Here is a 140053-nt window from a genome sequence, read left to right on the forward strand (position 1 = left end):
TCGTGTTGAAAGTATCAGCAAAGTTTCTTCTTCTGCTGAAAAGTCCCACAACAAGGACGAACTTTCAAAAGCCAAGCCTGTTGACTCTGGACAAAAAGTAGTCAATCCGATGGCAATACGCAATTTTCAAACACTGCATCCAAACTCATCGCCCATGATGGCGGATAAAGCCCCATCCCACATAGACACCAAAGTCAATCACCTAAAGAGGAACCTTTCGGAGCCCGGTGTGGACGTGAGAGATCACAAGCAGTTCTTCAACTACAGAAGCATCAGTGCTCCAAATACGTTTCTCTCTTCGCCTCAAAGAGAACCCATCAACTTGCATTACAGCGGTTCCCAAACCAGCCAAGCTTACAGTTGCGATTTCACCGAAGCCATCCTGGAAGAGCCCATTGACTTAAGTTGTGGTCCGACAAGAACTCCAAAACAGTTACCCACAGTTCAGTGTGCTGCCGAGAAAGCTACTGAAAGACCTGAAAAAGAGGACAACAGTTTTGAACCCTTTGTGGGGAATGTTATCATTACAGATATCACCACAAATTGTTTAACCGTGACCTTTAAGGAATATGTCCCCGGGGAGTAAGAGCAAGTGGATTCTTATTGGTTCATGGAATGAACCTACTGGATTCATTTGGAGATGCACTAATGCATCATGGTCATTCCATAAGATATATTTACATGTTTATTTAACAAATAAAACATATAATGTACATATTAACAAACTAATTCTATGAATGTAGGGTTTGTTTGTTTGGTTGTTAATTATGTGTTTTGTAATGCATACAATTTAGATTATTGGCAATGTGCTGATGTTTCTTAATTCGGCAAAGAAATAAACCCCTGTAGTGTACGAAAGTGTGCAAAATGCTTCAAGTTGTTATGAATTTGTTTCTATCTAAAACATCTGGCTAATGCATAGAGCACACTAGTGAAATTGAGGAACTGAATCTTAATGTTAAATGCACTTACCCACTCTTTTCTATGTCCACGAATACGATTGTTGGGTAGAATGAGTTAAATGCACATTATGAATTTGAAACAATTCCGTCGTCACCTGTAACCACAAAATGGTTAGCGATTTAAGAGACCTAAATCTTAAACTGCCCTGTGATCATTAATGTAAATGAATGTACCTAAAAAGTATTTTTGGAAATTTGTCTAACAGATCTTGCATTGCTTTTGGATTATGAAATATTTTACTTGACTGGATTTTCTGATGTTGTCGACCTGTGAGGTCTTGTGCAATGCGAGATAAACAACTGGATTGTTTCATGTGCTCTACCCTTAAGATGTTTGAGTTGCACTTTATAATCTCCTGGATATCTTTTGTAGATCAATAAAGGCGACATCTAACCTTCATGCGGAACATTTTATGACTGCAGTCTGACTACAGTCATAGATAATCATAACGTTTCATGTATATTCTATAAATGAGCGTGTAGGATTGATGCTTATAGGTTATGTATTGTAGTCTAAAGTCAATTTTACTGTCAATGCAATGAAGCTGCCCCCTGAGATGCCTATACAGATTACACCATAATGCTGTCAATATCAGGGGTATTTTATATGCATGTCATTTTATACACAGGAAACATTGAATTGAAAGTGCTTCTTAAATCCATTTGAAATCTCCTCAACAATAAAAAATAAAATATGTTTTGCAATGATTCTGTAAAACGGTCATTTTCGTTTTCATTCTTTTCAAGCCCTGCATACAGAGACTAAAAAACTGCAGTGATCTTAAACATTTGACCAATTTCAATGTTTTTCCTCATAGGTAACAACCTCTTGATGCATATGTTGGTATGTGTTGTGGTCCCACAGGACTGGAAATGACTACTAAGACTTATTAAGGGATTGTGAAATTTAGCCATGCTGCCTCCTAGGTGTAGTTGCTTATGTCTTTATCTATATCACAGTCAAGAATCAAGAACAACCTCACACCATTATTTAACATACTGATCCAGACGAAAGATACAAATGTAATAAAAAAATACACAAAACAATTTATATGATATACATACACAAGTTTTATATATCTATAGGCCTACTTCCATAGTTTCTATATTTCTATAGCTCATTTCACAGTTTTGTATTGTTGTATAGCAACTTAACAGAAAATACATTTAAGCAATAAAGAATAAAGAAGAAACAGTATAGATATAAATAAAATAAATAGAAATTATAAAAATCTATGCATGGTATTAAGAATTATGGTAGCCTATAATGGCAAATTCTTCACAAGATGCACTAAAATAGGCTAATTGTCTATAGGCTTGTAACAATTATCCAACCTTTACATTCTTCATATTAATTAGAATATATATATATATATATATATATATATTCATAAGGTATACAGGCTATTAACGGCATCAACGAGACTTTCAGGCTTGCATACTTGGAACGATTCGCGTCGAATATAAAATATGTTAAATATTTAATAAATACGATCAAAATGAATGAAAAGGAAAAACATGATTAACGGAACCCAATCACAATGGATCCAATGGATATGAAAATGAGTCGTACCGTTTTGAGATGTGGATAAAATTACCCAAGTGGACAATAAGAGCAATGTGTTTATTGTCTTGCTTATTAATGTGGGTTGTTTTCAATAAATGTAGGATTGCTGACACGTCAAACGTGGCTGAAATCCTGCCCCGCAGTGGTGCTTGGACAACGTAAAGATATACATGAAAAAAGCAATGCCGCAATATTTTGCCACATTTTAAAACATGCAATGTAATCTGTGAACATGAACATCATTTAGACAGAAAATGCACGGTATTCCGCCTTACAAAAGCGCAAAAGAGCCGTCCTCCGCAATACAGGACGTCTCTCTATAATGTGACACGCTTCGCCATTGTTCGTGGTCTTTGTTAATGGACTCAGGTTTATAGACTGGATTACCATGGGGGCTGTGCAATACACATACAAAAGAACTCATGTTTTGTCTCAAATTGCCTCTGTGTGTGGATTTTGCCATTTGGTTATTGAAATAGACTTATTTGATTGTGGCGTTCATTGCTCTAGTCTGCTGCCACAAGGAAATTAACCATGTTTATCAATACGCCAAAACGGGGTTAATACAAAGGGGTTACATTTATTACGGGCCCAAACTGACCATTTAACGTACGAACCGAATTAATAAAATATGATGCTTTCGCGAGACAATTTCATTTCAGCTTTAAACGGCGCATCACTTCCTTGCTATTCATTTTTTGAGCGTGTAGGCTTTTTCTTATATTTGCACAATTTTTTATTGTGACTAATGTAGGCTATGTGTCTCTGTTGAATTAACCTCATATATGTAAGCAACACATTTATTGTAGGCTATACAACACAAGCAGGTGTATATTTAGCCCAACGGGTGAAGCAGAACAGCTCAAAGGTCTTGGGTTCGATCCACACAAAACACGTCCAATTGAGACGCACTGAAAAGCATCTGCCAAATCCGTAAAATGTAAAAAAAAATATATAACGCAGCCACAATGTCTAATTTTTCGTTGTGGTATTTGTTGTGTTATATTTGCAATCGATTAATTATAGAATGAGTCCTGTTCGGCTCTTTACTGATGCAATAAAATGTTTGGCACACTGTTTAAAATAATGTTGCAAAAATGCAATTAATTTACTTATCAATTCACTGAACAGATCACAGCTCTTTAAGATTAAATATTTTGCTAGGAATTTTTACCTTGCCAATTATGTATTCAATATTATTTCTACGATTTTGTTTTCGATAACAATTTGATCTTAATTATAGGCCTAAAGAGGTTTTTTTAGTAAAATGATCAGCAAAATCGGATAATAATAATAATAATAATAATGTGTAACTATAAAATGGAAATAAATTGAACTTAATATCGAACGAAATAATGCATAAAGCAGGCATGTGTATCCGCTGCATTCAATAAATAGGTAAGAGAAATCAAATTAAAATCAAAGAAATCATTTCGACAAATAATAAAACAAAATGCTGATTATTTACACACCTAAAAATGACATGCGAGGGGAAATGCTTATATTATTGTAAATTAAAACATATAGAAAGATTGTTGGAACTTTGGATCTAGACTGGAGGGTTTATTCAGCGTTTTGAATAATGTATTTACAGTTAGTTTTTACGCTTATATTATTATCTTTTGGTTGTTGAGATGAAGAAAGTAAAAAAGAAAGAATAGGCCTATATCTACATATATATCTACACGTATCGACAGATAGATATGAACATCTGACTTTATTAGATTATCTTGGTTGTTCATTTGGTTAACTCGGAGAAATTCAATTCGGTATACTGCAGTGCTCAAGTACGGAATGAGTTTATTATGGGCCACTCGTTTTATAAATTGATTTTTATTCATCGTTTTTATGATCCTTATTTACAATCGTGCTATATGTAATAGGTCAACTATATTGACTGTTTATTATTTAAATCATTAAATTGATTATTCAGTATTACTTTTTAGTCTCTTTTGCTATAAAGTTTCATTTCAAATGTCGGATACCGTTCAGTTACTTCTATTATCAGTAGAAATAAAGGTTAAGAGCGTTTAGAAGCGTGTTAACGTTTTTTTCTGCTGCCATTTTGACGTGGTGGAGAATATGGCTGCATTGATTCGATATGTCCCCGTCCGCCTTTCGTTCACTTTGGTTTTCACGGCGTTTAAGCGCAAGAACACGCAACCTTTTATTTAACCTCCTCCAAAAATGGCCACTGGAACCATGCACACCGAAGGGTAACACCTGCTCGCAAAAACAAGAACTGCAATATGTCGCATCCTGACACGCGCTGAGATCTCTGGCCGTTTTTATAACGACTGGAGACTATTCCGTTATACAACACAAGATTTGGCTTACGTATGTGATTAATGCGTACTGTCTACGGTTCGTTGAGACACGTAAACGAAGGCTACTTATGACATTTGATACGTTTTTACAATGACGTCTGTACATATTTGCCTCGTCTGGTGCCACGACGATTTGACTCCGCCCCTCCAGAGCGGTAGGTCTGCTCGCATAGTAACGCCGTCCTGCAGTGCCATGGCAACAGTTTAGAACGTGATGACGTCTCTTCTGAGAGAGTATTATGGGCTATCGAGGACTATTCAGGCAGAGAGTGCCGTGGAAAAAAATAGCTGCGAGGTAGAAGTAAACATGGAGCTCTCGGCCGTCGGGGAGAGGGTCTTCGCCGCTGAATCCATCATTAAACGGCGCATAAGGAGAGTAAGTGCTCATACCGACCCCGTCGTCGGCGTTTCGTCTCCGTCTAGTAGGCAGGCGGCTCTGTTTATGTCCACCGAGGTGACATGTTATGTGCGTTAGGTTAGCTTAGCAACGTTAGCGTGCTAATCGAGTATGTGTGCTTTCCCCCGCAGGGACGGATGGAGTATCTGGTCAAATGGAAAGGCTGGTCTCAAAAGTGAGTGATAACAACACGTTCACGGTAGAGATCGTAACGGAAGAAAGCCGTTCCGTGCTTGCCGTGCTAGAGACGTTAGCACGGCAGAAGCTTGGCGCGATATAACGGGGCTCCCGCGAACGTGAGCTGACAAGGCCAGTGATGGGAGACATTTGCGATTCAACGATCCAACATCTAAGAAGCACCAGCAGCCTTTGATTTGTTTATAAATCACGAATTAACATCGTTATGCATGCTTTTGCGTACGAATTAATAAATATCAGTCATGCATTTATTTACGCAATAATATTGACTGTCACTAAAAGGATGTCGATGTTTTAAAACGGAAAATTGATAGTCTGTTTAATTGTTTTTATGTAAGGTGATTTTATTATTATTTTATGTGGAATGTTTTACATTGTAAGGTATGATTTGCTAACAAGAATACAATAATTCTTGTAGATACAGCACCTGGGAACCAGAGGAGAATATTCTGGATGAGCGCCTTTTCGCCGCTTTTGAAGAGAGGTCAGCGTTTCTCCGCAATTGTATAATTCTAGCGAAGAAATTAGCGATTTTATATGGTTCTCCATTCTCCTTTTAATAGCTTTTAATGTGTCCTTTATTGCAGAGAGCGCGAGAGGGAACTGTTCGGGCCGAAAAAGCGGGGGCCTAAACCAGAAACGTTTTTATTGAAAGTGAGTAAAGAAAATGTGTATTCATTTATATACTAATGATTGTTATTAAAGTAATAATATTACCCAAGCCATGACAATTTTTAGGTGCGCCTGCAGTGTTTATGTAGCCTACATTCTTTTTATTTTATTTTTTTAATTGAATGCAAGTTAATGGCTTGATAAAACGTAGTTTTTGGACGCTTTATGTATTGTAAATTATTAGCCTATAAAAATTATTGGTCTGTTTTTTTTAATAAAATTTTACATTTCTTTAGGCAAAGGCTAAAGCTAAAGGCAAAAGTTATGATTATAGAAGGGAGATGTCTCGAGGATTGCGGGTGTCTTTCCCGGTCGCAGAGCCGGTTGTGACGCCTCGAGCACGCGAGGGGCTACGGACGGTCGTGCCGACGATCTTTCCACCGAGCACCGTGAATAGAGGCGAAAGTGTCCGCATCCGACCACCGGATCATGAGAGAAGCCCACTTAGGCATGCGATGGCAGCACAAGACCATTTAGATTTTTCCGATTCGCCAAAAAAACGCGGACCGAAACCAAAGTTGCGTCCAATTGGTAGTGGTCCATCCACCGAAAGCCTCAAAAGAAAGGCAGATAAACCATTATCTTTTCGCCCATCCAAATCAGAGAGACTGGGAGAAACATCTAATCACGATCTTATCCATCTAACACAGAAGTATCAAGGAGAACCGAGCAGTGTTCCAAAGCAAATGGGGGGTAGGTCAAGTGGTACAAATTTTATGATTGGTGGCACCGTTTTTAAAAAAGGCTTTGATATTTTGGGACATGGACGGAAGGAGGGCTCCAGCAGTGCCATGATCCAACAACCCAAAATACAACAGCCTCCCCAAAATAATCTATTTCGATCAGCTAGTCAAGCCGGTAATGAACTGTCTTTGAGTTTTGTAGATGAAACCGACGAGGCTTGGTTGCCCTGTTTAAAAAACATGGAGAAAATTGTCGTGACTGACGTAACGAGCAAATCGTTGACTGTGACCATAAAAGAGAGTTCAACGGACAAAGGGTTCTTCAAGGAGAAAAGATAATGTCATTTTACATAAACGATGTACATATGAAATATTGTAATCCAGCTAAACAGCCTACATTTTAATAGTATATTTACTGTACAGTAAAGTCTTGCAATAAAAAAATATATAGTATATGTTTAGCCTACATTTCCATTCACATTTTCTATGAAAATGATGTGAAAATGAAGTTTATTTTTCTATTTCCCAGATTTTACGTAAAAGGCACCAGTTGATTCGTTCTTCGCTTTATTTGTTGCCGTTTTCAGCATAAAGACACATTATATCATTTCAACCTAACGCACCTTTTAATTGATATTGATTTGTTTCTCTTTTATGGACGTAGGCTATTTGTTATCATTTGTTCTGGTCAGATTTTTGTATATATTTGTATAAGGTCCAAACAAAGTAGTCTGTATTAAAGCACGCCCTTTGAAAGGTGAAAGGAGGTAGAAGCTACACTTTAATTCTTTATTTCCCAGTTTCGGGCCTCAATATGTAAAGACGTTTAAATTCTTAATAATTTTCAAGGATTTTTTAATTGATATGGCTGTTTGGTGTCCTAACACATCAGTGTTAAGCAGACTACTTTTAAACTAATTTTCCCTTCACCGAAATGAAAAGAAAATAAGACAGATTGAGGTACAAATACTTGCTGCTTTCAAATGTATTATAAATTATTAAGCCTGTAGGCCATAGGTCGCTCGACAACATTTTGGTAAAATTGGAACAAATTCGAATTAAACTTACTTTATATTAACATGTTTAATTGACTGATTGGTGTAAAACGTTCAATTATTTTTGCACAGAAACCAATGTATCAGAGCCTAAAATAAAAGTGTAATTTAGCTGTGGCTATGTGTTTCATTTCACTATTGATTAACATGTTTACAGTTGAGCTATTGTTCAATTTGAAATTCCCCAAAGCACAAAGAAAAATAAAGAAAAATTCCCCGCAATCATTTTTTTTCTTGAGCACATTTCTTTTCTGGTTCGAAACAATTTTAGTTATTTTAACAAGATTAATTTATAAATAATCGCATGCACATTTATACACTGTATTGGTCGTCTTTTATTTATTTGCATTTTTGACGAAAATGTGACGTAGGTTTTAAACTTATCTGTGATTTGCATTTTATGCTTTATATTTAAAAATTTGAATCTTATCAAAGCAGACTTGGGCTTGAAAAAGGAATATATTTATAAATAAAAAAACTAAATATATTTTATGTTTTTGGGTTATTATCGTTATATTTTATATGGGTTATATATGGGTTATATTTTATGCAATGAATACAGCGCACACGAGTGCCGACGGTACGGCAGTAAATTTTTTAAAGAAATGCATTTTATTTACGAAAAAATTATAGTGTGTCATTTTTGGCCAAATTGTAATATTGTAAAATACAAAGCGGGTTATAAAAAAATCGAATCTGAAATTTCGTTTTATTTTAAGGGCAAGAGAGCCCTATTTAAAACGATTAAGTTCACAAAAAGCCACAAGATGTCGCCATGAACTTGATATAGCCGATATTTTACCCATTTTCCGGCCGCAACGGACATTTACATTTAGTCATTTAGCAGACGCTTTTATCCAAAAAGACGTACAAAGAGTTTAGGAGCAATACGCGATATGTCATACAGAAACCATAATACATTAAGTGCCAATACAAAGTTACTCGTTTCAACAAAAGCTAGACCACTACCTGTTGAGATAAAGGGTTAGTGATTTTTTTATTTATTTTTGTCTGTCAAGTATTCACAGAAGAGATGGGTTTTAAGTAGTTTTTTAAATGTTGTGAGAGATGAGGTTGAACGGACAGAGTTAGGAAGAATGTTTAACATCCTTTCGTTAAACATTTTACGATCACAGAGTGGTAAGTCAACATTTTAAACTCCCTGCGTTTGCTTTAAATGTCCTTTTTTTTCGTTTGTGACAAAAATTCGACTTATGTATTTAAAACAGGGAATTGTGGCATTCTCGAAAATATTTAATTAAATTCACATAATTATTTTGTTGTTGTTAGTATTCTTAAGGAAACCTTTCAGATGTCTTAAGAAAAACACTGTGCTGGATATTTGCTTATTGGTAATGCAACTGTTCTTTTTGATATCATGGTTTTACATTTATAAAATTATTATTCTGATATATCCGGGCATTTCTTTAAACTTTCCAAGAAAGACAAAAGCCGAAATATATTAAACTTACTGCGGTCAACACCTTATATTTACATTCCCTAATAACGGTAACGAAGTAATTACTTTTTAGACTTTAATTCGTGAGGATTATGTAAATGTAGCCTAGATATAAATTTCATGTAACATTACTTTAATATTTGCAATTAGATATTTTTATTCTTTAATTGCACAAATTAATAAAAATCTTTTATCAGATAAGTTATCAACAATCTTCAGTGTTTGCATCATCAATTTAACGTCAGAATAGCCTTTAACAAACTCATGAATAATTTATAGGTGATGAATTACATGCATTGATGGATATGAGAATGTCATCACCTTTGACACTGTGGCTTTAAAGGTTTGCAAAATTCTAAAAAGTTATTCACATTCTGTTTATGTATAACCTGTGTTATCTACTATGAGGCAGTTATGTTGTTAATGGCTTGATGAAGCTGTAGTAAGTTATATATAAATCTGAACATGTTTCTGCCTATTATTGTTGTTTAAAAGCATTCACAAAAGGGCTTTTGTTATAAACTATACCAGTCATTTGCAGAATAGTGGATATAAGGAAAAATTACAACAAACATATTCATTATTGAACATTTAGATTTTAATTGGTTACATAATATGAACACATATTAATTCCATTTATAGAGTGCATTCCATAAATGTTTAATGTGATATGTTCTACATTTTTTAATTTACTCATAAGCGTTTTATTACATTTGCCAGAAATCTGCAGGATTAAACTGAGATCTGAGATGCTGAACAAGATTCATTTCAACTGCGAAAGAAATGCAGTTCTTGCTAATATAAAGGCATGAACTGTAATTTTTTATATTAAAACCTTTCCACGAATTTGATTCAGTGCATAAAATACATAGATTTCCACTAAGAATACTCTTTAAATTAATCTAATACATGCAGTTGTGGAATAAAATTGAGCAGTTGTTGTTGAAAAATGGGGGACGGTGTGTTTAAATACATGTCACTTCATCAGGACACGCATATTATTGTCTCCAAGCAAAAGTCTGAAAGAAAAAAAGAAAAAAAAAATACATACATCGGTTTATACATTATTAGAATTTAAAATTGCCTTAAAGCTTTACCTGACTAATGCAGCAGCAATAAGTGCACCAGTAATGGGTCCAACCCAGTAAACCCAGTGTAGAGTCCAGTAGTTTGTCATCACTGCTGGTCCCAAAGCTCTTGCAGGATTCAGACAAGTACCAGACACATCACCCCTGGAACCCACAGATAATCATTTCATCTCTAATCCACACACAGACACAGTCCAATGTCTCCACTTATAACACCCAATATCTGAATTTACCCTGCTAGCACATTAACAATGAGTGTACATCCCACCAGAAACGGCACCAACGGACTTTTACTCTTGCCATTCACTGCTCCCAGTAACACCACTATGGTAATTAAACACGTCATAGCGATTTCACCGAATAATGCCTTCATAATCTGATTTTCTGATTGGAGGACTGTGAATGCAGCACCTTGAGCTCTGGCATAGTTTTCTGTTGAGGTCATGCCCTGAAAAAACAACCAAAAGGTGTCAAATGCATTAGTGTCTGACTCGTGAAGCTACTGTTGCTCGTAATAATGGTTTTGCACTACACGCATTCAGCTTTTGAGGACATTATAATTTGTATTTCCCATCTGTTTCACACACAAAGCTGTTATCAGGTTTTAATCCCATTTATTTAAAACTCACAGCCATTGTAAGGATTAAAGAGGGCTTGACTTTGGTTATCTGTTTATAAACACAGCATTTAAAGTGATACTTCAACCAAAAATAAATTTCTGTCATCATTTACTCACGTTCGTGTTGTTCCAAATGTGTATAAATGTATCTGTTCTGATTAATACAGAGAAAGATATTTGGAATAATGCTTTTAACCAAACACATCTCAACACCCGTTGACTACCACAGTCGGAAAAAAACAATGTTTGTCAATGGTGCCCCAGAACTGTTTGCTATATTGCATTCTTCAAAATTCAAAGTCATTTTTCCCACTTTTGTAGTCAATGGGTGTTTAGAGCTGTTTGGTTATATGCATTCTTCCAAATATCCCTCTCTGTGTTCACCACAGTAAAAAAGGTGAGTAAATGATGACAGAACTTAAATTTTTGGGTAAAGTATCCCTTTAAGCCAACACAATGTATAGGTTTACTCACACTGTAACTTGAAAGATAACCAGTGTGTACTTACTTTGGCCATGGCTGCGCCCAGCAAACCCCCTGTGATCTGAGAGACCAGATACGGTACGACCATCTTCACCTTTATCCCGCCACAGAGGAACACAGCGATAGTGAATGCTGGATTGAAATGCGACCCACTGTTTCAAGGAATAACATGCATTCAAATTGTATATTATGCGTGGTGTCACATTTAATTTTTTTTTTTTTCTTTGCAATAAATTCTCACCTGATCTCTGCCATGCATGCAATCAATACCGTCAGGCCAAGGCCATGAACCAACGCAGGCTGAAGTCTGCCCACAGCCTCCACGTCTTCAATGACAGACAAGCATCCTATGAACACAAAGAAGGTTGTGCCCACCAGCTCGGCTACACAGGGCTGAAAGATCCGCTCATAGAGGTTCAGCTCTCTCACCGCTGATTGTTTCATCAAAGATTTCTCCATGTCCTGAAGTTCAAACTTGGCATCAACCATTCTTTCTGACGGCTACAGGTCCAATGGATGTATCTTGGAGGACGTCTTCTATACATTTAAATGTGAGTGACAGCTCTACATTGCCCGGTGACCTTTGAGGGTAAATATGTTGTTCATTGATCCAAATGTCAGAGTAATTCATTGGAGCTATTGGCGTTTGTAGATTACATGCTTATAGAAATTACATTTTAACATGCTCGCACTCAGCTTATTTAGTTAGTGAACTTTTAATAACAAGAAAGTTCAACCAGCAAGCAAAGTGTCCTGGTTATACGGGTTACAGGAAAACTTACCAGCTGGAATGTTTTACCCACCAAAAGTGAAAATAAAAAGGTTAACTCTACTGTGATCCTAATTTTGAAACTGTTTTGAGACCAGAACATGTATATTTGAGGTCAACTAATAAACATTAAATTGTGAAATGACAGAATGCCAATAACTTATAACCTTGTGTTATGCCTGAGCTGGCCAAAGACAGAAATAAAGGGTCAGTCAGACAAAACTCATTATGCATATTGAAAATAAATATCGAGGCTGATGATAAAACTGGAAAAATGTGGCCGTTCCAAAAACGAAAAATACTAAATAATTATGTTATTAATGGTTGTAATGGTGGTAGTATACTATAGTATTTGCTTCAGTAAATTGTGTTAAAATTCATAGATACTATATATAGTCTTTTTGAAGCTTACTTAGGTAAATATTGAAATACACTACAGTCTATTCTACAGTTTGTGAATTTTCTTTCGTTAACACTACACAAATTACATTGAAATACGATTGTAATTGTATAGGCTACTATACTACGGTGTTAATAGTGTAATATACGAGAGTATGTTGCACTTTATTTCGGTATATTATAGTAAATACTATAGTACGCTGCAATAATTGTTCATCTGGTTACCGTAAATTCTCTAAAAAAGTTTAGAAAGTACCAACACTGGCCACCAGGTGACACTAGACTACATTGAATTACTTTGGAATCAAGTTGCCAATCGCATTTAAGCAGTATGTATTTGTTTTGTTTTTTAAGTTTACCCACTAAATCCAGTGACTAAAACGTACCCGAGTTATCACATGTCCGAGTAAACAAACCCATGTAGTTTATAACAGTGTGTATGCCCTCCTGTGATAATCTAAACAGAATGAAGGTGTCATGTGTCACTCCACAATAGGGAAGTGAACAACACTTCCTATTTCCTCGGCGTTACTGCTGCTCAATGACCAAACCAGAAATCGAAAGGATGAAAAACTACCGAAACATGTCGGACGTGAAGTTTGTATGCGTATAAGCGCAGTAAACGACACGGTGTCTCGTATCCGGTTTGTGCGCGAACAATGGCAGCGGCGAGCTCGCGGTCTTCGCTTTAATTTAACACGGGGACTTGTGCGTTGCTTTAAAGTTTGATGTGCTGGTGGATGAAGTTGAAGAAACAAGATGAAGAAACAGTTCAACCGCATGAAACAGCTCGCCAACCAAACTGTTGGGAGGTTAGTGTTATATAGGCTACTGGTCATTGTTAAGTCTGTATTAAAAAGTCGGGAGTGTCACTGTGCGTGCGCGTGCTTGCGTGTGCGCATGCAAAAGTCAATTCTTTATTAAAACCCGTTTAAATGTAATGCTGTTGTCATCAGACGAAAAAAAAAACACGATTTCACTGCAGTCACTTTAGTATTTGTAGTAAAACCACAGTAACCACCAATGTACTAGTGACTTAGTGATTTACAGCATAATTTAAACATGATATGTGTTTTAGACCAGCGGCAATACAACAGCACACAGATGAAGAAATAGTACTGTAGAATTTAGTCTTTACCATAGTACATGCCATATTAGTAATTTCCTTTTAAAACCTTTAGTATTCTGTAATATTAAATGTAGTGAATCAATAAATTGTAGTAAATGTTGTAGTATGCGTTTGGCTATGTTAAAATTCAAAGGGATGTTGAAATGTTTCTATAGTAAATACTAAAGTGCCTTGTTTTTTATGTAGGCTGGTTGCTGTGCTTTTACTATAAGATGGGTACCGTTTAATGACATTTTTCAAAATATCTTCTTTTGTGTCCTTACAAGAGTGTGAGTAAATGATGACAGAATTGTATATTTTGGTGAACTATCGCTTTAAGGTGTGGTACATCATTCTAAAGTGAAGCATGTATATTTACTGATGCATGTTTGGTGGTAGACAAGCTAAATGAAAGCCAATGGGCCGATATTGAGACATTTCCATAATCATAATGAAAACATCAATGTTTCCCAAAGCTCTATGTTGGGGTAGGTCTATAACGCTGGGAGCATCGCAACTACTGTAGTTAACATATCTGTGAATGTTATATTAGTGTTTGGTATATTATGTGGTTTCCTATTTGTAATGGGTCTCTATTGTGGTCTGGAATATGAAAAATATAGGAAAGAGGAAAACTTTAGTTTTGTCTGGAGACTGGTTTTGTTTGATCCCTGTCAGATATTTAAGCTCCAGATGGTCACTTTGTTGTTATTTTTATTGGGATTTTATGTGGATTCTGATTGATTATTTGACATCTGGTACTTAGATTTAACTCTGTTCCCTTCTTCAAGGATTCTGATCAGTCGTGGTACTGTAGGGTTTGTATGGATCTTATTGATTTCTGCAGATGCGTGTATATAAGAAGAATAACAAAACCTCCTCCCCAGACACTGCAAGAATAATCTGGAGCTGTAACCAGTTTGCCTGCAGTTATTTCAAAAGAAAGTCCAAGAATGTTCTGCGTGACCGAAAGGGTTAAAATAGGTCAAGACGGATGCATTCCTAACATACGAACGTCAGCTTGCTCAAAGCGACATTTAGGCATATCTTTTAGGGAAGAAATGATTCTCCTCATTGGTTTTTATTTAGATTCTCTCTTTAGATTGGCAGTTCCACACCATTGGTAGTAAAGGTTTGGACATTCATCATATGCTTGTCACAGTAGCCTAAAGTTACAGTCTCCGTCTGGTGACTTCTAATACTGAAAGTCCTATAAAATCTACTTTTGAGGAGGGACCTGACCTGGCCATATCTAGGGATTGTATGATTTAAATAGGGTGGGTTGGCTTTTTTAAATGGGCCAGGAAGCAATCACTCAGAACATTGCAGCAACCACAAAGCAATGTTGTAGAAACATTTGAAACAACTTAGCAGCCACAAAACATTGCCGTGACAACACCCGAGCGTCACAGTGGGTTTTGGATTAGCAATTGACTTTGTGATTTGAATTTTTTCGGTGTAAAATCATGTTTCACTTTGGCTCGAAAACGGGACCAGCGGTCGGGACAGCGGGGCTCCGCTCATCAACAGTCCGAATGAATGTAGCATGCATGCTTTTATTAGGCATGCTGCTGAACTTTTAATTTCCATCAGTAGTTCACCAAAAAGAGACTTCCTGAAACTCAAAACAGATGTTCAGGGAGCTACAGAAGGGCGAGACTGTCCAAAGCTTGGTCAAATGCACTTAAGACAGGCAGTTGTTTGTTTAATTTTTTTGATTTGGTCAAATGACGTGTGACCAGGAAGAACATTATAGGCTGTTTTGTTTACAAATAAATATGTTGCCAGCCAGTATGAAGGCCTTTGTTTGGTAGAGTCAATGGTTTAACAGCTGGTTTAGGAAGGGTATGATATGGATAAAAGTCATTTAAGTCCATCCGCTCCAATGACGGCTATAGTGTGTATTGGAGAAATATGCATACTTGAAATGTTGGCTGCGGTATTTCTGGAGGTTGATATTTTACCCGATAACCATTTACTGAACGCAGGATCAATGCTAATTCACTATTGATGAGTCTAAAAATTCTCACCATCCTGATCCGAGGAGATGCTCGGCCTGTGTAACAGGATCTTGTGGATATTTTCTAGTGTTACGGGAGCTTGGTCAGTCATCTGTGATCTTTTTGTTATTCTGAACAAACTGGCGCTTGTGACATGTTTCAATAGCCCTTATTTACAGAAAACCCCCATGAAATTGTTTTTGCTCTTGATACAAATTATGTAGCTGTTATGTATGATCAAAATAATAATCTAGCCCAGAATGCTGTATGCATCGCTTACACAAACAGTGTCCAAAAGTGACTAAAGAAAGATGGAACAGTAGTGGTAAATGTTTATGGGTGGTAAACGGAAGCTTGCTGGGTTTATATTAGTATTTCCCTTTAATATATTCACAACAGAATCGTGTGAAATTTCCACTGGCTGTGGGTGTGCGATAAAAAATAAAGAGTATGTGATGTATAGAAGATGAATGCGATCGGCTTAGTTTTCTTTAAACCTGGTCTGACAGACCGCATCGCTGTCTCAGCAGTTTCACCACGTGGAAAAAGCCAATTTCTCAAGCTGCTCGTTTTTAAAACTAGGAAGAAATATACTTTTTGTGAAGAAGAGCCGATGAAGGACATCTGCCAGGAGTTTTGTCTGTGTCCAAAATAATATTTTTTTTTTTTTCTTTGTTAAATAACTATGTACAAATGGTTTTATTTGTCATTTCCGACCATACATAGTGTCCGCGTGGCAGCATGGGGTGATTTGTGATACCTTGTCATAGTTTTATGGTCTCTGGGTAAAAAAGGAGTCTCTACCTATTATCTATGGAGCTCCGCCCTCTTTTGATGACAGGAACGTGCATACAGCATCAACAGCCCCGCCCCTTTCTGCTGCTGTCACAACAAACAGCGTGGCATGCAGGAAGTGAAATTTCCTCATGATGCATGTACCAAATTGTTGACAGATTGACAATAAAGTATTTATGTCTTGAGTGCATGAATGATAATGGTTATGTTTTCAAATGATTTTTTTTGTAAAATCTGTAAAATATAAAATGTCTGTGTGCGTTTTTAAAGTAATACCAGTCTAACCTGGTTTATACTGTCACCTTGGAGAACATTATGAACCATATTTATCATCTAAACACTGTTTTCTGTTTTCTATATCCTCAGGGCAGAGAAGACTGAAGTTCTGAGTGATGACCTTCTTCAGGTGACTAACTCTATAAAAAATCATCTTTGATCCAGATGGAAATAACTAAGCAATAACTCTTTTTTTTTTTACTTCTTTCTGGAAGCACAAACAATATCTAGTAAAGTTCCTATGATATTATTTTATAGATTTACACTTATGCATTTGACAGATGCTTTTATCTATTTCGACTTTCAATGCATTCAATAGATGCTTTACAGGAACACAGTACGAGCAGTGTTTGTTTCAGAAAAGTTTCAGTTCTATAAAAATGTCACATCCGTGCCCATGCCCTAGTCATGACATTTACACACATCTATCTTTTCAAAAAGCAGGTTTTCCAAGTTAAAGGGATAGTTTACCCAAAAATAGTTGACCCATTTACTCACCTTTAGATTATTCTCAACCTGTATACATTTCTTTGTTCTGCTGAACACAAACTTCCTTGCGTTTGGCAGAACAAAGACATTTATACAGGTTCGGAACAACCTGAGGGTGAGTAAATGATGACAGATTTTTCATTTTTGGGTGAACTGTCCCTTTAAAGACCCCGTGATATTAAAAATGACAATTCTTATTTTTTCATGAAATATTGCAGCGTTTATACTAAATAGCTTATCAATGTGGGTCATTTCCTTTTTTATATGCATGTACCTTCATAATCTTCATCTTAAATCTGAAATGCACTTCCACCCTGAAATGACTGTCCGTCTGAAATTGCGTAGATTAGATGGCTTGGGCAGAGCATCTGTTAACTCCTCCCCTTCAACTCTCAGTCTACTGCCAGTTTCATTTCATAATCAATGCAATAACTGATTTTACACATCAAATCAGTTTGCAGTGAAAAACGCAAGCCACGGCCACTCTTTTTTTCCTTTGAAATTCCTTTTAACTCGGAAATTTGTCAGAATTCGAAAGGACAAACTATCGCAATCGCTGGTTCACGGAGACTTTAAATGTTACTTGTTATATTTTACACACTCATTTTCATCAATCTGAATGAAATCGATCACAAAAGTACTGTTTGTATGTGGCCAAACCTTAGCAATATATTATATATTTGCAATATATTATGTGTACATTATATATATATTCCAAACACAACTAATGCAGAAAGAAATCGTTTTCTGAATAGAAAGTTTTAGAATATTAAACTTGTGCTGCTCTCTACCCATTTGAAATGTTCAGTATGAATGAATATGACTATATGGCCTTGGCATAACATCTGTCAGATACGCTGTACTGTAATAAATCTTTATCTCCATGCTCTAATGAACATTCCTCGTCATAAGTGTTTCAGCTGAACTTTGACTTGGACGTTCCTTACTCCCTCAATCTCATTTCTTTCACACCCCTCCGCCCCTTGTATCTGTCATGCAGTAGATAAATGCCAAGCAACTCCTTGCCTGAGACTAATGCATTTTATTGAGGTATTTTCTATCCCCTCATGACAGTAAAAAATATACAAAGAAGATGAACTGGCAACAAAACCAGAGTGTTTTTAAGATAACGTAACTGGTAATTGTGTTGAATCGATCAGGGTCAAGATGTTGCTTTCAAAACAAACATTCACAAGCAAGAAAAACATCACAGTCTATCACTGCTCCATTGTTTAAGAAGCGCCTCATGTTCAGACACGTCTGCTGTGGTAAATATTGAACTTCAATGCGTTTCTTCTCACTAAAGAGAAATAATTCAAGATGACCGAGTCTTGTAAAAAGGTTTATACGCTGCACTTTCACCTTCATTCAGGCATTCCATGTTCAAGGGTCGAAGTTTAACTGCCTGATCATTCAGCGTCTCCGCCTGCCTCTGGGTTGCCAGCAGGGAAAAGAAACAGGATAAGAGCCCACAGACTGTTTAAATGACTCCAGCAGAAGAGTAGTTTGGATATCTGCTGGGGTTTGAAGGGCTGCCAGATAATAATGCAAAAGTGTTGGCAGACGCTTCAGTGCTGGGATTTTAGTGAATTGTAGATGGCAACTACAGTTTGAGTCTTGATTTGTCCCACTTAAAAAGTTAATAAATGTGCATATATATATTCATGGTGACCAAAAGTAATGTCAGGGGTGTAATTTGTAAAACATTTCCTTTAATGCCCCCTCGTGTAAGATTAAATCGAGTTGTGGTTATAAAATACAAAAATACTTTTTAAAGGTCTAGTGTGTAGTTTTTTGAAGGATCTATTGACATAAATGCAATATAATATACAAAACTATGTCTTCAGAGGTGTATAAAAACCTTACTTAATGAAGCGTTATGTTTCTTAGAATGAGTTATTTCTATCTACATACACTGCGGGTCCCCTTACATGGAATTAGTCATGTTGTTTCTTCAGTAGCCCTAAACGGACAAACTGCTCTACATTACGCATTTCGTAAATACATTATCTCTATCAGTGAAACATGACAACATAGCCCTGTGTCAGCCACCGTAGTGCTTTAAAAGAGAGGGGGGCGGGGTGGAGTAAGCCGTTGGTTGCAATTCACAGCCTTACCACTAGATGCCGCTAAAATCTCCACTTTGCTCCTTTAAGATGTTTATGTAACTACATTTTTTGTCAAAAGAGGCAAACTACAGCATCAGGGAATGTGAGGTATGTTTAAAAATACATACAATGCACTCAAAAACAAAAAAAGTACACTTAAAATAATGCAAACATTGACTCTTTATCCTGGCAGACACAGTGCAACCCAGTCTCACAGCAGTTTGTGAAATAGACACGAAATTTGGAATCGATTTATTTGTGTTCTTGTACTCGAATAACCCAATGTTTTCGTGTCAATGAGCAAACCTTTTTTTAATATCACTCAGCACGACTTTTTCTCATGTCACTCAGCACAACTTTCAATACACAGATTGCATGTGTATTTACATTTATATTTATAACCTGATATCAAAAGAAGTCGTACATATTTTAGGATATTTTCACTTCACCCAAAACCCCTAAATCACAGCCGCAAAGGCCAATTTGCTAAAAGCGCTAGTTTCGCAAGGTTGCAAAACAACGATAAATGGCTACCCTGACCCGGCCCCCTAAACCTAACGTCAAAATAAAATCACAACAAAACATACCAATGAGATCGTAGGAAATAGGAATTCACACGAATGAGCCGCCTTGTAAAATGCAGATTGCATTGATGTATATTTATACATATGAAAGATACCGCGTATTGAAATACATTAGTGAAAGTCGTGCTGTCTGACCTGAAAAAAGGGGGAAATTCGTGTCAGTAAACACAAATTAATAGATTACGTTCTCGACAATGTCACGAATTCCCCACAGAGTTGCACAGTGAGCTATGCTCATGTGTTGTGTGTGAAGATGATTCTTAAAATCATCACAGTTTACACTTTAAACACAAATACAAAAGACGCAACCAACCTTTTAAATACATCTTTTATAATAGATTTGAATTAACAATGTTAATTTTCCAAATCTGGCCGCAATGCGGAGGACATTTTTTTCTACTTGTACAATCAAATTTGTATCAAGGGTCATTCTGTGCCAAATCAAACGAATTTTGAATATTCCCCGGCTCAAATGTTATATTTTTTATATTTTTACTGAAGCAAGACCAACACAAATAGTAATAAAAGACAAAATATTAAATGCCAACGATGAACTATAATAACAAAGTAATCCACTCATTTGTAGAGGAGGGTAAAAATGACAATTTTCTTTCACATTTCATGTGGAAAAAAAACAAGTGAAAAAGTCTCACGGAATGACCCCCAAGTATTTGTGAAATATTTAAAATATGAATGTGGGTTTCATGTATTTCCGTATATCAGATTTCTGTATGGGTCCTTTCCTGTTTGTTTGGAAAATGCTGCTCTGTTCGGAAAAGATTGATCAGTCACCAAGATAAGTCGCTCATTCTTTATAGTTTCATCTTAACGTGTCACAGTTAACAAAAGCGCATGCAAATCCATGACAGCTATCCATCTCCCCGATTTCGGCTGTTTTGTATATTGCTTAGATCTGTAGTTTCTCTTTTATGTATTGCAGCTTATACTAAAAGTCTTCCTGGAGCTCGACTTGCATTAGCAGCACACAGGTCATGGATTTGATTTCCATGGCACACACATTGTGATAAAAATTTACAGTATACCTTGAATTTACTGTAAGTCTCTTTGGAGAAGTGTCTGCCAAAAATATAAATGTACAATGTAATCCTGACTACAAAAGCGAAGTGATCCTGATAGAGCAGAAACTTCACACTTCAGGTTTCAGTTCCTCTGCATGCGTCTGAAGTTATTTACAGGAATCATCAGACACTTTCAGGAGATGCCCTGTGTACATACGTTTCGGGGAACATGCATACTGAACATTTAACTCCAATGCATTTTGTGTCACTTTAGACTACATCTGCCAAAAGCATAATTCTAACTGTCTCTGCAAGCAAAACCACAGCAAGTCTCTCCACTTTCTGTGCCAACTGTGTGTACGAGGTTACGGCTGAAGTTATTTGTGCTCGAACTGTAAACAAACTTTTAATGGAACCACCACATCCAGCCCTGACCCGGATCGCTTAAGGAAGATATAAAATAGAAAGATGAGTAAAAGTGTGTTTGTTTGTCTGTGTGACAAATACATTTTACAATGAAAGAAGTAAAACATGCTGTCCTTACTCGAGTTGTTTCTCATGCAACTCATTTGCAAAACAGAAGGACTTCACATTTAAACACAGACGGCTTTGGTTTAAGGAAGAACTCGCAAGCCTAAACTGTCAGTCACATAAGATAGAGATTGAAAATACATCTGACAGCCCGTCATTTTCATACTGAAACTTGCAAGTGAAACAAATGTGTATCTGCCAGAGTGCATTTGTGGTTCTTAACTCATGTATGTAGACAGTTATTTTTACACTGCACGATTTGTCAATTTTGTCACACTTTTATGTCGTTGGGTAGAGAAGAAGAGCAGAAAAAGCTTCTTGGAAATTGTTTTGACCCTAGCTGTTATTATTACGGGTGTTTTCAGTTGAAGAGTTCAACTGCAAACACAGATAACTCTGCATTTAGAAATGTTCAAAAGTCACGTTTTTTATTCTGTTATCATGTTTGTGTGGTGTTTGAATTATTACTTCATGAAAACAAACCAACTTTGATTGATATTCATTGGAATGCACGGTCAAAAAGTTACAAGTTGTACTCTACAAATTATGTTTTTCAATTGAAAGCTATTATATTATAATACGCTTTAGTATTTTACATTATACTATGTTACATAACATTACATTATATTATATTGTATTGGTTAGGGCTTTGTAGGTGGTAAAATGGGTGTAAAAATCTTAGGTGAGATTAGGAGGTGAGACTTGGGTCATATCAGTGGTTCAGAATGTCATACAGACATTGTGGTTTACATTTATGCATTTGGTAGACGATTTACACCGGACGCGGCATGATGCAATATGGCAAAAGAAGATAGAACGCATTAGAACTGTTTTTAATTTTACATTTTGTCGACACTGGATGCAGCACACGCCGATCGCGTCCAGTGTAGACACTGTGTTATCCAAAGTGCATTCAGTGTGTACATCTCTTTTATCAGTTTGTGCGTTCCCTGAAATGAAGCCCACAGCTTTTGAGTTGCTAATGCAAAACTCTAGCAGTATTTTCTTCTGAAAACTTAAAAATCGACTCCCTTTTCAACAGCTTTAAAGCTTTCCAAAAGCTTTCAAAGCAAACCAGTTTCCCCCTGTGGCCCCTGTAATTTTCTTGTCTCCCATGATGACATACAACCACATTCTGAGTCACATTACAGACTGGAGGGCTGTTAACTCAGTTGGGTCCAGTGATGGATTATACCGCTAGGCCATAAAAGAAGAACTTCACAGCCCTTGTTACAATACGGAGTGCAGAAGGGAGACTAGTTTTCGCAGGGGTTTTGAATCTTGCACATCATTGGTGAAAGGTGTGCATGTTACCAGGGTAACGGATCATCGGTGTTGTATGATTTTGATTCCTGAAACATGTGTCTTGCAGATCGAACGACGCCTGGAAACGGTGCGGCTGGTCTCCCACAATGCGCACAAGAGGATGGTCATATGTCTACAGGGTAACCAGGGTACAGATGTGGACAAGAGACATGTAAGAGTCTTTTCACTCTGTCTTTTTACGTGGCTCCTGTATTACATTTGGCTAAATGCACTTTCATCTTTGGTTGTCAGAAAAAGCTTCCGATCACGGCTCTCTCGCAGTCCATGCTGGATGGAGGAAGTCTGCTCGGAGAGGATTCTCTTATAGGGTGAGTTTATAAGCTGTATGGCACTTTGAAAGCCACCACAAACACACACACACATCCATGCCATAAGCCGTCCCACCCGTGCTGTGATTCATACTTGTAATGAGAGAACTTCAAAGGTTCACTCTCATCTGGGCACGGCTGAGTCAACTCTGGACCTCACTTTCAGGAAGTGTTTCTGTTGTTTCATCAGTCACGTGACCAAACATCCCAGAGTCATCTGTTTTTACAGACAGCCGCTGTATTTACTGTACGAGCTGTTCCGCAGGGAAGGCCTGCGCTGTGAAAACACCATTTGTCGAAAGTCTGATGGCAGGATGGGACAAAAGATTTGTGATGGAAAGTGTTAGCTCGTTGTGTTAGAGACAGGGCACATCAGGCTTGCTGGAATTTCCTTGGCGTTGGTGTTAGTGTATATGTCAGTGGATGCTATGATCGAGGAAAAACATTGTTTTAGGATTTGATGTATGTGTGAAAACTGGATTTTCCCTCTGGTTTTTCAGTAGTTTATTGTTTTTACGAACCTATGTCCTACACTGTTATTGAGGCATAGGTTATCACAAAAATAATTGTTTTTAAACTTTACCTTAATACATGTACAAATGTTGCAGTTATTTTTCTTAGAAGTGAATTTGAACTTGTTTTTCTTTGCATTATTTAAGGTCTGAGAATATACGGAAGATCTTTTATGTTATTTTGACATTATGTTATTTTATTTTCTCAAGTTGTCATTTTCTGCAAATTAAAGCAAAAAAAAAATGAAATTCGGGAGAAATATCGATAGTAGTTCATATAAATGAAACAAAGGTATTCATTTTATCTAAATGCACGAACACGCACACCCACAAAACACATTTTAATATTTTAATTATTTATATACAGGGACAAAAAATGCATATCTAATCAATCATGGACCAGTGGTATACAACAAATGTACACAATATTAACTATACAACTCAGTTGTTAGGGATATAAATAACAGCGTCTCCGCCATATACCGCTGCTGCCTATATGTTGCAGACGGAGCAAAGTACTTTGGTAAGTGCTTGGCCCTCTTTTTAGACATGCCAAGTTGTTGAAGTCCTCTTACAACCAACCTAACATGTCCCAAGCTGCCAAATATAAAAACAAGCAATCGACCCCAATAACCCATCTCTGCAATGATGCTCGGAAGAGGTTGGTATTTAGTCATTTAAATCATAAAGGCTTCTTCTAAACTAGAGTCAAAGGTACACGCAACCTCTAAAACAAACATTTCTTTACACTCCTCATTGATCACAAAAACATCTGGTGTGTTAGCAGATAAATGTGGAAATACTATTATTGCATTGAAAAAGAAGTTTTTACACAAGAATGTTTATAAAGTGTTACTCCGGGTGAAAGGAAGCTTGATATGTCCTTTGTTCTAAGATCCACTATTCTGTCATGGCGTGCTATGTACATCCCCTTGTAAGCATGACAGCCATTTAAAATATGTGGCAATGTTTCAACAATCTGTTCTGTGGTATGATGAAAACAATGATGTGTTCAGGAAACCAAATAGAGAGATTTAATCTAGTAGGAAGTACTTGTAACCTGGCTTTTACTGTAAAAATAATCATGTTCACGCTTGGCACATAATTCTTCAAGAATGAGTGAGAGATGGAGTGATCAGCTGAGGGAAGGCATGCAAGTTTTCCCTAAAGTTTCAATCCAAACCAGTGTTGTTTTTGTTGTTATCGACGTAAATCCAAGAGAGTTCGCCGTTCCCCTAACAGATGATAAGAGGTTATTACAGTCACCATATGTGACAGTCGCCTTCACATAGGTCAGGGGAGGAGTGATAATATCCTCAGAGACTCTCACAGTCCCAGAGTCAGACCGCACACACTCCAGTGATGCTTCAGATTGAATGCAGAGATCATTCAAATCCCGCCAGTCTGACCAAACGCCGAGTTTCCTGGTGGATTTCCTTCTGAAGCGCAGAAAGTGAGGCTCCGACTCCTTGGCCAATGGCACCTTGCGTTTGCTTGAGTCCGGGAATGAGGACAATTTTAATCAATTTGATTTATTTGCTATATGCATTCATCTTCATGTGCTTCCTTTCTACAGAAAGATGATGGACCTGTGCGGACAGGCCCAAGGCAAACTGGGGTTCGAGCAGAGTCAACATGAGATTCAGCTGGAGAGGGACTTCCTGGACCCTCTCAACCAACTGGCAGAGGTGCGTCCAAAACATTTCTGGAAATAACCTGCTGGTTGAACTTTTTTTTACAACAGATGTCTCTTTCTTTGTGTTTGAAGATGGATATTCCCAACATCCTGAAACAGAGAAAGCATTTAGCCAAACTCGTGTTGGATTACGACTCTGCAAAAGCCAGGTGTGTGTAATCCCGTTCTGCAGGAATCCATCTCTGCAGATAACATCCCCTGGGTTTCATTACATTCATTTCTTCTGTCACATCTGTGTCTTTGTACAAACTCATCAGAATGATGACAATAAGTGCACATTATACTGTACGAATGGCTAATGGAAAATACTCTTACAAACCATTATACAGGTATATCCAGGCCACAAAGGCATTTCCTTCTGCCACGAACGCTCAAGCAATGGCTGCCAAAGCTGAAATGCTTAAAGAAGAGATGGATGAGGCCCAGAACAAAATGGAATTATGCAAGGTACAAATATGATGTTGGTATATGTTTCTGTAAGAAAAAGGGGTGGGTTTCTGTGATACGTTTTTTTCCAATGATTTCTTTATAATAGATGAAATTCAGACCATCACATCACAAAGTTGAGTTACAATATAGACAAGCAACAAACAAAAAAAACCGTGACTACGCATGCGAGTTTCTGTGACCCAAACTTATATTCCACACACAACCGCAAAGAATGGAGTCCATGTAGATTATTTCTGAAAATAAATAACAAGGAAATCACATTAGCTAGCAAGTTAAAAGTATCTCTGGGTAGTTTTATTTTGGGTTACCTTTAGAAGAAGCTGAAGTTCACTTCGGGCCAGGCATGTGTGTCCGATGAAACCGTCTATAGAAGATGTAAATGAGCGTCTCATTTTTTCCTAATACTTTCAGCTGTTTATGGCAAAATGATTTGTATTCTTAAATATACATTTTTCATGTTTTGTAATTATGTATTGGAGATTGTGAGCACATCAAACCCTGCATTTCTCTTTTTAGGATCAGCTGGCCACAGACATGTACAACTTTTCTTCAAAGGAGGGAGAATACGCTCGCTATTACGTTATGGTATTGCATCTCGATATTTAAAAAAAAGATAAAGATATATCATTCAATCATTTCACCTTCAGCTCTTTTACACCTGGCCATTTTGATGTGTTGGTTACATTTTATCTTCATGTGCATGCTTGCTTGACTTATTCATAAAATGATCTTTTACATACACGGAGAAAACGTGTAATGTTTGTGTTTGTGTTAACAGTTGTTAGAAGCACAAGCAGAATACCACAGAAGAGCTTTGGCCTCCATTGAAAGTGCCCTGCCCTCTATACAGTCACAGCAAGGTGCGATTTTACCCAAAACTGCTTTGAAGTCCTCTTCTGAGATGTTTTTTTTTATATTAAACACTTACATAAACGCCTTTGAAAGAACCGAGAAGCCTTGTTTTCACAAAGGAACTGAGCGGATGTGTTTTACGGTCAGAAACAGAGACAGTATTTATTATCTGATCTTTATTGGTGTTCTTGTCAATTGAAACCTCATGTATCCAGTTTTACTTGCTTCTGATCTCCCATGTCTAGTTCTGATTATTGAGTTTTTCCCGCTGTAACTCAAATCATATGCTCGGCTCTGTCTCTTCATCTGACACAGATAAATGGACGGAGATGCCAGCGTTTGGCACAGCTCTGGAGGAACATCTGAAGCGCAGTAACAGAGAGATCGCTCTGCCCATGGAGGCCTGCATCATGATGCTGCTGGAGACCGGCATGCATGAGGAGGTATTTGACAAAAACAGAGATACTGTTCACGCCTGAAAAGAAAACTAATGCACATTGCTATTGAATACAGAATGAAGAGTGGTTGCCATTTTTAAGAAAGCAGAATTACGGGAATGGAAAAGGACCTACTTTCGACAACCAAGCGTTTTGGAGTTTTAGATGGGCGAATGGTACTCGTTTCCCATAAATATTCAGAATGTTCTTTATTGTCTTATTCACAAACGTCCTGTACTCTGCACAGTTTTCCTGGGTTGAAGTCAAAAGTCAAATTATAAACCATTATAAGCAATTGTAAACAATAAGCACTCTTTATTGACGTACTTCTACGTATGGCTGGAATACATTACAAGACTTTTAAAGGCCACGTTCCACGCAATCGCATTTTCAACCAATAGTAAGTGTGTAATGTTGCTGTTAGAGCATAAATAATACCTGCAAAATGATAAAGCTCAAAGTTCAGTGCCAAGCGAGATATTGTCTTTTACTGAATTCGCTTTTCAAGGACTACAGAGAATGGCTGGAATCGGACTACAGCCCTCTACTTCCCGGGTACATGATGTCACTATTCCAAGTGCTTTAAATAACCTCCGCCCAAAGGAATGTATGGGCGAGAGCTTCCTTAGAGAAGTGGAAGAGCCGCTTGAGTATCAACTCAACTTTATTTATAGAGCGCTTTTTACAATTTCCATATCAGAGATTGTAAACATTTGACTAAGCTACGCGCTAAACTATTTTCACTTTCATCACAGTCCTACAGCTGGTAATAAGAATCCAGCTACACGCATTCTATGATAACCAACGCTCAAATAACAGCTTCCACGACTTTAACATCGGCTGTGAAAGCTGTTCTGTGTAAAAGACTGATATTGTGTGTGCGCTTACCTCTTAAACACTTCTATGAAACATCCTTTGAAGTCCTGCTTGCAAATGTCTCCTGGTCATCTGCTTGGTTTATTATCCAACTCGGGTCCAATATAAAAAGGCAAAACTAACGCTTCTGTTATTAGTGTTATTTTATATAACCGGTCTGTGACCATTAGGTCAGGTGTCATTTCCCTCACCAAAGTAGGAAAATAATTATGATCTCTAATAAAGATTGACGTTTCCAAATACACTAGCAGACCACCATTACACTTCGATGGATCCGCATGTTTTTAAGTGATAAAGTGAAGTTGACGCCATTGTTACTGTTTATTGCTCAAAGCCAAAGTTTATGTAAGCTCGCTGATATGGTATTGGTGGGACATCTTCACACACACACTCTAAGAGCGAATCAATTACGACAGACCACGTCAGCTTTACCAATCAGACCGTTTGGGAAGGAGGGACTTTATATAGACCGGAAGAAATCCAGTCGTTTTATGAAAAGATGGACAGCGGTGGATAATAGACTTGAAAATTTGGAAAAATACAGCGTTTTTTTTATTAGAAACATGAACATCCATTGTTAAACAAAGCCTCAAAGACAGCAAAGACTGGCTCCTTAAGACTAGACATCATACAATTGCAGACTTTTTGAAAGTTTCTGACAGAAACACACTAATGGATAAAATCTGCAGATTGGCACAGACTTTCTGCAACAACTCCAGACTGAAAATCTGGGCAAAAGCCTTGTAGTGCATTGATTAAAAATGTTGTCTGAATGACCATCTGTTTCTGGGGCTACATGCAGTATTAGATGCTGTATCAGTATCTGCTAAAAATAGCAAGAAAACATGAAATTAACATTTGTGCATTTGCCAGACATTTTTATCCAAATCTACTTACAGTGAATTCAGTCTATACAAATTGTTTTGTCTGTTTACATGTGACCCATGAATCGAACCTGTGACCTTTGCATTACTAGCGCAATGCACAACCTACTGAACAATTTCTCTTAATTTGATGTTTCTATTGTCCATGTCCTCTGTTGGCAGGGTTTGTTCCGTATCGCTGCCGGAGCATCTAAACTCAAGAAGCTGAAGGCAGCGCTGGACTGTTCCACTTCCCAGCTGGAGGAGTTTTATTCGGACCCTCACGCCGTAGCTGGTATACTCTCCTCTTACTGCAATTCTGCTTTTTTAGTTTGTACCTACATATTGGCCGGTGGTTCTATTTAAGCGTTTGTGTGAAATCTGCATTTAGACTTCCTGAAATGCAAGTGTGGCTCGATTTATATTTGAAACCATCCCACCTGTCATCATGAAACCTGAAATATTTCAGTTCTGTTCAGCAGTGTTAAGTTAGTTTTTGGTTTCACTGTTTTGTGTGATGAGGGATATCGCCAACCATCTCCAACATGAGAAAATAGTGTAGGATGTTTTAATATTTATTATAGATAACTGTTGTAAAACTCAAAGATGCCCAAACTAGTGCCCGGGGGCCAGAGTTGGCCTGTCGTGACCTTTGATGTGGCCCACCTTGTCATTCATGAAAAGAGGAAAAAGGGGAAAGTGCCATTGACAGACGTTTTTTGGGTTAAAAATCTCAATTAAAATCTAATTCAGAGAACTGTATGTGACGGTTATTTAGTGTATATTTTATTTAATGTATTTTACAGTACAGGTGTAGTACATTGTGCTTTGTACACAAACGGGTATTAATGGAGCGATTCATAACGTATACTGTACATTCAGACCATGGCTGTCAATCAAGTTTCATTTTTGGCCCCATTATTGAAAGACGTGTGTCTTAAATACTATAATAAATTTTAGCGTGGTTAAAAGTAAACCATAGAATTTACGACGTTTTATCAATTCACTATAATTAAAATGAATGAATATTATAGTATATTATGTAGTATTTTCTTATACAATATACTACAGTTCACTATAGTAAATACTAAAGTATACTACAGTATTTATAAATGTAGACTGTTACTCTTTAGCAAAACATGGACTGTGTAGAAGCTTGTAGATCTTTTTGATGTGGGTTCTCCTCATGTTTATTTAGGAGCTCTGAAATCATACCTGCGAGAGCTGCCTGAGCCTATGATGACCTTCCAGCTTTATGAAGAGTGGATACAAGCCTCAAGGTGAAACACATTTACAGACATCACTCACATATTTAGATATCCTTTTAAAGAAACTGCAATAACAAACGACACCAACGCTAGTATGTAATTAGTTCAAAAATCATTTTTAGAAAAGTGGAACTAATGAGGAGAAACCAGATTCATCATCCACACAGTTTTTTTTTGCGTGTAGACGTTAAAAAAACATCTTGGAGGTTGTTGTAGTGTTTATTGCTCTCTCTCTTCTCTTTCTCCCGCAGTGTTTCTGACCCTGATAAGAGACTTCAGGCTCTTTGGGTTGTGTGTGACCAGTTACCAAAGGCCAACAAGACCAATTTTAGGTTCGTGACCAATTCAAACTCACTGGAGTATTAAACAGCCGTTACTATTAGGATTCGTAACAAGTGAATGTCTGCCTGTGCAGGTACTTGATGAAGTTTCTCGCCAAGCTTGCTCAGGAAAGCGACATCAATAAGATGACCGCAAGCAACATCGCCATCGTACTGGGACCCAACCTGCTGTGGGCCAAGATGGAGGGGTTAGACACACAACAAATAACAAATAAAACACCCATAATGTCTTTCAACTTTTTTACTTTTAGGAGCGCCACTTTTTCTGGTTTCTGTCAATATAAACCCCTTAAAGGGATAGTGCACCCAAAAATGAAAATTCTGACATCATTTCCTCACCCTCTTGTGTTTTTAAACCTGCATGACTCTCTTTCTTCTGCAGAACACAAAAGAAGATATTTTGAAGAATGTTGGCAACAGAACACTGTTGGTTCGCATTGACTTGCATTTTTTTTTATGTCCACACAATTGAAGTCAATGGGGACCAACGGTTCTTGGTGACCAGCATTTTTTAAATGTTTTGTGTGTTTTGCTGAAGATAGAAAGTTTGAAATGACTTGAGGGTGAGTAAATGGTGACAAAATCATTATTTTTTACAAACTATCCCTTTAACTTCTGTGTTTAATATTGGTTATGTAGAGCTGTTTGATCCGATTTCATTTTCTTTCTTGCAGAAGTCTTGCTGAAATGGCAGCGACCACCTCTGTTCATGTGGTGTCTATCGTAGAACTGGTTCTTCAGCATGTTAACTGGTTTTTCCCCGAAGGTAAGATTGAAATTTATTGTGAGGCAACAAGCCTTTTATGCATACCTAAAATTCCTGCCTAGGTAGGGAGCTCACTAGATTTGAAGACAGATCTTGTATACCCGCTTTAAGGCATACACGGAAATAGTATTAGCCCTGTCTATAATATTCTTCTTCCTGCAGATGTGGAATTCAACGTCTCGGGCATGTTTGCTATGCCAGGATGCCCGGGTACTCCTGACTCTGACGTAGGAAGCCTAGACAGAAGGCGTCCAGGCAGCCAGGGGTCATTCGATTCTGACACCTCTCGCAAAGACAGGTACAAGTCTTATCCTCGCCTTCACAGACACGAGTCCAGCTCCACAGTCGCTTCTGCGTCCTATGTAGTGGCCAGTGAGTGTGTCACCGTCAAAGCAGACGTCCTCAGATCAGAGCTGGGCGCTGTTTAGTCATATTTAATAATATGACGCGTGCATCTTTTTCAGCTGTAGTTGATGTTTTTTGTTTCTCTTTGAACTTTTGTATGCCTACTGAAACCAATAAACTGTATGCAGCATTTTTGATATATGTTTTGATTATGAATAAGGTGTCTAAGTAGGAAAACATGACGTCTGAGTTTGCAAAACACAAATTCAAAATCTTCCTATATAATAAATGGGGTTCTGCTAAATTATTAGAAGTTCAATGATAATTGGATATTTAAGAGATAGATTATGCCCAACAAAATATCTGGCATCACCATTTTATCATTTAAAAACTGTGTATAACTCTTTCTTTTGTAAAACACAAAAGAAGATATTTTGAGAAATGTCTCCGTGGTTTTGCGTCCATACAATGGAAGTTAATGGGGGTCAATGTTGTTTGATTACCAATGTTGAAATACACTATAAATAATCATGTTTCCGAATATTTAGACTTAGTGTTGCATTTATAAACCCCACTAAACAACCAAAAACCAAAACCTTATCCATTATAAACACGTACTTCATTACTGTCTGAGTTCAGGTGTTGGTTGTGTCCTCCCGCTGTCACTGTCTGGTGTAAGTGTTTCATACTATCTCCCCTCTTCCCTGTAGCACTTCTAACAAACAACCGGAACTCTCCATACGTAGAACCGGTACTCTAAATAAAAAGCAGCACTTCGTGCCAAACTTCCAGCCTCCCCTTCCTCCCACCGATCCTGTGTTTGATCCCGCCCCTCTGTCACCCGCTAGTGTGGGTTTGGCGGCTGGGCAGGGGATGAACCCTGCTGTGGAGAACAGGTAAGGATCGGTGCAGCCTTAAGGTTCCTCTACACCAACGCTGCAGGACGCCAGGAGCCGCCTGCTTCCAAATGTCTGTCGCCTGCATATTGTCTTCTGTGCTGCTTTTTGGGTCATTGCTTCAATCGAAATGCTAATAATCAGGTACGACCACAGAGAATTGATCACAGAGATCCAGTGTATGAAATGTAGCGGCATCTAGCGGAGTGGTTGTGAATTGCAACCAACGGCTCACTCTACCCCTCCCTTTTCGAATCACTATGGCAGCTCTCACAGGACCAAGAAGTCGTCGCATTTTCGCTTCTTTGCTGAATGACATAACGTTTTTACAAAACACGCTCTGTGGAACAGTTTGTCCATTTAGGGCCACTGTAGAAACAACATGGTGAATTCCGGGAAAGGGGACCCTCGTTGTATGTAGATAGACAAAAGCTCATTCTAATGTAATTAAAACATAACGTCTCATTATATAAGGTCTTTATTCACCTCTGATGACATAGTTTTGTATGTTATATTGCATTTCTGTCAATAAATCCTCCAAAATATTCCACATTGGACATTTAACAGAGATCTTAATCCCTGGGTCGCTCCAGAACAGTCCTGTAATGTGTGCTCATTCTTTATATAGCAGCATCAGTTATAATGTATCTTTACTATATGAATCAAACGGAAAATAAATTGGTACAGCCAACAAGAAGACCCTGTTGTCTAGGATGGTGATGATCAGATGCACCAGTGAGGTGGGTTCAGAAAGAACAGGTCTCCAGGGTCTGTTTTCTTTTGAGTCGGTTCACACCAGGCCTGATCTCAGTCTCCCATTCTGTCATCTGTTTTTCTGTCTCTTTTCTGTGATGTAGAATAATCTTTGCTTGAGTTAATGTCATACGCTCTGCTTTCCTCAATGTCTCCTTTCTTTAGTGGAAAAGATGCACTGCATGCCAACATCAAACACTGCTAACTCCTGATTGAAAGGACAGTTCACCCATAAATGAAACATATGCCAGTTATTTATCCTTATGTCAATTTAAACCTGTATATGACTCTTTATGTTTTGTAACACAAAAGAAGATATTTTCGAGAAATTTTTCAGTGGTTTTGTGTCCACACAAGTCAATGGGGTAAAGTGTTTTTTGGTTACAAGCATTCTTCAAAATATCTTCTTTTATGCTCTGCAGAAGAAAGAATGACATAAGAAGGAGTAAGTAGTTCATTATTGGGTAAACTATACCTTAAGTCAACATGAAATGACATTCCCAACCCTTTACCACTCTGTTTCATATTTGGAAGAAAAACTTGCATTTAATGGATGAATGTGCAGTAACACATCCTAAATAATAAAGGGGGTCAATTTCATGTTAACTTAACACGATTAACTTCATTAACATAATGTAAAGCAGTACAGTCTAATGCATGTTAACTGAACTGTAAATAACTGTTCAGTGTAATGCTATAAATTCTGTTTTTCCCAGTAACGTGATCCGAGAAACTGCGTCCACACCCCCATCCTTGAGGAACGGACCAGGCGGTGGGAGTGGAAGTCAGAGTCAAATGAATTTGGGGATGCCCATCACAGGTTCCAAGGGCCCCAGCCCTTTCTTGGGACGCAAAGGTGAGTCCCTTTAAATTTAAAATCAAATCGTCTTAACTTCAATAAAACCAGTCAATGAAAACACGCATTGTGTTTCAGGTACAAAGAAACAAGCACCTGCACCTCCCAAGCAGGCTGCCCCCAGCACACCACAAAGCACCCCCAAAGCAGCCCTTCACCAGCCCGCACCCTTGAGCACCCCCCAGCCTGCCATCATACCTCGTCGCAACACCCAGACCCTTATCCAGGCCCCCAGCCACCCGCCTCCACAACCTCCAGCTCAGAGCGCAGAGGAACCTGAAGCTTCTCCTTCAAGAACCCCAACACCACCAGGCACACCCCCACATGAAACCTCCCAGACCACTGGTTCACACTACCCTACCGGCTCTCTGCCACGTCCCAGGCCAACCCCTCGAGTACGACCCAAACCTACAGGCCCGCCACCGCTCCAGCCGACTAGTGAAGGTGCCAATGGCATCTGTGTTTCTGGATCAAAGATCATCTCAGGTAAGATTTTACTTTACTGCTGTTTTTGATCGGTGACAAGGAGTCCCAATAAGTTAGAGGCAATATAATTGAATATTCTTCAACATTTCTGAAGGCAAATTCACACATGCTTACAAAAACATGTCCATGCAAGCGTGTTGATCTTGGATGAGAATGTGAAGCGTTCATTAAATGAATGTTTACCAGAATGACACGCATCCCAAGCTCACTAAAACTCTCACATGACTTTAAAAACTCTTGTGAAACTGCAGGGAAACTCTACTTAAAGCGTATGAAAGGTGTCCATTATAGGTAGAAAAATCCCACGACTCTTGAGATTTTCCCGTCATTAGGATCATTGTACTCCAGAATAGATACTTACAGATGCTGTGTGGACGTTTGACATTTCCATCTATTCATTAAACAGACAATGAACTTCATATTCAGACGTCAAAATCCAAACCAGGTAATGAAGATCAATGTATCCAGAGCCTGTATGAAAAATCTCGTTTTACATAAGAAGCTTGCTGCTTTAAGATTTCAGATTTGCACTGTGACGGGTTTTATGTTTTGAGATCATGCTGCGTTGCCAGATTGTTTAGGGACTTCATTTCCATTTGTAAATCCTGAGTTGTAGATAAAGACCAGAATATTAAAATTCAAATCTACCAAGGAGAATAAAAGGCGTCTTTCTTTCCCTTCCAGAGTGTGAACACCAATAAAAAAGATAGGTTTTGCTGTATTTTATATTATTCCTCAAGAGTTGAGCAGTAGCCACAGATAAAATGTGGAGGTTAAAGTCCCAGTGGACTAAAAAATTACAATGCCTATTTTTTTATGAAATACTACAGCGTTTATTGTAAATAGTTAATCAATCTGCGTCATTCTCTTTAAAAAAAACGCATTCCATCATGATCTTTTGTTAAAATCTGAAAATGCACTTCCGTCCTGTAATGACTATCCATCTTAGATGACGTACGATAGACCGCTTGGGCGGAGCTCCCTTAACTCCTCCCCTTCAACCGTCAGTATGCTGCCAGTTCCAATTCAAAATGCAACAGGTGTTTTTATACATCCAATCAAATCGCAGAGAAAGATGAAAGACACGCCCACTATTTTGGAAGTATGCAGAAGTAAAAAGGATCGCAACTTCCAGTTCACAGAGACTTTAAGGTTAGTGAAACCACATGCTGCAGTAGACAAAAGCTTTTCCAGTGGACGTGGAAATTTCAGAATCTGCCAAAAGTTTTTCAGTACTTGGCCTGTTGTTCATCTGCATTTGGCAGCACTGTAAACCAGCTATTAGCTCCATTCATTGCATCTGTTTTAATGAAGTCATTTATTTGGACTTCTCACACCTTAATATGTTTTACTAATGATGTGATTAGCTTTTCTACGTTGTGATTTATTTCATTGCTGGTTTATGGCAGTATGTCATGAGCATGTTGTGATGATGTTACAGATGTTTGATCTTCTCTCTGAGCTGTGATTTGAGTGACAGGCGATGGTAAGATTATCGGAACAATCAGTGGATGTTTTTTGTTTTTGCTAAATATGTGTTTGTTCTAATGCGCTCTGCACTCAAACTGTTTGTGTGCCTGTTTAACACGGCTAACAAAGCCTGCATGACAGCCTGCTATAAGGGACAGTTCCCACAAAAATATTTTTTTGTCATCTTTTATTCATCTTCAGGTTATTGTAAACCTGTTTGACACTTTCTACTTTGGAACACAAAAGAAGATATTTTGAGAAACGTCTCGGTGGTTTTGTGTCTATACAATGGATGTCAATGGGGACCAGTGCTGTTTGGTTACCAAGATTTTTCAAAATATCTTATTCTGTGTTAGACTGGAGAAAGAATGTCAAAGAGGTCTGGAATGATATGAATTTATGTAAATGATGAAGGAATTTTCATTTTTGGGCAACTGTCCCTTTAACCAATTCTTTATGTCTTGTCTAGAATATGCTTTATGCAGCTAAACATGCACTTACCCATAAAACCTTGTTGCTTCTGCTCATATCATGTCAAAATGGTGAATGTTACCGTCTTATGATCACAATATCAGGTTCACAAACACAAAACAAACGAAACAAAAAATATTAGTAAGTGCATATTATACAAATATTATTATTATTTGCCAAATTCCCATTACTGTTACATGGAAAACATGTTAACTTTTAAATTGTACAATACGGACTACATCATGGCAGTAATTGTTGTTCTTCATTTAATTTATAATGATAAAAAAGTCTCTCGTTTCTTTACAGAAAATTTCCTTAGATTTGGTTAATATTTGGGGTGAAATGTGACCTAGACATGTGTTCATGAGATTCATTCAGTACGTCATTATGCTTAAATACAGTTTATAGGAATAATGTAAATCCAGACAGATGTTATTGGTGAATAAATCCCGACCCTGTCCCGAAGCACAGGGTCTTGTATCAACATAAACGGGTTTGTTTTGCAATAACAACCGGCTGTATGTACATTATCATGCTTATTACACCGCTACCTGTCACATGACTCAATTACACAAAGAAATGGACCTTCTTATAGTTCTTGTACAATTCTCTGGTGCTTATTATTATGGTCATTTTTATTTTCATGTAGCATCAGTGTTTTATTGTATATTTCGCTCAAGTAATTTTTGAGCTTACATCATTAATCTGGATATATCGGTATGTTGCAAATAAACAAAAACTGTACACATTTTCACAAATATTTTTTTTTCTCAATTGTCAGAAATTCGAGAAATGTCTTTAGTACAGGGAATGTGGGATGATGGGTGACTACCTCTGGAACTTGGGTTGTGAGGACAGTATTAGTCTGTAAAAGACAAAAACGATCAAATGTATACTTCTGAAGTTTTCGACGACTCATTTTTAGTAGCTGTTATGTTAAACTATTGTTTCGAGCTCAGTGTTGTGCCAGTACCTTGTCATTTCCGTGAACGAGTAATGATACCGAATGTTTAAATGTGTGATTTCTTTTGTATTTTTGTGAATACTGTCGATGGCAAAAAAAAAGATTTTTTGATACGATTTTCGTATTCAGCGTGTTAAACTTGAATATAAGAGATGATCAAATGTGCTGATTCACATCTTTGCCTGTGTTAAGATGGAGAAGGAGATGAACCTGTCATGGGACCAGGGCTGGACCTTGTCCCTGAGCTAGCTGAGGATCAAACAGTCGAAACACTCCCAGCTCCTGAACAACTATCAGAAAGCACCGCCCTGTAAAGGAGGAGGAGCTTTATACACACACAGCCAATCGACAGCTTTGTTCTACGCATCACTTTCCAAACACTGAAGCTTTCTAGAAGCTCCCCGGAGTCTCTCTAGCCTCACAATGCTGGCACATTGTAATGATGTAAAGAAATCAGTGTGCACATATTAACATGCTGTACAATCGACTTTCTCTGCCCTGGTTGTGAACAAATGAACACGAATGTCTTTAAGTTGTGATTTGATTCCTTTTTAATGATAGTTAATTTGTGTGTGATTCTTGTTTTTTATTCTTTCTGTGGTTCTATTGAAGGTTAACTTTTTGGCAGGATATCTGTGTACCGCACAATGAACAGAAATGGTTGACAAAATATTCACTCTTAAAAAATATAAAAGTAACTTTCATTTAAAAAAAGCAGACTTGCAAGTATTTTTGAGCATTTTATCCTACGGTGCAGTACTGACTATATAGTGTTTATTTTATTATGGTAGTTTTCCAGTTTGTCCTTTTAGAAAATCCAGAACTGTATACAAGGTTTATCTTGTGGGGTATTAATAACATTTAAAGTACATTTACAGTTTACCCCAAAATTTTAATTTCGTCATTATTTACTCACCCTCAGATTGTTTCAAACCTCTATAAATGTTTTTGTTCTGCTGAACACAAAGGAAGATATTTGGAAGAATGTTAGTAACTGAACAGATCTCATCCCCCATTTACTGCCATAGTAGGGAAAATAAATACTATCGGAGTCAATTGGGGATGAGGTCTGCTCGATCACTGACATTCTTCCAAATATCTTCCTTTGTGTTTGGTGGAACAAATACATTTATAGAGGTTTGAAACAATCTGAGGGTGAGTAAATAATGAATTTCCATTTTTTCAAATTGGATGAACTTACACTTTTAGGGCCATATGCCACAAGGACGACAACTATTAAAAAATATATTTCTGAATTTTGGGAAAAACGGGGCATGAACCCCACAACTAAAAAAATGATTTCGAGCTAATGAACCATAAAACATTGACAGCCATTCAAAATCCATTCGACTTTAAAGCATTTAATATGTGAAACAGCATGCAAGCTTAGAATAAACATAACATTATCATCTGTTGGAATCTGTTTTTATCTTTCCATAATTAACTGATATAAACGTAAACCTTTAACTGTATCGTCTGGAAAAAGACCACAGATATTGCTTATTGGTATGTTGCTATATTGGTTATAAATGTATACTTCACGAGTTACGCCAAAAAGAGCACTGACAACTCAATGTGAATACAAAGGTTTAAAGATCCACTGAGCTCAGGAAACATGCTAGAAAGCCAAAAGTCATTTGTCTCTCTGAAAGGAGTGTGTATCTATTTCTGTGCATCTGTTACCTCTACTCAAGTGTACATAATGATTTCTGTTTTTTGTGTGCACAAATCCTTTTCTTTTCAACACAGATGCTTTTTTTCTAATTCTATATCTAATAAAATGCTAAATGATTATAGAAACATGGAGTCAGTTCTAAAAGAAAGTTGTATTTATTGCAACAATAAGTTACCACTTGGAACGAACAAAACCGATGAACGTTGTCAGTTGAATTTACACATCACATTACCAAAACAGTATTTTATCCAAAAAGTATGAACTGATTGTTGATAAATAAATATATAAATCTGTGATGGTGACTTTCACAAAACTTGTCAAGAGCGTTGCTTTAAAAAACCAAAACGATTTAATGGCCATTTCCCTTATGTACAAATATTGTATTGAATATTTAGCAGAAAATCTTATCTTCTTAAACCAGCTTTTTTTCATGAGCTGCACATGGTTTGATGAGATTCTCCAATGAAGGTTTACTACCATACATGATAAAAAAACATGAGTCTAGGCCCAGTAAGCAATGAGAAACACAGCCACAGACAGACAGACGATCAGGTTGGCGTTTAACAGGTGACTCATGCAGGGGTCTTCATTGAGCGAGCACACCGGCGTCTCTGGTGGAGGGATCGTGGGTTTCTCTCCCTTTTCCTTCTCCATTCCACAGATCCATAACAAAGCAGATTTCAGCTTGGATGAACTCTTCTCATCGGGCTCAGTACCACAGAAGTCTGCTGAGAAAAACTGTGCTCAGAATTACACAGGAAACTCAATTCTGACCTGCACAAATATGCACGTGCAAGGCTTTGGGTTCTGGGGTCAGTGAACAAGATATGTGTGTTCACCAATATCAATGTTATTGCATTAGACAACCAAAATGTCAAAATAAGTGGAAGTTAAAAACAGCAGTCCCAAAACAAATGATTTCACCAAAAGAAAAGTTTTCTATCTAGAAAATGTCCAAAACAATAGATGTAGTGTTCAAAACAAAGTATTGTTCTCTACTTAATCTCAACTAGGTGTGTGATGAACTGCACCTGTGGCTATTCTGTTGGCACACCTGTGTGAACTTAAAATATCCAGCAAAAGTCACCTTGATAACAGATGGTTGAAAAAATCATTATAAAGACGACTCCGAAAGGGCCACTTTTGTGACTTTCAGATATTTTTTGCCTGAATGTCCAGATACTTAAAGGGACAGTTTACCCAAAAATGAAAATTTCCGGAAGAATGCTTGTAACCAAACAGTTCTTGGCCACCATTGACTAGAAGGAAAAATCACAATGGTTGTCAAAGTGACCCAGAACTGTTTGCTTTTATACATTCTTCAAAATATCTTCTTCAGAACAAAGAAATTTCCCTACTATGGTAGTCAATGTTGGCAAAGAACTGTTTGGTTACAAACAATGTTTTAAATATCTTTCTGTGTTCATCAGAACAAAAAAATTATACAGATTTGGAACAACTTGATGGTAAATGCAGACAGAATTTTCCTTTTTGGGTGAACTGTTCCTTTAAATACCCTGCATGCCTAAATATAGGCGATGTTTCATGTCCTCATTTGAATCAGACATCACATTTTTCCTTTTAAAAAGCAGTTATAATACCACATGCCTTTGTCTCCATCTGCTGGATATCTGGGCTATAATATACACTACCTAGAAATACAAACTGACCGAAAATATAAATACATTTAAAAATAAAGATAATGAATATAGTCGAGAATAACTACAAAACCTACAGGTTAACCTCATGCATGCTTAGAATAAACTGGCCTAACAAAAAATAAAAAAACTTCAAGTATACCACAAGTTTATCAACCAAAGTTTAAATATGTCTTTAACTGTGCTTCATGTATTGAGTACTAGTATACTTGCAAGTGGTAAGTGTACTTTTAAGTAAAATAAATTAGGAGCACACCAAGTTCACAACGATGTGTTTCTGAAAAGTAGGTACAGGTAGACTGAAAGAATAATTTCTTATTTAAAGAATATAACAAGCATACCGATACAATAGGGTGAAATTGTACAAAATCACTTGAGAACATACCGTCTTTTGTTTTGTGGACATCGGTTTCCATCTCTTTTGTGTACTGTGTGTCGGTCTCGATTGAGTAGAGATCTGTAATGGCAACCTCGTCGGTCGTCTTCACTGGATCAAAACGTGTGTACCATGTCAATCGACTGATCTGCAAAATGACAAAACCCTCAGATTTTAATGCAACGCATATCACCGTACAATCACAAAACTCCAATACAATGTGAACTTCATGCATGTTTTTATGTAGTGTGTGTTATTTCACCTGCTCAGGTTTGGGCTCCTCCGTAGCCAAACTAATACAAACCACCACGATGAGTGTGAAGACAGTGAGAATGATGGAAAAATACAAATAGTGGACATATTTGATGATGTCGGGTCTGGTGTCGCTCTCGTAGCAGACCGGTGTGGGGTACACAAAGTCCAAAATCATCCGAATGCATCCCACCAATAAGCCCAGTATCAGCCCCCAGAACGCCCCCTAAACCACCACAAATATATTGTTCTCAAAAGTTCAAACATTTCACTGTATAAATAGTCTCTTGTCCTCTACCTTCTCATTAGCACGTTTCCAGAAGCATCCACAGAGGAAGACCACAGATACTGGAGGCTGCAGGTACATGCTGATGGACTGAATGTAGATGAAGAGCTGTCCACCCTGACTGGCCTGAACCAGCGGAATCCACAGCACTGACACCACCACTAACACCAACACAAATACTCTTTCACACAAACACACACACACGTTAGATTTTACTCACTTCTAAGGATGCCATTTGCTACTAAAGTGTTCCTGAACACTGACTTTTCCCACTAACTGAATTTTACCGTTTTTTTTACAGATTTATATGTATTTTTGAAATACGATAAAAAAATTACAATTACAAAAAATACTGCAAATTTACAGGAAAACAGGGAAACACTACACATTCTCACTCCCGGGACTGAGAACGGGTTGGAAAACGTCATTTTAGAGGGGAAAAACATTCTTTTACAGTTTGTTTCTGGCGCCCCAGCATAGTTTTGCTGCCCAGATAATTTTTTTAAATACGGTCAAAAACTGTAAAATAACAGAAAAGGAGAGCGAATTTACAAGTAAAAACAGCGAAAACGATTCATTATTTATACTTATATCCTGTAATTTTTCTTGAAAAATTTATTTTCAGCAAATTTCTGTCAATCCAGCTGACAGAAAGTTTCGTTTACGGGTTTTACTTTACAGTCCATATGTACACAAACCATCAGACTTTTACAGAAGTTGTACCCACTGTATCGGACAAAACGATAATTGACACGTTATGCAGAACAGCTACAAACGTGTGTCAAACATTATGAGTTTCTAAATCAAAAACAAGCTTTTTAAATGTGCAAAAATTTGACTTCCTGTGAATGATCTTGTGCATGACTTACCTGCCCACGATCATGAGCTCCCACTCAGAAGCAGATCTTCGGATGTGCCTCCACAGATCCATGGTGAAGATGGTGCTGGAACTGTTGAATATAGAGGTCAAGGAGGACATGAGAGCGGCCAGCATTACGGCCATCATCAAACCCCTCAGACCTGCAGCAACACCCAGAAACCAAATCAGTACATCACAGCACTTTAAAACATCAGCGGTGAAAGAACAAGACTGGAGACTGAAGGATTGTGGTATGAAATCGTTCTCAAGGAAGTACGTGTATACCTGCAGGGAGAAGCTCCATGACTAGTTTGGCATAAGCGATGTCAGAGCAGCCCACCGGGTTTCCACACACCTGCTTACACACGTCAGGGTCTGCACAACCCACCTCATCTAGATTAAAGGGAAAAAACGTTACTTTTGATTTCATGGTCACTTTAACATTGACGTTCTTCAGATGTGATCGCTTCAGCGGGGTCACCTGGATAAAGGATCCTGCTTATCATCCCAGGGAGGACCATCATGAAGAAGGGCAGAACTTTGAGGTAAGCAGCCAGCAAAGATCCTCCTTTAGCATGAAGAATGTTTTTAGAAGCCAGCGAGCGCTGGACTATAACCTGGACACAGTGACAACAACACATCATCACGTCTCAATCGAATTCATTATATTTCGCATCATTAAGCACAGTCTCGCTTTCCATCACCTGGTCAGAACACCAGTACCACATGGAGGGCACAGACATGCCCAGAATGACCCCCGGCCAGGGGAGGTCAGAGGTCACGGGGTGACGGAAAATATGAAAGGCGTCTTCTCGAGGAATCCCGCAGGTAGTGTTGGGGACTCGGACGGAGGGTATGGCCTGAGGATACCTGTCCAGAACTGCTTGAATTCCTCCGACCTCCGAAAAACCTTCAAAGTAACAGAAAACATGAAATCCAGCTGCTTCTAGTTTTATTTCTTCTATGCTTCTATTCATCATAATCACTTACTGAAGCCCATGAGGATCAAGGCTCCTAATACCATGATGACAGTCTGAACTGCATCAGTGTAGATCACAGCTGCCAGACCACCTGCAATCCCATCATATCCGTCATGAGACGGCTCAACAGAGTATTTCAAGCATATTGAGAGTTAAATATCCAGACCCGCTATGGTGTAGAGGGCTGTGATGCCCAGAAGCAAAACCACGGCGAGGTAGATGTTCCACTGGAGAGCCTGCTGGATGAACACGGCTCCTGCATACATGTCCACCTTCACAGAGAATGAGAAATATCTAAATTATTTATATATTTATTTATGTTTGTTAGTAAAATTATCATTTTTGTTTCATTCTCTGAACTACTTATAAGATTTCTTCCAAATTTAAAAAAACATATTGTTTCTATTTTCATTTATTTGCAGAAAATGAAAACTGGAGATCAGGCTAAAATATCAAAAAAAGATGCTCTGTATTTTTTCAGACCTCAAATAAGGCAAAGAAAAAAGGTTCATATTCACTTTCAAGAAAAACAACATTAATATTTTTATATGTATTTAGAAAAAGTAAAAAAAAAAAAATCATGTGATAACCTCGATATTTATCACAGTTTTCATGTGTCTTGTCATGCGAAAGTATTGCTGTAGGATGACTTTACATCATTCCTAAAGATTTATTCAACAGACACTGGACTGGAATGACCACAATACATCTAGAATTTGGAGTGGTCTCTTCATTTTTTCGTTACTGTATATTTAGTTATACTCATATATTGCACTTACTGATATTTTGGTGAAGATGTAAATAAATAGATATAAAACACAAAGGAATAACGGTATTCTTTTGCCTCCAAATCTTTTCTGTAAATACTCCGGCATTGTTGTGACCTGTGAAATAATACAACAATCTGAATCAGCATGATTTACTTGTGAAGAAAAGGAAACTTTGTGCAGCACAGGTTTTAAAATAAGAATTAAGTACGTCTCACCCTTGATGCAATGTAGATGGGCAAAAATAGCCAGCCCAAAAGCAACACCATGATCATTCCCTACAGAAAATATAAACAAGAATAAGTTTATTTCATAGACTTTAAGCACATTACAACAGAAGGCTCCTTAAACTTTACCAAAACTTTAAAAACCTTAAACTTCACATCTTTACAACTAACCGTAATCTGCATCATTAGCATGTTTATTTATAATCTTGGATTTCTTTCGAGAACAAGGAAGAAATGATCAAATATAAAAGTGCTGTGCTCACGTTCCATTCATAAGCAGCGGCACCAATACCAGCTGCTGCCCCTGAGCCTGCCAGTCCAATGAAGTGACCGCTGCCAACATTACTGGCAAAAAGTGATGCACCCACCTGCCCAAACATATGCAAATCATGAGAAAATGTGCTTCTTCATTAAAAACGTTGTGTTCCAAAACAGTATATACAATTAAATGGTGCTAAAAAAAATCTTCAAGTTTTTGATATGGTTATGTCAGATTTTTGTGTGATTCACCCACCGGCCACCAAGTCATATTTTTGCCTGCCAGAAAGTACCCATCTACTGTGCTCCTCTTGGTCTTCCACATTGACTGTTGAGAGAGCATCAGATGCAGAATGTAGAGCCAAATATGTGACACGTTAGATAACATATACATGAGACTGGGGCTAGTTGTCACACTTAACCCCAGTCTTGGCCACAAAACAGCTACTGAAAATACAATTTATCACAATTTAAAACGTATCTGTGCCATTACACAGAATGATACAGACAAAGAAAATCATTAAAAACAACACATTCATGTGTTTCTTGTCCTTAAAGTGGTCATGTGACATGGCTAAAATGTATATTATTGTTTGATGTAATGCAATGTGTATACATGGTTTAAGGTTAAAAAACGCTGTATTTTCCACATACCGTGCATGTTTGTATCTCCTCTCTGCTCCGCCTCTCTGAAATGCGCAGATTTTTTACAAAACTCGTCGCTCTGAAAAGCGAGGGGTGCTATAATTGGCCAGTTAACCAGTACGTAGTGATTGGTCGAATACTGCAAGCGTGTGACGGAAATGTAACGCCTCTTTCCATATTTGGAACAATATTTTGGATCAATTTCAAAAGCAATTGTAGTGACAGGTATGCCCACCTTACCTGCGTATACATTTGGGTGGTCTTAGACAAATCATACCAAGAACTAACATAGATTTGTGGGGGTGTGGTTACACGAGGCATTTCAGGCAGGTCTGGGTGAGCATTCGCTTTTAGAAAGAATGCATCTTTTCTTCTACACTTAAATTTTTGCAATTTTACATGTCTAATACATGCATGGGCAATTTTTAATACACCAAAAACACAGGAAACAAGTATTTGCGCCACATGACCCCTTTAACTGAACACATAACTGTGTTATTTCTTGGGACAACAGAATATGTTAAAAATAAACACACAATGTGTTAAAATGAACACATCCATTTTAAGATATGTTACATATATTTGCTTTGATATGATAGTTTTATATATTATGTCATATTAAGGCCTATTTAATTAAATTTTAAGTGACAAAAGTTTCAATAGTTTTAATGATAATACCTCTGTTTAAACAATGTACAGACCTACACTGTCTATGTTATATAGTTGACCCTTGCCTCAATGTTTAACTATATAGTTACTATTCCTCTTCCCTTTGTATTACTACTATGAGAGATAGAGTACTTGAAGCCCCCTACTATACACCTATACATGATCGGAAAAGACGTTCGATGATATACTGTAGTTGTGCATCCTGTGATGAAAAAAGTTTACCCATAATCCCACACCCAGGATCAAGATGAAATAGATGACCAGCACCACTATATCCGTGGTGACCAGGGTGTTCGTTGGTGATGTGTCTTCAGCGGTCGGGGAAGGAGAAGCATGGGGAAGCTGGGTGGCACCCATGAGGTCAAAGGTCAATGACTTTCTCAAGTGTGTGTCACTTTAAAACAAAAGCACAGACACGTGCACACACGTTGATAAGCTGGATGTAATAACATCGGTAGATGTGACTTTACACCTTCAGTGATTATAAATTATCTAACATTTTTACAAGAATAACAGTCATGTATTCATCATATATGTATATTAAAACACATGGCATGTGTTTCCTTACAGGAACTAAACAGTTAATAATGAGGATTTACTAAAAAAACATTGATGAAATATATAAATAAGTGTATTTATATAGCATGTTATACAATTGGCACTGTTGCAAAGCAGCTAAAACATGTATAACAGACAATAAATAAAAAAATAGGGAAATAAATAAAAAATATATACTTGCAAACATGCAAGTTAATAAATCTGCACGATATCAACACTTAAGGTGCTCTGAATCTGAAAGATCATGCTGTTACTAACTGCCTTAAAAGCCAAAAAAATTATTCAAAACTGTGATCAAAGATATCAAGGAGTAAAAGCAAATAAAAGTAATAGTCTCACCTGAATAATGAGTCAGATAGACAAGTCTTCGTCTGAGCCCGGTGTCCATTCAAACAGAGTCTCCAGAGACAGAATCCTTCAGTACTTTGGACAACTACCCTTTCTGATCGAAAAGATCAAACTCCACTTGCTCTTTATGTAAGACGACATACGCTGGTTAAAATGTAAGAGCGTTTTATTACCAAAACAGTGATGACAATAGAGCGATGTTGCAACATTCCTTATACACAGTTACTTAGTAATGATGCCAACATTCATTAGACATCACAAACCCAAAGCAAAACATTACAAGTCTAAAATAACGATCATGTATTTCTCAACAAAATAGGGGTGTTATGGGTGTTTTTGTATTTGTCAATGTATTGACACAATTTTTATTATTAATTATTGATTGTTTTTATTTATTATTTTTAAGACCAAAATGAATACCAAATGTCAAAGCATTCATTTGAAATATTTAGTTTTTTAGGAATCATAAACTATAAAAACAAACAGAAAGTTAGACATTATGATTCAAAAACATTTTCTAAACATGAAAGAGAATATAAACATGTACAATCATATAAACAACTATGAAATGGGCCTTGATCGTAAAAACATTTTATTCACTTATAAACTCAAAATTGGAAAGATGGATGAATTCTGACCAATATTAACTACTTTATTAAATACATGGATTCACATATAAATGTAATATACTGTAAATTTCTGGACATTGTCAGACCTGGTAAACTTTGTGTGTGTAATATTTGCACAAGCCTTACATTTGAATATTGGAAAGTCCCATATAATCTTTCAACGTACAATACATGTACAATGAATAAAATGATATAGCAAGAACCACTTGATTGTAATGAGGAATAAAAGCAGATTAGCAGCATAAAATATCATTTTTCAATAAACAGCAAAGGCATCTAGTAAAATTATCATCTACTATGTTTACATTCATTCAAAGCAATAAAATAACTAAATTGATCTTTTATATTACACAAAAGTATTCTCTTTATTTTATATATTGCATTTAAACAGTATGCACATGAGGAATGACTTTGATCAGTTAAGACATTAATTTGAATTAAAAAAAAATTAACCAATTAACCAAACCAGTTACCAACAAAAATCTTTGAGCCGGTAAAGTTCTATAGAATTAAGACACACTGTTGAACAGCACTTTTCCCCTAAACAACTTCATTTATTTATCAATTCTGTCAAAACAGGAAACTGACAGTGCTTGTTATATTTTATGTTAACTTTTTTTACATTTATGGTTGCCATTTCCTGATTTCCTTACATCACATTATTTAATTATTCACATAATGTGCGTAAAGTTCCAGAGTCTTTTACAAAATAATTTATGCATTTGGCAAGTGCTTTATGCAAAGTGTGTTCAACAGTACATTATTGTTCTCAATATGAAGAGTTTAGATGCAAAACCATCTCCGTCAAAAATGAGATTAGGATGTTGAGTGAATGCTCTCCACACATAGTAAATGTTACTCAAATAATTTGGCTTCAAAACCCTATAAGACCCCACTCTGCCCGGTCTGAAATATCTGGTTTTGTGGAAAATTTTAACGAAAAGTGGTCTGACGGATTCATATGCACCCTGCATTGAATCCACGACCTTTGCATTACTATTACTGAAATCGAGCTACTTATACATTTATTTAGTTTTATAAGCACAATCATTTCGATTTGTCCCATATTCGAATGAAGAGTAACTTTTTATAAAGTCAACTATGTAACTTGACAAGACCCGGATAGGACATGCGTCCATCAGTTTGGACAGATACACTGGAGTGTTGGACGGTTTCTTCACCAGGCTAAAGGAGAGGTCGTGCGTGGACTCTGGGGCTGCGTAGAGGGATCTCAGTAGTCTGGATGTCACTCAGACCTCTCTGAAAAACACAGACACCTTAGATCACCTTTACCATACACATGGATTTGAACAATTAAAAATTATATGTTCTTCTGCACTAACCAGACCTTTTAATTTTTTTATATCTTTTCTTTAGGTTAGTCTGTGTATTTATAGTATTCAATGGGCAAAACATGTTTTTAACATACTTTTAACACCTTTCACCCAACAATGAAAATTCTGTCATCATTTACTCACCTTTGAGAGGTTCCAAATCTCAAATTTCTTTGTTATGATGAACACAGAAATAGATAATTGGAAGAATGCTTATAGCCAGACAGATTTTAACCCCCATTGACTACTATAGTAGGAAAAATACAATCGTAGCAAAAATTGCCCCAGAACTGTTTGCTGTCCAACATTCTTCAAAATGTCTTCTTTGTGTTCAACAGACCAAAAAAAAACAATACAGTAATTTTGTATATAGGACAGCAAAAGGTTTTTTTGCTACTATGGAAGTCAATGGGGGGCAAAATCTGTCTGGTTATAAGCATTCTTCCAAATTTCTTCCAAATAAGAACATTGGTCATGGATAAAGTTTGCGGCTTTGGAGAGCAACGAGCTTACAAAAACAGGATGACCTCTCGAGGGAGCTCAGAAGAAACAATGACCTATTTTTGCCACCTGTTTGTCCTAAAAGCCTCAATAACTTCCTCTACTAGCATCCACCTCATACACCAGACATAAAACATATATGCAACTTACCTCAAATTTAGCAATGAACTCTGTAAAGATGCCAAAGAAACTCTCTGTGGTCGTTGCCTTCCCGTCCTCACCGAAAAAGGACGTGACTTTACAGAACTCCTCCATGGCCCTCTGCTGCAGAGACTCGAGGGACTGAACTGTAGGGTGACTGTTCTCCAGAAACCCCTGCGCACAACTGTTAAGGTTCTTTACGATAGGCATCAACAAAAAAACGAACGTCTTTAATCTTCACATATTTTAAAATCATGTTCTGAAGGCCCCAGAAGTTTCTTGTGGCTTGGCCTAAAATGTACTGTACATTGAGTGATACCCACTTGACTGCAAATGTTGAGGATTTAAGTGAGATTTTATATTTAAAAAAGATCTGATTTTCAGGGAGAGGATACACTCATAACAACAGCAAACCGATCCTCAGCCGTGGCCGGCATTTTCTGACACGCTGCACGAATGTCTTTGATTGTGGCATGTAAGTCATTGAAGTCAGAGGTGATGTTTCCCTCATTCACTGTAAAGAGAAATTATTGAATTATTTCCAATGATCCTTCAAGATTTATTTGATAAGATCAATTCAAACTGAATAGACATCACCTTTGGCTGCTTGTGGCACTGTCATGAGCTCCTTGCCGAAGTCAAGAACCTCAGGAAAGTGTTGGCACAACGATTTCACCAGAATGTGCAAAAATGTCGACTTTCCGTCCACTGTTTTGGTGGTGCTGAGCTACAATCACGAAACAGATAATGAAACACTACTTCCTTATCATTTTAAGAGACTAATTAAACCACATAAAAAGTGCATTCAAAACAAAGCAAGCTTACTTCAGTGAGAAAATTGATCTTAAAGCCAGTGGTTTTGTTGGTTTTGGGTTGACCATTATTCAGATAATTCCCCATTGCCAGAACAAACTGGAAAAAAATCAACAAAAGGATGTTAAGGAGAAAGGACATTTTTATAACTCGTTGACACACTGAGACTGAGCAAATAAATGACCCAAACCTCCAGAATCTTTGCTAGTTTCTTGCTGTTCTTGAGTTCCATCGAAGCCCTGAAAACACAGTCGTACGACCCCCTCATCTCTTCAGTTTTTTCTTGTAATGTTGTTTTAAAGTGGAGACATTTCAAACGGGTCTTGTATTCCGGCACAGAAAGCATCTGCGCAAAGATTGAACGATGACCGCACATACAAACACAAAAGACTGTAACTACTGAAACAATGTGCATTTTGTATATTAATCGAAAGATTTAATTATCCCCCAAATCTCAACTCATCACCTCCATAGCCTACTCAACTTAAATCAAACTGTACCTGTAGAACAAACTGGTCAGGCTCACTGAGTTTGTTTGGGTCGTCTATGTACTGTTCGTACTGTCTGACCTCCTCGTCATCCGGCGCGTACAGGAGCAGCTGTTTTATATGTGCCGACTCCAAACGTTCACTCGACATTGTCATCAGAACCTGCCGCAGCTTACCTGGTGATAGCTTCAAATGGGCAATCAGGATTGCTATGAAAAAGATAAAAGAGATTTGAGGCAATAGTGGTGCAGATACTCATATGCTAATGCTAACAGCTGAGAAGTTCATAGCAGATCAATCTAAATCAATCTACTCACAAGTATTGTAGGCCTTCTTATGGGAAAGAATCTCAACCACATCTTTCTTTCTGAAAGTTTCCACTTGAGGCGAGGGTTCTCGAGCAGAAACTGAGACATTGACAGGAAAGATTGGTCACTGCATGAAAGAGAGCATACTCTCGAACTGGTCCCAGTAAAAACTACAAAACCACAACAATGAAAGGTGATGATACAACCCCTTTGTTTCAATGATCTACATTTTTGTAGGTAAGACTACATCACTTGTCATGTGTAGTTACTATTTATACAGTGATCTTACTGAAGCCAAAGAAACATCTAGATTTTCATACATAGGATACATGTCAAATTAACCAATAGATGTTCTAATTGATTAAGCACACTCTAAAATATAGTCTAAAAGACTTGGTTTCTGTGATATAGGTGCTTAGGTAGGTTTTAACTTGAGTGACCACCGATCTGATTCCGATACCTGAATTGTAAGAGAGGGCCGATACCGATCCGATACTAGTACTGCTTTTCCTGACCAGTGTAGAATTGCATGTATTTTTTTGTATTGAACAGAACTACAATGTATTTAAGAAAAGTTGACCGTATTGATATACATATATATATATATATATATATATATATATATATATACATAATGATATACAGTTAAGCTTTATAATGTAGTGCAATATTTTAAGTGATTTAAGTAAAAACACTCTCACAAAGTACAGATACTTGAAAAATGTACATGAGTAAAAGTGAAAATACTTCACTACTGTACATCTCTGCTCTAATGTAAAGTGGCACAAAAGGGCCCATGCTCATCCCAGGTGCAGAATGATGCGCTTAATGGATCCGCTTCTCTAAATGTATTGCGCATTCTGGGAGCTGGATGATAAGCTTCATTCATTCTCTTATTTACGCCTACTGTGTGCGTCCCTGGTGCGGAATGATGCGCTCATTCAATCCGCCTTGACACGCTTAATGCACCTTCTTCTGAAGTTCATAATAGTTACAACACAAAGGTAAGAGATATGTTATACGTTTTACATAAAGTGCATTGCATCCTTCCAACAGTTACCTGAGCCTTTTAATTAAAAGTTTAAAAACAGAGTTATTGTGTGTGAGTGACACGTTTTACTCAGACCGCTTCCAATGATTTAATCTGACACCCTTCAGTGATTAGCAACTCCAGCAAAATACAGTAATTTTAAACAAAACCAAAGACTATTATCTAGTGATTATGCAGAATAATTAAAACATTGGAACATCTTGGAAAGAGTACATCCTGACTGTCACCTAACACTAAAGTATGCTGAATGGAGAGAATGACAGATGACATCAGTAACAGTTTCACAGTTCCCCTCAGTCAGGCCCTGCGTTCCAACTGGGAGATATGACCCTCTGAAGGGTCCTTTGGAGAGGCAAGTATCATGGCCGCCATACTGAAGGGTCGTTCCGAACCGAAGTACTTATAACTGGCCACTTCAAAGGTCCCTTCAGAATAAAGAATTTCGAAGGGTACAATTGATGGTCACTTTGGGTTTCCATGATCTTTTGAGCAGATTCTTTGCGTGGCGACTCCGCCTACTTATGGGCCCTTATGGGGGATAATAAAGGGCACTTCAAGAAACAGTTGTTTGGTCCCCTACACCCTTTAACCCTTCAAAGCTCTCACTCCGGACGGTAAACCATTTGAAGGGCTTAGGGCATAGGGATGAGTATTCTTTCTTTAGAAATTCTGCAGGCATCTTGGTGTCCTCCTTAACTATCTCTTCTCTTGTACGTGCACTTTATTTAAGAGGACAGCCAGATCTGGAAAGGTTCATGGTTGCTATACATTTTCTCACATTTTTTATGATAGACCTATCGGTGCTATAAGTAGTACTTTTAAGAACATTCTGTGTCATGAAAATTGTCTTATATTCTTGCATTAACAGGTATCAGAGACAAAGGTATTTTGCTGGCTGCTAGCTGATGTGACTGGTTTGCCTTACTATTTTAAAGAAGGGTTTCAGACATTTGGCTAACCAGCATAACCAGCCTATACCATGAAGACCAGAGCACCCAAAACTCTTTTTGCTTATTTCTTTTCTCACACTTTACTCACCAGGGTTCTTTTGTGTCCCAAAATGAAGCTCCAAGTCAAGGAATTTCACCATGTCACTCAGCTTGTCATAATCACAGTCTTCCTCCAACTGCAGTGAGAAAGCATATGTATCCTTATAAATAATCATGTTGTGCTTGAAATGATATGTAATTGTGCTGATTTCTTTCGCTAAATTCTCACCTGTCCCCAGATTGTTCCCTCTGAATTTACCACCTGTTCCCACCGTAGTCTCTTTACGCTCATGTGACTGGAATCCGATTTTTGGGGGGAGGACTTTGGGAGAGGAGGCGGCACGCAAGGAGGAGGTAAAGGTGGAGGTGGTGGTGGCTCCACGGTAGACCCTTTGGTAGGGTGGTGGCTTTGAGGTTGGGGTGCACCTGGTGGTTGAGTTTGGGACTGGGCTTCATGATGGCTGTGATGGTGATGATGATGTCGATACTCCTGGTACATGGGCTGAGGGCTCTGCCTGGCCTGTACAATGGAGGGGGTTGAACGTTGTTGCTGCTGAATCTGTTGCTGCTGCTGCTGAATTTGTTGCCGAATCTGTTGCTGTTGAAGCTCTTGCTGCTGCTGAAGTTGTTGCTGTTGTTGAAGCTGTTGTTGTTGTTGAAGATGTTGTTGATGTTGAAGTTGTTGTTGCTGCTGCTGAAGTTGTTGTTGGTGAAGATGTTGCTGCTGAATCTGATGTTGCTGTGAAGGATGGGGCTGGAAGGTGGACAAAATCTGCTGGGGCTGTTGAGTTTGGTGGGGTTGATGGATCTGGTGGTATTGAGGAGCAGTCTGGATGGGTTGGACTTGGTGTATAAGCTCAATCTGGTGAATTTGGCGAGTTGATGAAGGAGGTTGGGTTGGTGTGTAGGCTTGTTGAGAGTGGTGACTCTGGTGGTGGTACTGTTGTTGACTTGGCTGAGATGGGTGATTAGCTTGAGAAACGACTTGAGCCATGTGTGTCTGATGCATCTGTTGGTCCGCTCTCTCCAGTCTTTCAATATGCTCCATTTGTTCCAGTCGCTCTAAACGCTGCATCTGTTCCAGTCTGTCAAGCCTGTCCATGGAGCTTGAGAGGTGGCCTTGATGACACTGATGAATCTGATAAGCATGGTGGTCCGGATGCAAGGGTTGAGGCTGCATGTCATAGATGTGCCTATCTGAGCGTTCCTTTCGTTCAATCCTATCCAGTCTATCCATGGAGCTCGAAAGTTGAGTCAGAAGGGTCTGGTGCGCATGCTGAGTTTGATGCATTTGATGACTTGATTGGGATTGGTGACTCGGTTTATTTTGATTAATGTGATGCATATGGTAACCCTGGTGGTGTTGATGAGCCTGGTGAGTTGGATGGTGCATCTCGTAGATCCCGTGGCTGGATGACTGAGTTATATCTGGAGAGGGAATTGGGGGTAGAGACTGGTGCATCTGCTGCTGAGTTTGTTGAGGATGGCCAGCTGTTGATTGAACTGGAAGTGAGTGGTGCTCCTGGTGGATTTGGTGCTGGGTCATCATTTCATCACGGGTAGACAACACCTTGTGAACGGACTGTCGTTTTGGGGGTGGGTTGGCCCTTGGTGGGGGTGGCGGAGGAGGCCCGTTGTGGCGACGGAAAGTCAGTTGTCGTGCTGCATGGTCAGGGGTGAAGCCAGCAGGTGGAGGGGAGTCATTGAATTGGACAGGGGGAGGAGGTGGAGGAGTCATGGGTGGTGGAGGAATTTGCTCAGAGCTGGATGAGTAGGTGAGAGAGCTGGCATCCTCACTGCTGCTATGTACTTCACTTGGACTGCTTAGCTCTGGAGGCATGTACAGACCCTCTTCCTCGTCCTCTTCCTCCTCTCTTCTTCTTCTTCTTCTTCTTCTTCTCCTCCTCTACATCCTCTTCCTCATTTTGGAAGGTCATCTGGACTACATCCTAGTGAACCAAATGAAAGACGGCATTTAGATTACATGTTATAAAAGCATGGAACTCTCAAAATTCACATGGTTTTCAACAACTTTACACAAACCTCTTCATAGTCATTCTCTGGTGAGAGGAAATCATCCACAGATAACTGCTGTCCAAGCTGTTCACCAAGGGCCTCCATGAACAAATCTGTGTCCGGGGTACGAGGTGGACGTGAGAATGTGTAACGTTTCTTGCGAATGGGTGGACCCGGGGGGTAGTCAGGAGGAGAGGGTGGAGAAAGGGGTGGACTGTCCAGACTGATGTAGGGGTTCGACTCAGCACTGGTTTGGTTAGGAAGAGCTGGTGGGAAGCAGGGGCGCTGGGGACTAAGGGGAGGCTCTTGTGTCCAAGACTGTGGAGGCTGTGGAGGAGGAGGGGGTGCAGGCTGGGCTGATTTGCGACTACCTGAGAGATGAAGGGGGAAATTCCACTTTTTGCATTGTTGAGGTGTAGAAATTGTGCATTACACCACAAAAGAGAATTAGCATGTTTGGAAACTAATGTTTTCCTTTGGTGTCAAAAAGAAAGGAATATAACAGCATCAAAATCAGTCACTATTATTGCACTATACCTGAAGTTGCTCTAACAGATGGAGATGAAGAGTGAGCCCTCACAGACTGCGACGAAGCATGCGGGAAGACATCTATGTTAACCAGAGAGTCATTAGCCGGGGGAGGTCGACTTTTCAGGGATTTCGATCTCTTCCCTGCATAGGCATTCTCTAGCTCAGCATACACTGCTGACAGCTAGAAGAACCACAGGTATTGGGTGTTTGATTTGAATGTTTGAGAATATTCTTGTTTCATTAAACCCTTATGCATACAAATCTGTGTGATTCAGAGATGACAGCTCACATTGGTCAGATTGTTGGGCGTCTCTGGTAGAGAAGTTCCATCACCTGATTGTCTCTCTCCAGGGGTCAGTCTCATAGAGGCAACCTCAACTGGATCAGTGCAGATCCCTCATACATGGAGAAAACAAATGAACGGTTTGTTGGTCTTGGAAGAACATGTCTTTGTAATCATAGCTTTGTACATTAAATAACACTTATTGTTGATTTTTAGACAAGATGTTGAGTGTATTTCAACATTGTGTCTAATGAAGGCTTACCCATTCCCAAATGAGTGCCGATCACTAGATCATCTGAGCTACGTCCTCTCACACTGCTCCGGTAGGTGGTTCCAGTCACCTTCATTGAGCTGCTTCGTCGATGAGGCTCATGAGCCGGATGTTCAGGGTCTGATACTGGCACTGTCCATAATGCATTTAAAATAAATCTAAATATGATTTAAGGTCAATTAAAGGAATATTTCACTCCAAAATGAAAATTCTTTCATCATTTACTCATCCTCATGTAATTTCAAACCAGTATGACTTTCTTTGTTTCTTTCGCAAAACACTAAAGAATATAATTACATCTACCCATTTGGCAGACGCTTTTATTCAAATTGCATTGCATTGGACTATAGATTTGTTGGGATCGAACCCATGACCTTGGCATTTGCTAGCGCCATGCTCTAACTACTGAACCAAAGGAAAGATATTTTTACGAACATTGGTACGTCTGTAATCTTGGGCAAACAAGATGAAAGGATGCTTAACTCACATGTGACTTTATATCCAAGGAAGCGTGAGATCTTGTTCTGGCAGAGTTCTTGCTCCTCGTATGTTAGCAGCTGGTAAACAAACTGCCAGATCACCTGCTTTGCCGGGGTGTCCAACACAGGGAACACGTCTACAATCAAAGTGTCCACATTTCTAAGAGCATTAAAAGAAAACACAAATCAAGTTCTGTCAGGTTCACTATCGTCAAAAATAATTGACAGTTAGCGTTCACTTTAGATTGGCGGTATAGTTCTGTTCTGGGGAAAAACTGCAGCCATAACCTTCCTTAGTGTAACAGAACTGTACAACAGATGTCATTAGTTCTTATGTAAAGAGTCCGGATTGTAAATGTGGGGTGGAGCTGAGGATGGAGGAGTGTAGTTTGTTCCCGAGCAACGCGATAAGCTGCTGTTAGCTGAATTAATTTTAAAACGGAAGCTGTAACAGCGTCATATTTCTCTTGGTGGATGAGGATCAGCTTATGCGAGCTTGACTGACGTGACCTGCCAGAACTAACGCTATAGGCTCTATTCTAGCACAATCCGAGAGAAACAACAGAAATATTTCCATATGATCAATGTCGATATTTGCTATCGTATCCGTTAAAGGGCATTCATCCTCCTCTATTGTTTTTCTGCGAGATGCGTCTCCATCCCAATTACCTGTGCTGGAAGAAGGCCTCCAGGGCTTTACAGATGGTGTATCTCTCCTGGATGGTGAGGAGGTGCTCGAGCTGCTGACTGAAGGTCCGGCCATGTACACGAATGCTGGGAGGAAGGATCTCTGCGACCCACTGCAGGGAGCTGAGCACCGGAGCGCGGGAGCGAGGAGACACCTCCACCAGATCGACTTCAGACATGGTGAAGGCCGGTGGCCCATCCTCGACCACCAGACTGGGCATTGCTCCACTGCCCTGCAGCAAGGACACCACCTTCTCATGCGAACAACTCCTGGGAAGACGCACACGAATATGAACACAATAATGAACAAGTATTTTTGATCATTCGTTTCCTTGGCTCAGTATTACAATCAAACCATCTTCCCAATGACATGCCTTACCTCATATCCAACCCATTTAGAAACAGGATGCGATCTCCAGGTTTCAGACCGGCCTTCTCAGCAGGGCTGCCTGCAGGCGGAAAGGCAACAGACCACGCAGAAAGTAACTATTGACAGTGATCAAACGGGCTCCAACTGAGATTAAGGCGTATTTATGAAATGACGTGAGATCTATAAATCATGCCCCTACGGCTGGTGTGTTGGTCACATTCTAAGAATGGATGTTTCTCTTTGGCTTTCGGTGGCTTAATGTGGGAAACGTGTGAATCTGAAAGGATTCGTGGTAGATCAAAACATAGTTTCACCACCTGTGTCGCTTCTGACTCAGTCTGTGGCTTACGTTGTGTCTTCTTGGTACTCTCTTTCTCCTGCTGTTAGAGCAAACTGCCAGTTTTTGCCACCTAACTTTTTGATGTGACTCAGAGTTGACTAAACTTTCATGGATATATCGTTCACGTAATCTTCTCTGGTTCTTTTTTGAAAAACAGACCCCTATACTCGTAGGGTATACATAGACTTTCATTTAAAATAAATAAAGCTTAAAACACAAGCTTGCCCTTAATAAGGAGAAATCGCAGTGTTAAAGAAAAATAATGAGAAAAAAGAAATTATTCTGAATTGGACAAGAGATGAGGAAAGAGATTTATTCTTAACATTAAAGCTGCAATCTGCAACTTTTTTGGGTTTACAATAAACTAAAATCTGCATCTGTTTCTGAGCTGTCAGTTTGACTTTATTTGATTATCCAAAAGTATGTAAAGTAACCTGCACTTTTATAACAAACAGTATGTGTAGAAGTCACTTCACAGCGAAGAACCATTTCTTCATTGGTAGAAATAAAGGTCTCTCTTCGAAATAAAGGTCCTTCATTTTCATATCCTCTAACACGCGGTATTGGTCTAGTAATGTAAATGTGACTACGTGTGTTGATTTCATACCTGGTATTACAGAGTCAATCCAGACTGGAGCGTGCCCACGTAAAGTAAATCCAAAACTCTGGTTTCCTTTGTATACTCGTACTGTCCTATAGAAAGACAATACAAGAATTTAAGTGAATCAAATAAAAAAAATGTCTAGATATACTGTAAAAGCACAATAACATCATGCGTCATGTTTTATGAAACAAATATGGAATTCCTTGTTTTCTTCCTTTGATCCATAAAATCCTAAATCATGCATATTTGTGTCCAGGCCATGTTGGAAATTCTTTAATAATTCTCTAATTAAAAGCTATGCTAATATTAAATTAATAAACTGGTGGCTGCAGATATTTGGACCCCATTGTATGTACAGCACACATCATCTAACATATAAAGGTGTCAAATAAAATGCCAAAAAATATACATTGCAAGAGTGAATCAATGAGAACGAAGTGAAGGAATGACACTGATCATTTAATAAGCAAGGCTAATTTTCCATTCAGGAATCAATGGTAAAGTAAATCATTCTGTCTATGTCTCCATTGATTATTTTTATCAGCCTTATGTCAAATAATAACTTTTATCAGCATTGTCAAATATTAACTCCTTGTCTAAAGCACTTCACAGGAGTTCTTGTTTCTGACCTGCGTGTTGAAAAGGAGCTTGAATGTCCCGCGATCAGAGAGGTGGTCTTGCGCAGGCCGCGGGTAGGGGGCATAGCCAATTCTTCATTGGCTGTCCGTGGCACAGAGCTGGCTCGGGTGGACACAGAAAGTAGACGATCGGGGTGGTCCTCACTCCGGCTTCGACGCAGACGGTTGTTCCTGTGGTCGCTGAAACTTCGGCCCCTCAGGCGACTGATGAGGCTCTGCGAGACCATCTCATCGAAACGCTGCCTATGTTTCTTAGGGATGAAGATCCTGAGAAACATGGTACAGAGAGGAAGAAAAATACACAGTCGGCTGTGTGAAGAAACTCTCACGCCTGGTGAAAAAATGCTGGATGGAGAAACAGAGAAGGAGGAGAGACGGTGATGAGACATTCTGCTATAATTATGATACAGAGATGTTTTTTTTCTCAATCTGCTAGGAAGGAAAAAACAGATCTTGTGATCCAAATAGTTTTGTCTGTTCTGTGGAGAGATGCTGGTAAAAATAAACAGTTTTATCAACTGACAGGTAAGCAGGTGATTTCTATGATTAAAGAGAGAGAGAGAGAGAGAGAGAGAGAGAGAGAGAGAGAGAGAGAGAGAGAAAGCTACAAAAATGTTTAAAAAAAACCTAGAGAAATCTATGATTATCTTGAATAATCAATGCACACATACACAGTTTGTATTCCATATACAGTGTATGTACATTTAAAGCAGAAACATGAGAATTGAGTGAGTGAGTGAGTGAGTGAGAGAGAGAGAGAGAGAGAGAGAGAGAGAGAGAGAGTGAGACAGGGAGAAAGAGAGAGAGAGAGAGAGAGAGAGAGAGAGAGGGAGAGAGAGGGAGAGAGAGAGAGAGAGAGAGAGAGAGAGAGAGAGGGAGAGAGGCAGAGGGAATTAAACATTATTTATTTGCATAATATTCCACATCCAAAAAAAATTACATCTAAAAAAATCTTATTATAATATAAACTAAAAACATGAAAAGTAGATTTTAACACTAAATACAAACTTAAAACTTTTTATTATAAACTAAATAACACCATATATATATATATATATATATATGTACAGTATATATATAAATGATCAAATAAATAAAACTAAATATGAATAATACCAAATAAATAACACTAAATATAATAAAAAAATTACAAATAACTTAAAAACATAAATATGAACTACATACATAAAGTATATATATAAATGAAGTAGCATATATAAAAAACTAACTAATTAAAATACCAAAATAACACTAAATAATTATATAACCCACATTTTTATGATGTAACTTGTCTGTAATTTTTGTTTATATACTATACATACCACTTCTAATGTCCATGACTAAAAACTGATAATACACATGAATTTGGAGATGTGACACAACAGCAGCTGGCAGCTCAAGAGCTTCAGTCTAATCCTGCGTCTGCAAATATCTCAAATTGGCTCACTTTTTACATTGGCTATCAGGTGGCAACCCAAGAAGCACTTTTTAAATAGGCCAAAATTCACAAATAGGAACCTCAGAGTACAAACTACTGAATCATCCACTGACTATTTGATTCGAGCTGTATTGCACAGAAGTTGCAAAATGGCAAGCTCATATCTGACTGGCGGCCTCTACATTACGCAACATCTGCACAGTTGTCATCAACCTCACAGGAATAAAAGTTATGCTGATTTGACAAGCTAGACAAAGTGTAAAATGAAATTCATTAACAACGTCATGGCACTTCTGAAGAGAACAATACTAATTTGAAACTTTATAAATCATAAAACATAAGTGTATGAAGTTACTGCTATTATAAACGATGGCACGCAATTTCAGCTTCAGTTGGATAAAAATACTACAAGCACTGTCTCTGCCGCCTGTGTTCGACACATTCTTGATGTGAGTTGAATCCAGATTTCTTTCAACTTTGATTTAGTTCAGGATGCCCTCAATTAGAAGGAGGTCACAGGAAGTCTAAAATTAACTAGAAGCTGGTGGGGACGCAGATCAAGGACACACATTTCAAAATGAATGAAGGTGCAAATGAGGAATATATCAAAGCATCGCGATTGTCAGAGAAACCGATTTACATAAGCTCTGAATTGCACGTTTTTAGTTGTTTTACATTTTATATGAATACGTTCAATTAGAAAATAAATAATGTTAAATTAGTCTTCATGTACAAATTTATCTGCCAAATGCATAAATGTTAATGTATTTTTAATCCTTTACTCTTCACATATCATTTAAACGATCGTATCGATACTGCCCAATACTGTTTAAAATTCCCAAAATATAAAACCAGACTTTCATCAAAATATGATCTTGAAAGACCCCTCTTACCGAAAGCGCCTTGAAAAACCCCCGTCTCGTCCCATGCTTTCAATTTTAATTCTCAGACAAAATAAGACGATATTCTTGGTCTCAAGTCTTCAAGATGCCATTGACCGACCACAACAGGACGATTAAGAAAGCCATTCATCTCCAGCATCCCGCTGAGGTAAGGTTTTAAGTAACCGGTTAGCGCCAACTTGAGGACCAAAAATGTTGCTTGGACTACGAAACGAAACTCGAGGTCACGTCCTCACTGAGTCAGCTTCCACGAGGTCGCCCACATCTGGGTTGCCTTGGGGAGTTTAGTGTTGGACTCGAACGTACATCCAGAACCATAGGTGCAGGTAAGAGATAATGCTGGAGCTGCTTCAGAGGTGGAGAGAGAGAATAAATGAAAGAGTAGAGCAAGAACGGAGACAGAGAAGAGAGATAGTTTCCCATAGGAAATCTGAGGCAGGTCAGCGAGAAAAAAAGAGAACCATTCAATCCGATCCACAAAGCCGGCAAGCAAGAGTTAGAAGCTTCTTTGAGTAAGGACAATGTGTTAGGACAACGTGAAACCTCCTGCAAAATAAACACTGATCAAATAAAGTGTCGTTTGATGGGAAAAGTCTAGCTACAATGATCCGATCCATTCCGATCCAAATGAAAGGTAAGATGCCAAAATCTACCAGCAGGTCCTTTGTGCCTCAGCCGCAAACTCACAACTTCAAATCAAGAAAGTTATAATGTGGATTTTGTAAAAAGTTCTGGGGCGTCATGGACCTGAGAGAGGCTTATTATGAGAAGTAGGCTGCTTAAAAATAGAGAGGATCTATGGGGAGAACCGGACACGTTTTGCAGGGACACAAGAGCAAAGCGGAGAAATGGATTTGAGGGAACTGAAGGACATTGATGCGTCAACACGCAAGACATATCAAGAGAGAAATGCATGCTATCTTTGAGATGCCACTACATGCATCAAATATGTACTAAACATAAATTACCCCATTCAATACAAAATCAGAACTGCTCGATATTCAGAAATAACTATTGACAGCTCTCAGAAAATATTGCAGACAAATAAAAACAATTCAGAGCACAACCAGAAAGAGCCTGAACAAGTTTTCTTACTTTTTAAAGAAGGCATTCATGATCACTTGCGATGTTGGCGAGGTTAAATTGAATCTGATGGAAAGCATTGATCCAGGTGGTCATGTTGTCCTTTGATAACTGTAAAACCACTTGTAAATAAGTCCAAATTCAGGAAGATTTCAAGCAGCTTCTTTTAAAATGCACTTGCTGAAAATGTGTCTGTTAGTAAAACACATCAAGCATCATTCCTCCCTGGCGGTAGGGAAGATAAAACTGGTCTGTTAGTGTAAGTGAAAACCGATAAGCCACGAGACGCATTCAATTCTCCTGACAGAGACCTTCATCAGCAGATTATTACAGTGAGAAAGGGAAAAATAACACCTGCTAATTTACAAGAGAAAGGTGAAAAGATGAGATCAAACTGCTGTTACGGTATAACTTTATGATATGAGAAATGTTTTTTACCATTTGCAATCAGTTACTCACTTTCATTTTTATATATAACCATGTTGAAAGTGTCAGATGAAGCAAAAGTTGACTACTTATGGTTCTTTTAACCTTCTCTAGTCAAAAGTCCCTTTAAGGAAAGACAACAGAACTGGCGGCCATACTTGCAATGCCTTTCCTATTCCATTGATACCAAACAACTACTTGAATATGGAAAAACTGATATAGACCACTTCAGAAGACGTAAACAATAATGGTCCAACGATGGTTTGCATTTAATAACAATAGAAAAATTTGAAAACTTTTATAACCGAATCAAAATGTTTTGAAGATTTATCTATGTATGTAAGATTTAAAACTAAAAAATAAATCTGGAAGTGTATTTGTGCATCTTGCAAAGTGGTCTATATCTTAGATTGCTCCATATATCACTATAAAACATCATTCTACGACCAACAAATACACCTGACATCGGTTTCATAAATTAAGCTAAAATCATACGAAAATACACTATTATGTGTTTCATGCACAATGGTTGGCAAGTGCATCACAACACTCAGTACAGAGCTCCTCCTCCAGAGGATCATCAGTCTTTTAAAGGTTGGCTAAAATGAACGATTTCAGTTTGGAAACATAATTCTGATAAATTATTTTAACATGAACTAATGCTGATGAAATTAAACACCATCACCAGTAAAAAGTCTTATACTTGTATAGTGCATTATTTGAGGAAGCCATTGTGGACATTGAGTGCACTTATTCAATCCCACGATGCATTGCGTCTCAGCAAAAGATACCCACAGCCCTACCGGTGTACTCAGTATCCAAATTTACTCACTCATGTACATTAAATGTATACCTAGGTCCTAGGTAATGTGAATGGTATATGGGTGATTTCGGACACACTGATGGTCTGGGACACTGGCCCTTTAAGAGGCGTGTCATATAAGCTCGTCGGTACCTGATGCTGTCAATCAGTTGCTGATGCTCCTCGGTAAGCAGTATTTCTGGAAGGGTGGATGCCAGTCCTTCAACGTCCCTCTCATTTGCATACTGCTTCAGCAAATCAAAAAGCCTCTCTTTCACCTCAGGCTCCTCCCCTAAAATCTCCTCAACCTGTGAAACACAGAGAGGGCATCTGTCATAAGTGCAACAATGTACAGAATAAACTTTTTTTAATAAACTTTCTTCCCACACAGTTTATATCCAGGTCAAGATCTGAAGGTTTCAGGGATTTAAGGCCCTGTTCTAAATAATGCTCTTCATGCGTACTTGCTGTTATGCAATAGCCATAATGTGACCATAAGGTGTCCCATTTATGATTTTAGGTTTAGGAAGCCAACCTTTTTATTAAACTCCAGAGCTTTGTGCTTGCGGTCCTGTCTGAACATGTCTCCGCTCTGATACGTCTCTTTCATGCTGGTGCTGGTGCGTTTCTGCCAGCGGTTGATACGCAGGACGCCCAGGCGCAGCGTGCGGCCCTGAGACACCTTGATCATGGCCGCTGCGGTCTCGTGTTGCTTCACTGGAATCCCGTTCACCTCCATCACATAGTCACCAGCACGGAGACCACTCCGCCCTGCTGGAGAGTTGGGCATGCAGTCCTCCACCAGCAGGGGGCTGTCTCCCACTATGGTGAAGCCGAATCGACCGTCAGGCCCAGGGGAAATGTCCATCTGTGGTGGAGATGTGGATAAGGGTGAATGACCTGGTTTCACAGTAGTAGCAAAGGAAAATTTGAGATTTGAATTCACCTGAAGGGCATCTTGAGCAAACAAGAGACCCTGAACAAACCAAGATAAACTGTGCTATATATACTGTATATATAGTACTGTACAACATATACCTTACATAAAGAAGCTTTATGTTTTTATTACCTTAAAATTAGCTATTTCTATTTACATACACCGTGGGTACCCTTAAATGAAATTCGTCATGTTGTTTCTACAGTAGCCCTAAATGGACAAACTGCTGTTTCGTAATTACGTTATCTCCTTCTGCAAAGAAGCAAAAATGTGATGACATCTTCTGTGTCAGTCACCGTAGAACTTCAAGGGAGGGGAAGGGTGGAGTGAATGTTGGTCGCAATTCAATACTTCACCACTAGATGGCGCTAAATTTCATACACTGGACCTTTAGTAAAAAAATTTGACGAATATTTGGATACAATACCTTAACAACTGCTGGTTTAACGTTATTGCAAATGGCTCGGAAAAGTTACTTTTAAGAAATCTTCATCATTTGTTTGGTTGATCAAAGTTTATCAATAAAGTGTCCAAATAGTTTTTGGGGCCACTGTACTATTTGCACTTGCTCCGCCCACCAATATGTGCAGTGGCGTCAAGTGTAAGGTCTATTAAGCTCTTGGTCTATTAAGGCCGGGGTTCAAATCCACATTTCGCTGAATATAATCTTTTACCTTTTTCTATCACATTACAGATCATAGAGGCATTTGTTTCTAATAAAATTGATTTAAGACTTAAATTCATTCATAAGTTTATGGTAAGGTTGGGGCTATAATATCTCAATAAGTTGCCATCATTTTAATAATTGATTATTAACAATATTATTATTGCATAATCTTCAATGCATAACAAAACTGGAACAAAAATTATGCCGATATGTTAGTTGATGATCAAGTGAATCAAGTAATATTGACCTGTTCAATCCGAGACACGACTCCGATGCTGGGCGGCACAGTTTTGAGGGTCTGAGCCAGGGCAATGAGTGCTTTCGTGCTCAGAGTAGAAACGTTCTGCCCGTCGATCTCCAGAACCTGGTCACCCGGCTGCAGTCCTGCCATATAAGCGCTGCTGCCCTCCACCACAGAGAGGATATAACTGGGTCCATCTCCACATAGCTTAAAGCCAAACTCTTCCGGCCAACCCTGGTTATTCGCTGGAAGAGCCAATTCTGCCAAATAATCGAAATACAACATTACTAAAAATGCAGATTTCTTGGTCTTGTTGCAACCACCCATGTTTTATTTTCAACTCACAGGTATATCACATATTAAATTAGAATTAAATTGTAAAACAAATACAAAAAGTTTAATGTAATAATAAGAAATGACGTGAAGAAGTTTTTTCCACGCACCAATATTCAGGGGAAAATCTCTCAGCACATTGGGGTTTGGATCTGTGAGAATGAACACATAATTTTACTAAGATGTAATGCATACATATGTGTTAATAAAATGTTATCAATGTAACATCAATTTAATAACTAATGTGACAATGTGAATGACATTATTGATTATTGCTATTTCATTCACAACCCCATAGATCGCTCTTAAACGCTTTTACATCTAAGGAACTTACAGAAATCTTTGGAGGCGCTGCGGGATCCAGATCTGCCTTGGCGAAGGGAAAAACGTCCCTTCTGGCTCTTAAAAAGTCTTCTCATCATAGTTTCAGAATCGTTCCTAGAACGTGCCGATATGGAAAGACAAGCTCTGAGGGGTCACCCCAGGTCAGCCTCTTACCTTCCTCAACAGGTCACCTTCTCCACGACTATAAAACCCCCCAAAAAACCAGCAGAACTTGCCCCATTGAACACCCTTCAATGAAGATCCCGGTCCAGAAGGTGTAAACCAAGAGAGCGGCGTTGAGCTCTCTGCAGCCCTGGTTCTACATCTCCTCTAAATTTTTCCAGCTGTAACCCACAAGCAAAGCACGGAGCAGAAATCTGGGACAAGCTAGCTGGGTCTTTAATGATTATTTTGCGAGAGAAAGGCACAGTGAAGCCCCATTTTTCTATAAATACCTCCCCCTCTCTCTCTCTTTCTGATGCTGGTGGATTGGGACATCTCTAAGGGCTCTGGAGTGACCCAGAAACTGCCTGTCACAGCAGCAGAGGACGGCGCTCTGATTACAGATCCTCAGAGATGCTGTGGTACAGTTAGATGAAGTCTGGGACATCATTTAATTCCATTTTCCCTATAAGAATCGAATGCAGGATCCATGATTCCAACTCTTATTCACAAGAAAACAGGTTGAGGGATACAGTGAAGTTCCACAAAACTGCAGTGATAGTTGTCATGTAGTATTACAGTGTTACGTCATACGAAAGTCATCAGTGCCAGAATATATGGCATTAAGACTTGTCTTTCTAGGCGGCTTAAAGGGATGTTTTACCCATACGTACAAGTTCTGCAAACATTTATTCACCCTCATATCATTCAAAACCTGTATCAGGTAAACCTGTATTTTTCTGTGGAACACAGAAGCAGATATTTTGAGAAATGTCTCAATGGTTTTCGGTCAATACAGTGGAAGTCAGGGCCAATGTGGTTCAGTTACCAACATTCTTCAAAATATCTTCTTTTGTGTTCTGCAGACGACAAGAAGTCATACAGGTTTGAAATGACAAGAGGTTGAGTAAATGATGCAAGTATTTTCATTTCTGGCTGAACTATCCCTTTAATTGTCTTTCAATGGATCAGTAGCAAGTCAGGTCAGAGATTCACATGAAGCGGAAAAACACAGGCATATGTGAAAGCCTGAAGGGGTAAGAATTAAGACACTGTGTCCGTGTTTCCAGCATGTGCAGTGATGAGCTGACAGCAGGAGAACAGAAGTCAAGGTGACCACAGATCCATTTTTACACCTGATCTGGCTAGAACACTGCTTCTATAGCCACTCGGCACACACTCGAAAAATACATCCTCGCCATGGCACAATCTAAAAACAATAGTATTCATAGTACACAATGGTTTGTTTCATCATGTAAAACATAATATATATACAACACATGTATGAAGACATGTATAAAGTAATTTTTATAATATGGTAGTCCATGGTGTCCAATAAGTGTTTGGTTGCAAGAAATTCTTCCAAATATCTTACTCCATGTTCATCAGAACAAAGAAATGTATACAGATTTGGAACAACTCGAGCGTAAGTGATGACAGAAATTTCATGTTTGGGTGAACTTACCCTTTAAGCATTATTTGGATATTGGTCAAAGTACTTCTGGGTGATGTCAGTTTTTACCAGTAGATCCAGAAGTTATTAAATGTTGATAAAAGATTGAATTTTTTAATTAAGTGAACTAATATGGTCAATCACTCCATCCAGGGTGTATCCTGCCTTTATGCCCGATGACTCCTGAGATAGGCACAGGCTCCCCGTTACCCGAGGTAGTTCGGATAAGCGGTAGAAAATGGAATGGAATATGGTCAATTTGGATGTCATGTCACAGCATTAGTTCACATTCATTAATAGAAACCAGAAAAGAAGCAGCAATCTACATTTGAAAAAATACATAAAAATATTTTTAATATTACATTTTTAGATTTTACATTCCCTGCCATGTTTCCTAAGGGTCGTGATATTGGCGGCAACACGTCATACATGTTATGAAGTCATGATGAATATAGACAATAGCCATACGCCTTGCAACATGACACAGGCGAAAAGGACATTGTATAAATTAATTCAGACAGTTTTGAAAAAAACCTTCAGTTCAGTACATGTATAACCTGCATGAATGAAAGGAAACATTTAAAACCCAACATAAAGTTATTAACACTGTCCACCAGCACAAAAATGTGCTCATCTTAAGTGCACTACATATGTAGCACTATGTAGAATAAGGCCTTTGAGAAAAGCAAAACGCTACATCACGGCTGTTTCCTGTAACAAACTCATATACACGATTAAATGTCTCACACCACCACAACAGTCTGAACTTCCATTTCTTCAGGCGAAGCAATGACGTATTGCTCCTCCTGTTCGATTGTATCAATGTTCTCAGCCGTTACCATGGTAACCGTTGTATGAGTCGTGTTGACGGCGCCCTCTGTGGCGGAATTGAGGATGGTGCCGTCGCTAATAGCGTTTGCGAGCGTCATCGCCATCTGTTCGGTCAAACTCTCGGGCGTGGCGATGGTGATCGTGTCCCCGCAGTCGGACACGCTGGGGGACTCGTCGACGGCCACGTTTCGAACGATGATCTGGTGGCTTCCGTGCGATTGGCTGACGATCTGTTGCACGACTTTCATGATATTGCTGTCCAACTGTGACCAGACACATCAAACGATTAATGTAAACTATTTAGCTATCAAACATAAATGGTTTATTTGAGCAACATAAAAAAATACCTGATGCTGATTGTCTTGAATTATTGTTACGGCCTCTCCGTGGGTTTCTTCCTCAGCTGATGACTGCAAAGCATTTTATGACATTTTAGAAAATCTGTAGCTGATCGAACTGATCAGAAATTATTTTATAAATCCTGCTGTAGTACAGACACATAAAAATAAAACAAAATAACACAAAAAGTGAGGTAAGATACCCCTATGATGTATTCCTGAGTGTCAGCCACGACTGAGGAGAACTCAACCAGGACAGCGTGAGGGTCGTCTGATATAATCGTGGTTGCGTCATTCTCTGTCACCATCTCCTGCTCCTCAGAGCTTCCTGTTTGTTCAGAGTCCTTCCGCTGCACAGCGAAACAACCTCCTGAACAGACACAAAAAACATATAACCATTAAAAATACAAAACTACTACACTGAAACTTAAAATTTGCCTTTTTGCTATAGTTTTAAATATGGATGCACTTTAAGTCTTTAAGACTTTAAGGCCCGATACTAAGTTTATGTACTCGTAATCGTAAAAATGCACTGATACCAAAGACTGATACTTCATGTGACGGAACTGACAGAACTTTGGTGTGAAATTTGCTTTGAAAGTTTGTGCCAAGACCTTTTTTTTTTTGATAATGTGTTTAAATATAGGTTAACATGCTATTTCATGCATTCTATCTTCTTTACACTGTTAAACATGCTGGTTTCTCATGCTCAACATGGCCAACATGTTAAAAAACGAGTTGGACATATGACATAGTTTTAATTTGCTTGATGCACTCCCCCAGCACTTCCATTTGTTTCGGAACGTATTTCATAAGTCTGGATCCCTGTTTATTCAGCAATTATCTCAGAAAAATCACGCCCACATCAAGGCAAAAGAAATATCCCGCCCACGCGCCAACCACCCAGGGATAGGAAGACCCGCTTGTCAAGATTGGTTGCGCTGTGGGCCTTCCTCTTGCGATAGTGAAGTTTAGGAGTGTTTGTTAGTTCACGCCATTTAAGTGATGGATGTAATATAAATGGTGGATATAACTATAAAAGATGCCAGACATGAACTGCACACAGTAAGTCAAACTAAGTCACATGTCTGTGTTTTGTTGGCAATCGGGGTGTATGTGCAAAATGTAAAAAACACGATGGGATTATCGTGATGATGTATTGTGTGCACGTGCTGTAGTTCCATCCCCCTTGCCTGACTCCAGCTGCTCGTCTTTTTCCCGGGAAATATTCATACAGCTGTATCTCTCTTTTATAAATTTGATCAAACTAAATACTCATTGAAAATATGACGTATGCAATACTACGGTTTAGTACTCAAGATAAATATGAGATTGGCAGAAACTGCGTGTTAACCGATCTTTAAGGTGGAGTTGTTTGTAATTATGAAGCTATTCTATTCTATTTTTATTATTCTTACCGTGTTGTGAAAAGGTACAGGGATCGGTATTGGAGAGTACCAGAAAAAAATATCGGTACTCGTAAATGTATCGGTGCATCCCTACTTTTAATCGTTGTTCAAACAAATTTTTTTAAATATTTTTTGTGGACAGGTTGTTTGTATGTCCCTAACCCAAGACAATTTTAAAGATTTCTTTCAGTGAAACGGGGCAATCGATCATTTTACAGATCACAAACCTTTAGCCCGTATGTGTCGGTTCAGAGTGCCATGCTCGGCAAAGCCCCGCCCACAATTCGAGCACTTAAATGGCTTTTCTCCTGTATGATGTCGAATATGACGGACCAAGGCGCTTTTCTCTCGGAAGCCACGGGAGCAGTGCGGGCACACGTACGGCTTTTCGTCCCCATGGGTACGATGATGCACCTGCAGAGCATTCTGGAAGACGTACATAAATTACAACGCAGAAATCTCAAGGACTGTTTTCAGTGGTACAAAAGCTTGTCAGTGCTCACCTTGGTCTTGTAGCTCTTGTCACAGAAGCTGCAGTGATACGGCCTCTCATCCGAATGAGCTCTCATGTGTTCCCGCACGTGTCCGATGGCTTTGAACAGCTTGCCGCACTCTCCACACTTGTAGCGCCTCTCGCTGATGTGCATCTCCATGTGTTTCTTCAGCAAGTAACCTGTCAGGAACTCCTTGTGACACATTATGCACTTAAACGGTTTGTATCCTGCGATAGAAAAAAAACACTAAGTTTACGTTTTAAGGTGATAGTTCATCCAAAGTGACAATTCTGTCATCATTTACCCACCCTCTTGTCATTTCAAACCTGTATGACTTTCTTTCTTCTGCAGAACAGAAAAGAAGATATTTTGAAGAATGTTGTTTATTGGAACCCATTCAATTGCATTGGTTTTGTGTCCAAACAATAGAAGTGAATGGGTGCCGACGCTGTTCGATGACCAACTTTCATTAAAATATCTTTGTTTGTGTTCTGCAGAATAAAGAAAGTCATACAGATTGAAATGACAAGAGGGTGAGAAATCATGACAGAATTCTCATTTTTGGAGACTTAGACAAATAGATTTAAACAGTCTTTAAATGCTTACCAACATGCCCTTTGACATGAACCCTCAGGTACGCCAATGTCTTAAACAGGCGCTCACAGTGGGGACATTTGTATAGTTTGGCTTCAGACTCCTCTTCCTTCCCAGACGTCTCCTACGACACACATAACAACACTTATAAGGAATAAAATACTCTTGATGCCAGAAGTAAACTATTTCACCAACTGGAAAGAGAACTAGAAACGTGAACTCACCAGCATCTCTTCGGTCACAGTCTCCACACACTCTTCCGTCACCTGAATCTCAGTAAGTCTGGTTTCAGCCTCAGCCTCAGGACCCTGCGGGAGCACTTTAGGTGACCGCGCCTCTGCCTGCTCGGCCGCCTCTGTGGCCTCGGTCTCCAGGGCGATGCCCGAGTTGATAATGGCCTGGCATATTAGATTGTCGGCTTCGACCACTGTTGCGGTCTGAGGCTGGGACATGACCTGTTCAACACAGAAAAGTACATGAGACTACAGTGTAGTATATAAGGGATAATTCACCCAAAAAGATTTTTTTTTGCCTTATGTCATTTAAAACTGCTTTTTTCTGTAGGTTGGAACTGAACCCTGGATGAAGAAACGGTCAATCTTGTATAAAGTCTCACACCTGTTGCACCTCTCCGTTCTCATCCACCACCTGGATCTGAATGATCTCCTCGCCTGCTTCGACCACACTCTCCACAGGAAGCTCCTCCTTCTCAGGGTCAGGAGGTGCCGGCTGGATTTCTATAACCACATAGAGAGACAATTACACTTTGATACCACAGATTGATGAGCTAAACTGTTTTTTCTAATGACAAGTTTGTAAACATATGTTTTTTAGGATTCTTTCATTAAAAATGCTCTTTTTGAAGGTTTCTGATATGTATAATACCTTTCCGAGCTCCATCCATGCCTACGAGTATCTCTTTACATTGACTGAATCGAATCTTCTCAGTGCAAGGCGTCAAAGACTTCAGATGTCTCGTCAGGGCTCCGGACTCTCGAAACGCCAAACCACACTGATTGCAGCGGTACGGACGCTCATCTGCCAGAGGAAATGACATCATGATTCTCAAAACGACAACTATGAAAACAATTTCAGGATACAAACCACTATATCTTAGTGTTACCTGTGTGTCGTCGTTTGTGTCGGATCAAAGAGCCCTTGGTTCTAAAAGCATTTCCACATATTTCACATTTAAAGTCCTTTTGATCCGTGTGTGTGAACATGTGAGTTCTCAGAATATTTGTCTGAGGGACATAGAAATGGATTAAGTTAATAACTTAAACATAACTTAAACAGTGGTATTGTTCTAAATACACATTGTGTGTTTTACAAGGTGAGTCTACCTACAAATAAAAGTCTTATTTACTCAACCCATGAGATGTTCTTCTAAACCAAAACAGACATTTTAAACAGAATGTGTTTTTTTGTGTTTATAATGGATGTGACTTGTGAATGCCTCTTGTCAAGGACTCGTATGAGTTATATTATAGGGCATTTGCATCCATTTCAAGCCTGAGAAGAGGCGGTCACAATACACTCCCAGCAGACAGAAAACAAAAACAACCCTTTTTAAAATGTACGTTTTGGTTATGAAGAACAAAGAAAGCCATCAACACGAGGGGAAATAATGACAAAATGTTCACTTTGGATGAACCAATGCATTACAATATATTTTTCAATAAACCTATAATATTTAAATATGTCTAGATTAAGAAAATGGAATATCGTACCGTTTTGAAGGTCTTATCACATATGTTACAGATGTATCGTCCTTCTGCGTTCAACGTCAAAACCAGTTTAGTGGGGCTGGAGCTCTCATCCTCTCTTGCCGAGCGGCTTCTCTTTTTCTTTTCAGTACATCTACTTTTATCCACCTCATCTAAAGGAAAATTAAATGTTAGTTATGATTCAGTAAAAACAGCAATAAATGACCATGGACAAACTAGTTATACTGTAAAAACAAAGTTTGGTGACCACAGTTGGGTCATGCGAAGAATCTTAGAATAATATCTAGTTGATGCCGTACCTGTGTTGGCCTCGGCTTCATCAGACGAACATCCATTTTCATTTCTCCTCACCTCACCTCCATCAGCCTCAGCATTTACCTGATGTAATGAAAAGATGGATTAGCCGTGACAGCCATATTCATCCTACTTTCATACCACCATTTACCATTGACTTAATACGACATTGACTTTTAAAGTTAAGTTACTGATTTGTATTGCAGAGACCTTTTCATTGAGACCACAAAAGCAAGCAGGGCACCAAACCTCAAGCTGGGAATTGGAAAGGCATTTGCCATAAGGTATAATAATGACAAACCTGTTGATCAAGCAGCGGACGCTTACAGCTTCTGCTGAGTTTATGTTGGATGAAAACATCCAGAGCGGAAAACTCCCCCAAACACCTCCCGCATTTATGAACATCCTCATCTGGAAGAGAAAACAATGTTTATGAACCAAAACATCTGCACTCATACATAAACCGCGCCAAACAACAAATATACAAACTATAAGAACATATTTATATATCATTAGAAAAGACACCTTTTAAAAGTGTTGGTCAACGTACATTTTCTTCATTCCAGGTGATATATACGTATCAACACAGCTTATCAGGTAAACAAAGAACAGTTGGGGGAAGAAGGGAGGCTAAAGAAACACGCTGACACACCTATAGGAGGGGGGAAGGTGCTTTCGAAGGCATACGCCCTACCGGCTGCCAGTCCTATATGTTGCCATGCAGGACGCGGGCTGATACCCGTCTCTATGACGACTAATGTTTTCCTTTATTATTGTTCAACTATTAGCTGATCTTATTGAAGATTTCGTATGCATGTTGTGTAGTGTAAGTATAAACGAAAGCCTTGGGAAGAATTAAAGGAGGAATAACAAATACTGTATATGCACAAGACCCATATTCTATATTACAATGTAGTTTGCATTAACTTTGTCTGAAAATTGGCAATTAAATACCGTCACTGATTTTAGTGTTATCTTCCTTTCATATGTTATCAACTTATTTCTATAGTGAGTGGTTGTCAAACTAGGGGGTCCCAAGATGGATCACAGATTTTGTGGCATTTTATGACAAATCAAAATGTATTAACACATTTTATGCAACCAAACATCAGAAAAATAAAGACAACCAATCAAAATAGTTGATGTTTCCGGTTTGTATAAATTAATATGTTATCGGCTCCATTAAAATGTAACATTTTTTAAAGTTTAATATTTTGGGGTTGATTAAAGTTTTTATTTGGGGGGAAGCAAAGTTATGCACTTTACAAAAAGGGCCTTACAATGAAATAATACATAGAAAAATTATTGTTTTTAATAGGAAGCATTTCCGGGTTACATTTACATTTAAACAAGACTTAAATAAGCATAGTTCATTAAAAGTGACTTATCAATGATTTTTCCCATTCGTCTTTACATTTTAAACTGTTCACATATTCCCCACTGATTTCAGCTGATGTCAAATATCAATGAATTAATTTACTAGTAATGTTATATCTATGCGCGATCTTATTTCGCATTGGACTCAAGTGGCACATCTTACCCCACTCTGCCTAACATGGCACGCGTAAACACAGCTCAACACTAAATGTATGCATGCCATAGAAAACACTCTTGTATTGATCAACGAAACCAATGCAGCAGTGACAGTTAGCATATAACAAAACCCTGGTTAGTTTCATGCAGCAGAGATCAATGCTAGTCAACATTAGCAGCTTAAGTCCTCATCTAATGTAACGTTATCGTTTGAGCTAATGGAGACTGTGCCAGCGTGCCCGAACCAAACAAAATCAGGCCCTCATATTTAATCTCGATTGTTATATGTGATTGTGGTCCATTACTCTATTTATACCTTCTTCTCCGAGCGTTGCTTGTATGGTGATGATGTTGCTATGCTCCGTTTGGTCGGTAACTGTTGCTGCCGTATTATTATTTTCTTCAGTCATGTCGTTCTAGACCTCTCTGTCGCAACGCTACAGCGGGGAAAACATGGCGGATTTACGACCTCGTAGTCATAACAACAAAAGGGCGGTGACAGAGACCTCATACGCTAGGACGCGTTCAAAATAAAGGCGCGTTGGTTTCTCCACACAGAGACAGTTTGGTCAGGTTAGTAAAAATAAATAAAAGTTTAGCATTTACTATTGATACATTCTCGATTTTCTCGCGGTATTTTGATGAGATCGGTACGTGATTTGCTACGTCACAAGTCGAAACACATATTTCTGTTGAGAAGGACCCCATCAGAAACACGCGCACGTTTGCATTATTTGTATGGTGAGTAAATTGATGCTTTGATGTTGTTTTTAAATACATATGTGAGCAGCATTTAAAACATGTAACAAAAGATATGCACGTTATGACGGAAAGTTATATTGTGGTGTTATGTAACATATAACAAAATAAAGCATTTATATTGTGAATAACGTTTTTTGTATTGTTTAAAGATGTATATGTTACAAATGGTTGAGCTAGAGTGCGTGGTTACGTCATTCTTATGAACTTTCTTCATGTGTTGGGGTCTATAACTGCAATGTCTGAATGAGTTATAAGGCATATAATCCTTTAAATATGAACATTTTAGTTAACCGTTTACACAACTAGCTGAGTACAAAATACCACAATATATATATTTTTTTGTTTTATTCCCCATAAAAAAACACACAGACTTTAAAGGCGTTTTAAGTGGAGATGTTTAAACCGCTTTAATATTGCCAGTTGCGTATTTTAAATACATTTTTAATCTATTAAAAAATATCACACAAATGATCGACCATTTATATATATAACTTATCAGTGCATATTTGTATTTATCCAATCAAACAACCATCCAATCTTGTGCAAAAGTCTCTAGAGCGCAAATTAACCCTTTTCTGCCCTCTGGCTGTGAAACATTAAAAACCCGGAATGGATTCAGAGCGGAGTGATTACAGAACGCTTAGAGTGGAGAGAGGGACGTGCTTTTGCTCCACTCGATGTTTTGATAAGATCCCCCTCAGCAGAATACTGTCTTTCCTTAATTGAAGGCCTAAATTTAAGACGCTAATAACATTATTTGAGAAACGTAAGCCCATTTACTTACACAAATAAGTTTAAAATGTTTAGGATGAGCCCCTGTTGTAAGTTATCACCTTAACATTTCCATGGCGACGCAGCACTCCTTATCATGTGACTGACCGCAGAGCCGTTTTTCTTTTACATCATTTTTATTTTTTACTCACAATTTTCACAAACTGTTTACATATCAAGAAATATCTGATATAACGATTGTCAAATGCATGTCTTTTGTCAATATACACAAAGTAAGTGCCTAGTGAACTGGTAGAATAATAGAGTGATCTTAACAATTGCTTACATTTCAGATACTGAGTATCTGATGTGAATAAAACACATCCGTCAAATTATATTTGAGGATATTGGTATTGCCGCTTCTATAGACATCAGTGTGTGTGTGTATTTTACAAACTCTTATTTGCTTATTTTGTGCTTATAGGCCCGTGTCTGAAGCCTAAAATAAACATTATGTGATTTAAAGCACTGAATAGGTGTGACATGTGGCAGGATTGGGTGTCTCTGGCTCAGTGCAGCCCTGAATGTTCTGATCACACATTGGTAAACAGTGAATTAAAGACATTAAGGACAGGGAGGAACCCTGCTATTGCTGGAAATCCGTTAAAGTGTTGATGTTGAGTGTTGTTAATAATGTGATTCAGACTAAATCAAATTGAAGTGTTGAATATTGACGTGTCAGAACACCAAAGATATCTTGTATCTCTATTTGAGGCTTCCAGTTATAACATTTCTCTGTAAGTGCACAATTTTTTTTTATCGGTAGTAGCCTATCTATACAGGTTTTTCTCAGAAGTGTTAAAATGCATGTTGCATAGATTACATTTAGAATAATTCCAATTATTAACAATAAAAAAGTAGGCAAATAATTTACAGTATTATTCATTATTTTGTTCAAATAAAAAAACCTAAGAATGCATAGTGTCACAATGCCACCATAACAGACAACACACACTGGATATTTTAGTCATGTCTTTCATAGTGTCACTTGAAATAACGCCTTGAGTAAATTATGATGATCCTTGAGGTATGAGAAAATCCTTACAGCAGTCAGATTTCAAGGGAACCTTTGGAACGTCCTTTGTCACCGTTTTTGTCAAATTTTCCCAGGATCAGACTTCGGCTGTCCGTTAAGTTTAATGATCCGCTCTACGTCGACCACCATTTCATGGAGTGCTTCTATGTGTTCGTTGACGTTCTCTTCCAGCCATTCCTCTAAAGTGTCCGAGTAGTAGATTTCCTCCATGCTTCGCCGGAAAGCAAGCAAAAACGTATCCCATTCATCCAGCAATCTGTTAAGGACAAACACAGCCATACAGAAAAAGTGTTACAACGACAAACAATCTAAAACTAAAAACAAATATAATCATTTGACTGAACGGACTTGAATGTCTTGTTTAACGGGATAGTTCAGCCAAAAACTCTAATTTGCCGTTTATTTACTCACCCTCAGGCCATCTGAGATGTTGGTGGCATTTTTTCTTGAGCAGAACCCTAAAGAAGATTGTTTGGTAAATCCGCAGCCCTCTCTGCTTCAAATAATGGGGGTCTATGGGGTCCACCTGTCTAAGAGTTCCTTAAGCACATAATTCCAAAAAGCGGCTCCTGGCAACATGTTGACGTTTCGTGAAGCGAATCGTCTGATATTTCTTAAAACTGAACGTCCTTTTTAATAATATTAGCCATTATGTGTAGCCTCTGCACACAATCGCAATCTTCTTCTTGTAGTATTTGGTGGCAGATGGCATACCAGCGTCTGGTACACTTATCGCCATTTGCAGAAAGGGAGTGTTGAGGCTGTACAGTATTGCTAATATTATTAAAAATGACGTTCAAATTTATGAAAATATCGAGCGAGTCACTTCACGAAACGTCAACATGTCGCCAGAAGCCGCTTTTTGGAATTATGTGCTTTAGGAACTCTTAGAACGGTGGACCCCATATACTCCCATTATATGAAGCAGAGAGGGCTGCGGATTTACCAAATAATCTTCTTTACGGTCCTACTCAAGAAAAAAATGTCACCTATATCAGCAAATTAAGAGTTTTGGGCTGAACTCCCCCTGAAGTATGTCATTAAAATATCAAATAGCAATATTCTATTGACATGCAGTATAGTTTAGATCTCAATTGTTCTCCATTTGACCAATTATCTGCCACATACTGTATTCATTTGGATTGAGACTAGATGTTGAATCTTTAAGACCATCATTCTTGAAAAAGTTTGACCATGTTTTAAATGAAAATGATTAAAAACACAATTTTCTCATAAATCTGACATTTTGGCTTACAGTGAATATATTTCATTGGCTTACAAGACTGTAGGAAGACTGTAACTAAAACTATATATTTTATAAACATAAAAAATATTATAAACAATCTTACAGTTTTAAAGAATTATGGAAAAATCCAAGATTCCGAGGGTTTGCGAAGTTGCGCTTGCGATGATAAGGACTAAATGACCCTCTGATGTGGCTGCAGGAAAGCAGACACGCACAATGTTAGAACATGCTACACAATTCAAAGAAAGAATTCAAGAGAGGCAAGTCAGAATAAATATTGCCCTGTGCTCCGAGTAAACAAACATAATATGAACCACTCACTAGCTTTTCATAATCTTTTGAATCGAACTGCCAAGACTGCTGTTGATCTTTTTCACCATCTCATAGATGTCACCGCCTGGAAAGGTTGAACCCTTACTGCAGAGCGTCCACAGACAACAGGGAAGAAAATTACTATCAACTGACTCTAAATGTAAAATAAAGTCAATGTGACCATTAAGTAATATGTAATCTTATATTTTCTTGAACACATAGTAATCATTATGTAGTCTATTTGCCTAAGTTTACCTAAGTTTTGAATTATTTTAGTAAATCTTTCACTGGGTTTAACCCACTGTTCTATATAAATGACTGGATTGCACCTAGAACGCTAAACCAACGGCAGGAGGTGAAGCCACCGGAAGCGATCGCGCTTTTTACTAATTTTACTTACAGTTAAAATGACGGTCTTAAATAACCAATTTTTTTATCTTATTAGGCTTGTGATAAGTTTTTAGTTCACGTGCGTGTTTAAATTAATTGTTACTTCTGATGTTTTTTCCATCATTTATGTCTATTTTGGGCAGAATAGCGATGTATAGAAATCGATGTATAGATGAGTGGCTGTGTAATGGCACATGTGTAAATGTTTAGAAATAAAGCTTCATGGCTTAAAGAACATATTCAGCCTGTATTTATTTTTCTGTATTTAGCACATTTGTCATATGTTGAGGTACCTCATTATATATTCATTGTTAATAAAACTCATTAAGATTAAAATCTTTTTTAGAAGAGTGACCTGGCCAGGACGTCCCATATGTTCCTTTAAATTATTAGTGTGGTAATCTGATATGTATGCTATTATAATGAAAACTTACTGACTTTAAATAATAAAATATTTACAAGCTTAAGATATTTGCGTTGTAAGAATGTACTTTGATATTTTAGATATAAAAATGGGGACTGGTACGTTTGGGCACAGAAAGATGGCGGCGAGGTAGCTTCAGTGTAATGACGTCACAAGCAATCAAGTCATTTATATAGATCAGTTTTACTATGTGTTACCCTGCCTGAGAAAACCCAGCTTAAGTCATTTTTTACACTCTGTGAAAATATAACTTTGAATTCCTAAATATAATAATATAATAAGTGCCTGTCAAAGATTAAAAAACTATGATTGACACAAAACTTGAATGTTCATTAGGAGACTTGAACTTAGATCTCACAGACAATTACAACTGATATTTGACAACAGACAAAAAAGTGAAATTATCAAATATATCTCCAGAAACAGAAGATTCTTAAGAAATGTTTTAGGGGACCATCTCTGTTACTAAATTTGTATTTGTTATGTTGTCAGACTTTAATTTTAGTTGCAGAAAGTTTTTTTTAAGCTTATTTTAAAACAAAACTGATTTGAAAAAAACTACTTCTAGAACAGGGGTTTTTAAACTGGGGGCCTGGGAACCCCCAGAATATTTCAAGGAAGATTTCAGGTAAAAAAGATAAAGCAAAAATTGTAAAAGTCAGATGAACATTACCATTGTTTCATTACAAATACATAGTTTAGCTCTTTTTTGCTACATGCATAGTTTTCACTTTTTTAATATATTTCTATATTTTTAGTGACTTTTCTCAATATAGTTCTTTTTTTTCGCACTGAAAGTGAAATAATTGAATGAAAAAGAAATCTTCAGGGTTATATACATCTCACAAGTTTAAATGTTTCTTTATAAATAAAATATTATAATATGCATCATTTGTATTTTAGAAAGGGGGTCTTTCAAAATAGGTTCATCTTATTTGGCATAAAGTTTGAAACCCCTGTTCTAGAAAACAGTTTTGCTCTGATGCAAAAAGATGTTTGGATTCTACGACTAACACATTAACAACGCCAATGAAAACCGGAAATTACATCATACCAATTGTTTTGATTCAGCTGGACTTCACAGCCCAGCATGTGTTGGACATCACTCTGTGCCGCCTCATTAAACTCCCCTGCAAACAAAACACACGTCACAAGACTAAAGCCACATGTGACCTGCTTCACTATCTTGACCCGGACACATGCTCTGAGTGTGATAAAGTAATAAAGAAAAGTAGTAATAAAGCCTCATCAAACTTTTTATTACATAACTATAGGTTGTATAAAATGATGAACTAATACAGGTGAACTAATACAGTTAAAAAATATACTTGTAACGTACTCCCTGTTTATATATATATACTTACCATATATAAGTGTCTGAAGACAAACAGCGAGAGATGGAAGGGCCACCGGCAGCAGTTCACACAACACTGTGTGATGTTCATATCTTAAACACACATTGTCTTGTAAGCCATAGCATTTTTGATAGCAAAAGATATTTGATGTTTACAGCACTAACCTCTGCCAGCCGGTCAGCACAATGCCCTGGAAACTTATAGACTTGTGCTCTGACATAGTTTGAATGACTTTATCCCACTGTATGTGGTTTTTAAAATGATGAGCGATTGGAGTCAACATCTGATCGATCCCTGAAGCTCCTTTAAAAGCGCTCGCGAACCACACAGTCTGAAATCCGGCTTGCTCATACTTATGGATAAGGTTACCTACAAAAAAGTTCATATAAAATCAAGATAAAATGGCTCGGTAGACATCAAAGGTCAAATGATTACATCTGTAGACTTTCAACACAATTGAAAGACAATCATGGCAACACAATCATGGCAATTCATAACTATTTTATAAGGGAGCTTATTTGTATGATTTCATTTTTAGGTTAGGTATGGGGCTTTATTGTTGTTTAAAAAAAAGTGCCCATTGTACAAATTATTACTGATTGGCCACCTCATGAAATAGTTATACATTTCTGTGACATCAGGCTGACATTTCTTTCTTTATTTACAGAGATTAACATTATGTTACATTTTGAACTAGGACAACATGTTTAAAATATTTATCTACATTTTAAATTAAACATTTAAAAACAACACTGTAAAAAATACCACAAAAAAAATGATTTTACAGTTTTTGAACATACTTTAAAAAATAAACTGTAATAGATTCAAAAAACTGTTTTCCGTGTAGTTACATGTTTTCTTGCAGATTTACAGCCTTTTTCTTTAATTTTACATTGTTTGACTGCATTTTAAAAACACATGAAAAGTATCTGTTATTATTAACTTTTTTACAGTGAATATAAAATAAATAATAAGATAATAATAAAACAGGGCCGTACTTATCTCATTCACGTCCAAATTTGGATGATAGTCCCATATCATGGGGGAAGCCAGGTTGTGTAATTCTGATTCTAAAATGTAAACAAAAAGAAACACTTTACTAAACATGCTGCTTTTATCTTTGCTAATAACATGAAGCACATTGTTCTTTCAATGGAACAGTACTAGAACAAAGGGCGTGGTACAAAATAACACAGTAATGTTTTTTGGCCTGTACTAAATGCAAAAGCAAACTGCTATTTAATCAAGAGCAAAACAATCATTTGTATTCTGACTTTCCGATTGTACCTTCTATAGACTGAGGGCTGAGTTTCCTAAACATGTCATCCCACAAGATGAGTCTGATTCCTGGTTGCTGCGCCGTCATAAAACGCCCCACTGCGGTCACATGATTGAGGAACAGCTTTCCCATGTCTCCGTTATGAGTTTCCAACCAGCGTTTTGAGTCCTCGCTCTCGCCCAGACCACGTACCTACGTGCATCACATCATTGCTGGTATGAGCTTTCATTTTGCCACAGATTTCAATTTCACCCCAATATGAAAATTCTGTAATTGTTTTTTCCAAGCCAAAATTTCTTTACTTTGTAAAGGAAGCCATTTGACTCATTTGCTGGAAGTTTTGACTGATGTCATTTGATGTCAAACGTCTTTGGTTCTTAAATCAAAGACTGTACTCTGCATGCCATTATAAGAATAACCCTAAATATTGAGCATAAGTCATTTAGACTATATTTAAGATGCTTGTATGGTGCTTTTTGGAGACTGGGGTCACCTTCCACTCTCATTGTATGTAAAAAAGCGTATTCTTCGCGAAGAACCTTTTAACTGGTGTACACTGACCTCATCAGCTCCAATGTGAAACCACCGAGACTCCGGGTGCTTCTGCATAACCTGCGATAACATGTCTTTAACCAGGTCCATGCTTCCCTGAGCCAGAGAGTTTAGACTATTGGGAAAAGATGCAACTTCTCTCAAGTGGAAAAACTTCTCATGTTTTAAGACAAACTAAAGAGAAAACAGAAAAAGGTAGTTAAATGCAATACGAGAGGGCCAAAACAAACAAAGCCAAGCAAAAACATCTGCATTATTTGAATAGTTTTGTTTCTACATGACTCGCGGCCAGCTACCGTGAATCAGTGGTTAAACTAGTGTGTAGCAATAATAAAAAATGGTAAATGTTTATTTTGTGCACGTTGTGTGGAAAACAAGTCTGACTTGCCTCCAAGTGCCCGAACACCTGCACCAGAGGGATCAGTTCAAGATGATTCAGTTTAGCCAGAGACTTTATTTTCTCAATCTCTTCCAGACTTTTGCAGAAACAAGAACAGATTCGGACGGATCGGTTAATATGAACTTTCACTATGTCGTAATATATTCAGTTTATAGGTTACCTGTACGCATTGTTTGATCTGAGAATCTCAAGGTCCCCCTCATAAGGAAACATGTCCTCATACTCCAGCAATATTCCTTTGGCACCCAATTTTGAGAATAAAGGAAATATCTATAAAAGAACATGTGCAAACGCCATACCATGAATTCGTTTTCATACACATCTGAAGTACCATCCAGTTTGCATAGATCTATTCCCACCTGTTCTAGATAATTGACTTTGGGTGGGGCACCTTTCAGATCTAAATGCACAATCCTTTGTGGACCTGTCTCTCTATTGTCTCCAGCTTGTATGACTTCTTGGGCGACCACTTCTTCCTTCTCATTGTTATTGCTGTCTATTTGTAGCTCGTTGTTGAAAGGAGTCTCCTGACGATCAGCCACATTCTGCTTCTGGCCACCGTGTTTGGACCAAAAGGTCCCGCTCTGCATGACCTGATGGTTCTTATGGTGTGTCTCATTGCTTTAGGAAAGGAAAATGAAACGCAAGCTTGTAGAAAAACAATGAGCCTGATTTAAGAAGATGGGGTCTAGTGAGAGTCATCCTCACCTGGGACCAAAGAATACTTTCACCATGGCAACAACAACCAAGCAGCCGACGATCAGCCTCATAAACTTCGTTTTATTCATGTTTATGTCTTGGCAGATGAATGGGACAAGCCTCCTGCACAGCAGATTTGCGTTTACAAAACACAGCACAAAACGACAGGCAACACTGCCATTAATAATAGCAATGTACAGAGAACATCTTTATATTACGTTTAATCATTTAAAACACTATGAATAGACAGTTTATAAAGTTGGTAACAAACACATGTTCCGTTTTTTTTTAAAGCATCAATAATCAATGCAGCCCAATAAACACGCATTTATTAAATATATATTTAGGCTATTAAAGATAAATGTCCCCCGCTCCCATTGTAAATTAACGCAATGTTACTTTAATACACAAAAAACACTTACTTAGATAAAGAACGTTAATCCTTCAAGTTTCGATTAAATGCTTTAAACCGATTTCAAGCATAAGCTTAGTAAGACATTAACTTCCGTGTGGATTTCTGCGGTGCAATAAGGCATTGCTCTGGTTGGAAGAGACAAGTTCAACCTGTTAATCCTGACGTTTCCAAAACAGTTTATTTGCATTAAAAATTCGATGACTGATGGCCGACGGGCAGGTTTCAGCGCATCAAGAACCTGGTGCACACGCACATTGAACCTGCGCTTTGCGCGTCACATCGAATCTTTACGGCATTTTTCAGCACGACTGAGTGACCGTAACGTACCATGTATATGCGCATAGAACAATTCTAGATGTTTAAAATGTGTTTTACGGTCAATCTAAATGTACATAACAAAAGTGCAAATGATTTGCATCAAAACCTATATATATAAATACATACAATAGAGGAGAATATACTTACAAATTGCGTTCAATTAAAACACAGTTTTAGCTGGCTCGGAAACGTCATCCTTATTTTGTTTACATTAAGTCGTCATAGCATTTTGCGTGAACGATGCGCATGGATTTCAGAATAAATTTTTAATGTCGTCTTTTTGCTTAATTGAGCTGGACTCTGTGGACTCCATAAGTGTGTCCAAAACCTGTTGATCACTTATATACCAGCATGATTTGAGAATGTTTGGCATATTGTGGCATATTGTTCAAAGGGAACGGGAAAATCTGACCTTTGGTGTAAATAAACACACCCAATGCTTACATTTGACAAGTCGACTCATCATCGACAACTTTTCCCAAAATCATGAACTCAGATGATCAGAATATTTGCCATCTAATGTAAATACGTTTATAGTCTACAACTAAACCAGTCAAGTGCATTTAAATGTAAATAAAATACTTTCAATTCATACATTTAAACGTCTAACAAGCATTTTCAAATGTAAAACGTGTAACTTGAGTGTTCCGTCTTTCACCTGATCACCCTTTCTTATTGGTCACACCGACTCTGTGGTAGTCTGAGCAGCACCAATTATAGGAAAGGGCGGGACTTATCTGTAGGCACGTGACGTAACGTCAAAATACAATGGCGTCGCACTTCAGCGGAGTACTGCAACTCACAGACCTGGATGATTTTATCACTCCGTCTCAGGTTAAATAGTTTTTATCTGTAACAATTAATAAAGCATGTTATTCGTTATTAAAAGCAATTAATTATTAACAGCCTGGTGTGTCAGGGATGAAATTAAGATGTATCGGTCATCTGTTAGGGACGTAACAGAACGATAAAGCATAGAACCGTCACGTCACATGTTTCTGACGTTTATTACTGAAACACAATTTTGTAAATTAAAAGTATAAAGTTAAAGCCCGCAGTGTTTCAAAACGCCAGGCGCTCTTTCTAGACAGATAGTAAGGGAGCGTTGTCGCACTTTCTACACAGTAAAGATATCTCGGCGTAGGTACATTTTTTTGAAGCTATTAGGACTATTAATTCACATTTTGTAGTCTTGGCCACAGCACAGATAGTGAACATTTTCATCCTTAATAATAGTTCATTAATAATAGTTATTAAAGTTCATCACATTTACAACACATTTAATACATGTCAATGTTATTAACACGTGCCCTATTAACAGAGCAGCTTGTAACACTATTATAAATTGTCACAATAAAGTCTGCCATTAGCCTGATTCATGACAGCTAACATGTAACATATATGAGGTTTGACGAGCATAAATGGTAATACTTTTTTATAAAATACACCACAGCCTTTTCTGGTCTAGATAAACAACAAGTTTTATTACATTTATTATTTGCCCAAGATCAATGGCGGAAATCAAATGATTTTGGAATTTCCAGGGATTTCACTCGTGTTCTTTGTCTATATTTTATCAGGAATGTGTAAAGCCTGTAAAAGTGGAAAAGAAACAAGGACGATCTGTTGCTAAAATCCAGATAGAAGATGATGGCAGTTATTTTCAAGTACATCAGGTGAGTATTGTTGAGCAGCATTGCGTTTGTGCGTCTTTACATTTACATTTACACATTTAGCAGACGCTTTTATCCAAAGCGACTTACAAAGAGTTTAGGAGCAATAAGTGATAGTTCATACAGGAGCCATAATACATTAGGTGCCAATACAAAGTTACTGGTTTCAACAAAAGCTAGACCACTACCTGTTGAGTTAAAGGGTAAGTTTTTTTTCTTCTTCATTTGTTTGTCAAGTATTCACAGAAGAGATGGGTTTTAAGTAGTTTTTTAAATGTTGTGAGAGATGAGGTTGAACGGACAGAGTTAGGAAGAATGTTCCACCAGGAAGGAGTTGTGAATGAGAAAGAGTGGGAGAGCGATTTACTGCCCTTATGGGAAGGCAATACAAGACGCCGCTGGTTTGCTGAACGCAGGGATCTTGATGGGGTGTAGGAGTACAGCAGAGTGTAGGAGAGTCTTTACAATTTTCTAGTCTATTTGAACTCGTAATTTGAGGATATTTTTAAGCCCATGCCTTTTTTAGGTAGGCCTACATGTATTATGCATGTGTTTGCTTTGAGGGACAGTAGATCAGATGTATGTTATTCATCCAGGACGGCCAAAAGCAAAAGCTGGAGAAAGCGAAGATCACTCTGAACGACTGTCTTGCATGCAGCGGCTGCATCACATCTGCAGAAAGTGTCCTTATCACCCAACAGAGCCATGAGGAGCTGTATCGCGTGCTGCGTCATAATAAGGTAATGCATTGATTGATTTTATTAATTAAGAATTGATTCATGATGATTTTCTTTTGCCCCACCAAAAATAAAGAAATATTTGGTTTGGTGAATTGCACTTGTTTTGTTGTGATTCTCATAGGAAATGCTACAGTGACGTGTTTGTTTCAGCAGCAGGTTAGCACCAGCGAGCAGAAGGTGCTGGTGGTGTCTGTATCTCCGCAGTCAAGAGCCTCACTGGCCGCACACTACGGTCTCACCAGCAACGAGGTGGGACGCAGACTCACCAGCTTCCTGAAAAACTTGGGTTGGTAGAAACACCTTGGTTTGACATACTTTAGACCCCCAAAAGAAATGTTGGGTTTGATTCCCAAACATATTGTTAGAATGCATCATAATCACGTTGAACAAAACCATCTGCCGAATGCATTTACGTAAATGTGAAATACTAATTTTTTTTGTTTTTGTTTGGGGATTTTTCAGGTGTCCATCACGTCTTCGACACTGGCTTCAGCCGCTCTTTTAGTCTTTTAGAAAGCCAGAGAGAGTTTCTAGAGCGATTCAGAAGAAAGGATGTAGACAAGAAGGCCTTACCCATGTTGACGTCTGCATGTCCCGGTATGTATGTCCTTTGTCCCCTCGTAATAATGATGGCATCTCAAAGCTTTGTTTGAAAATTATTTGCGGAAGTGTGTTTTATTATCGCCTCCTTTTAACCCAATTCTTGTTGAATGACCATTTTACACTTTTCTTCAGGTTGGATTTGCTATGCTGAGAAGACTCATGGGGAATTCATCCTCCCTTACATCAGCACGACCCGCTCGCCTCAGCATATGATGGGATCTTTAGTCAAGAACTACTTCGGCACCCAAAAGGTACCTAAAACCTCAACTTATGTTCAGTGAGAGAGAAACTGTCTACATGGTGTCCCATGTTTTGTCATAAACTCAACTGACAGGCAGTTATTGCACAAAAATGATCATTTGTTCTCTTAACAGGCGCGGTAAGAGCTGTTGTTGTTTTTTCTTTATGCTTAGTTTATTGCATAGTGCTGGAGTTAGCAGAGGTGGTGATCATATCACACTGTCAATCCTCCCTCCTCCACTGACTGAACCCTGTGGAGGAAATTTATATTTTTATGCTTTTGGCAAACTTGTGATGTACAAACTAATTTAAAAATATGTATTCATTACTTCTAGTAACACAGGTGTGAGATTGTTAGTGCCTTTCTAGGAGTGTTCCGCTGATTTATCTTTTTGAATTTAGCAGAACAGAGGTTTAGGTACAGGTCAAAGAATAAATTATTTTAGAACGAATGATATCTTGTGAAGGGAAGATGTACACGGCCTTAGATAAGAATGAAACATAGCATTGAAGGAAGGAGGAGTAGGTGTATTAAGATGGTATTCAAATAACATGAGTGACTGATGATTGTCACTCTGTTTTGAGTTGATCCTGCTGGCAAGCCTCACAACCCTCATAGCCTTGATAGAAACAGCTAAAACTACATAAACACATCCTGTTTTATGCTAACATTGCACATATGTAAGAGACAGACGATCTGTTTTTGTAGAGGTTTGTCTGTGAATGTATTTAAATTAACGTAATGTGAACTTTCAACTGCTATACTCTACTTGTGGTACAGTCGGCTGTTGTTCAACAGCGCGCTCCCAAAGCTCTGCTGGCTGTGCAAACCGACGTAAACATCAGTGGTTAATGCGCAAGGTGCTGCAGACGTGAGAGACGTGCGTGAAGGTTGAAACCCATCCGTCTAGCACGTGTTTACGTAGAGAAACAGTGGGAAAGTCGTGCAGCTGGATGGAAAATCACTGTTATATCGATGTGTCATTGGAACTCGTCACACCCTTATTCTTTCAATAAGAAATTCTACTTTACAGTCCCTGCTAACTTACAGGTTTGGTTTTACCAGTAATTCAAGTAAGGACAATTCTTTATGGTTCAATTCAATTCTTTCTGTTTCAGCATGGCAACACCTTTATATATGAATGGGGTTATTGACATTTTTGTATTCATGTATTATACCATATATTTTCTGCTTTAACAGGGTGTTGCACCACGGAATATCTATCACGTGACTGTCATGCCCTGCTACGATAAGAAGCTAGAGGCTTCCAGACCAGATTTCTTTCTCAATGAGTATGAGACCAGAGAGGTGGATTGTGTCATCACTTCAGGTGTGTGAAGCTCAAAACGTTAAATTAATAAATCAATACAGCCCCAAGAATGAGACTCAATATCTTTTCTGGTGTGTTTGGTTCTCAGGTGAGGTTCTGGAGATGCTGGAACAGGAAAATGTGTCTTTGAGAGACGTGGAGCCGGCCACTTTAGACTCAATGTGAGTTCTGGTTTTTGAAGCGTTTAATATTTAATATTTGACCTGTTTAATATTTGACCTGTGGTTCTCTCTCCTATGTGTGCTTTCACTGTGTGTGTGTGCGAGTGTGTTTGCGTGAGTGCGTCTATGTCAATGTGTGTAAGTATGAATGCATACTGTGTGTGTGGAGCATTTGTATGTCTGTCTTTTGTTGTTTTTCACATTTTTCTTGTTTTTACAGGTATATGCCTTTAGTTGTTTTTCTTGTATTCAATGTGGCTCATGTACAGCTGCTTTGTAACAATGAAAATTGTAAAAAGCGCTATATAAATAAAGTTGAGTTGAGTTGAGTTAGAAGCGTCAAACCAGGCATCGCTTCAGAAGGAATTAAATATGGGCATTTGGTGTATGTTGTTGTAGGTTTAGTAACGTATGTGGAGTGGAGTTGCTGAGTCACGCTGGAGGTGGATCTGGAGGTTATCTGCACCATGTCTTCAAACATGCAGCCAAAGAGGTCTTCGGGGTTGAACTAGAAGAACTCACATACAAGACTATGAAGTAAGTACATGAATTTATGAGCTTGTCAGATATGGACGCCCCCTTTAAAAAACATGCTTATCTAATCCAGTCAAAAAGAAATATTATTGCTATTCCATATTAAACCATATTAAATTTTGTTTCCATCTTTCTATTTATAATAGAAACAAAGACTTCCAGGAGGTGACTTTAGAGAAGGAGGGCGAAGTGTTGATGCGGTTCGCCGCTGTCTACGGCTTCAGGAACATTCAGAACCTGGTGCAGAAACTGAAAAGAGGAAAGTCACCCTACCACTTTGTAGAAGTAATGGCGTGTCCGTCAGGTAATACTGAATACAACCCTCCAGTGTTTAGATCCAGCTGTTTCAACACAGTGATTTTTATTTTAAGAAATCCTACAAGAAGATAAACTTTCATGGCATGAGTATTTTCATTATTATTCTTTAAATGTATTAATTATACACCTTAAATTCTCTGTGTTAGATATGATTAGGATACATAATGTTAGGTCATGCAAATCGTCTGTTTGGAATGGTTACCAAACAGGGTGAAAGTTCAACACATAGGTTCAAACCTTGAGTTCTTCACATTGAAAGCTTGAGTTCCGGATAATGTTCGTATAGTGGTTCAGTGCTTCGAGTATGTTTTCAGATGAGCTATGAGCACTCTTCTGTTATCTTCAGGGTGTTTGAACGGAGGTGGGCAGCTCAAACCTTCAGCAGACCAGACCGGTAAGGAGCTGCTTCAGCAGGTGGAGGAGTTATATCGCTTAGAGAAAACCTCAGTCCCTGAGGAGGACACAAAGGTGGCTGAACTTTACCACGGCTGGTTAGACAGTGTGGGAGAGGAGAAAGCCAGACAGCTGCTCCATACGCAGTATCACGCCGTGGAAAAAAACATCAACAGTCTCATTATAAAATGGTGAGGAGCCCGAGATGCTGAGGAACCTCTTGTTGTCTGTTTGCCTTCCGTTTCTATGTATAAAGTTAATATTTGAGACCACACCGGGCAGACCATCTTTCATTTATCATTAGCAGATGTGTTCGTATTTTGTACAGGCACTTGAATAAGTATCTTAAGTATATACGCAACTGTCCATTTTCAAAGGCCCTAAGTTTCCATACCAATGAATTTTTTTGTGCTAATTGTCATTTCTTCAGTTCTTGCTGTTTATGTCTTTTTATGTGGGCTGCATTAACTAAAAATTGTGATAGTATATATGACTAGTGTGCACATACACATTAAATACTTGGTATATTTATTTAAGAGTGCATTTGTATGTATAATAAAACACACTGCTTTTATATAATTGTTCATCTATATATTTATTAAATAAATAGATGAAAATCTTTACATTTTTTATCTATGTGTGGTTTTATTTGAACCTTTTTTCATTATACAGACCCATGAATGCAGGGCTTTTTAGGGAAAAATACTGGTTTATTAAATTAGTCCTATTTTTGTTAATGTACAAATTACTGATAATGTTTGAAAAAAAACTTTAAAATCATTCACTTCAGCCAACTTAAAATCAATAAAATAATCAATAAAATAAATCAATTCATATTAAGACTTTATTAAACTTGAACACATTACAATTAATCTTTCTCTCATTAGTTTTGATGATGCAAAGTGCAAGATCAGCTGAAACGTGAAACCAAGAAAGACAAAAAGCTGCAGTGTTCAACAAGGTCTACATTCAAAATCCACCAGACATCAAAATAAAAGCAATTCGTTCAATTTGTGAAGCATATTAAAATACATATATATTATCATTTGGTTGGAACATTTCACATTAACAATTTTTCTTAAGACCCCAAATCATCTTAAACATATTTTTTGATTTACAAAATAAAACATTGCACAACTATTTTGAAATAAAATTTTGATATAACAATGCATCAATGGTTCAACAAGGCATTAAGAAAATCCAAACTTAAAACTCATACTTAAATAAATATCAGCCTCTAAGAAAGACCTAGTGCATCTTCTTATTTTCTTCTGAATCATTATGTTATAGTGATATATGTAGTGATAAAAAACATTCTGAGCAAAACTATGAATTTTGTTTGATGTATGGTTTACAAAATAGATAAATGGAAACAATCCTGTGTTGATTGCTTATTGCAGACCATACGCTGACTTGAAACAACATAACAGCTCATCAATTGTGCTTTTGCCATAAATGGAGGGCATGTTAATGCAACCGGAGTTGCTGCATGTGGCTGGTATCATCATACAACTCTGTTGTAGTGAAATGAAGAGCAGAGACAAGTGAAGTCAGGGATGAAAGACTCAATCCTTTGGAACCCTAAAGCCGTCCTTCTCCTTACGGATACTTTTCATAGCTTCAATTGGATCGGTGGTCCCAGCATGCTCTTGTACGGACCGTTCCCTGCAAATGAAATTGTAATGAATTTTCTAATTGTATTTTTGTCTGTATTGAGGTCCATGTGAGTTCACCCAAAAATACAAATTCAGACTATTTCACACTCATGTTGTTCAAAAGAAGATATTTTGAGAAATGTCTCTGTGGTTTTGTCTCCATTCAATGGAAGTCAATGGCGACCAGTGTTGTTTGGTTACCAACGTTGTTCAAAATATCTTTTGTGTGCTTCAGGAGAAACTTATTCAGGTCAAAAATGTCATTTTTGGCTGAACTATCCCTTTAAGTATTCAATCCATTTTTAAATCAATCCATGCTGACCGGGAAGTTAGGATTGAAAGCACATACCTCACTCTCATGAATGGATTATATGTGAATTCATCTGCCATAGTGGAAGGAATTGTTGGCTCTCCGTTGCCATATTTCACCTAAATGGCATATGTAAAGATTAAAATGTCTTTAGTTAAAAAAATGTATATAAAAAATATCAGGCTCAAAGATGTGTTTAATACCTTGGCCCAAGCTAGTTTTGTTCGGACCGCTTCGTTATTTGGCTCAACATGCCGTGCAAATTTCAGATTGTTGATGGTGTACTCGTGTCCGCAGTACACACGCTGAACAAAACAAAAATGTGAGCGTTTAGAAGATTCAAAGATGCAGATTTAAGTTGAAAAAAAGCTTAACTCGAAATGATCAATACCGTCTCTGGGGGAAGACGACCCAAAACCTCTATCAGGGCTTTGTACATCTCATCAGGGGTTCCTTCAAAGAACTTGCCACATCCAGCCACAAACAGAGTGTCGCCTGCACACAAAACAAGAATGCTCAACTTATAAAAGTTCATTCACGTTTATATGTCAGCATTATTGGTTTGTCTTACCGGTAAATACAGCTGGTGGTTCAGTACTGTTTTCTTTTGTCACGAAGTAGCAGATGTGACCACTGGTGTGACATGGAGTAAACAAACACTTTACGTTCAAAGAGCCCACCTGAGATGATTATTATAAAACAAATATGACTAGATGATCTTAAACATGCAAAGGTCACATTAACATAAAACACCAAAACCCCAAACAACCGTAATGATAATAGTGATACAGCAGGTTCTTACTTTAAAAGTGTTGTTGTGCGTAACTTTCTTAGTCATCGCCCCCACTCGATCATCTCCCCCGTACACCGTCAGCCCTGGCATGAGCTTCACCAGCTTCTCATTACCTCCAGCGTGATCCCTGAAGGTGGTTATGAACATCCGTATTTACAATGCATCCTTATTAGTGCATGAGAGATAAATAAACAACTTCAAATGAAACTCACCAGTGATGGTGTGTGGTTAGGACCGTTCTGAGCTTCACACCATGCTTCTTGACCGCTTCCACAACCTGAGATGAATGACAATTTGATGCAGTGTGTGTATTGTAAAGGGGGGCACACAGTGAAGCGGTCTTACTTTCTGAGGTTCGACTGGATCGATGATGGCAGCTTCCTTTGTGTCCTCATCGATCAGAAGGTACATGTAGTTGTCAGTGAGGGCGGGCAGGAGTTCCACCTTCATGTCTGACTGTTCCACAAGAGACGATTTCCTAAGGCCGGAGTGAAGCAAGGCTGTAGGAACTTGAGAAATAGAGTGAATATTTTAGATACGGCGATACATTTTTGCACACTGAAATACAACAGTCATTGTGGTTATTACAATAACAAGGGCCTGAAGGACAGTCTGGTTTCTATTAGGTCAAAGCTGATGATTTTGGACATTTGATGGTCCAGGATGATTAATAGATACTTAGACAATCTTGTCTAAGCTGTAGGAGGACTGGTTAAAAAAAAAAAAATGGAATGGTATTAACTAACCGTTTACACATGGACATAAAGTGAAATGTATTTTTATTTTACAAAATAACTTAAAAGAAAATCATACATCTGGAATGGCAGAAAGGCGAGTATATTGTGAAAATCTTCATTTTGGGATAAAATATTCACTCAATTTTCCAAAACTGACTGACCTGGTTTTAGGTACAAGCACCCACTTATATAAATAATAAAATCGACATCATAAAATAAGAAATAATACAAAACGCCTAAAAATAAATGCTACTTTGAACATACCATATGTTATGAAATTGCAGCAATAGGTATTGTGGTGAAAAAACATTTTGTAGTGTCTGTTACACCAAACCACGTGAATAAAATGTTTCAGTTGCTTAACATGTTGATTTGTTTCCAAAGCGTGCACAATGGCGCCCACTAGTGTATGTGGATGGATAATATTATTGATGACGATACTTTATTGATAAAATCAGACTATCAGTTTCGGTCGGTAACATAAAAAGTGCCTAAAACAGCCAATTGGAGTCATAATAACTACGCAACTTTGTATCAAGACTCTTAGAGGTGCGTTTTATATAATAAACAAAGAAAAGTCTGCGCAGCCCCGAGTGAAGTGTACGTACGCGAATGTCAATCGCACCACCAAGCGCGAACAGTTGAGAACTCTACTGATGTTACGTCATTTCCAATGCAACTGTATATGTATAATTCGCGTTATCGTTTTAATTAATTACATACGTCTAACATGCCGTGAACAATGACGTCATGTCAACATTACGTTGCTACTAGTGTGTAAAAAAGAACTAGTGTGTATGCTTCTGGCTGGTTAGGGAACCATCCACCAGATCAGAAAACATTGACTCTTAATACACAAAACGTTGGACGACAGCACAGGATGTCCCATTCGCGAATAAAGAGTTCTCTGCAAACATACCGAATTTATGAGTGACGGCTCCGAACACACCGAGAGTGCACGCACTCGCCACCAGTGACCTAAACCACATATCAAGAAACTGTAGCTGTACGAGATATTACAGCAAAACAGGGAGGAAGTAGAACGTGTGGTTTAAAGGGCAACTCAGCCCACTTTCAACTTTGACCCCAGGTTCAACCAATCCAATACGGGGGAGTGTCGCGTGTGAAATCTCCGTGCTGTTGCATTTACGTTCCTGTTTTAAATCCTACTACGGTGACGAGCTACTGTTAGTATTCTTTACTCGTGGCTATATATTTATTTTTTCTATGACCTAACATTTTAAGTCATTTCTTGTCACTCATATTTTTGGGCCGTTTTATTATTTTTAAATGAATAACAAAATATCAAATACAAAATTACGTTATATAATTTATCAAGGAAGTATAATTTATTTTCTATTAGAAGTGGAGAATATTAAATCTATGTTGTATTTTACATAAAAAAAACTCAAAACAGGACTCGTTCTTATTCACGACGGAACGTCAGAAAGACGTCATTTATATTCAAGAAATGAGCTGACGGCATTGGAAGGGATCATACGTGCTTATCAATATTCATGACGTACGCCTTCGCAGTAGTAGGATTCTTAGTTTCTTTTTCGGGTTTCGAAATGAAAGATTGCATAATCTATGTAACCGTTTACTTACATAAAAAATAATTTTAGTTCATTTAGATCATATACTTTGGGTCCTCTAACTGTGTAACGTAATTGCGTTTCTAATCGCTTTCCGTTGTTCGGCGATCAAAGGTCATTTTCACTTCCGGCTGCGGGTCTTGGGCTTCAAAATGAGCGCAAGGAATATCGCTCGTTTTTGGGAATGGGGAAGGAAGATTATCTGCGTCGGAAGAAACTATGCAGACCATGCCATCGAGCTCAAAAACGCCATTCCCACCGAACCTGTGCTGTTTCTGAAACCCCCATCTGCTTATATTAGGGAAGGGTCTCCTATTCTGGTTCCCTATTACTCCAGCAACCTACACCATGAAATTGAGCTGGGGGTGGTGATTGGTAAAGGGGGAACTGCAATACCACAGTCTTCAGCCATGGACCATGTGGCAGGATATGTCTTGTGCTTGGACATGACAGCCCGGGACATTCAGGAGGAATGTAAATCAAAAGGTCTTCCATGGACCCTGGCCAAAGCATTCAACACCTCATGTCCCATTAGCGAGTTCATCCCAAAGGAGAAGATCCCAAACCCTGAGAGCGTCAATCTGTGGTTGAAGGTGAACGATAACATGAGACAGAATGGAAGCACATCTCAGATGATCTTTTCTATCCCGTTTCTCATAAACTACATCAGTCAGATTATATCACTGGAAGAAGGTGATCTTATTCTCACCGGTACCCCTAAAGGAGTCTCTAGTGTTCAGGAACAAGATGTACTGCAAGCAGGGATTGATGACATTGTCACCATGACATTCAAAGTTGATAGAAAAAGTTGATTATTTTAATATTTACACCTTTTGGTTTTAAAATGGTACACAAGGATCGTGCAATTGTTGATATTTGGTTATGCACCGAAAATGCAATTACAAAGAAGAAATGTTTTTAAATAAGTAAAATCTTTTAAATGGAAACAATGTATCCAATATATGAATTATCATTAAATAAAAGAGTTTATATCACATCTTATGCTTTCTGCAATCTTATCTGTCTGATTATTTGCTTTCTTTAATCAGAAACATAGAAAACAGCCCATTATCAGATTATGTAGATACTCCTGCATTTGACACCTGAGCGTATTATTCTTAAATGTCCTAAAAGTTACTTTTTAAATCAACAATATGAAAAATGAAAAAAATATTTTACTTTGAATTATAGGCCTAAAACATTATGTTTGTTAGTTTTTAGTATTTACAAAATTTGGATTGTCTCACTAGAAGTAAATCAATGGTCTGAGTTTCTCTATCATGCATGTCGTCTTTTTCCTGAATGCTGTTAATATGCTATTAACATCCAACACCAAGTGAATATATATGTGACCCTGGACCACAAAAAACCAGTCTTAAGTTGTACAGGAACATTTTTAGTAAGAGACAAAGATACATTGTATGGGTCAAAATGTTCCATTTTTCTTTTATGCTCAAAATCAGTAGGATATGAAGTAAAGATCATGTTCCATGAAGATATTTTGTATATTTCCTACCTCATATATATGAAAACTTCATTTATGTGAGTGGATGGCCTACCACGGTGTCCCTTATTAAAAAACTTCAAAGGCAATTTTCTCAATATTTTGCACTCTCAGATTCTTGAGTTTAAACGGTTGCATTTCAGCCAAATATGGCCCTATCCTAACAACTCATACATCAATAGAAAGCTTATTTAATCCGCTTTCAGATAATGTAAAAATCTCAATTTTGACCCATAAGACTTGTTTTGTTGTCCAGTCTCCAGTTGTCACATATAAGAAAACATTTTAATAGCTCACGAAAGAGCTCTTTTTTAAATGCAATTGTGTAAAGTGCCAATCACAAAACTAAACAATAATCTTTAAGGAGGATGTTGGACTTCGAACATCTCCTGGAACTCCATCAATATGTAACAGAAAAATCCATCAGTTTCAGTCAAGCTTGAATGATCGAAGTCTAGGTTTAGAGAGAACACAGAAACAGCTTTCAAAAAATGAATCTTCAAGCATTGTTGTACATGTAAAATTATGTAAAATTGGCATAAACACCAATTATGAATGACCTATGCAAAAACACAGTTTTCTCTACTGATGCACAAAGGTCTTCTGTAAAGGTTCTCAAACAACTTTGGGATCATGTGGCAACATTACCAAGTAACCTGGTAGTGTGTAAGGGTTTCTATGAATCTATAACAGACTAAAAGCAAGACAAAAACACCTTATGCATAGTTTCAAATATTTTATTTGTAGCTGTAAAAGAATTAGTGCGAGAAGGTTTATCCATGTTTTCCATGAGGCTGTTTACACATCGTCACTCTGAACATCCCTCAGTGGGCTTTTATCAGAGCGTTTCATTTGACATCCACACTGTAAACACGTCAGAGCTTCTCCATTCTCATGCTTTCTTCCAATATCTGCTCTACTGTTGATCATTCTTAACTGCAAGAAAATGGGGTAGGAAATGATGTATTCAGAAAAGTAGATTTAAAGGATACATTAAGAAAATACCTTATCCCATTTTCAATGTGTATGTTGTATGTTTTTCATTTTGGAAACACTTTGTACCTTTAGGAATGAACTTCAGAGAGCTGCTGAATATTCAAAAGCGTGAGAGACCGCGTTTGGGTCCATCATTTACAAACTCGTGACCAAGTCCGTTTCCACATTTACCACAGTTAACCTGCAAAAGATGATAATTTACCAATCTGCTCATCTAACATCATAGTTTTGCTATAGCTCAGAGTAAAAGACATGAAATTGAACTTTCAAATGTATGGGTTTGAATGCATTGTACCTTATAAGCGCCCCATCTCTCCTCGTGTTTGGACACACTGTTCTCATGGATAGTTTCTGTGAAGGCTGGCCACGGTGATGAATGCTCATATTTAGACTTGCTAGAAAACAGCTCGTATCCACATTCTGCACAAACATATATGCCTACAGGACAACAATTCCCATTATAATCACTGTAATGTGTGTGATGGTTTATAAGGTTGACCGGCTGTAAACCAGCATACATACTTCAAACTGCATGGACTTGTTTACAATATTACATATCGGTGTTAGCTTACCAGTTTCGAAATAATCCTTAAAAATCTCCCCTCCAGAGAATGAACAGAAAGACATGACAACAAGACTAAAAAGCGATCACAACTTCTGTATCAACAGGACTTTTGTAAAGTTGGGAATAAAGTGAAATGGAAGAATCGTGTACAGACCACGTGATCGCGCAACCGTGATACAATCACATGAGGGCAGCAGAGACCGACAGTGGCCTATTGAGAAACTATTTCTAAATATACCATATATGACCTTACTTATATTGTATTTTATTTAAATGATTATCATATACATTTACCGTTCTACTTGTTTTAGCAATTATGTTTTAAATTTAAGGCAAAATTGCTGTTTGTTTTGTACATTGATGTAAACTTTGTTTAGGATCACAAGGGGAACTGTAGTGATCTATTATTAATAATAATATTAGTTGTAGTAGTAGTATTAGTGTTGTTGTACAGTTAAATCAATCCGTACATTAAGTGCAATTTCACGTGATACATTTTTATGCAACGATGACACCTAGTGGTAGAGAAATGAATTGCGTGTTTAACCTTTTCTCTTTGACCTTCTTTATTTTTCCAAAACATCGACAAAACATTATATGTAACGTTTTAACAAATAAAAACAAGGCATATGCAAATATATTTATAATTCATCTTCAAAATATTTAAAATATAGTATCATTTATTTCAGTTTAGATTTTACTGCCGGGTGACCTTTCGCCATGTTGTGAGCAGTGCGCATGCGCATTGTGGAGGAGAGCGAAGGGAGATTGAGGTCGATTAAAGGTTTTTCGAAATTGTGTGCTTAATCTATGAACAAAAATGCCGCAAGATTACGATAAAGATGTGTATCCAGAGCCTGCTCGACAGACTCCAGTGGTGGATAAGCAAACGACTCTCCCGAATCCCGCTTTAATATTGTCAAAGCTTTTCTACTACTCTGTCGATCTGCCAGTGACCACATTCAGAGGTAACAACTGACTAACATCTTACATGTGTTTACATCCGCTTTCATTAATTCAGTTATATTTAGTCGTTGGATATAGTGTTGAAATCACATTACAGGGGTACATTATGTTGATTTGAATGCACGTATATGATAAATATGGAAGCATATGATCCTTCAATGACGATAATGGTGTCTTTAATATGGCTAATAAAACCAAGCCAAACTAATATGCGTTCATATATAAATAAAGTATATTGTGGATAGTCGTTTCAGTAGGTCTGCAATATATATTATATAAGGATACAGAGTACACAGTAAGCCACACTACAGACAACGTGTAAGCATCCAGGAAATACAAAACAATAAACTTTCTGCAAATGCCTGCAAGTGCAACTGTAAAATTATTAGATTGATAGATTTTTTGAGATTATATGGCAGTCTATCATCCTTTTGCAAATCTAGTTTCTTCTAAGCAATGAAAGCAAACAAGCAAACAAACTTTATATAATGCAGCTATTCTTATACTAATGACCTGTTGGGAATATACTTTGGTATATTCTTATTGATGACCCTTCTTAATATTCTTTTAAATCTTTATTTTATTACGTCCAGGCATTATTGAAGGCATCCAGGGTGATAAGAAGTCCCACTACTACCATCAGAATTTTCGTCGGGTATCTGAGCTGACCGAATGTCAGGAAGGAGATTACGTGTGCTACTATGAGGCCGAGATGCAGTGGAGGAGAGATTAGTATGTTGCAACCCTGCAGTAATATAATGCGTATCCAGATGCACAACACTAAATCTTTGACATCATATATTTATGTTCATATGTTGTGAACATATCATTCCTGTATTGGGTTTAAAGCGGTGTTTTGTCATATCCCCTACAGTAAAGTGGATCAGGAGATCGTGAAGGTGATCCAGGAGCGTCTCAGGGCCTGTCAGCAGCGCGAGGGACCCAGTTACACACAGAACTGTTCCAAAGAGCTGCAGCAGTTTAATGAAGTTTCCAAAGGCTTTCAGTCACGCTGTGAGTACTGAAAAAACTGACCACGTCATTCTGATACCTTCAAACCAAAACAAAGTTCTGTCTAAAGCTGATACACAAACTGATAGCAACTTTGTAGAGATTCATTCCAAACACCATCAGTGTGTCCCAATTTCCAAACCATCCATCCTAAATAGTATTTAAAGTGGAATTAGTATGTCCCAAATCATAGGATCCACGCATAGTCTGCTGTTTGTGGTGAAAATTCAATGTGTAGATCCATGCACACTCAATCGGCTGCTATTACCCACAACGCACGGAGTGTTATGGTCGGTTTGTTACCATAACAAAACAGTACATACTTTTAGTGCATAGTTTAAGTAGGCAAATTTGGATGAAACGCACCTGACACTCCATGGCCATAAGTCAGGAAGTTCTTTTTATAGAGGCGTTTTTCAGCTCAATTAAAATGTCATTAGTTTGTTTGAATGCGGAATAATTTGTTTTTGCACTATTTATATTGTTCTTTTGTCCTGTAGATGGAGATCTGGGAGCATACGCCAGCTCACGCAAATGTCTGATGAAGCAAAAGGAGAGAATGATGGCAGAAGCACAGAATGCATAAGCATTGATTTCCTTATGTTCAGCTGTTCTGTATCAGTCTGGATCATCTGTATATTGAAGTGTAAAATAAAGTTTATTCAAAAGTGACTTCTCAATGATGTTGATTCAGGTAAATAACGGTTTCTAAAATATTTTCATTTAAACTGAGTTAAAATGTTTTTTGTATGTAACTGGTTGGTCTGCAGAAATTGTTAATGGTGTAAACCGTACAAGTCTCATATGTTTAATAAGTGGTTCCAGACTTGTGTAATTACAAAATATGAATTGACATGCTTATTGATGTTTTTAAATCCATTGGTATTTAAAGTACTTTGTTTTGTAAAACTTTCTGTATAACGGGGATAATATTCTTTGTAATAATCAAAACCCCTAAAGTCATAAGAACCGAGTTACAGTTCTGTGAAAAAGTTTTTTTGCGTATTTGTTATGCTTAAATGATTCAGATCATCAAAATAATTTTGGTTTTTAATTATTAAGGGAAAAAACAATCCAAAAATTTCTGACACCATGTGAAAAAGGTAATTCCCCAACTTGGTAAATCATGAATTAACTATTATGAATTCAATAACTGAGTTATATTTAACAAGCCACACACAATCCTAATTACTGCCAGACCTGTTAGAAATTACTTAAATAGAACCTGTCTGACAAACTAGTCAAAAGGTAGTCTAAAAGATCTCAAATAGCGTTCTCAGAAATTCAAGAACAGATGAGAAACAAAGTAATTGAAATGTATCAGTCTAGAAAGGGTTACAAAGCCATTTCTAAGGCTTTGGGACTCCAGCGAACCATACTAAGAGACTAAAAAATGGAGAAAGAAAGAACAGTCCCAGGAGTGGCCAGCCTACCAAAATTAATCCAAGATCACAACAACGACTGTCCAAGAGGTCATTGAAGATCTCAGAACAACATCTAAAGAACTGCAGGCCTCTCTTGCTTCAGTTAAGGTCAGTGTTCATGATTCTACAGTAAGAAAGAGACTGTGCAAAAATGTCATCCATGGGAGAGTTCCAAGGCGAAAACCACTGCTGACCAAAAGAACAGAAATGCTCTTCTCACATTTGCTAAAAAACATCTTGATGATCCCCAAAACTTTTGGGCAAATATTCTGTAGACTGATGAGACATAGGATGAACTTTTTTAATGTGTGTGTCCGTTATATCTGGCGTAAAAAATAAAGCGTATCATAAAAAAAACATCGTACCAACGGTCAAACATGGTGAAGGTAGTGTGATGGTCTGGGGCTGCTTTGCAGCTTCAGGACCTGGACGACTGGCCATAATTGATGGAACAGTGAATTCTGCGCTATACCAGAAAATCCTAAAAGAGAATATTCGGCCATCGGTTTGTACCTCAAACTTAAACTCACTGGGGTTATGCAGCAGGACAATGACCTAAAACACACCAGTAACTCCACCTATGAATGGCTAAAAAATACAGGTTTTGGAGTGGCAATTAATTGAAATGCTGTGCCATGACCTTATAAAGGTTCATATTTGAAGACCCTGCAATGTGGCGGATTTAAAACAATTCTGCAGACGAAAATTTCTCCACAGCGACGTGAAAGACTTGATTGCAGTTGCCTGGGTGGCACGACTAGTTTTTTGGTTTAGGGGGCAATTACTTTTTCACATAGGGTCGGAAATGTGTTTTTTCCTCTTAAAAACAACTGCACTTTGGATTAGCACTGGTTTTCTTCGTGTAATATTAAAGTTTGTTAGGTGAGCTGGATCAGTCATAATCATAATTTAAAACCCTTTACATTTTAACTAATATTGACCAGGATGTGTTTGTGGTCCTGGGTGCGGATTAATACAGTATTTCCACTTATTACATCCGTTTAAACAGTTATTGTGGACACCACTGTACGGTCTAAATGCTCCAAGTAGCATCAGAGGTCAATAGTTCATTCGTGAATTGATAATTTTAGAAATGGTTATAAAAGCTCCTTGCAACACCAACTCTGAGGTTCTTCAAGTAAATATAACTTTCCCACTTGTAATTAGATTTAAAAAACCAGGACTTGTAAACCAATGACAAACATGATATCTGGAGCAGTACAGATTTGAAATCTTCATGGTCAAACAATAAAACAAAAGATGAGTTTCTGTTTACACTTTTATTTCAATCCATTGATGAAAATTTAGGTGGTTGTCTGAAGACCTCCCTGGCTCCTCTGAACGGAGACCCTGGTGTAAGTCTTGGCCAGATGATCAGTGAATTCCTGAAACGAGACCCGCACATTAATTCCAAGAACCAAACAGATTTTGAAAAGCAAACTGTGCATATTTACAGTAATTACAGATGCAATACCTGGTAAGGGGACTTCATGAACACTGTTTCCTTCCAGAGATCAGGGGTCAGGTAGCTGTATGTCTTAGAGATCGCGTCAAAGGTAGCCTTGGCTGCAATGAGAACACAACATATTAGAACGAACAGATGTGGAACAGATTATCATCCTCTATACTCTTCTCCCAAATTTGTCAAAATACACCACAAAAATACTCTCTTCAACCAGAGCAGGGAGAGTTCTAAGATCTAAATTTGGAATTCACAAAGGCCCCGTACCAAAGTTGCCCAGGGTAGCGGTACATCCCCTGGCTGAGGTGTAGCAATCATCAATACCAGCCATCATCAGCAGTTTCTTGGGCACGGGAGCGGACACGATACCAGTACCACGGGGGGCGGGAATGAGACGCACCAGGACTGAACCACAACGACCGGTCACCTGACAAAAACATAAATCCAGTTAATAAACAGTCAGTCAAGATTTTAACAACTGCAAAGTACATTTCAAATTTCAGACATCTAACCTTGCATGGCACGGTGTGTGGTTTGCCGATCTTGTTACCCCAGTAGCCTCGTCTAACGGGGATGATGGACAACTTGGCCAGGATGATGGCTCCGCGGATAGCAGTGGCTACCTCTTTGGAGCACTTCACTCCCAGACCAACGTGGCCATTGTAGTCTCCGATAGCAACAAAGGCCTGAAAATTCAGTCAAATCCAAAGTTAAAGGTGTTCAATGATTACAATTTTGGTATTCGAAAAGCAGACGCATGTAATCACCTTAAACCTGGTGCGCTGACCAGCCCTGGTCTGTTTCTGAACGGGCATGATCTTCAGAACCTCATCCTTCAGTGCTGAACCCAAAAAGAAGTCGATGATCTCCGACTCCTACAGAAAGTTGCAAAAACATTTTAGAACGCTTCATTAAAAGAATGTTTTCACAACACTTTGTGGAAGTCAAGTACCTTGATTGGCAGTGAATACAGGTAGATCTCTTCCAAGCTCTTAATCTTCATGTCCTTAACCAGACGACCGAGCTTGGTCACGGGCACCCACTGGATGAAACAGAATATTATGTTATACAGTGACAATTGCTTGCATTGTATGAGTAAAATTAATCATTTAATATCCTACGCATAATTAAAGGATAACTTTGCGTTCAAATTATTCAACAGATACAAAATTAAATGCTTCCATTTTTGATGAACATGTTATGAAGTATCAGGTCGCTTTACCTCCTTATCCTCAGATTTGCCTCCCCGGGCACCGCGGCCTCTTCCACGGCCTCTGCCGCGACCACGACCGCGACCCCGGCCGCCAGTGCCGAAACCTCCACGAAAACCTCCTCTACCACCGGCGTCGTCCGCCATTTGCTAAAAGCAACAATAGACATGAAAAATCAGTATTTAGAAAATTACGGTAAACACGTTAGCATCAGACACATGTTACAAACATACACCGGCAGATATCCAAAACTAGCATATACATTATAACACAGTTATTGCAACCAAACTACCAACTTGACATAATATATATAATGTGTCTATAACGTTAGAATGTGATATTTAAAAGAACAACCCGTTGAGCGCCAACATTGAGACCACGCTCGAAACTGCCATAATATTAACATTTCGGCATAGTCTATAATCTCAATGCAAGCATTATGCTGTTAATAAAAGATACGCATACAATTCCTGTACATATAATGTGATTTTTATTGTACGATTGCAAAGATCTAAACAGATGAAACTAAACAACGATGAACACACAGGTCGACTTACGTGATGTATATTCAGGAAGAAGAAGGCCGCACGAGAGTTTGCGGCGTATTTATTCGGTGCGTATCCTCGCGATATTTCGTTTGATTCGTTGCCATTGTGACCTGCCGTGGCAGTAAAGCGACGTCTGCCATGAATCGGTTTAGATTATATTGGCTCAACTAAATTATACTGTAAATACGACCAAGATTATTATTAAAGAGTCAATGATTACAGACAAATTATTAAAGAGTTGAACATAGATTTATTCAAACAATTGTATTGTAGATGTCAACATCATATCTTAAGTAAATCTTCCCACAGTTAAATTTATAACATTTACAGTGAATCACAGTTTTATAGGTTACAGTAAATTATTTATATTTAATATACACACATTTTTATTATATCTTTCATTATATTACATTTCAGATTAGACTCTTTAGACATGTCACAGTTTTCACAATTCAACTATTTTAAAATGTTAAATGTAGTTCATAGTTTCGTACAATAGTTAATCTTCAGATGGATGACTTGCGTATCAGTGATTTTGGTAAATATCCTCATTCTTGTCCTGGGTTTGAGGACTTTTATCCTAGGAGAGATATAAATTAGGCTATAAGTTAATACCTTAAATTGCATTTTAATGAGTATGTTTGTGCATTGTCAACAAATGTAAGTGTAAAAGCTTTCTTGAGAAACCTTGCAACGTGCCGGAATTTTGTCATGAACTAAGTTCCTCTTGTAAAGTTCTTGCACCACTCCACGGAAAACCACTTGCCTAGAATGGTCCTGTTACGAAGACAGGGGACAGCATTTTAGATTTAACATGTTTAGTATTGTTAAATAAGGACATATTTTTTGTTAGCAATTTTCTACTGTAATTCAATGCGACAACTGAAGGCAATCAAAACTTACCTGTGTCTTTCTTTCACTCCATCTTCCTCTACCAAGTGATTTAACGTGTCCAGTCTATCGATTAAAAAAAGGTGTATTCAAAGATATATTCCAATGGTTTGCATACAACTGTCATTTATAAAGTCAAGATTTATACTCATTGTGTTAAATAGTATAGTGACTTTCTTTCAGATATAACACGATTGATTAAATTCTAACTGTATACCTTTATGCAGATGATAATACCCAGGACCAGGAGGCTGTATATAATCAGTAGAACAAGCAATGTCAACAGCAAAGTTTGAGGAATATTAAGACCCCTTTCTGGAAACAAAACAAAATTTAAAAAAAGAACACATACTGTAGATGCCAGTGCTGATTTTTTTACTTCTCACCTGTCACTTGTAGAGTAGTTCCTGGCCCAATTGCCTGCGCCCCCATGCCCACCACATTAGACAGAGCAGCCGCACAGTAATACACTCCACAGTCTTTAGTCGACAAATAGCTGATTTTTAAACTGTGACCCTCTAGTGTGTACTTGGTTGGTTGGTTATTCAAATCAATCTGGTAGGGCATATCTTTGCGGAACACATACCAAGAGATTTTTAGATTGTCAAGACCATTTTTTAGACATCTGGATATGTTACAAGAGCAGGGGACAGAGACAGACTTTTGTTCTTTCATTTGCATCTTATTTTTTGACTGCTGGACATCTATTTTGCATCCGCACACGAAAAAAACTGGGGAAAAGCATATAAAGTGTTTGTTAAAATAATTACATTGGCACAAATCTTACACTTGGCTTAGCTATACAATAGAATCTCAACAGATAATAAAAGTGTACCAGCATCCAGTCAGGAACAGCTGATTTTTTGCTCACCTGAGATAAAGACAAGAAAGGTGATGCTGACGAGGCTCATGTTGATCTTTAGCTATAATCTTAATAGTCTATCTGCCATTCACTATAATGTCTCGACGCATGACTACAAATGTAATCACAAGCATGGAGGTCTTGTGTCTTACTGAGGAATAAAAAGAGAAATAGCATGTGAAAATAGGAAGTGACATAGACAGTTCCTCTTGCTCTCCCTTCCTTTATAACTCAAAGAAAGATTTATATGTATCTACAAGATAATTTAACAGCATCATAACCATATGCACTATTTGAAGTAGTATTAGTTTTTTACTAAATGCATTTAGACCGTTAGGTGTTTTAGAATCAATGGGCGTCAGTCAAACGGTTTAACTACATTTCCCATCGTTCAATGCGGTTTCACAGTCGGCCACGTCACGTCCACCGGCCACGTCGCCTCTCCTTCGCCATATTTCGTAGAGGAATGCGCTGGAGGAGAGCGGCACTGAGCCGGTTTACATCTTCACTAAACACCCTGTGCTCTCTTTAACGCCACAAAAAACAGCCAAAGAGGGAAACCATCATGAATATCTTTAGACTAACCGGGGATCTGTCTCATTTAGCTGCCATCATTATCCTGCTGCTCAAGATATGGAAGACCAGGTCTTGCGCGGGTGAGCTAAACTTACACAAAATATATTTTTTCAAATGAATTGTGTGATGTTTCTGCATGGCAAGGATACAGTGTTTGAACTTTAGACCGGGGTAAAGTCTCGGGAAATGTCTCGTGGGTTTATTTTCATTTATTACGTGGAATAACGGAATGAAATTTGTTTAGCTGTCATGCTAACTAACGTAAGTGGGTTTGCTTGACTTGAAAGCTACTGAAATGCACAACTTTGTTTATTAATAGTGGCCATTTATTTAGTATATTCCAGGATTTAACAGATAAATGTGGAAAATATATATGTTTTCGGCTTTTCGAATTTTATAATAGAGCAACGTATGTAGGTTTGTTTCTGTTATTGAATTATAAAATAGCAAAAAGAATGCAGGCCCAGCGATTTTCTTTACTATGCAGTTGACTTGTTGTTTGTTAGTAGTTTGCTAAAAGAAATAATCAGAAATGCATTGTGATCTATGGCATGAGCTTATTTTTGTTAAGCATTATCTTGCCATCAAATTGCGACAAAGTCTTCTTGATGTTGTGTTATTGCTGAGAATGCCACGAAACTTAAATTCTCGTTTATTTTCGACATGCATTAGTAAACAGAATTGCATTCTTTGCCTCGACGTGGCAAAGAAGTTTGGCATTTGCTTTGTTGAGAAGTCTATTTTTCAGACATTGATTTTAGATTTTGTCTTTTTAAGTTTATCACAATGCTTAAACAACACTTGAGCTATCTCGCCTCATCTTGCAATTTAAGAAATGGTCCAAAGGGCTAAGTTCAAACCCTTTTTGCCTACAGGTATCTCTGGGAAGAGCCAGATACTCTTCGCCTTGGTTTTCACCACACGATACCTGGACCTCCTAACGTCCTTTATCTCTCTATACAACACAGGCATGAAGGTGAGCTTTTGGAATCTGCATATTTTCTCAGATCAATTGGTTGATCCTAATATGTGTGGGATTTTTTTGTGGTTAAACATCTCTGTTCTCTCCAAACAGATGATCTACATTGGATGTGCCTATGCCACAGTCTACCTGATCTATGCGAAGTTCAGGGCAACCTATGATGGAAACCATGATACTTTCAGAGTGGAGTTTCTGGTGGTTCCCGTGGGTGGCCTCTCCTTTCTGGTCAACCATGACTTCTCGCCTTTGGAGGTAAGATGCAAGATGCAAATAAACCTCCTCCTCTGACTTTTTGTCCATTATGGATGTATTCAGACCAAAACAAGGATTGAAAATGTGATTTAACATTTTTTTTATGTCCATAATAGATCCTGTGGACATTTTCCATCTACCTTGAGTCAGTGGCTATCCTGCCTCAGCTCTTTATGATTAGTAAGACCGGTGAGGCTGAGACCATCACAACCCACTATCTGTTCTGTCTGGGGGTCTACCGTGCTCTCTACCTTTTCAACTGGATCTGGAGATTCTACTTTGAGGGATTCTTCGACATGATTGCCATCGTGGCGGGTGTCGTCCAGACTATTCTTTATTGTGACTTCTTCTACCTTTACGTCACAAAAGGTACCTTTTAATGCAGTTACACCTGCGTGAATAACTCTGACTTTCCCATGAATCAACGCATGTTTTAGGTCTTTTAGTTAATTATTCAGTAGTACACATTTGGCCTGCTGTAGAGGATAATTATAAAGAATAGACCAGAATGACACATCTGACATGTTCTGTCTGGCCCACAGTGCTAAAAGGAAAGAAGCTGAGTCTACCAGCATAAGTGCCAAAGAGAGAAGAGCTGTGTCTTCATCAGACTTATGGAGGGGGCACAAACCAATGATGCCACAGCAAGATGCCCAAGACAGAACACTTCATGCCAGATCACCATTTATTTTCTCTCCACCAGGACACCATTAACCATCCCCTTACAGAGATGAGGACGTTTTTGCAAACTGTTCTTCTGTCTTTAGCATTTTGCAGTACTTTTTTATTGCTATTAAAAAAGAAAAACCCGAAAAAAAACTTTTCTATATGCAAGGTGTATTGAAAAAGATTGAACAGAGCATTATTCACTCTAACTCCTGTTTAGTGCATCATTGTAAATTTGTCCACGATTAGAAATGGTTCCCGGAGTGCTGAGTAAGTCTGTGGTTCATCACTATTTACAAAGTACATGGCAAAATCGCTTTTGCTTTCAGCCACTAGTGAGATTCCCAAAAGAAAATTGGCTTTCAGAAATTCACATTTTTTAGTTTTAGTCAGGTAACGTAAATGCCTTATGTTTCTGTGCATAACCATTTTGTTGATGACCCCGCAGAAAGAAGTCAACTGTAAATAAAAACTTATCCAGATTCAGCACAAATTTCTCTGTGCCCCATATCAGTTTGTTAAGGATGTTAACATTTATCAACAGTATGATGTGATATTACAGCAAGATTGGCTACTACTCCCTGCTGACAGATCAGTTTGTTGAATTGCAGTTATTTATGGTAAGACCATGAAATTTAGTGGTGTGAATACTGTTTAAGCACAGTTGGTGTGTGTGAATACGTCATGAGTTTCGTAGTAATTTCATTTTTTTTGGAAACCTTGTTTTGTTTAGATTTAGTGTCTCTGATGTTTTCCCCACCAAGTCATTCCTGTAGGGTTTACAGTTATTTTTCAAGTTTTTATGTGTTAAGGACTCCAATAAACATTTTAAGGGACACTATTTTGTGCTCAATGAAGTTTCTTTGTGTGGATATGTGTGGGTACTTTGGACCATCATTTGGAGTGAACGGGGTAAGTATGCCATTGAAATCAAACTACTATAGTCTTATGTTCTTTATGTTACTGCTTTTTATATTTTTATGCATTTGTCAGACTTCGATTATACGCATCTTGCAGCGAGGTATATAAGGTATATTTTGTATGTATTTATGTGTTTCTTAGGGATAGTCTTAATATTTCAACTTATGTTTTCCCTAAAGCCTTGCCCCCTGGGGGATTACATCATGTCCACAGATCAACATAGGGCACCGCTGGTGAGCCCTTTTGAAACAGTCACATCTAGCAAGAGAAATTAAGTTTTATTAAGAAAAGTCATCCATTCATTATCCGAAAATATAAATCTAGTTGATCTGTTTTTTTCAGACTTCTTTCAAAGTTTAAACCGAACACAGTTGGCAAAGATGTGATAATTGCTCATTTTAATTACATAATATCTCAGTGTTTCTCGACCAGTGGGCTCACTAGGGGTCCTCAAGATGACTTGAGACCACCAACATTTAAATATAGTCTCCTTAAGTCGATCAATTTCCTTGTGTAAATTTGTCATTAAAATAACCAAACGCCCTTCTAGTGATGCCAAGCTCTATTGGGAGAAAAATGGTTTGTTTATATATTGTCTATTTAATTTGAGGTTTGTAGTAAAACCATAATAACCCCACTTGACTATGACCTCAGCAAAACAATGATAGTTTAACCATGATATTTGTGCATAAAACTATTGCAATAAAATTAGCCAAAAATATGGTTACTACTCTACGTTTACTATAAACAAACTAATTATCCTAAGTGTCGTCATAAGTTTCGTAAACAAATTCCCTGAAGACAGCACGCGTTCAAATCTTATACGATTCTTGCGCTTCGACGTTCACACACCAGAGCTGGCAGAGCGCGTGACGTCACCGCGAGATTGTCTGCCCCGCGGCTCCGCTCAGCTGTAGTGCGGCCACCGCGGGAAAAAATCCACGTAACACATCGGTCCAGTTCCAGGAAGGGACCGTGGACCTACGTGGATCGTCGCGATTACCGTCCATAAAATACAACGGAAATAACTTCGCGTGCGTGTTTTTTTATAGCTAGAACACTGGACGCGGCGGCCCGGGATAGCGGAGAATAAATCTAGGACGAGAGGAAGGAAAATGGAGTTGGATGACGGAGTTGTGTACCAGGACGACCCGGGGACGTCGGCGATAATGTCGGAGAGAGTCTCGGGCCTGGCCAACTCAATCTACCGCGAATTCGAGAGACTCATACGCAAATACGACGAGGACGTGGTAAAGGAGCTCATGCCGCTGGTCGTGGCGGTCCTGGAGAACCTCGACACGGTGTTCGCCGAGAACCAGGAGCACGAAGTGGAGTTGGAGCTCCTGAAAGAGGACAACGAGCAGCTGATCACTCAGTATGAACGAGAGAAAGCGTTGAGGAAACACGCCGAGGAGGTGAGTTGAGGAGAACAACAGCATCATTTCACATCAACAACATCAGCATCATTGTTTTGTTGCCGCATCAGAGCCACGTATCATTCTGCACGTGTGTGTAAAACGGCACTTCCAAAGCTGCTCTTTAATAGCTGGTCAGTGTTGGGCCTCCGATAGGCTACATACATTATAATGAAAGGAAGAATCGTTCATTTTTTATTTTTATTTCTCTTCACCCTGTACATTACAATGTCCTCTGATGGTGTCTTTCCCTTGCTGATGTTTACAACTAGATAAGCATAAGAATCAGCTTGCAGGGCTGTCACAACAGTGTTGTCTGCGATCTTAAAATAAATCAAATCAAGACAAAAGATGAAAACGACACACTAACAGCCAACAGCAGCCGTTTTCTAGTCTTGCCATTGACTTCTCTGACAGATGCTCACATCAGGACCACATATATGGCTGGATTTTGAAAGTCATAGACAGAGCTGATGCAACAGTCCACACACCAGGCCGTGCAGTCTCACTTCACAGGAGTTATGCAAGTTATTAAAATGTTATTAATGCATCAAAGTATTTTGCGCATGACTAGTTTTGTTCACCTCTTCTCAGAGAAGTTACAGATGAAAATGTTTTTATGTAACTTGAAGGGCTTTATATATCAAATGTCAATCTGTAAGCCGTTTAACATAAATTATGCTTGCAATGAAGTTTAAATTGTTAACAATAGTTAGTACTTATAGTACTAACACTGTCACTCATCATAGCTCATTTTATTTCAGTATTTACATTTTTAAATAAATAGTTGCTATTTTTAAACGTTAGTTAATACACTGTGAGCTAACATTAAAAAACAGTTGAATTAAGATATATATATGAATATGTCGCTCATTGTTCATTCGTCTTAAAGTATGTATTAACTAACGTTGATACGTGTAGCGCAACATTAAACTCCAATATTAATAATGTGAATACTCGTATTATTAAAATGCCATCTGTTTTAGATCTCTTTTTATAGTCGATTTGCATGATTAGTAAATGTGCCAAAACTGCCGATGTGACATTAATCTGTTTTGGAAATAAGATTACACCATATTATACAGATCTTGCTGTTTATAAAGCCGACTTTGAATAGCTTTATGTGACTCCTACAGGGCGACAGTTAACTGGGATTATGTGCGCGTTCAACAACCAAAACACAAATCAGCCATGAGCTGCATTAGTCCCTGTGTACTGATCTGTGATTTAGGTTATATCCTGTTATATCAGCCTAATTTCACTTCCACCAACAGTGACATAAGGCTGTGTTCATCAATATTGAATAGTGAGCATTGATCTTTCACTCGTCTTACATGTCATTGATGTACTGGAGATAATGTTGATCGAGTTTCGGCACATTAAACTTTTATGTTCCCATTCATTCTATAAACTCTCTAAAGATTCTCTTTTATTTGCGGAACACAAAAGAAAATATTTTGAAGAACGTCTCTAACTAAACAACAATGGCCCCCATTTACTTCCATAGTATGGACACAAAACCACTGACGTTTCTCGAAATATCTTCTATGTGTTGCACAGCAGAAAGAGCCATATACTGGTTTTGAACGACATTCAGGTGAATAAATGATGACAGAATTTATATATCGGGCATAGTGTCCCTTGGTAAACTTTCAGATGAGAACATTTTTTTTTCAAGGCTTTTGCACTGAAAATGATTGATAATTGAATGCGACACATGCCTTATGTTTATTTATCTCTGTTCTCGAGGGAGCAAATTTTTTTTGTGTCTCGGTGTGATTGGAAACTAAAGTGACACTCACACTGCACAAGGCTCTCCAAGAGACCCCTGTACTCCAGACATGAAGCACATGTGTAAACTGTGTATGGGAGAACCTCAAAGTAGAGACGCTACCTCAGAATGATATTACTTGTTCGAGGTCATGGGCTCTTGTGCTTTAGTTAGGCTGAAACAATCTGGCTAATTTGAGTCTGTCTTCCGGCACAGGAATACTGTAATTTAGGGTAAAAGTGCTTTCAATTCAAGCATTCTATAGTGTCTACACGTACCCACATTGATGATCAATAAGCTTAATATTGTCCAGACCATTTAATCCTAACATATTTAGCATTGATTGATGGAATGAATGAATGAAATTTAATTATTTGTCTTGTTAATTAATCTCCTTGTTTTTAAAGTGACATTTTCCATCCATCATTTAAGGGGATTACATCAAAAAATACAAATTCTATCATCATTTACTCACCTTCGAGTTGACCCAAATCTGTATAAATTTAGTTGTTCTGCTTATCACACACATTTCTTGGACCCCATTTACTACTATAATAGGAAAAATTACTTTATATTTTTTATTCCGTTGAAATGATATTTTGAAAAATGTAGGACAGCAAGCAGTTCTGGAGCACTTTTGACAACCATTGTAATTTTTCCTACTATGGTAGTCAATAGGTTTCAAGAACTGTGGTAACAAGCATTAGTCCAAATATATTTTTCTGTGTTCAACCAAACAAAGAAATTAATAAAGATTTGAAATAACAAGTGAGTAAGAGAGTGAGTATTTGATGACAGAATTTTCATTTTTGGGTGAACTGTCTCTATAATTTACACTCACAGCAACTTACAAATAAGGAAACATAACACAAATCTGTCATACTAGTCAACAATAAACGTAGTATGCAAAGCTAATGTTTTAATTAAAACAGGTCACTCAGCTTTCTCAGTGGATAATGGACATCTAATGTTTTAAGGTTTTAACATATATTTAAGTATTATAGAAATGTGACCCTGGACAACAAAACCAGTCACAATGGTCAATTTTATGAAATTGAAGCTGATTAAATGAGCTTTCCATTGATTTATAGGTTTGAAAACTTTTGAAATCTGAGGGAGCAAAAAAAATCTAAATATTGGGAAAATCTGCTTTAAAATTGTCCATCAGAGGCACTGTATCAGGTCTTTGCGAAGAAGAAACAGGTTTGTTTTAACGTTCTTTATTGGCTTACCGCTGCAATGACATTGTGAACCCCAAACAAAGTGGAAATTCAGCTTTACACAGATACCAAACTTGAGTGGGTAATTCCCAATGAGCGGGCAGCAGTGAGCGAAGTTTGGAAGGGTGTTTTTTGTGTTTTTTTTTTGTTGCGATGTTGCTGCATCCATTACAAAAAAGTTTTTAGATATTTACAGTTGGAAATTAATAATCTTCATGGGACATGATCTTTACTTAATATCCTAATGACATTTGGCATAAAAGAAAAATCTATAATACTAAAATTGTAAAAAAAATTGGCTATTGCTTCAAATATACCAGTACTGATGACTGGTTTTGTGTTCTATGGTCACATATGTTTATTTGTAGCAATTGTGTGTCCATTCAGCAATGTTCATGATGTATATCGCAACACATCCTGAACATGAAAACCTTTAAAAGTTTGTCTGCCTGCTATGAATCATTTTTTAAATTTCACAAGATTTTACATTTTATCTCTCTCCTCGTTCATATTATTGTTTTGCATTTCAGTAAACTGAATTGTTGACAGAACATGAGTTTATTTCCAAAATGAGTTTTTAAAAATCATGTTTTTTTTATTGTGCATTCCAATTAACATCAATCGAACTGCATTTATTTTGTTTTGATTTAAACCACAATAACAAAAAAATACAGCTAACTAACAAAATAAAGCACAATAAAAACATGATGACATAATAAACAAAATGAATTTTGGAAAATATCATAATTTTGGAAACAAACTCTTCATGTGATACCCCATAAAAGCAAATGAACTGTGAATGTGTTTATTTCTTGTGTTTCTTGTATTTTTGTGAGCAGAGGTTCATCGAACTTGAGGACTCTCAGGAACAGGACAAAAAAGATTTGCAGAACCATATGGAAAGTCTGGGATCACATTCCCGTCAGCTGGAGCTGAAGGTCAAGAATTATGCTGATCAGAGTAAGAATCACCTGCTTTTACCATGTTCTTTTACATTGACCAAGAAACTGGATAGTATTCATCCGTACGGCTATCAATTGACAGTTTAGGGAACAGTGAACCTTACAGTGTATAATCCATAATTTCTGTAGAAATAACAGTATTACTGCCAGCAGTTTGCCAGTAATTTACTGTAGATGTACATTTAAGTAATTTACTGGCAACAGTTTGTTAAAAAATAAATGAACATCAAACATTAACAAGTCTTTATCTTTACAGAAAAAACTATACAATAACAGCCTCATGCAAAGCATTCTGGGAACTAAAATTAACAAACAGAAAAAGGTAGATGAGGATTTCTGGTTTCCAGATTGCTTGGCATGATGCTGTTATTCTTTTTCTCTAAAGGAAAATAATTGTTCATGTTTAATGTTCATTTATCTTTGAACAAACTGTTGCTGATAAATTGGTTCAATATAAATTCACAGTAAGTTACTGGCAACTAGTTGCATAACTACAGCAATTTTTATAACAGCATATAAAAGGAACGTTTGTTTTTTAATTGCAATATTCCAATGTGTTGCTGTTATCTGCAGTCATATATATTTTGTGTCCTGACTCAATATTCTATCTGCTGTCTCGCCCTGATAATGAACAATGACACTGTCTTTCACATGATGATTCAGACATTTGTGAACTGTGAGTCCCTAATTTGAGGTTGTGAGGTGCAGGCTATCTCACACTAATAAACAGTCAATGATTCTCAAACTCTGTTTGCTGTAGTATGGCCGTAGCGTTTACTAGATTAACTTAGATCAGAGTCCATCTTTTGCCAGTAACACAAAGTCCTTCTTCCCAGCATTCAGTGTGCAAGAAAATAAAGGATTGGTCACTGTTAAGTCATGCTGCGATAAATGTGATCATGCTGTATATATAAAATCTGAAAAATATGATATATCAACAACAGACAAAGAGAAAAACATTTGATTACTGCATTCTTTTTTTAATAGTATTTCTGTAGGCCTGTATAACATCACTCTCTTCCAATGGGGTAAATTCAGTGTATTTATTTCAAATGTGAGTCACTCTGTACCTTACAAGATACCCGTGGGTGATAATGTTCTTAGTCAAGCGGCAATTCATGATAATGATGGATGTCTAGTGTTTGTTCTAGCACTAATGAATGAATTTGGCCATTAATTCATGGTTGAGTGACACAAGACCCTTTCTGTGTCTGTTCTACTAGAAGCGTTGATGAAGATTATTGTTGTGGAAATATTTAGACAGATGGTAAATAAGATTCTGTGATATTCTGAAAGAAATGCAGATCTTCATTGGTCATGCGGGATGTTGTGATCTGTAATGCAGTGATGCTTGAGATAATTAGCCTCATTATTCTGTCCTCGTTTTGTTCTTGGCCTTTTATACGAGCGTTTGCATTACATGTGATTCTGGCTGGTTGTCAGGGCATTGTCATGCAGTCGATAAGATGTTAGATCCTAAAATGAAGAGCTCGCCCCAAAGTCAGTATTTGGGATTTTAGATATGCATGGAAGGCGCTTTATCGGTGAATGGCACAGCAACACAAAAGACAAAACATGCGAAATTCTAACCAAATTGTATTTGTATTTTAGTAAGTCGATTAGAGGAACGTGAAGCCGAACTCAAGCGTGAATATAACTCCCTTCACCTGCGGCACACAGAGGTAAGAACAATGCAAACGCTTGGGCTGTCAAACGATTCATCGCGACAAATTGAATGCAAAATAAAAGTTTTTGTTTACATAATATTCTGTATGTGAGTGTGTACTGAGTTTAATAATTATGTACTGTATATAAATACACACACATGCAGAAATTATTTTAATAAAAAAATATTTCTTTATTAAATTCTTATACATCATATCAATTATATATACAGTCCAGCCCGAAATTATTCCCTGGCAAATTCTGACTTAAAGTTACTTTTATTCAACCAGCAAGTTTTTTTTGGACCGGAAATAACACAGGCTTCTCCCAAAAGATAATAAGACGATGTACAAGAAGCATCATTGTGGAAAAAATATTTCTCAGCTTTTATTTACATTTGAACAAAAAGTGGCATGTCCAAAATTATTCATACCCTTTGCAAACTGTCGCAGTATATGGGATAGTCCAAAGTTCTATACCATTCCAAATAGTCAAAGCTGTTCTAAAGCATCCTAATTACCCTGATTCATCTGGAACAGCTGTTTTAATCAACTCAACTGGTGAAAAACAGAATCTCTCTGCTGTTGGTTTGTGGACAGTCATGGCTAAGACAAAGGAGCTCACTGAGGACCTGCGGCTGTGCATTGTGGCTGCTCACAAATCAGGAAAGGGCTATAAGACCATATCAAAATGTTTTCAAGTTCCAGTGGCTACAGTGCAAAGTATTATTAAAAAATACAAGACGTTCCGCACTGTGAAAAATCTCGGAGTACGTGGTCGGAAGCCAAAAGTGACACCTGTGCTGGCCAGGAGGATAGTGAGAGAGGTAAAAAAGAATCCAAGGATCACCACTAAGGCCATCCTGATGAATCTGGGCTCTGCTGGTGGCAACATCTCAAGGCAGACAGTCCAACGGACACTGCACACCGCTGGGTTCTACGGACGCAGACCAAGGAGGACACCACTTCTCCAGATAAGGCACACAAAAGCCCGCTTGGCCTATGCAAATGCTCATCTGGACAAAGAAGAAGACTTCTGGTCTTCTGTTTTATGGTCCGATGAAACAAAGATTGAATTGTTTGGCCACAATGATGTAGCCTTTATTTGGCGTAAAAAAGGAGAAGCCTACAACCCTAAGAACACCATCCCCACTGTCAAACATGGTGGTGGGAATCTGATGTTTTGGGGGTGTTTTTCAGCCGGTGGACCAGGGAACCTAATCACAGTAAACGGCACCATGAAAAAGGAACAATACATCAGAATTCTCAACAACAACATCAGGCAGTCTGCAGAGAAACTTGGCCTTGGGCACCAGTGGACATTTCAGCACGACAACGACCCAAAACATACGGCAAAAGTGGTGAAGAAATGGTTAGTAGACAAAGACATCAACGTTTTGCAGTGGCCCAGCCAGAGTCCTGACTTAAATCCAATAGAGAATCTATGGAGGGAGCTAAAGATCAGGGTGATGGCAAGGAGACCCTCCAACCTGAAAGAGTTGGAGCTCATCGCTAAAGATGAATGGGCAAAAATACCAGTGGGGACATGCAAAAAGCTGGTCAGCAATCATAGGAAGCGTTTGATTGCTGTAATATTCAATAAAGGCTTTTCTATTGATTATTGAGAAGGGTATGAATAATTTTGGACATGCCACTTTTTGTTAAAATGTAAATAAAAGCTGAGATTTTTTTTTCCCACAATGATGCTTCTTGTACATTGTCTTATTATCTTTTGGGAGAAGCCTGTGTTATTTCCGGTCCAAAAAAACTTGCTGGTTGAATAAAAGTAACTTTAAATCAGAATTTGCCAGGGGTATGAATAATTTCGGGCTGGACTGTATATAGAAAAGTATACATTTTTCTATAATATTTTTTAGTAAATATTTCTTATAAATACACATATTTTTACATAATTATTATACACGTACACTACACACAAATATATTATGTATACTATAACTCGCGACTGTGTATAATAATTTAGTAAATACGCGCTCATGCGTGTATAATGTTTAATGTGATTGATGTTACTGGCATGTCGAGGCATCATTTAATTTCACATGGAGTAAACTATAAGTGCTGGCCCTCCAACGACAGCCCTGCTTATATATGCTAGTCATACTTACCTTTAAGGCCATGCAAATTTGGTTGCTTTGTTCAGATGATTCATAACTACATGGAACACGTGGAACGAATCAGACTGCAGCAGACAGGAGAAATGTCTGACACGGGAACATTGGGCAGAATTCGGTAAGACTGATGCCTAAAATCAATCCTAGATGGAAAAAGCAATGTATTTGATAGCAACTGAAAAATTGTATACAAATTGACAAGTAAATTGTTGCCTCATTTCTCTGGATTAGAATTTAAATGAAATACTAAAAGGAAAAAATACAGATTGTATTCCAGATGGGACTGACATATACAGAATAAATGATGGAAGTATTCTCGCATCCCGTTCTGGTTGTTAAACAGGAAAGAGCGCCCCCTGTCTTTGGGTGTCTTCCCCATGTCTGGAGGGGTCAGTTCCCTCACGACTGATGTTCAGGGCAGAGCGGAGACTCCTGGGATGGAGGGGTGGAGATTTAATCAACTCAGTCATCAACGCTCCAATACCAGTCTCAAGGTAACATAAACAACCCATGATACATCTTAACATGAACCCACACACAGTGATTGGTTTATTTACTATTTACGTTATGTTGATATCTGATGTGTGTTTTGAATGATGGATGCTAGAGGGAAATAGAAAACGCAAGCAGCGGTTTGGGTGGCAGATGTTGCCACAGAAACGCGAAGCAGTGATGTCATGTTAGCTCTTGTCTTGTAACGTTATCAACGGTAACCTTTTTTTACACATTCACTGCCAAAATAAAGGTTTAAATAAGATTTGAAACATTTAAATGCATACAAGAAAGGCTGTGATCAAGTTTTCAGGAAGCTGTTTGGATTTTTAGACTAATCCAATGAAAATGTGAATACCTTCAAAGTGTGTTACCTTGTTTCTATGTGATGTAACCCATGAAATAAGTTTTGCATAACTCAATGTCTTAAGGTTGATCCAGTGAAGTTAAACAATATTTGGAATTTTTTGTTGTATTTAAGACAATTTGTTTAGTGTAGATTGAGGATCGAATAATTTTTATTTTATAATTAGACCGTGTAGAAACACATCATTCAGTGCTATCATTTGACATCACAGCTGTTTCTGATATGAATGCATTTGATGCTTCACTGCTCATGTTCACCTCCATGCAAACTCTTAAAAATAAAGGTTTCTTAAGGTTCTTTGTTGAACCTCTATGTAACTTTCTGTTTTATAAATGGTTCTTTGTAGTGGAAAATGCTTCTATAGATGGGTAGGAAATAATTGTACCCCTTCATAGCACCTTTATTTTTGAGAGTGCAAAGGATGCTGTTTGTAAATTTTCAGGTTTGGCCACATTAATAATGTTGAACACACTGAGATGAGCAAAGCTGGATTCCAATTCACAGCAAAAACACAATTGAGCACTTTTGTTTCGTGTTGTGCCAGTAAACAAGAAGCAAAGAAATAAAAATACCACGTCCTAATTTTCTCATCCAAGCAGTTGGAGGCGGACGGCACTCCAAAGCAAAGCGAGGGTAAGGATGTTCTGGAAGCTTGGGAATCGCTGGCAAACGACTGCAAGGTAGTTGGGCTCTGTGTCGGCAGAGAGTGTTCAAATCGGTGTTCTTTACTAACTATCAACAACATTTCATATCCACATTCACAAATGTTTTAATCTTAGCTGGATGCAACTTAAGACCTGTGGGAGTATTTTTTTTGTTGGTTTATCAAATGTAATTTTTATACCGCTTGCGAAACAATCCATTATTTAGTTTTTTTAAGATTTAGTTGCATACAGCTAATCTGCTTTTTCCATTTTCCATTTCTATAGTGCTTTTATCACAACTGTAGCTCATGGTATCACTGGTGTTGTAACAATGGTGTTTGGTGAAGTCATAATATAGTTTAACCGGTGTTGGGAAATGTTGCTTCTAAAGTAAATGAGTTACGTTTTTAAATTGCTCTATAATACAAATAATACACTACATAACATTGTTACTTTTATGGAATGTTTGACATGGTTTAAAGTTTTATTTACCGCTTTCCTGTAGCTCAGCTAAGAGCATGGTTAACAACGCCAAAGTCGTGGATTCAATCCCAGGGGATTGCACATACTTAGAAACAACTGTATAGGATAATGCAATGTAAGTCGCTTTGGATAAAAGCGTCTGCCAAATGCGTAAATGTAAAATGATATAAATGTTTTAATTAAAAAAGAGAAAATCTATTATGTTACATCTGGTTGCATAACAGATCTTCTTTGCAACAAACAACCCCAACACTTGGTTTAATAAAGGTTTTTCTTAAATCACTCCATTTTTATAAACTCTTTATTTCAGAAAACTTAATTTAAAGTAGTTTTTCTGATGTTCTAAATTTTGTTTCAGTGCCAAATAATATTTTCTTATGGTATGGGGTGTGAATGTCATTTTGTTGCGTTGTGTTATTGTGGTCGTTTTTGATGCCCAGATGCTCTTTTTGTGTTTCTCTTGTAGTTTATTTTCATTTTCTGTAGTTCTCTTTAGCCTGCCGTTGCATCATATTTGCTCAGTATTTGTCTGACATTTTTTATAATTCCTGTTTAATTTGAAATAAGATTGATGTCTATAGTCATTTCAGCTGTTGCTGTCTATTTCAGTGTTCGTCTTGTGTATGTGTTTGTGTTTAAAATTCATGTGGTGTTTGTTGGTCTTTAGTTTGGCTTGTCGTATACTCAGGGTTGCATTTATTCCCACATACTCGATGATTTCGAATGTTTCTCTGAACTGACCCTTAGTTATTTACTGATTTCAGGACGAGCTTTCTGACCACAGCCAGGGAGGGTCAAAGTCTGTCACACCCATGTCCACCACGGCCTCTGACCTGGCACAGGACTCTCATCGAGAGGATGGGGACGGATACTGGACAAATACAGAGGTCCAGGCAGTTCCGGGTACCAAGACGGTCTCTGCGGGTTAGTCTTGCAATGTACAATTCAAAAAGGAGGTCTGTGATGTCAAAACTGTTGATAAATAAGCGTTATTGGAGTAATGGGGAGGTCCAGACAGAATCTGCCAAATGGATTTTAACAAGCTAAAATGTCTTACACAGATCTGTGAGCAGTGCACTTTTATTTTAAGCTAAAGGGGAAATGACATTAGCTTAAATATTGAACGTGTGAGCATGCGAGGGTATAGAGATGTGTATGGCAAAAATGTGAAGGTTCAGTTTGGGTCTGGATATGTATTATCATGTGAACTCCCAAACTTTAGATTAAAAATGTTTATATCATTTTTTTAAATATTTGTAACATTTATACATGAAGTTCAACAAATAAGTAGGTCATGGTTTATTTTGATGATTAAGGTCTCGATGATGCAGAAGAGAAGTCCGATGTTCAGGCTATCATCGAATCCACCCCTGAGCTGGACATGGACCTCCTTGGAAACAAAGGTTCAAGGTAACAAATCAACTATGAAGTGAAAAAAATCAAACTGAGCACTCAAATGAAACGCTCAAGATCATAGGTTCACAGCCGAAGCATGTTGGACTGATGTGAGGTGTTTATGATGTGTTGAAGCACTCCCACCCAAGGCATTGAGAACATGGCGTTTGATCGGAACACAGACTCTCTGTTCGAAGAGGTGTCGTCCGCAGGCACAGGTTTGATCGGAGACGTGGATGAAGGAGCGGATCTGTTGGGTACGTGTGCTGATATTAGCGTTGGTTGTTTTCAGGTGTTAGTAAGAGATTTCTGTCACATAAACCACATGTGTTCACCTATCACAAGTGATTGAGAAAACCATTCATTGAAGAGAAAAGGCTGTGTTTTCAAAAATCATTTAAAAGGTATTTTCTCAAGATAAGTAGACATGTATATATTTTTTAACTTAAACAAAAATGATGAAATTTTGGAAGTAAAGGAACTCATTTAAAGCAGTTTTACAATATAAATGTTTTTATTTTTGTATAATTTTTTAAGTTAAGTTAAAGAATCCTTATTATTGTAAACAAAATATCATATATATATATATATATATATATATATATATATTTTTAATAAAAGTCAAGTATGTGATCAATTTAATAACAATTTAATAATTTGTTTACATTTAAAGATATTTTGTGGTTACCTGATCTAAAGAAGCATCACTTAAACTGAGCAGGATTCTTTTATGACTGTAAAATATGTTACATGTATGTGTCATTATTATCCTCATGAGATGATACTGTTGGCACAATCCCATGATGCTCTGTTTTGCATATAAAACAACTGACCCATATTTTCTCTGTGCCCTGTTCTGCTGTTCCTCCCTCTAACCCCAGTGGAGTACTCTGGTGTGTATGATGTCTTACCTTCTGTCGTCAACATTAGAGAATCAGCTTCTTCATATGTTTTCATACACAAATCTTTCATTCATTCTTCATACTTTTTCACACTTGCCCCTTTTAACTGAATCACATTATAGAACCAATAACATGTGTTTGGACTAAAGCAGTAACATGAGACCTTTTAACTACATTCATAATGGACCAGTGAAAGCATTACTGCACACGTAGCACTTTTAATTGAATTTAACCACGATACAATATATATATATGTGCGTTTTCTGTGCAGATTTCTCACAGACCTCGGTTTTACATTACTTGTATGTGTTTATTTAGTCCAGCTGATATTGCTGATGTATCAGTAGTTTCCAGTCTTCCCAGCATTTCTTAGTCTTCTGTGACTTGTTAACTTTCACCTCACAGCTGTCCATTCCTGTTTCACTCTTCATGTGTCTGTCTCTCTGTCGAACACCTGCAGTGCATGCGCTTTCACACCTGAGTCTGCCTGGTAAGACCGATCAGTTGGCTTTTCCATTTCTACCCGTCCTACCGAACAAAAATCATCTCAGTCGTGTCTGAATGTTTCATCCATGTGGGATCATTGACTTGCATGAGTTTTGGTGTAATAATTTTTTCGTAATGACCTGTTGTGTTTAACAGGCATGGGTCGAGAAGTGGAGAATCTAATTCAGGAAAACGTTCAGCTGTTAGAGACAAAGTAAGTTCTTGTTTTTTGAAAAAGCTTGAAATATTTGTGCTCTTTGCTATAAGTTTAAAGGGTGTTTTTGGGTTTGTTTGTGAAGAAACGCCTTGAACGTGGTAAAGAACGATCTGATCGCCCGTGTGGATGAGCTCTCCTGCGAGAAGGAGGTTCTTCAGGGAGAACTTGAAGCGCTTTTGCCGGCCAAAACCAAACTAGAGGAGAAGATCAAAGAGATTGAGGAGGAACTGAAAAGGTCAGTCGATGTTTCTTTAAGGTTTCTCTTAATTACAACTAACCAAAGGGACTATTACAAAGTGTCGGTTCAAAATGTGTCCTATTCAAGCAATATTTCAATAAACTAACCATTGCAATGAGTTGAGTTGAATTTTTTTAAGCATCACATGAGTGTTAAGGCGTTTTGTTAGACTTGCCGTTATTAATCCTGTGTTATTTTAATGCCTTGTTGAATTCTCTGTGTTGTTTGACTAAATAGTCGTGCAGAATATGACGGGACTCATACATATTATTTTGATACAGAGTAAAGGCAGAGTCAGAAGAGGCCAAGCAGAATAATAATAATAAAGAGGAAGATGAGGTGAGTATTGATATGCACTTTACACATATCTAAATTATATTTATTCATATTTATTTTTAAATTCATTTCGCTGTAGTCTGGGTATGAATCCCATGACCCCAACTGTGTATTCGCTAACAGACCACAAAGCTTAAACTTCCAAGTGTTTTGCTTTGATGTAACTCTAAAATCTTGTATAACATTTATATTAACAATACATATATTTATGACCGTGTGATTTGTGTAAGCAGAGCGACGTGCCGACAGCACAGCGGAGGAGATTCACACGGGTGGAGATGGCTCGGGTCCTGATGGAGCGCAACCAATACAAGGAGAGACTGATGGAGCTGCAGGAGGCCGTGAGGTGGACGGAGATGATCAGGTAAATGTTACATCCTGGTATCAAAAACCGCACAAAATCTCTTTTTAAAATGTACATGAGAATCTGGAGGCATTTCTTTATCTGGACTTGTCTTTGGCGTGAATATTCGGACAGCGCTTGGTCTGTGTCTGCTGTTAACCCAGGTTTTGAGATTGAAGTTATTAACACAGCACCCAGGCGAAAAAATAATCATTTTGTTTGTTTTAGCCGTCATCAGCATCCTTTTTACGCTCGGCTTGGGATGTTTTATGTTAATAATTGTCGGCCTTTAAAGTGGGCCAGTTTCTCTGGCTTGTGAACAAGGACTATGTGACTGCGTGTTCGCTCACGGCACTCCATCAGTGACGTGTCTTGTTTGTCCACAGAGCTTCAAGGGAGAACACTGAAGTTGCAGCGAAGAAGAGGTCCAGCATCAGGCAGTTGTAAGCACTGGATCTGAACTTATAAGTGTAGTGCATTCGTGACAAATGAGAAATTAAATGACTTTCTGTGCGTCCCACCCACAGCTTCAGTCGCCTCTTCAGTTCTTCCAGTTCCACCACGTCCAGCAACACGGCGAGAGCTCTGCCGTCCAACGTCAAGTACAACCCGCCCAGTATCATGAAGAAGAGTAACACTTTCTCCCAGTTCCCCCAAGAAAAGTCAAAGGCCTTTGATTTCCTCAAAGAGGAGTAAGCAGCAAACGTTGTTTGTTTTTCCTACAGTAGCCTTTCGATATTGAAATATATACAAATTTGAATGGATTTTGATTGGAAATATAATGGAAATATTCCCTTTGAAAGTGATCCCATTAATATTGTTGAACCTGTAATGAACATTCTTATTTGTGTCAAATGTTTGCCACCTAACTTCGTTTCAACATTCTCTCTCTCTGTCTCTCGCTCTTTCTCTCAGGGTTGACTCGTCTGGTTCTCTGTCCCGTCGGGAACAAAGGCGAGCCCAGTATCAGCATGTAAAAGCTCACATGCAGAAAGAAGACGGACGGGTGACGGCTCACGGCTGGAGTCTGCCTGGGAAATACAAGGCGAGAAAGTTTAGATCTCTTGTAACACATTTTAAATGAACATTAATTTCTCTTAATTGGATTAATTTACTCATATTTCCTCATTTCTACACATGACTTTTGTAAATATCTAATATTGTATTCCTCCGCTGTTCTTCACAGGTTGCCAATGGTGGTTATGCAGAGAACAAGATTAACTTGCCTGTTCCTGTGTGTCTAAAGCCACTGGAGCAGAAAGATGCTTCTATGAAGGTGAGAACATGAAAGGTTTTATCATTTTAAGGATTTAAAGAGAAACAATATCAAAATCATTTTTCTCCTCTGAGCTGATTTAGCTCGAGATGCCGAGATCTTTTTGTGTCAAATAAAAACCGGTTGAGTTTTTGCGTCACGTTCTGTGTGCAGTTGCTGTGTGCAGCTGGTGTGAATGTCTCAGGTGGATGGTCGTGTGATGGAAGCTCTGGTGTTTCGGGTGAGGAACCTGCGGTTGAGACCGAGACTTCCAAACGGAGGAAAGGATCTCAAAGCAGCCTGGATCAGGTGGAACAGCAGCAGAAGGTAAGATCTTTTTTTACTTTACTCTAAAACTGCGCTTCCTGAACCAGAGCCTGTGAGTCTTCTCTGTACGCGGGTGATGATGTCTGTGTTTTGACAGGAACAGGATCGGGAACAGACCGTTCAGGCGGAGATGTCCAGTCGGGTTTGGATCTGTACGAGCACTCACTCCTCCACTAAAGTGATGATCATGGATGTGACGCAGCCCTCTGACCTCATCGATAGTTTCTACGTCTGTAACTCATGTGTACTTTGCATCGCCAGTATACCAGGTCAGTAAGACATCCCCATCACTGTACTGTACACTGACACATCAATAGAAATATATAGTATATGTACACTACCATTCAAAAGTTGGACATCTTAATGAGGAGCTTGTTACAAACAAACAATTTATTATAAAAATGTTTTGTAAAATGAGTGACTTGGGCTTGATAAAAAAACTAGAGATATATAGCACCGCCAATTAGTTTAAAACAGCCAAAGTGCAGGGCCGATATATCCTGTCAATCAAAAGAGGAGAGAAAAATGCACTGAATTTGTGCTCTGTATAAGGAAAATATCAGAACACTTCACCAGAAAATAAGGAACATCACCAGATTGATGTTCAATATTAAAGAGAAACTATTTCAGTGTCCTTAAAATGACATTAACATTTAGTCATTTAGCAGATGCTTTTATCCAAAGCGACTTGCATAGAGTTCAGGGAGCAATAAGCAATATTTCATTAAGGAGACTTAATACATTAGGTGCAATACAAAATTACTAGTTTAATCAAAAGCTAGACCAATACCTGTTGATAGAGAGAGAGGGTAAGTATTTTTTTTTTCATTTGTCAGTCAAGTATTCACCGAAAAGATGGATTTAAAGTAGTTTTTTGAATGTTGTGAGAGATGTGGTTGACTGGACTGAGTAAGATAGAATGTTCCAGAAGAAAGGAGTTGTGAAGGAGAATGAGCGGGAGAGCGATTTGCTGACCTTTTGAGAAGGCAATACAAGACGCCGCTGGTTTGCTGAACGCAGGGTTCTTGATGGGGTGTAGGAGTGAAGGAGGGTGTGAAAGTATGCCGGTGCAGATCCAGTGATAGTATTAAAGTTCACATTAGTGACTTGAATCTGATACAGGCTTCAACCGGTAGCCAGTGGAGGGAGGTGAAAAGGGGTGTCACATGAGCGATTTTGGGCAGTTGGAAGATGAGGCGTGCTGCTGCGTCTGAACCAGCTGGAGTGGTTTGACAGCCTTTGCAGCAAGACCAGCAAGGAGAGCATTGCAGTAGTCCAACTTTGAGATTACCAGTGCCTGGACAAGGAGTTGTGCCGGATTTCATGCAGTGTGTAATGTCGCTATGAATGTAGTCTGCCCAGTTGTAAAGCCAAAAGTGAACGAATAACATAGTTATTGGCTTTCGGGGAAGAAAGAATCGACTCTGAATCATGCGAACGAGTCATTCTAAATTCAGTTCCGTGACCGTGTAATTCCCGCCTAAGTGTCCCGTTGGACACTCCATATACCAAAGTAGGACCTTAAAAATCACAAAATATTGACTCACTATATAGTCACTATGTGAAATAACAGTCAGAAACTGAAGAATTACTCTTTTAATCTTCAGAATTGGTATCGACAGATATCATTCTGAATAATTGGATATCAGTGGAGAAAGTTTGTATCGGTGCGTCTCATACCCAAACGCCCCCTCAGAATAGATGGGAACTCCTTCAATATTGTTTAAAAGGCTGCTAAGGGTGAGGCCTCAAGAAACTACTTTATAATATTTTTTATATATATAAATTCCCATTTGAGACCACGCTGAGGATGCTAAAATAACATAGTTTTGATTTGATATTGTGTTCAATTGTCTATTATTTATTGTGTACTGTGCAAATGTATGTATATTGTGTAAAGTGTGTATATTGTTATTTATATATATTGTTATTTATGGATATTGTAAATTTTCATATCTTGTTGCTTGTACTGCCATGGCCAAGAGTCTTGTACATAAGAATTTCACCATCAGTACACATGTGTACGTGATGTGTGATAAATAAAGTCAGTTAAAATTTATTGCGTAATTACTTTTTACATTTGTATTATTTCATAGTTTAAATTAGACACTATAGTTCTAAATGTGGAACAAATATGAAGAAAGATTGAACAAATGACTGTAAATGTCTGAATGTTACTGTATAATGTCATTTTCTACCAGGAGTCTTGGAGACAGACTATCCTGCCGGGGAGGAGATTCCTCAGGACCTGGAGGCGGGGCCAGACGTCTTATTGGCCATTACCGGCTCACAGGGTAATGAGGGTGTGTTGAGTGACGTGTCAGCGGTCGGCTGCAACGCTGAGGAGTCAGGATCTCAGACGGGCAGCACGGGAGCCAATGAGCAGTCAGGAGAACACAGCCCTGTCAAAGGCAGCGGTGAGAAATATGTGTTATTTTCCTATTGGCACCAGACCTCAAAGACTTTAAATAATTTGATCTAAAGGTCATGTTTCTGGCAGGATTATTATTGTTTATTCAATGCAAATATGGCAGCTCTGTTTTTAACCTAACTGTAATAGTAGATTAGTTTGCAGAGTTACATTACATTTATGCATTCAGTAAATGCCTTTATCCACAATGACTTGTAATGAGAAGAAGTCCCGCTCACTATCAGTGCGTGCAAAAAAAATCGATTTAATAAATATTACAACGTTTTGGTCTCATGACCTCCATCAGCCATATACTGTTCAAAACGACTATTAATGACTTCAAATGCATTCAAGCTATACGTTATATCAATATGTTCCTCTTCTTTGTAATTCTTTGTAGTTGATCTCTCCCGAGCTTCCAGTGAAGATGGTGTACCTGCAGCGGAGGAAGCCATGGAGGCCACTGAAGAAGACCAGGAGAGCCCGGGTCAGGACAACAGTCAGCCAGGAATCTACACGGAGCACGTCTTCACAGATCCACTGGGAACAGAATCTGATAGGGCGTCGACGGGTGCTGATAACCAGAGGTACACGTCTGATGGGGGTTGCTTTCCAGAACAGTCACCAGTATCTTATTCTTTAAATCCAGATGTGAGTGGAAGCTGATTGAATTCACTCTACAGGGAATCTGATCGAGACAAGTGTGAGGCATCTGCGGGTGGACGGACGGGTGCGGTGATAGAGGAGACCCAGCGGATGAGCAGCGCACTGCCCACGATGTGGCTGGGGGCTCAGAACGGCTGGTGAGATGATTTTTAGATGCCTACAAATTTTGCCTACAAAGTGGCTTCATGGAGCCCTACTGTACATTAAACTAGTGTTGTAGGACTCGAGACCGGTCTTGGTCTCCTTTTTTGACACTCTCGGTCTAGACTGCATTTGGTCTCGATCTAGGACTATTACATTTTTTGTCAAGACCACAAATGCAGGAATGCCACTGAAATACTCTCATTGTCTGTTAACATCATGAATTTACGAATAGCTGGTCTTGGTCTCGTCTTGAAACACTTTGATCTTGGTAATCTCCACTACCACTGATCTGTTGTATTTCAGCATTGCAGTACATAATATACATATTTATGTTTTTGTTGTCTATTATGTCTAGTTTGTACGTGCACTCGTCTGTTGCTCGCTGGAGGAAATGTCTTCATGCTGTCAAACTGAAGGACTCCATCTTAAATATTGTGTAAGTGGAAAGGGATTTGGAATATTGTTTTTTACGGTATGATATGATTAGGATCTCAATGTATTGACAGTACAACTCAAAAGCTTAAAAACATTTGAATTAAAGAGTACATAACTAGGGATTTTAAAGGTCCTACTTTGTACGAAGTGTCCAACAACAAGTTTATGTACATAGAATGTTTAAAAGCACTATTGTTTCATTATAATAGGTAGTTATTCTTACCTTACATCTTGACTGACTCTCAAATGATTCGTTCTGTGATTCATCTGTCTAATCCCCTCCTATCCGCTAGCCTAGTCTGATGTGATTGGTCAGATGGTCTAGTCTGCTGTGATTGGTCTACAGCAAATGAACCTCACGAGTTAGAGAGTTTGGAGGAGGTTAGTGAAGTAGGGCAGTCCTAGCAAAACGTAGACAGGGACTCTATGTAGCGACGTAACCCGCGGCGGTTCGCGAATCAGACTAGGGACGAATCGTTTGCCTGATTCGGAGTCGACTCCCTTTTTTCCAAGACAATAACTTTTTTATTCATTCACCTTCGGATTTACAACTTGGCAGACTGCTTACTTTCAAACACTGATCTCATGTTATGTACTCTTTAAATGTTTTCTCAATGCTTAAATGTCTGAAATTACTCTTGTAGAAAAAAACATAATTGTGCCAATGTATCAATTTATTACAAAAAAATGAAAATGTGTTATTTAGACAAAATAATGAAGAAAATCCAGTCAGTATACGATCCTGAATAGACAGTCTTCAGTTGTGAGGTAAAAAAAAAGAAATACTGTAGTAAAGGATTATGTATTGTTTTGATATGTTGTTCCTTTGCACAGACATGTGAAGGGTCGTGTTTTGGTGGCTCTTGCCGATGGTACTCTGGCTATCTTCCACAGAGGTCTTGGTAAGTCTGTCAGAAATATATCAGAATCTCACTTGCGCGTTTCAGTTCTTTGAAGCCGTCTTTCTTCTGTATCACAGACAGCCAATGGGATTTAACCAACTATCACCTGTTGGACCTGGGCCGGCCACATCACTCCATCCGCTGCATGACTGTTGTGCATGATAAAGTGTGGTGCGGGTACAGGAACAAGATCTACGTGATTCAACCCATAGCCATGAAGATCGAGGTGTGACAGTATGCTTATATCCTCACCGTATTTGAAAATCTCAGTTTTACACTGTTGTCAAGTAAACGTTTTAAGCTGACGTTGTAGACGTGATTCTGTAACGTGTTATTGTGTGCGTGTGCTACAGAAGTCTTTCAGCGCTCACCCGCGGAAGGAGAGCCAGGTGCGTCAGCTGGCCTGGGTGGGTGACGGTATTTGGGTGTCTATCCGGCTCGACTCCACCCTCCGCCTGTTTCATGCCCATACCTTCCAACATCTCCAGGACGTTGACATTGAGCCCTACGTCAGCAAAATGTTGGGTAAGGATAATGTTGGGATCTCTTTAAAGAATTTACAGTGTTTAAAAATGTTTTAAACATTTAAACTTTGTTTCCCATTAATTGATATTATGAGATATTATTTCAGTATGCCATGGTATATCTCCTCTGTGCTATTTAATAGAATGTATTTCTGTATTTGTATTGGGTTAAAACTGTAGCTAGATAGAAATAAACATAAAAATATGTTTGCATTTTTATATATAAAATATGTGTATATTTCTTATAAGGGCAATAGAATTTATTAACATAATTTATTGATTTTTTTATTAAGATTGTAAATAGATAGGAAGCTGTAAACATAGATATTATTATAGTCACTAAGATATATATATATTTTTTAATATAAAATTATCCAAAGGTGTCAAATCAATTGCCAATGTCAATTATATAGAATTAATTGCTATATGATACAGAATCAAAAATTAAAATCTTGTCATTACTTGTCATAGACAAGTTCATGTGAACACATCTCTATGACACATTAAAGAAAATTCAAATAATGTTAACAAAGATTACTACAGTCTAGTACCGATTTCAACACACATAAAAAAAAGAGCTGGAAATTGAAATGAAGGCAACTTGAATGAATTCTCTTCTGTACAGGAACAGGAAAACTGGGCTTCTCCTTCGTGAGGATCACGGCACTGATGGTTACCTGTAACCGGCTGTGGGTGGGAACAGGAAATGGTGTCATCATCTCTATTCCACTATCAGACTGTAAGCTGACACCTAACTCATCCATTCATATACTGTACTTGTGTTTGTTCAGCAAATGGGAAAGATGACATCATCAGCGCCTTTTCAGACTCCTCTCTCTTTCTTTCTCTCTCTCTCGCTCGTCTTTGTTTTATCTCTGTCTTCACAGCTGTGGGTCAGTTTGGATTTCTAGGTCAAAGGGGTGAGTGGGAATCAGGATGTCGACGGCGGGAAAATTCTGAGATGAATCGGTCTCGCCGTTTTTTTTTCATCTTCAATCTTGCTAAGCTTTGTTTAATATTTAACGCGCTCGTTCCTAGTTCTCAGTTTGTCTTTGTTTCATTTACTCCTCTCCTTCTTTTAATCTTTCTTGGCTGACTGACAGCGATTCTGTGACTGTCCAGAATTGCCTTTAATGTTAGCAGTGTTCTCGCATCCTTGTAATTTTGCAACCAGACTTTCTTGCTTTGAATTTGCTAACTGTTTTATTTTCCGCCCTTGAAGTTGCTTTGTGTAGGTGCTTTGGTCAGGATTCCCACAGTCATGAAAATTCACAAAGCTAGAGAATTTTGTCTATCTAAATCTTCTCTATGATATGAATTTAGTTTGCATTTGGATGACACTTTTATCCAAAGCATTTTTTTCCTGAATATGTGTGTTCACTGGGATTTAAAGCCATGAACTTTGTGTTGCTAATGCACTTTTAACAACTGAGCTACAGGAACATGAATGACTGAAAAGATTACAGGAATTAATTGGTCAGAAGGTGTGGGAACCCTGTCTGTTATAAATGCCTGCTCTTCCTTCAGCCACTTAGTTAAACAGGTTTCTTTTTGATCTGCAGCTCATAAAACCGTGGGAGCGATCGCATGTCGCCCAGGTGGGGCGATTCGGGTGTTTGGTGATGAAACGGCGGATACCGGAGTGACGGGATCATACGTACCATATTGTTCCATGGCACACGCTCAACTCTGTTTCCACGGCCACAGAGATGCCGTTAAATTCTTCGTCACAGTACCAGGTATTCACAGATAATGTGATAAACTACAGATGTGGTTACTCAACTTGGACAACTGTGACAACCCCAGCTAATGCCAACCTCACCGCTAGATGAAAATCTCCACGTTGCTCCTTTAAGCATTAAAAAGCATTAAAGCAGCACAATAGAAATTTCGCTCACAGGTTCCCCCATGTGGTCGATAAGAGCATTTGCATGTCACCAGTGTTGTAAATAATGTGGCTGTTTTAGCTTCCCCATGGGCAGGTGTTTATTAAGCTGATGGATCCGGCAAATGCTGAAACGTCGTTTGGAAAACATATCGCTCAATTTCGCAGGCAAAAAACTACAAAGTGTTGCTTTAATGCTGTAAGAACTCATATAATGACTGAAATTAATAACTGGTATATTCACACTTTCTGCTTCAGGTCAGGTTATTGTACCAGGAGCTGAAGTTGTTCACGAAAACTCTACAGAAACATCGGATGGCAAGAGCATGCTGATCATGAGCGGAGGAGAAGGATACATCGATTTCAGAATTGGTAAGACCTCCTCAAGAGCTCTCCAGAGCAGCAGCATATTTGACAATGTACAGATAAATCTGTGGTTGTACAAGTTCTTATGTTCATTCTTTAAAACAACCATGAAATCTAAAGAAACGTTATATCAGTTAATGAACATTCCTTTACTCTCTCTCTCTCTCTCTCTCTCTCTCTCTTAGGTGATGAAGATGGCGGTACGGGGCGAGATGAAGAGGAGGAGTCAGTGGAACCCACTTTAAAACTCCAGTCTGCTCCTGCCAAACCCGAGCGCAGTTATGTCATAGTTTGGCAGGTTGCCATAGGCAGCGGGTGACTGACCAATCACAGCGGCTGTTTTAACAGAGAACTGTGCACCTAGATCAACGCCACATGGGCTTCACAAAATACCTTTCTTATCATCATTATTATTATTATTACAGACAGTATTAACAGTTTATTATAAGTAAATACATTACAATGTGTTTTATTAATGTTTGTGTTAAAATGTTTATTTAATTGTTTTGTATGAGTCTACATTTATGCATTAGAAGTGAACAGAAATCAGTGTTTAAATGAAGGAACAAACTAAATGAAACTCCGCCCACAAACGTATCACAAATAATCACAGTTTCTGTGTTAAAGTCATGGGAATGGGAATCGTGTAACGTCCTAACAGTCTTAATAGTTTACAGCTTGGCCAAGTGTATCATTACTTCATGGAAAGATTTTTTTAGCTTCTTTTGTATTTTCTTGGCTTAGGGTAATAAGGGATAAAGCTTTGTGTTGGTGCACTATAGCTGTGGTAGCATTGTGTACACTTAAGTTCATGTACATAGAAACCCAGAGAGCTATTTTTGCTATCTGTATGGCGTTGGTCTTGTGTTCTCAGAGTAAATTCTCGCATGCACGAGTCCTTTATTATTTACACATCCCGGGCTTCCCTAATGCTGGAGCTTGCCTGCACTTTAAAGACAGTTACCAACATAGACACACATTACAACGAACAGCAGATATGTGACACTGGACAACAAAACCAGTCTTATGGGTCAATTATTTTTAGAAATTGAGATTTTTACATAATCTGAAAGCTGAATAAATAAGATTTCCATTGATCTATGAGTTGTTAGAAAATATACAATATCTGGATGAGATACAACCGTTTAAAACTGAGAGTGCCACAAATCAAAATATTGAGAAAATTGCCATTGAAGTTGTTAATCGGGGCATCTACTCACAAAAACAAAGTTTTTATATATTTAAGATAGGAAATCCGCAAAATATCTTCTTGGAAGATGATCTTTACTTCATATCCTAATGATTTTTGGCATTAAAGAAAAATGGATAATTTTGACCCATACAATGTATTTTTGTGTTTTACTAAAAATGTTCCCGTGCTACTTAAGACTGGTTTGTGATCCAGGGTCACATATAATAGTGTTGAATTGAGATTGTCTGCCCTTTTACCAAAGGATGAAACCTAGAACAAATAGGCCTGTTGTACACTAAAGCCAAGGGTTTTGACACTTCACTACGTTGAGGCTTTTGATGTTAGAGTATGTGATTCTCTTAAATGAATGAATGTGGACAAAATAATATTAATAAAAAGGGATTGTATGGTAAATTATTTGTATTTTTGTGTATATTTGTTTTGCTTAAGCATTTAGCATTCCAGCTCTTGTTTTTGTATGTATGTTTACCTGTTATCCATGCCTCTGGGTTCACGATTGTATGTGATTTTAGTTTATTCTAATGAGTTATTTCTAATCAGAACTATGTTTGTCTTTTCTATCTGGTCTGTGAGACGCTTTTATCTGTACCTTGATGTCTGTTAAAAGGAATGCAACATTTGGATTTTTATGTGAAGGTGAAGAAAACAAGTTATCCTTTATTCAGTTCTGACACAAAAGGGAATTTTATATCGTTGCCATTCCAGTATTTATTTTTAATAATGAACTTTGTGGTTCAGAATGTAACTTTTTACATGTCTGTTAACACAGACAATATTGTTTCTTTTTAATCCGACACTTATGTTCGGTTTTCATTTTGAAGGATTTTACTAATATTGTTGACAGTAACAGAAACTTTGGATCATGGAAATGAAAAATTCATTTAATTAAGCTATGCATGTTTTTTTTAAATACCCTCCTGTTTATTTGTACCAGATTTTTTTATTGCCCCGTTTTGGGGTGTTTGTGTGTGCATATGAGTGTGTTTGAGTAAGTATTGTGGAAATATTACTGCATTTGTGTGCATGGATGAATGTGTGTGTGTGTTAATTCGCTGTATCCCTTAAATCTTACTGGACTGGCTGTGTGTCTCACAGCTTGTAATAATCATTTTTTTCTTGTTTTAAAGGTTTGCTAAAGCTGCATCATAGCCTTATTTTTAAACTATTAAAACTCAATTTCATGGGGAATTAACATTCTATGTGTTTTTTCTGCTTTATATATTTGTACACTTGTCATGGTGTTTTGAATCTGTATCTTTAAAAAGTAAAGCAATTGTTTAGTTTCTAGTCTTACAAAATTTATGTAGCCCGAATTTTTATTTCCGTCCCCCCCAAAAAGATGCTTCACTACTGCCACAAGCTGGCTGTTGATTTGCTTATAGCTGCCTACATAACAATTTTCAAAAAAGAGAGAAAATTAAATGAAAAACAAATAAACGTGATCCAGAATGTTATCTATAGGCTACTGCGAGGAACAGAAAATGCATCGATTCACAAAAAATCTTCCTCATCACTTTTTCTCTCACAACTTAACACAAGATTTCATGCCAATGTTTACATTTGTGTCATAACCACAAGCAACCCAGCAGGTCTGAATATGCTCAAGGAAGATAAAAAGCCTAACTCACAAAACACATTTCACAAAGTAATTAAGTGAATGTAATTGATTTAAAAATGTGTAAAATATTTCCACTTGCATGTGTGATTATTTTATTTATGTTTCTAGTTATTTGCAATTTAACAGAAAATGATTGAACAAAATGACAGATGTCGTCATGCTGAGAAACACACCGAGTTTCGCCAGCAGGTGGCAGCACTGCACTGCAGCACACATTACACTTGCTGCTCTAAGTAGAAAAGCTTGTTTTTATTATGTGTTACTTATACATTGTATTAGACTAAAACAATAACAACAGAAAATCCGATTTTCTCTTTCAAAATATGCAAAACCAAGAATATCAGAGATCTTGCTCAACACAAAATAAGCAGCAGCCCTTACGTAACAGCCACTGATCTCCCTTTCTGAGTAGCGCGTGCGCCTTCCTCACCCGTTGGTGGCGTGACGTCACGTAAGTCCCAAAATAGTTTGTAATCACTTTGGTATAATTGTTTTTTTTCATTGTTTCTTTTGTGTCAGAAATGTGTTTTATCTTAATATGGTTGTATTAGTATTATAAATACCAGGGTACGGCCATGATTGTGTGTTTACAGTTTACGAAAACGAACAATAGGTTACTACAGTAACCATAGTTTAACCATTATATTTGTATGTGTAGTAAAACTATTGTAAAACAAATGCGCAAATACATTTGCTAAAAACATCGGTTAGTTCAGCTTAATTATTATAAAATCGTTTTCCTAGTGACGTGTTGGATCTCGCGTATGCTAAAGAATCACGGAAACTGAAACATTCCCCATTCCTAACACGTACAAGTTAAGCAAGTACACAATATATGTTGGTTTTTGTAATGAATCTTGTAATGTGATTTAATCCTTGTTAAATCTAGCATCTTTGCTGCGTAAACAAGATAGGCGTGCTCGATTGCATGCGTCACTGAGCAGACCTATCCGCACGTGACATCACAGTAACGCGAGAGTGCATCGAAAGCATTTGTAGCAGTATGTTATCGCGATACTTATGTCATCCACGAAACGGTCTGCGCAGCTTCGCCCAAAATCTCTATTTATTGACACACCACAACTCCAGTCTTCATTATCCGTCATTTGTACATTGTACACTTGTCTGTATTTACTATAGAATTTGACCTAAAAAGCTTTTTTTAATCAGAAACCCTTCTCAACTTTGTAGTGATTTAAAACCAAGCTGTTGTATTTTATAGTTTACATTAACCAATACAATTCCCATTATAACCATTACAGTTTCAGTGATGATTTATTTATTGTGTCTATTTTTGTGTGAGAAACAGCTGAGATAAAGTAGACACTAAAATGAGTCTCCTGAGCCATGAAAGGGAACCTTAGGGCAATAAAACCGTCCTCTCCACAGTAAATGCTATTAAGTTTTCTGCAGATTGTATATGCATCAGTAAATGTGAATTCGTAGTCAGTTTGTTTGTCTGCTGCTTGTTTCATTACTGTCCGTCTGTTGACCTTTCTGCCCATTGATGTATTGTCAGGACCCTGATCTGTGTAATGATTCAGGGTTTTTAATATCTCTGCAGTGCACGACAGTCCTTCAAAGTTAGAGGTAACGTGTGAGTGTGTGTGTGAGTGTGTGTGTGTGTACTCAGCATGTTTTTTTGCTCAGCTCACAAAGGCGCCCCTAAATTTATCCTGACAGTCTCTGGGGAAAAGCATAGAGAACAGTGCTAATAACCACAGAGGGGTTCGCAGAGCACAAAACTAGAACAAGAACAGCCCTGAAAGCCTCTATAAAACAATCTGCCAGGGGATGTGAGACTCCGAGCAGATACAGT

General features: G+C 38.0%; 17 protein-coding genes across 33 annotated transcripts in view; 8 read left to right on the plus strand and 9 right to left on the minus strand.

Moving 5' to 3' along the window:
- Positions 1-1659, plus strand: part of cbx4 (chromobox homolog 4 (Pc class homolog, Drosophila)) — a 4541-nt gene extending 2882 nt beyond the window's left edge. Inside the window, exon 5 of the mRNA XM_056753386.1 lies at positions 1-1659. This exon is cut by the window's left edge and continues 686 nt beyond it. Within this exon, the coding sequence (XP_056609364.1) occupies positions 1-586 (586 nt within the window). The 3' untranslated portion in view covers positions 587-1659.
- A 3359-nt stretch (positions 1660-5018) lies between these two features.
- On the plus strand, positions 5019-7978 carry cbx8a (chromobox homolog 8a (Pc class homolog, Drosophila)). The gene is made up of 5 exons (XM_056753387.1): positions 5019-5232; positions 5385-5428; positions 5870-5935; positions 6039-6105; positions 6360-7978. Exons 1-5 carry the CDS (start codon positions 5071-5073, stop codon positions 7143-7145), a joined length of 1125 nt encoding a protein of 374 aa, XP_056609365.1. The 5' UTR covers positions 5019-5070; the 3' UTR covers positions 7146-7978.
- Positions 7979-10263: 2285 nt separating this feature from the next.
- Positions 10264-13105, minus strand: aqp8b (aquaporin 8b). Its single transcript, XM_056752591.1, has 6 exons — positions 13065-13105; positions 11752-12091; positions 11536-11662; positions 10642-10856; positions 10418-10552; positions 10264-10339 (listed from the first exon to the last, which is right to left on the minus strand). Exons 2-6 carry the CDS (start codon positions 11997-11999, stop codon positions 10297-10299), a joined length of 768 nt encoding a protein of 255 aa, XP_056608569.1. The 5' UTR covers positions 12000-12091; positions 13065-13105; the 3' UTR covers positions 10264-10296.
- A 96-nt stretch (positions 13106-13201) lies between these two features.
- Positions 13202-38241, plus strand: arhgap17b (Rho GTPase activating protein 17b). Of its 3 annotated transcripts, XM_056752589.1 has the most exons (21): positions 13202-13490; positions 16948-16987; positions 22961-23065; positions 23146-23222; positions 25311-25422; positions 25503-25579; positions 25760-25877; positions 26397-26465; positions 26659-26740; positions 27048-27175; positions 29092-29203; positions 30107-30188; positions 30428-30508; positions 30592-30705; positions 31192-31283; positions 31446-31581; positions 32339-32524; positions 33994-34133; positions 34212-34619; positions 36061-36105; positions 37717-37857. In XM_056752589.1, exons 1-20 carry the CDS (start codon positions 13438-13440, stop codon positions 36066-36068), a joined length of 2220 nt encoding a protein of 739 aa, XP_056608567.1. In that variant the 5' UTR covers positions 13202-13437; the 3' UTR covers positions 36069-36105; positions 37717-37857. The 3 variants fall into 3 exon arrangements, with proteins under 3 accessions (XP_056608567.1, XP_056608566.1, XP_056608568.1); XM_056752588.1 differs by lacking the exon at positions 36061-36105 and having other exon boundaries at positions 37717-38241; XM_056752590.1 differs by lacking the exons at positions 32339-32524; positions 36061-36105 and having other exon boundaries at positions 13203-13490; positions 37717-38241.
- A 288-nt stretch (positions 38242-38529) lies between these two features.
- Positions 38530-47159, minus strand: slc5a11 (solute carrier family 5 member 11). Of its 2 annotated transcripts, XM_056753715.1 has the most exons (16): positions 47074-47159; positions 46399-46570; positions 45119-45190; positions 44868-44972; positions 44596-44655; positions 44390-44494; positions 43777-43882; positions 43621-43701; positions 43335-43540; positions 43112-43247; positions 42916-43023; positions 42641-42791; positions 41784-41952; positions 41496-41711; positions 41243-41381; positions 38530-39924 (listed from the first exon to the last, which is right to left on the minus strand). In XM_056753715.1, exons 2-16 carry the CDS (start codon positions 46531-46533, stop codon positions 39701-39703), a joined length of 2013 nt encoding a protein of 670 aa, XP_056609693.1. In that variant the 5' UTR covers positions 46534-46570; positions 47074-47159; the 3' UTR covers positions 38530-39700. The 2 variants fall into 2 exon arrangements, with proteins under 2 accessions (XP_056609693.1, XP_056609694.1); XM_056753716.1 differs by lacking the exon at positions 47074-47159 and having other exon boundaries at positions 46413-46543.
- A 71-nt stretch (positions 47160-47230) lies between these two features.
- Positions 47231-67111, minus strand: grid2ipa (glutamate receptor, ionotropic, delta 2 (Grid2) interacting protein, a). The gene is given in 26 exon segments (XM_056753749.1): positions 47231-48942; positions 48945-48971; positions 49697-49861; positions 50083-50201; positions 50285-50414; positions 50513-50599; positions 50691-50846; positions 51001-51197; positions 51306-51395; positions 53386-53473; positions 53566-55209; positions 55211-55285; positions 55380-55723; positions 55890-56064; positions 56173-56279; positions 56429-56569; positions 56925-57076; positions 57586-57873; positions 57983-58052; positions 58921-59006; positions 59547-59822; positions 64360-64514; positions 64742-65074; positions 66058-66311; positions 66495-66536; positions 66719-67111. Coding segments are annotated over 26 exon segments (5343 nt in total). The 5' UTR covers positions 66807-67111; the 3' UTR covers positions 47231-48888.
- Positions 67112-68646: 1535 nt separating this feature from the next.
- e4f1 (E4F transcription factor 1) lies at positions 68647-76260 on the minus strand. The gene is made up of 14 exons (XM_056752956.1): positions 75860-76260; positions 74312-74421; positions 74016-74094; positions 73720-73868; positions 73113-73233; positions 72875-73027; positions 72608-72726; positions 72214-72444; positions 72002-72113; positions 71405-71622; positions 71129-71327; positions 69696-69862; positions 69502-69564; positions 68647-69417 (listed from the first exon to the last, which is right to left on the minus strand). The coding sequence occupies exons 1-14, from the start codon at positions 75951-75953 to the stop codon at positions 69067-69069; spliced, it is 2166 nt and encodes a 721-aa protein (XP_056608934.1). The 5' UTR covers positions 75954-76260; the 3' UTR covers positions 68647-69066.
- Positions 76261-77200: 940 nt separating this feature from the next.
- Positions 77201-85443, minus strand: zgc:113333 (beta-N-acetylhexosaminidase). The gene is made up of 14 exons (XM_056751692.1): positions 85192-85443; positions 84779-84892; positions 84430-84691; positions 84231-84340; positions 84059-84146; positions 83680-83844; positions 83127-83310; positions 82838-82909; positions 82004-82208; positions 81849-81931; positions 81539-81614; positions 79680-79775; positions 79462-79551; positions 77201-78368 (listed from the first exon to the last, which is right to left on the minus strand). The coding sequence occupies exons 2-14, from the start codon at positions 84856-84858 to the stop codon at positions 78173-78175; spliced, it is 1707 nt and encodes a 568-aa protein (XP_056607670.1). The 5' UTR covers positions 84859-84892; positions 85192-85443; the 3' UTR covers positions 77201-78172.
- An 817-nt stretch (positions 85444-86260) lies between these two features.
- Positions 86261-92118, plus strand: narfl (nuclear prelamin A recognition factor-like). 3 transcript variants are annotated; one of them, XM_056753250.1, is made up of 11 exons: positions 86261-86336; positions 87083-87178; positions 87772-87915; positions 88066-88201; positions 88378-88512; positions 88651-88769; positions 89960-90089; positions 90178-90250; positions 90650-90787; positions 90931-91088; positions 91449-92118. In XM_056753250.1, exons 1-11 carry the CDS (start codon positions 86271-86273, stop codon positions 91688-91690), a joined length of 1437 nt encoding a protein of 478 aa, XP_056609228.1. In that variant the 5' UTR covers positions 86261-86270; the 3' UTR covers positions 91691-92118. The 3 variants fall into 3 exon arrangements, with proteins under 3 accessions (XP_056609228.1, XP_056609229.1, XP_056609230.1); XM_056753251.1 differs by having other exon boundaries at positions 88069-88201; XM_056753252.1 differs by having other exon boundaries at positions 88072-88201.
- Positions 92119-92321: 203 nt separating this feature from the next.
- On the minus strand, positions 92322-96049 carry hagh (hydroxyacylglutathione hydrolase). Its single transcript, XM_056753253.1, has 9 exons — positions 95910-96049; positions 94599-94762; positions 94466-94530; positions 94263-94380; positions 94032-94140; positions 93852-93955; positions 93664-93765; positions 93500-93579; positions 92322-93160 (listed from the first exon to the last, which is right to left on the minus strand). Exons 1-9 carry the CDS (start codon positions 95977-95979, stop codon positions 93061-93063), a joined length of 912 nt encoding a protein of 303 aa, XP_056609231.1. The 5' UTR covers positions 95980-96049; the 3' UTR covers positions 92322-93060.
- A 477-nt stretch (positions 96050-96526) lies between these two features.
- On the plus strand, positions 96527-97582 carry fahd1 (fumarylacetoacetate hydrolase domain containing 1). Its single transcript, XM_056753371.1, has one exon. The coding sequence runs from the start codon at positions 96738-96740 to the stop codon at positions 97395-97397; it is 660 nt and encodes a 219-aa protein (XP_056609349.1). The 5' UTR covers positions 96527-96737; the 3' UTR covers positions 97398-97582.
- Positions 97583-98812: 1230 nt separating this feature from the next.
- Positions 98813-99824, minus strand: msrb1a (methionine sulfoxide reductase B1a). The gene is made up of 4 exons (XM_056753696.1): positions 99658-99824; positions 99381-99523; positions 99152-99266; positions 98813-99025 (listed from the first exon to the last, which is right to left on the minus strand). The coding sequence occupies exons 1-4, from the start codon at positions 99710-99712 to the stop codon at positions 99006-99008; spliced, it is 333 nt and encodes a 110-aa protein (XP_056609674.1). The 5' UTR covers positions 99713-99824; the 3' UTR covers positions 98813-99005.
- Positions 99825-100368: 544 nt separating this feature from the next.
- On the plus strand, positions 100369-102299 carry ndufb10 (NADH:ubiquinone oxidoreductase subunit B10). Its single transcript, XM_056753695.1, has 4 exons — positions 100369-100618; positions 101210-101348; positions 101491-101630; positions 102128-102299. The coding sequence occupies exons 1-4, from the start codon at positions 100471-100473 to the stop codon at positions 102211-102213; spliced, it is 513 nt and encodes a 170-aa protein (XP_056609673.1). The 5' UTR covers positions 100369-100470; the 3' UTR covers positions 102214-102299.
- A 2013-nt stretch (positions 102300-104312) lies between these two features.
- On the minus strand, positions 104313-106342 carry rps2 (ribosomal protein S2). Its single transcript, XM_056753694.1, has 8 exons — positions 106282-106342; positions 105736-105873; positions 105466-105555; positions 105281-105388; positions 105026-105199; positions 104781-104940; positions 104526-104617; positions 104313-104436 (listed from the first exon to the last, which is right to left on the minus strand). The coding sequence occupies exons 2-8, from the start codon at positions 105868-105870 to the stop codon at positions 104356-104358; spliced, it is 840 nt and encodes a 279-aa protein (XP_056609672.1). The 5' UTR covers positions 105871-105873; positions 106282-106342; the 3' UTR covers positions 104313-104355.
- Positions 106343-106537: 195 nt separating this feature from the next.
- Positions 106538-108175, minus strand: si:ch211-139g16.8 (uncharacterized). The gene is made up of 6 exons (XM_056753539.1): positions 108035-108175; positions 107550-107894; positions 107381-107478; positions 107176-107229; positions 106960-107049; positions 106538-106852 (listed from the first exon to the last, which is right to left on the minus strand). The coding sequence occupies exons 1-6, from the start codon at positions 108072-108074 to the stop codon at positions 106799-106801; spliced, it is 681 nt and encodes a 226-aa protein (XP_056609517.1). The 5' UTR covers positions 108075-108175; the 3' UTR covers positions 106538-106798.
- Positions 108176-108457: 282 nt separating this feature from the next.
- On the plus strand, positions 108458-111342 carry kdelr2a (KDEL endoplasmic reticulum protein retention receptor 2a). Its single transcript, XM_056752858.1, has 5 exons — positions 108458-108681; positions 109477-109577; positions 109677-109835; positions 109952-110204; positions 110378-111342. The coding sequence occupies exons 1-5, from the start codon at positions 108591-108593 to the stop codon at positions 110410-110412; spliced, it is 639 nt and encodes a 212-aa protein (XP_056608836.1). The 5' UTR covers positions 108458-108590; the 3' UTR covers positions 110413-111342.
- A 308-nt stretch (positions 111343-111650) lies between these two features.
- spag9a (sperm associated antigen 9a) lies at positions 111651-137811 on the plus strand. Of its 12 annotated transcripts, none has more exons than XM_056752540.1 (32): positions 111651-112837; positions 116668-116788; positions 118402-118472; positions 120616-120704; positions 120930-121080; positions 122042-122125; positions 123337-123496; positions 123889-123982; positions 124103-124224; positions 124849-124860; positions 125512-125569; positions 125655-125807; positions 126092-126149; positions 126377-126510; positions 126876-126932; positions 127017-127181; positions 127405-127534; positions 127676-127765; positions 127919-128071; positions 128169-128340; positions 130273-130488; positions 130882-131068; positions 131165-131284; positions 131647-131727; positions 132561-132628; positions 132706-132854; positions 132982-133153; positions 133778-133891; positions 134040-134072; positions 134715-134891; positions 135296-135409; positions 135589-137811. In XM_056752540.1, exons 1-32 carry the CDS (start codon positions 112538-112540, stop codon positions 135720-135722), a joined length of 3939 nt encoding a protein of 1312 aa, XP_056608518.1. In that variant the 5' UTR covers positions 111651-112537; the 3' UTR covers positions 135723-137811. The 12 variants fall into 12 exon arrangements, with proteins under 12 accessions (XP_056608518.1, XP_056608519.1, XP_056608520.1 ...); XM_056752541.1 differs by having other exon boundaries at positions 126380-126510; XM_056752542.1 differs by having other exon boundaries at positions 122045-122125.
- The last annotated feature ends 2242 nt before the right edge of the window (positions 137812-140053 follow it).

The sequence above is a fragment of the Triplophysa dalaica genome, chromosome 7 (assembly GCF_015846415.1).
Source record: "Triplophysa dalaica isolate WHDGS20190420 chromosome 7, ASM1584641v1, whole genome shotgun sequence".
Classification (NCBI taxonomy): domain Eukaryota; kingdom Metazoa; phylum Chordata; class Actinopteri; order Cypriniformes; family Nemacheilidae; genus Triplophysa; species Triplophysa dalaica.

Coding starts and splice junctions, on each gene's coding strand:
- narfl (XM_056753250.1), top strand. CDS start 86,271: ATGGCGTCGCACTTCAGCGGAGTACTGCAACTCACAGACCTGGATGAT. Junction 90,090..90,177: donor GGATTGTGTCATCACTTCAG/GTGTGTGAAGCT, acceptor TTTGGTTCTCAG/GTGAGGTTCTGGAGATGCTG. Junction 90,788..90,930: donor CTCACATACAAGACTATGAA/GTAAGTACATGA, acceptor TATTTATAATAG/AAACAAAGACTTCCAGGAGG.
- arhgap17b (XM_056752588.1), top strand. CDS start 13,438: ATGAAGAAACAGTTCAACCGCATGAAACAGCTCGCCAACCAAACTGTT. Junction 13,491..16,947: donor GCCAACCAAACTGTTGGGAG/GTTAGTGTTATA, acceptor CTATATCCTCAG/GGCAGAGAAGACTGAAGTTC. Junction 34,134..34,211: donor CCCTTTCTTGGGACGCAAAG/GTGAGTCCCTTT, acceptor ATTGTGTTTCAG/GTACAAAGAAACAAGCACCT.
- zgc:113333 (XM_056751692.1), bottom strand. CDS start 84,858: ATGAATAAAACGAAGTTTATGAGGCTGATCGTCGGCTGCTTGGTTGTT. Junction 84,692..84,778: donor AAAGTATTCTTTGGTCCCAG/GTGAGGATGACT, acceptor CCTTTCCTAAAG/CAATGAGACACACCATAAGA. Junction 78,369..79,461: donor TTCCATAATTCTTTAAAACT/GTAAGATTGTTT, acceptor TGTCCTTAACAG/ATTGCTGGATGAATGGGATA.
- spag9a (XM_056752540.1), top strand. CDS start 112,538: ATGGAGTTGGATGACGGAGTTGTGTACCAGGACGACCCGGGGACGTCG. Junction 126,150..126,376: donor ATAATAAAGAGGAAGATGAG/GTGAGTATTGAT, acceptor GATTTGTGTAAG/CAGAGCGACGTGCCGACAGC. Junction 127,766..127,918: donor AGAAAGATGCTTCTATGAAG/GTGAGAACATGA, acceptor TTCTGTGTGCAG/TTGCTGTGTGCAGCTGGTGT.
- ndufb10 (XM_056753695.1), top strand. CDS start 100,471: ATGCCGCAAGATTACGATAAAGATGTGTATCCAGAGCCTGCTCGACAG. Junction 100,619..101,209: donor GCCAGTGACCACATTCAGAG/GTAACAACTGAC, acceptor TATTACGTCCAG/GCATTATTGAAGGCATCCAG. Junction 101,349..101,490: donor ATGCAGTGGAGGAGAGATTA/GTATGTTGCAAC, acceptor TATCCCCTACAG/TAAAGTGGATCAGGAGATCG.
- slc5a11 (XM_056753715.1), bottom strand. CDS start 46,533: ATGGGTGCCACCCAGCTTCCCCATGCTTCTCCTTCCCCGACCGCTGAA. Junction 44,656..44,867: donor CCGCTGCTTATGAATGGAAC/GTGAGCACAGCA, acceptor TATTTTCTGTAG/GGAATGATCATGGTGTTGCT. Junction 41,712..41,783: donor GGAAACGTGCTAATGAGAAG/GTAGAGGACAAG, acceptor GTGGTGGTTTAG/GGGGCGTTCTGGGGGCTGAT.
- rps2 (XM_056753694.1), bottom strand. CDS start 105,870: ATGGCGGACGACGCCGGTGGTAGAGGAGGTTTTCGTGGAGGTTTCGGC. Junction 105,556..105,735: donor GCAAATCTGAGGATAAGGAG/GTAAAGCGACCT, acceptor TGTTTCATCCAG/TGGGTGCCCGTGACCAAGCT. Junction 105,200..105,280: donor GTCAGCGCACCAGGTTTAAG/GTGATTACATGC, acceptor CTGAATTTTCAG/GCCTTTGTTGCTATCGGAGA.
- si:ch211-139g16.8 (XM_056753539.1), bottom strand. CDS start 108,074: ATGAGCCTCGTCAGCATCACCTTTCTTGTCTTTATCTCAG. Junction 107,479..107,549: donor AACTACTCTACAAGTGACAG/GTGAGAAGTAAA, acceptor TTTTGTTTCCAG/AAAGGGGTCTTAATATTCCT. Junction 107,050..107,175: donor GGAGTGAAAGAAAGACACAG/GTAAGTTTTGAT, acceptor TCTTCGTAACAG/GACCATTCTAGGCAAGTGGT.
- e4f1 (XM_056752956.1), bottom strand. CDS start 75,953: ATGACTGAAGAAAATAATAATACGGCAGCAACAGTTACCGACCAAACG. Junction 72,727..72,874: donor CATGGATGGAGCTCGGAAAG/GTATTATACATA, acceptor ATGTGGTTATAG/AAATCCAGCCGGCACCTCCT. Junction 69,863..71,128: donor CCGACACATACGGGCTAAAG/GTTTGTGATCTG, acceptor GTGTCTGTTCAG/GAGGTTGTTTCGCTGTGCAG.
- cbx8a (XM_056753387.1), top strand. CDS start 5,071: ATGACGTCTCTTCTGAGAGAGTATTATGGGCTATCGAGGACTATTCAG. Junction 5,233..5,384: donor TTAAACGGCGCATAAGGAGA/GTAAGTGCTCAT, acceptor TTTCCCCCGCAG/GGACGGATGGAGTATCTGGT. Junction 5,429..5,869: donor TGGAAAGGCTGGTCTCAAAA/GTGAGTGATAAC, acceptor TAATTCTTGTAG/ATACAGCACCTGGGAACCAG.
- kdelr2a (XM_056752858.1), top strand. CDS start 108,591: ATGAATATCTTTAGACTAACCGGGGATCTGTCTCATTTAGCTGCCATC. Junction 108,682..109,476: donor GAAGACCAGGTCTTGCGCGG/GTGAGCTAAACT, acceptor TTTTGCCTACAG/GTATCTCTGGGAAGAGCCAG. Junction 109,578..109,676: donor TATACAACACAGGCATGAAG/GTGAGCTTTTGG, acceptor CTCTCCAAACAG/ATGATCTACATTGGATGTGC.
- aqp8b (XM_056752591.1), bottom strand. CDS start 11,999: ATGGTTGATGCCAAGTTTGAACTTCAGGACATGGAGAAATCTTTGATG. Junction 11,663..11,751: donor GCATGCATGGCAGAGATCAG/GTGAGAATTTAT, acceptor TCCTTGAAACAG/TGGGTCGCATTTCAATCCAG. Junction 10,857..11,535: donor TGGGCGCAGCCATGGCCAAA/GTAAGTACACAC, acceptor TTGTTTTTTCAG/GGCATGACCTCAACAGAAAA.
- hagh (XM_056753253.1), bottom strand. CDS start 95,979: ATGTGGTTTAGGTCACTGGTGGCGAGTGCGTGCACTCTCGGTGTGTTC. Junction 94,381..94,465: donor CTAACCACACACCATCACTG/GTGAGTTTCATT, acceptor AACCACCTTCAG/GGATCACGCTGGAGGTAATG. Junction 93,161..93,499: donor AATCCATTCATGAGAGTGAG/GTATGTGCTTTC, acceptor TTTCATTTGCAG/GGAACGGTCCGTACAAGAGC.
- fahd1 (XM_056753371.1), top strand. CDS start 96,738: ATGAGCGCAAGGAATATCGCTCGTTTTTGGGAATGGGGAAGGAAGATT.